The 109,081-nt window shown below is 44.4% G+C and overlaps 84 non-coding genes and 1 pseudogene across 84 annotated transcripts; all 85 read right to left on the bottom strand.

Moving 5' to 3' along the window:
* Positions 1 to 12,915: 12,915 nt before the first annotated feature.
* On the bottom strand, positions 12,916 to 99,250 carry LOC123743867 (uncharacterized protein K02A2.6-like; annotated as a pseudogene).
* Positions 17,868 to 17,954, bottom strand: trnay-gua (transfer RNA tyrosine (anticodon GUA)). The gene is given in 2 exon segments: positions 17,868 to 17,903; positions 17,918 to 17,954. It is a non-coding gene; the product is annotated as a tRNA-Tyr (tRNA).
* trnay-gua (transfer RNA tyrosine (anticodon GUA)) lies at positions 19,032 to 19,118 on the bottom strand. Its single transcript is given in 2 exon segments — positions 19,032 to 19,067; positions 19,082 to 19,118. It is a non-coding gene; the product is annotated as a tRNA-Tyr (tRNA).
* On the bottom strand, positions 21,053 to 21,139 carry trnay-gua (transfer RNA tyrosine (anticodon GUA)). The gene is given in 2 exon segments: positions 21,053 to 21,088; positions 21,103 to 21,139. It is a non-coding gene; the product is annotated as a tRNA-Tyr (tRNA).
* On the bottom strand, positions 21,731 to 21,817 carry trnay-gua (transfer RNA tyrosine (anticodon GUA)). Its single transcript is given in 2 exon segments — positions 21,731 to 21,766; positions 21,781 to 21,817. It is a non-coding gene; the product is annotated as a tRNA-Tyr (tRNA).
* Positions 22,409 to 22,495, bottom strand: trnay-gua (transfer RNA tyrosine (anticodon GUA)). Its single transcript is given in 2 exon segments — positions 22,409 to 22,444; positions 22,459 to 22,495. It is a non-coding gene; the product is annotated as a tRNA-Tyr (tRNA).
* Positions 23,755 to 23,841, bottom strand: trnay-gua (transfer RNA tyrosine (anticodon GUA)). Its single transcript is given in 2 exon segments — positions 23,755 to 23,790; positions 23,805 to 23,841. It is a non-coding gene; the product is annotated as a tRNA-Tyr (tRNA).
* trnay-gua (transfer RNA tyrosine (anticodon GUA)) lies at positions 25,776 to 25,862 on the bottom strand. The gene is given in 2 exon segments: positions 25,776 to 25,811; positions 25,826 to 25,862. It is a non-coding gene; the product is annotated as a tRNA-Tyr (tRNA).
* Positions 26,454 to 26,540, bottom strand: trnay-gua (transfer RNA tyrosine (anticodon GUA)). Its single transcript is given in 2 exon segments — positions 26,454 to 26,489; positions 26,504 to 26,540. It is a non-coding gene; the product is annotated as a tRNA-Tyr (tRNA).
* trnay-gua (transfer RNA tyrosine (anticodon GUA)) lies at positions 27,798 to 27,884 on the bottom strand. The gene is given in 2 exon segments: positions 27,798 to 27,833; positions 27,848 to 27,884. It is a non-coding gene; the product is annotated as a tRNA-Tyr (tRNA).
* trnay-gua (transfer RNA tyrosine (anticodon GUA)) lies at positions 28,476 to 28,562 on the bottom strand. Its single transcript is given in 2 exon segments — positions 28,476 to 28,511; positions 28,526 to 28,562. It is a non-coding gene; the product is annotated as a tRNA-Tyr (tRNA).
* On the bottom strand, positions 29,822 to 29,908 carry trnay-gua (transfer RNA tyrosine (anticodon GUA)). Its single transcript is given in 2 exon segments — positions 29,822 to 29,857; positions 29,872 to 29,908. It is a non-coding gene; the product is annotated as a tRNA-Tyr (tRNA).
* On the bottom strand, positions 30,500 to 30,586 carry trnay-gua (transfer RNA tyrosine (anticodon GUA)). Its single transcript is given in 2 exon segments — positions 30,500 to 30,535; positions 30,550 to 30,586. It is a non-coding gene; the product is annotated as a tRNA-Tyr (tRNA).
* Positions 32,613 to 32,699, bottom strand: trnay-gua (transfer RNA tyrosine (anticodon GUA)). Its single transcript is given in 2 exon segments — positions 32,613 to 32,648; positions 32,663 to 32,699. It is a non-coding gene; the product is annotated as a tRNA-Tyr (tRNA).
* Positions 33,290 to 33,373, bottom strand: trnay-gua (transfer RNA tyrosine (anticodon GUA)). The gene is given in 2 exon segments: positions 33,290 to 33,325; positions 33,340 to 33,373. It is a non-coding gene; the product is annotated as a tRNA-Tyr (tRNA).
* On the bottom strand, positions 33,968 to 34,054 carry trnay-gua (transfer RNA tyrosine (anticodon GUA)). The gene is given in 2 exon segments: positions 33,968 to 34,003; positions 34,018 to 34,054. It is a non-coding gene; the product is annotated as a tRNA-Tyr (tRNA).
* trnay-gua (transfer RNA tyrosine (anticodon GUA)) lies at positions 34,646 to 34,732 on the bottom strand. The gene is given in 2 exon segments: positions 34,646 to 34,681; positions 34,696 to 34,732. It is a non-coding gene; the product is annotated as a tRNA-Tyr (tRNA).
* Positions 35,324 to 35,410, bottom strand: trnay-gua (transfer RNA tyrosine (anticodon GUA)). Its single transcript is given in 2 exon segments — positions 35,324 to 35,359; positions 35,374 to 35,410. It is a non-coding gene; the product is annotated as a tRNA-Tyr (tRNA).
* trnay-gua (transfer RNA tyrosine (anticodon GUA)) lies at positions 36,678 to 36,764 on the bottom strand. The gene is given in 2 exon segments: positions 36,678 to 36,713; positions 36,728 to 36,764. It is a non-coding gene; the product is annotated as a tRNA-Tyr (tRNA).
* On the bottom strand, positions 37,356 to 37,442 carry trnay-gua (transfer RNA tyrosine (anticodon GUA)). Its single transcript is given in 2 exon segments — positions 37,356 to 37,391; positions 37,406 to 37,442. It is a non-coding gene; the product is annotated as a tRNA-Tyr (tRNA).
* Positions 38,034 to 38,120, bottom strand: trnay-gua (transfer RNA tyrosine (anticodon GUA)). Its single transcript is given in 2 exon segments — positions 38,034 to 38,069; positions 38,084 to 38,120. It is a non-coding gene; the product is annotated as a tRNA-Tyr (tRNA).
* Positions 38,712 to 38,798, bottom strand: trnay-gua (transfer RNA tyrosine (anticodon GUA)). The gene is given in 2 exon segments: positions 38,712 to 38,747; positions 38,762 to 38,798. It is a non-coding gene; the product is annotated as a tRNA-Tyr (tRNA).
* trnay-gua (transfer RNA tyrosine (anticodon GUA)) lies at positions 39,391 to 39,477 on the bottom strand. The gene is given in 2 exon segments: positions 39,391 to 39,426; positions 39,441 to 39,477. It is a non-coding gene; the product is annotated as a tRNA-Tyr (tRNA).
* trnay-gua (transfer RNA tyrosine (anticodon GUA)) lies at positions 40,069 to 40,155 on the bottom strand. The gene is given in 2 exon segments: positions 40,069 to 40,104; positions 40,119 to 40,155. It is a non-coding gene; the product is annotated as a tRNA-Tyr (tRNA).
* trnay-gua (transfer RNA tyrosine (anticodon GUA)) lies at positions 40,747 to 40,833 on the bottom strand. The gene is given in 2 exon segments: positions 40,747 to 40,782; positions 40,797 to 40,833. It is a non-coding gene; the product is annotated as a tRNA-Tyr (tRNA).
* Positions 41,425 to 41,511, bottom strand: trnay-gua (transfer RNA tyrosine (anticodon GUA)). The gene is given in 2 exon segments: positions 41,425 to 41,460; positions 41,475 to 41,511. It is a non-coding gene; the product is annotated as a tRNA-Tyr (tRNA).
* Positions 42,103 to 42,189, bottom strand: trnay-gua (transfer RNA tyrosine (anticodon GUA)). The gene is given in 2 exon segments: positions 42,103 to 42,138; positions 42,153 to 42,189. It is a non-coding gene; the product is annotated as a tRNA-Tyr (tRNA).
* trnay-gua (transfer RNA tyrosine (anticodon GUA)) lies at positions 42,781 to 42,867 on the bottom strand. The gene is given in 2 exon segments: positions 42,781 to 42,816; positions 42,831 to 42,867. It is a non-coding gene; the product is annotated as a tRNA-Tyr (tRNA).
* trnay-gua (transfer RNA tyrosine (anticodon GUA)) lies at positions 43,459 to 43,545 on the bottom strand. The gene is given in 2 exon segments: positions 43,459 to 43,494; positions 43,509 to 43,545. It is a non-coding gene; the product is annotated as a tRNA-Tyr (tRNA).
* trnay-gua (transfer RNA tyrosine (anticodon GUA)) lies at positions 44,137 to 44,223 on the bottom strand. The gene is given in 2 exon segments: positions 44,137 to 44,172; positions 44,187 to 44,223. It is a non-coding gene; the product is annotated as a tRNA-Tyr (tRNA).
* On the bottom strand, positions 44,815 to 44,901 carry trnay-gua (transfer RNA tyrosine (anticodon GUA)). Its single transcript is given in 2 exon segments — positions 44,815 to 44,850; positions 44,865 to 44,901. It is a non-coding gene; the product is annotated as a tRNA-Tyr (tRNA).
* Positions 45,493 to 45,579, bottom strand: trnay-gua (transfer RNA tyrosine (anticodon GUA)). The gene is given in 2 exon segments: positions 45,493 to 45,528; positions 45,543 to 45,579. It is a non-coding gene; the product is annotated as a tRNA-Tyr (tRNA).
* On the bottom strand, positions 46,171 to 46,257 carry trnay-gua (transfer RNA tyrosine (anticodon GUA)). The gene is given in 2 exon segments: positions 46,171 to 46,206; positions 46,221 to 46,257. It is a non-coding gene; the product is annotated as a tRNA-Tyr (tRNA).
* Positions 46,849 to 46,935, bottom strand: trnay-gua (transfer RNA tyrosine (anticodon GUA)). The gene is given in 2 exon segments: positions 46,849 to 46,884; positions 46,899 to 46,935. It is a non-coding gene; the product is annotated as a tRNA-Tyr (tRNA).
* trnay-gua (transfer RNA tyrosine (anticodon GUA)) lies at positions 47,527 to 47,613 on the bottom strand. The gene is given in 2 exon segments: positions 47,527 to 47,562; positions 47,577 to 47,613. It is a non-coding gene; the product is annotated as a tRNA-Tyr (tRNA).
* trnay-gua (transfer RNA tyrosine (anticodon GUA)) lies at positions 48,206 to 48,292 on the bottom strand. Its single transcript is given in 2 exon segments — positions 48,206 to 48,241; positions 48,256 to 48,292. It is a non-coding gene; the product is annotated as a tRNA-Tyr (tRNA).
* trnay-gua (transfer RNA tyrosine (anticodon GUA)) lies at positions 48,884 to 48,970 on the bottom strand. The gene is given in 2 exon segments: positions 48,884 to 48,919; positions 48,934 to 48,970. It is a non-coding gene; the product is annotated as a tRNA-Tyr (tRNA).
* On the bottom strand, positions 49,562 to 49,648 carry trnay-gua (transfer RNA tyrosine (anticodon GUA)). Its single transcript is given in 2 exon segments — positions 49,562 to 49,597; positions 49,612 to 49,648. It is a non-coding gene; the product is annotated as a tRNA-Tyr (tRNA).
* Positions 50,240 to 50,326, bottom strand: trnay-gua (transfer RNA tyrosine (anticodon GUA)). Its single transcript is given in 2 exon segments — positions 50,240 to 50,275; positions 50,290 to 50,326. It is a non-coding gene; the product is annotated as a tRNA-Tyr (tRNA).
* On the bottom strand, positions 50,919 to 51,005 carry trnay-gua (transfer RNA tyrosine (anticodon GUA)). Its single transcript is given in 2 exon segments — positions 50,919 to 50,954; positions 50,969 to 51,005. It is a non-coding gene; the product is annotated as a tRNA-Tyr (tRNA).
* trnay-gua (transfer RNA tyrosine (anticodon GUA)) lies at positions 51,597 to 51,683 on the bottom strand. Its single transcript is given in 2 exon segments — positions 51,597 to 51,632; positions 51,647 to 51,683. It is a non-coding gene; the product is annotated as a tRNA-Tyr (tRNA).
* On the bottom strand, positions 52,274 to 52,360 carry trnay-gua (transfer RNA tyrosine (anticodon GUA)). The gene is given in 2 exon segments: positions 52,274 to 52,309; positions 52,324 to 52,360. It is a non-coding gene; the product is annotated as a tRNA-Tyr (tRNA).
* On the bottom strand, positions 52,953 to 53,039 carry trnay-gua (transfer RNA tyrosine (anticodon GUA)). Its single transcript is given in 2 exon segments — positions 52,953 to 52,988; positions 53,003 to 53,039. It is a non-coding gene; the product is annotated as a tRNA-Tyr (tRNA).
* On the bottom strand, positions 53,630 to 53,716 carry trnay-gua (transfer RNA tyrosine (anticodon GUA)). The gene is given in 2 exon segments: positions 53,630 to 53,665; positions 53,680 to 53,716. It is a non-coding gene; the product is annotated as a tRNA-Tyr (tRNA).
* On the bottom strand, positions 54,308 to 54,394 carry trnay-gua (transfer RNA tyrosine (anticodon GUA)). The gene is given in 2 exon segments: positions 54,308 to 54,343; positions 54,358 to 54,394. It is a non-coding gene; the product is annotated as a tRNA-Tyr (tRNA).
* trnay-gua (transfer RNA tyrosine (anticodon GUA)) lies at positions 54,987 to 55,073 on the bottom strand. The gene is given in 2 exon segments: positions 54,987 to 55,022; positions 55,037 to 55,073. It is a non-coding gene; the product is annotated as a tRNA-Tyr (tRNA).
* trnay-gua (transfer RNA tyrosine (anticodon GUA)) lies at positions 55,665 to 55,751 on the bottom strand. The gene is given in 2 exon segments: positions 55,665 to 55,700; positions 55,715 to 55,751. It is a non-coding gene; the product is annotated as a tRNA-Tyr (tRNA).
* Positions 56,343 to 56,429, bottom strand: trnay-gua (transfer RNA tyrosine (anticodon GUA)). Its single transcript is given in 2 exon segments — positions 56,343 to 56,378; positions 56,393 to 56,429. It is a non-coding gene; the product is annotated as a tRNA-Tyr (tRNA).
* On the bottom strand, positions 57,021 to 57,107 carry trnay-gua (transfer RNA tyrosine (anticodon GUA)). Its single transcript is given in 2 exon segments — positions 57,021 to 57,056; positions 57,071 to 57,107. It is a non-coding gene; the product is annotated as a tRNA-Tyr (tRNA).
* Positions 57,699 to 57,785, bottom strand: trnay-gua (transfer RNA tyrosine (anticodon GUA)). The gene is given in 2 exon segments: positions 57,699 to 57,734; positions 57,749 to 57,785. It is a non-coding gene; the product is annotated as a tRNA-Tyr (tRNA).
* Positions 58,377 to 58,463, bottom strand: trnay-gua (transfer RNA tyrosine (anticodon GUA)). Its single transcript is given in 2 exon segments — positions 58,377 to 58,412; positions 58,427 to 58,463. It is a non-coding gene; the product is annotated as a tRNA-Tyr (tRNA).
* trnay-gua (transfer RNA tyrosine (anticodon GUA)) lies at positions 59,055 to 59,141 on the bottom strand. Its single transcript is given in 2 exon segments — positions 59,055 to 59,090; positions 59,105 to 59,141. It is a non-coding gene; the product is annotated as a tRNA-Tyr (tRNA).
* On the bottom strand, positions 59,733 to 59,819 carry trnay-gua (transfer RNA tyrosine (anticodon GUA)). Its single transcript is given in 2 exon segments — positions 59,733 to 59,768; positions 59,783 to 59,819. It is a non-coding gene; the product is annotated as a tRNA-Tyr (tRNA).
* trnay-gua (transfer RNA tyrosine (anticodon GUA)) lies at positions 60,411 to 60,497 on the bottom strand. The gene is given in 2 exon segments: positions 60,411 to 60,446; positions 60,461 to 60,497. It is a non-coding gene; the product is annotated as a tRNA-Tyr (tRNA).
* trnay-gua (transfer RNA tyrosine (anticodon GUA)) lies at positions 61,089 to 61,175 on the bottom strand. Its single transcript is given in 2 exon segments — positions 61,089 to 61,124; positions 61,139 to 61,175. It is a non-coding gene; the product is annotated as a tRNA-Tyr (tRNA).
* Positions 61,767 to 61,853, bottom strand: trnay-gua (transfer RNA tyrosine (anticodon GUA)). Its single transcript is given in 2 exon segments — positions 61,767 to 61,802; positions 61,817 to 61,853. It is a non-coding gene; the product is annotated as a tRNA-Tyr (tRNA).
* Positions 62,445 to 62,531, bottom strand: trnay-gua (transfer RNA tyrosine (anticodon GUA)). The gene is given in 2 exon segments: positions 62,445 to 62,480; positions 62,495 to 62,531. It is a non-coding gene; the product is annotated as a tRNA-Tyr (tRNA).
* trnay-gua (transfer RNA tyrosine (anticodon GUA)) lies at positions 63,123 to 63,209 on the bottom strand. Its single transcript is given in 2 exon segments — positions 63,123 to 63,158; positions 63,173 to 63,209. It is a non-coding gene; the product is annotated as a tRNA-Tyr (tRNA).
* On the bottom strand, positions 63,801 to 63,887 carry trnay-gua (transfer RNA tyrosine (anticodon GUA)). The gene is given in 2 exon segments: positions 63,801 to 63,836; positions 63,851 to 63,887. It is a non-coding gene; the product is annotated as a tRNA-Tyr (tRNA).
* On the bottom strand, positions 64,479 to 64,565 carry trnay-gua (transfer RNA tyrosine (anticodon GUA)). Its single transcript is given in 2 exon segments — positions 64,479 to 64,514; positions 64,529 to 64,565. It is a non-coding gene; the product is annotated as a tRNA-Tyr (tRNA).
* trnay-gua (transfer RNA tyrosine (anticodon GUA)) lies at positions 65,157 to 65,243 on the bottom strand. Its single transcript is given in 2 exon segments — positions 65,157 to 65,192; positions 65,207 to 65,243. It is a non-coding gene; the product is annotated as a tRNA-Tyr (tRNA).
* trnay-gua (transfer RNA tyrosine (anticodon GUA)) lies at positions 65,835 to 65,921 on the bottom strand. Its single transcript is given in 2 exon segments — positions 65,835 to 65,870; positions 65,885 to 65,921. It is a non-coding gene; the product is annotated as a tRNA-Tyr (tRNA).
* On the bottom strand, positions 66,513 to 66,599 carry trnay-gua (transfer RNA tyrosine (anticodon GUA)). The gene is given in 2 exon segments: positions 66,513 to 66,548; positions 66,563 to 66,599. It is a non-coding gene; the product is annotated as a tRNA-Tyr (tRNA).
* trnay-gua (transfer RNA tyrosine (anticodon GUA)) lies at positions 67,868 to 67,954 on the bottom strand. Its single transcript is given in 2 exon segments — positions 67,868 to 67,903; positions 67,918 to 67,954. It is a non-coding gene; the product is annotated as a tRNA-Tyr (tRNA).
* On the bottom strand, positions 68,546 to 68,632 carry trnay-gua (transfer RNA tyrosine (anticodon GUA)). Its single transcript is given in 2 exon segments — positions 68,546 to 68,581; positions 68,596 to 68,632. It is a non-coding gene; the product is annotated as a tRNA-Tyr (tRNA).
* On the bottom strand, positions 69,224 to 69,310 carry trnay-gua (transfer RNA tyrosine (anticodon GUA)). The gene is given in 2 exon segments: positions 69,224 to 69,259; positions 69,274 to 69,310. It is a non-coding gene; the product is annotated as a tRNA-Tyr (tRNA).
* trnay-gua (transfer RNA tyrosine (anticodon GUA)) lies at positions 69,902 to 69,988 on the bottom strand. Its single transcript is given in 2 exon segments — positions 69,902 to 69,937; positions 69,952 to 69,988. It is a non-coding gene; the product is annotated as a tRNA-Tyr (tRNA).
* trnay-gua (transfer RNA tyrosine (anticodon GUA)) lies at positions 70,580 to 70,666 on the bottom strand. Its single transcript is given in 2 exon segments — positions 70,580 to 70,615; positions 70,630 to 70,666. It is a non-coding gene; the product is annotated as a tRNA-Tyr (tRNA).
* On the bottom strand, positions 71,258 to 71,344 carry trnay-gua (transfer RNA tyrosine (anticodon GUA)). Its single transcript is given in 2 exon segments — positions 71,258 to 71,293; positions 71,308 to 71,344. It is a non-coding gene; the product is annotated as a tRNA-Tyr (tRNA).
* trnay-gua (transfer RNA tyrosine (anticodon GUA)) lies at positions 71,936 to 72,022 on the bottom strand. The gene is given in 2 exon segments: positions 71,936 to 71,971; positions 71,986 to 72,022. It is a non-coding gene; the product is annotated as a tRNA-Tyr (tRNA).
* Positions 72,614 to 72,700, bottom strand: trnay-gua (transfer RNA tyrosine (anticodon GUA)). The gene is given in 2 exon segments: positions 72,614 to 72,649; positions 72,664 to 72,700. It is a non-coding gene; the product is annotated as a tRNA-Tyr (tRNA).
* Positions 73,292 to 73,378, bottom strand: trnay-gua (transfer RNA tyrosine (anticodon GUA)). Its single transcript is given in 2 exon segments — positions 73,292 to 73,327; positions 73,342 to 73,378. It is a non-coding gene; the product is annotated as a tRNA-Tyr (tRNA).
* On the bottom strand, positions 73,970 to 74,056 carry trnay-gua (transfer RNA tyrosine (anticodon GUA)). Its single transcript is given in 2 exon segments — positions 73,970 to 74,005; positions 74,020 to 74,056. It is a non-coding gene; the product is annotated as a tRNA-Tyr (tRNA).
* trnay-gua (transfer RNA tyrosine (anticodon GUA)) lies at positions 74,648 to 74,734 on the bottom strand. Its single transcript is given in 2 exon segments — positions 74,648 to 74,683; positions 74,698 to 74,734. It is a non-coding gene; the product is annotated as a tRNA-Tyr (tRNA).
* On the bottom strand, positions 75,326 to 75,412 carry trnay-gua (transfer RNA tyrosine (anticodon GUA)). Its single transcript is given in 2 exon segments — positions 75,326 to 75,361; positions 75,376 to 75,412. It is a non-coding gene; the product is annotated as a tRNA-Tyr (tRNA).
* On the bottom strand, positions 76,004 to 76,090 carry trnay-gua (transfer RNA tyrosine (anticodon GUA)). Its single transcript is given in 2 exon segments — positions 76,004 to 76,039; positions 76,054 to 76,090. It is a non-coding gene; the product is annotated as a tRNA-Tyr (tRNA).
* On the bottom strand, positions 76,682 to 76,768 carry trnay-gua (transfer RNA tyrosine (anticodon GUA)). Its single transcript is given in 2 exon segments — positions 76,682 to 76,717; positions 76,732 to 76,768. It is a non-coding gene; the product is annotated as a tRNA-Tyr (tRNA).
* trnay-gua (transfer RNA tyrosine (anticodon GUA)) lies at positions 77,360 to 77,446 on the bottom strand. Its single transcript is given in 2 exon segments — positions 77,360 to 77,395; positions 77,410 to 77,446. It is a non-coding gene; the product is annotated as a tRNA-Tyr (tRNA).
* Positions 78,038 to 78,124, bottom strand: trnay-gua (transfer RNA tyrosine (anticodon GUA)). The gene is given in 2 exon segments: positions 78,038 to 78,073; positions 78,088 to 78,124. It is a non-coding gene; the product is annotated as a tRNA-Tyr (tRNA).
* trnay-gua (transfer RNA tyrosine (anticodon GUA)) lies at positions 78,716 to 78,802 on the bottom strand. Its single transcript is given in 2 exon segments — positions 78,716 to 78,751; positions 78,766 to 78,802. It is a non-coding gene; the product is annotated as a tRNA-Tyr (tRNA).
* On the bottom strand, positions 79,394 to 79,480 carry trnay-gua (transfer RNA tyrosine (anticodon GUA)). The gene is given in 2 exon segments: positions 79,394 to 79,429; positions 79,444 to 79,480. It is a non-coding gene; the product is annotated as a tRNA-Tyr (tRNA).
* On the bottom strand, positions 80,072 to 80,158 carry trnay-gua (transfer RNA tyrosine (anticodon GUA)). Its single transcript is given in 2 exon segments — positions 80,072 to 80,107; positions 80,122 to 80,158. It is a non-coding gene; the product is annotated as a tRNA-Tyr (tRNA).
* Positions 80,750 to 80,836, bottom strand: trnay-gua (transfer RNA tyrosine (anticodon GUA)). Its single transcript is given in 2 exon segments — positions 80,750 to 80,785; positions 80,800 to 80,836. It is a non-coding gene; the product is annotated as a tRNA-Tyr (tRNA).
* On the bottom strand, positions 83,825 to 83,911 carry trnay-gua (transfer RNA tyrosine (anticodon GUA)). Its single transcript is given in 2 exon segments — positions 83,825 to 83,860; positions 83,875 to 83,911. It is a non-coding gene; the product is annotated as a tRNA-Tyr (tRNA).
* Positions 85,968 to 86,054, bottom strand: trnay-gua (transfer RNA tyrosine (anticodon GUA)). Its single transcript is given in 2 exon segments — positions 85,968 to 86,003; positions 86,018 to 86,054. It is a non-coding gene; the product is annotated as a tRNA-Tyr (tRNA).
* Positions 99,251 to 109,081: the final 9,831 nt, after the last annotated feature.

Genomic DNA, 109,081 nt, shown 5'->3' with positions numbered 1-109,081 from the left:
AAAGCACCACCACACCTCCTCCTCCATGCTTCACGGTGGGAACCACACATGCGGAGATCATCCGTTGACCTACTCTGCGTCTCACAAAGACATGGCGCTTGGAACCAAAAACATTTGGACTCATCAGACCAAAGGACAGATTTCCACCGGTCTAATGTCCATTGCTCGTGTTTCTTGGCCCAAGCAAGTATCTTCTTCTTATTGGTGTCCTTTAGTAGTGGTTTCTTTGCAGCAATTCAACCATGAAAGCTTGATCCACATGGTCTCCTCTAAACAGTTGATGTGTAGATGAGTCTGTTACTTGAACTCTGTAAAGCATCTATTTGGGCTGCAATTTCTGAGGCTGGTAACTAATGAACTTATCCTCTGGAGCAGAGGTAACTCTGGGTCTTCCATTCCTATGGTGGTCCTCATGAGAGCCAGGTTCATCATAGTGCTTGAATGTTTTTGCGACTGCACTTGAAGAAACTTTCAAATTTCTTGACATTTACCGGATTGACTGACCTTCTTGTCTTAAAGTAATGATGGACTGTCGTTTCTCTTTGCTTATTTGAACTGTTCTTTCCAAAATATGGGCTTGGTCTTTTACCACATAGGGCTATCTTCTGTATACCACCCCTACCTTGTCACAACATAACTGATTGGCTCAAACGCATTAAGAAGGAAAGAAATTCCTCAAATGAACTTTTAAGGCACACCTGTTAATTGAAATGCATTCCAGGTGACTACCTCATGAAGCTGGTTGAGAGAATGCCAAGAGTGTGTAAAGCTGTCATCTAGGCAAAGGGTGGCTGCTTTGAAGAATATCAAATATATTTTGATTTGTTCAACACTTTTTTGGATACTACATGATTCCATATGTGTTATTTCATAGTTTTGATGTCTTCACTATTATTCTACAATGTAGAAAATAGTAAAAATGAAGGAAAACTCTTGAATGAGTAGGTGTCGAAGGTTTTGACTGGTACTGTATTTCAAAATGTATTTCGACCTTAGAAGAACCTGGACATAGCCAGGACAAATGGAAAAATATAGGTTACAAATATTTCCTTTTTGAGTGACAAACTATAGAAAGTTACATATTGTTTGTTGTGGTTGGATATTTTGTATGTCATTTGTTGATTTTAAGAGATTTGTTTTGTTTTGTCTTTTATCAGGAGTATTATTTTGATTGATTTGTAAGATTCTGCAGAACTTCTTAGGAATCTATTACCCCCACATTACAGCTAGGTTAATAGTGGACAATGTCACTTTGTTACGAAGGTTCTGTTTTGTACACATGACGTTACATTCCATTGTAGACTATTGCTCACTATTGACTAGATGTGGTTACTTTGATTTATGTTGCATTTTACATAGTGTTACTTTTTGTTATATATGTCTTTTTGGTTTACTTAATTTATTCATTTCTACTATCACCTACAAATGCCACTTCTATGGCACAGGCTTGTATTAATAATAATCAAAGAAATGCAAAGATTAAACTGTGAACTGTCAAAACTAATTTATTATGTCAAGAATGTATTTAATGTGGTTGTATGAAAAACGTTAATGATCTTTTTTCTTTGAATACTAGTTATTTTTGGATCATATTTTTAAATGCTTTGCAATGAATGCATTATTCGTAGGCCTGGATATTTAATCTGATTTTAGTCTACAATGTACAATTAACTGTTCACAAGTGAAGATTAATGTCTGAAAAATACCTTGATCAACCCTTGACCGTCAAGAAGAATAGAGTACTTGGAAACATGTTCATTTAAATTGTGTTTCCATAAGGTCTGCATGTCTTCATATACATGATATGACAGCAGTCAATGTTTCATGAAAACGTATGCGTTATGAAAGGTAAGACTTATGAAAGAATGTGGACTTAAAGTAGCTGATGAGTCAAGCTTTCTCAAAATGATGTCGATTCTTTTTTTTTCTATATTTAAAACAAATGGTTCTAACCATATTTTCTGCCTGGCAAATGCAAATCAAACAAATGGTAGCCTACCATCTTTCCTGCCTCAAATGTAGTTCATATGGCAAATGATATGGTATGTATGTGCTTCAGTAAATCTATTGTGAATGTATTTTATTATTCTCCCAAGAGATATCCTGGAGTAGCAAGCAAGTGTGGAAAATGTTGAATTGTGAGCTGATGATGTCATACTAGGTTAGTGTGTGTGCGTGTGTATTGAAGCGTTTATCAGCAAATGCTGTCATTTCAATAAAGGATTTTATTATTAATTTTTGAAGTTCATAACATTTGAACAATGTGTCTCACTTAACATGACAACCTTATTCCTGAGGTGTGTTTTGAATCTACTGTTCATATCAAGAACTTGAAATTAGCTCTGATTTGTATTGTCCATTTAGTTAGTCACTCTCCTGTCCATACGCCATTAGCTTCTGATAGCCTTCGTCCTTCATCTCCTCTTCCTCCTGAATTTCTTCCTCCTCTTCTGGCGCACTTTTCCTCTTTCCCTGTTCTATTTCACTCTCCAACCAACCAGATGGACGGTATCCCCACACTTCTCTGTCTTGCCAGGGAGAGAGCTATGCCCTTCTCATAGTACGCAAATTCATTAATGAAGAATGGATAGAGAGGCTCAGTCCCTTGGTACTTTCTTGTCTCTCCGGAGGAAATCTGGAACAAAGGGTCAAGTTAAACAATTTAATGGCAATGCTACCGAATTCTATTTGTGTGTATGTAAACTTCTGACCCACTGGGAATGTGATGAAAGAAATAAAAGCTGAAATAAATCTTTCTCTACTATTATTCTGACATTTCACCTTCTTAAAATAAAGTGGGTATCCTAACTGACCTAAGACAGGGAATTTTTACTAGGATTAAATGTCAGGAATTGTGAAAAACTGAGTTTAGATGTATTTGGCTAAGGTTTATGTAAACTTCCGACTTCAACTGTAGCTCCAACAGTGCAGTAATACCTAACAATACAAAACAATACACACACAAATCCCCCCCCAAAAAAATAAAAAGAAAGAAATTAAGAAATATCAGAACGGGCTATCACAACATCGACATACAGAGAGATGTCACCAGACCACTAAGCTATTTGACCACCATTGCAGTAAAGAAGGCCACTTCCTTATTTACTCACCAAAGCCATCCTTGCCTACAGACTCGAGAGAATACTCTTCATTGAGGGAAGGTCAAAGTGAATGAACCTCACAGGTATGTAAGGCATTTTTTTTTCCTCTGTGAACCCCCCCCCCCCCCCCAATGTGTCAATCCAACAGTGGTAAGCCTGACAGAAATCACCTCAATTTAACAACAATGTGGGTGAGATCATAGGAATCTTAGATCTTATTTCTACTGTGATTGTGTGTATCATCAAAATATATCTGGTTAAAAGCACAATGAAGGCTACTATCCAAATGGTTGGAGACAGAGTTAAGGGCCAACCTCATGTTCTACCTGTCGTGTCTTTGGGGTACCATTAAACTGAAGACATGTTTATCAATTAACTCCCTGTAATTATTATCACGTGATTAAACTGATTCATCGTTTAATTGTAATTAACTAGGAGATCGGGGCACCAAGGAAAATATTGAGATTACAAAGCTATAATTTTCCTAATATAACTTTCCTACATTATAACATTATATATTATATTCTGTTATAGTATAGGCCAATTATCTTCTGGTTTAAATGGTGTATTTTACCTCGCGTCCAGTCTCATTCCAAACGTCGTAAATTGTTGTATCTGCACGAACCCAATCTTTACTAAAATCATCCATACATCAATTGTCTTAAAATCATTTATTTACTAAACTAAGTAATTCACAGGAAGTATACAAACAGTAATTATCATCACAAAGAATTGGTAGAGTAATGTGCCCTAGTGGGCTAAAACAGGCATGGCTGGTGTCTTGTTAACAAAGGGTCATAAAATGTTCAGCTGAGGAGGTACACAGTTCATTAATATTAACAATTGACATGCTAATCCTTTGCACATGAACGCTCACTCATTTGAGAACAATTGCAATCAATATATATTTACGCTCAGTGTGTCGTCGGGATCCTTGTTGGAGCGTCGTTCTGATGGAGAGTTCTCTCTCTCTCTCTCTCTCTCTCTCGGTTAGAATGGATCTTTCAAAGCGACATTCATTAATGTCGTCATATAATGGATGTTTCGTTGGTCTTCGCGTTCAATGATATAATTTACTTAGCTGCAGACTAATAATTAATATCAAAGACTTGTTCTTATTCTGTCGGTATCAATAGTCTAAAAGTTAACCACGTGGTATGGTTCACTTTCAGTAGATGGATTTGGATGGTCAAACCTATTGGCCAACTCGCAATGGAGTGGAGGCCGGGTCTGAAGAAAGTAGATCAGGGGGGGGGGGGTTTATAGTGAACATAGAACATGACGCCTGGTCCTGTCTGTGTCCCTGGGGGCGTGCCGATGACTGAGTTAAGCTTGGTACAGGAATACAACTCCATCACATTAACATCAGTACATAGCATCTCAATGTATTACAAAAGCTGTATCCTTATTAATACATTCTATACAACCATGTGGATGCAATTCTCATCACTGAGGCTATTATATAAACCGTTTTATGGTAATATGGCTATATTGTCTCTTCTGAGTATCACAAAATTGTACCAAGCTGACCAGTTCGTAGCTGGATTCTTCACCAATCTTCCATACCTTCTCCAGAACACAAATGTCGCTTGGCTCCCCAATTCTGTGAGTTGGAAGAATTTCCTGTGTCTCTCTATGGGCCATGTGGCAAGAGATTCTCCTCTTAGAGTTTTTACAACCCTTTCACACAGGGCCTGGGTGGGGGAAGGTAGGTTGGGGGATGGTGCAAAGGGGGGAGGGGGTCAACTGTCCTCCCTGTACTCAAAGAGGCCAACGTCATGACATACCCTACTGAGTTAAAATATCAAAAGTTGTACTATCCCTCGTCACCTTTCCTTCATCCGTATTGATATTTTAGAATAGGATATAACTATCCCGTCTTTTGAATCAGCGCAGATCTACTCTAATGAGAAAATGTATTTCAAACGATTTGACTCCATCTCCTCTTTGAGTATCTGTTAGGATCATTTGCTCTTGCCTGCAGGTATCTGTAGATGTGAAGAAAGATCCAATCGCAGTCCGAGTAGGCGATGAGGCACAGGCCCATGTTAGCAGTAGTGTTGTGGAGGTCAAACACCAGGTCCATTGCCTCTGGACTGCCTTTAGGACTTAGCAGGGAACTCAGCTCCTGGGACCGCATAAGGGATTTTGTCTGTCACAGGGCCACTGAGAGGGAGAGAAGCAGGATGAATCAGAGCCTAGCCTTTTGGGGCCCCAATGCAAAATTTGGTTGGCGGGCCCCCAACCTCGCAGCAAAACATCATTTCCTACATAATTTCCTACAATTCTACCCATTTTGAACCAAAGTGTTCATTGCTATGCTGGTTGCTTGGCTCTATTTTACCTCGTAGCCGTCGCGAAGAAAAGACAACGCGGGCAGTTCTAGTTCTATTTCACGTCATAAGCGTTCGCACAGTCCGCACAAAATTATTACATCAGAATTGGTCTCCATGACGTTGTTTTTGATGGTAACAACCTGCTGACTACCTGCTGCTTCAGAGGATCGAAAAGACTGGAAAGTGAACACTCTTTCTTTGCCATATATTTGTCTTTATATAAGTAAATATTCTTAAATAGGAAGAAATAATTTTAACTGTTTTTAGATGGACGTTGCTACTGAAGCTACTGTACTTATTTACCTCAGCCTGCCTAGTCAGCTAGCCAGCTAGCTAGCCAGACAGATTTGTTTAGCTAATGTTAGCTAGCTAACATTTGTACTGTAACTGTTATTGTAGCTTTCTGTTTGTATGTTGCTTACACTTCAATGGCATCCCTCAAGGAGATTTTTTTAAATCTTCCCATCCAGGCAAAGTACTATGAAGGCACCACTGATCTCGACAAGAGGCACAACATTCAGAGAAATTCACAATTCAGGGTAATGTTAACTTTTATTATGAACTGGGTGGTTAGAGCCCTGAATGCTGACTGGCTGACAGCCGTGGTATATCAGATGGGTATGACAAAACATTTATTTTTACTGCTCTAATTACGTTGATAACCAGTTTATAATAGCAATAAAGCACCTCGGGGGTTTGTGGTATATGGCCAATATACCATGGCTAAGGGCTGTGTCCAGGCACTCTGCGATGCGTCGTGCGTAAGAACAGCCCTTAGCCGTGGTATATTGCCGTATTGCTTAATTAGAAAACTGGACGGATTTAGCTACGTATGTACAACAATTTTTCAAAAACCATTTTACATCTAGATAGTTGGTCATCTACATGTTGCTAGCTATACATATAGTTCAGTGGAGGCTGCTGAGGGGAGGACAGCTAATAATAATGTCTGGAATGGAGTAAATGGAGTGGTATCAACACGTGGTTTCCATGTTGACACCATTCCATTGACTCCATTCCAGCCATTATTATGAGCCTTCCTCCCATCAGCAGCCTCCACTGGTATAGTTATATGTCTATCATATTGAGGTATCTAGCTATAAGTTAAACCTGATCAATCAAATGGATAGGTGTAAGCAATTATGGTAATTCCAAATGCCCAGTCTGATGGCCTTGAGATAGAAGCTGTTTTTCAGTCTCTCGGTTCCAGCTTTGATGCACCTGTACTGACCTCGCCTTCTGGATGTTAGCGGGGTGAACAGGCAGTGGCTCGGGTGGTTGCTGTCCTTGATGATCTTTTTGGCCTTCCTGTGACATCGGGTGGTGTAGGTGTCCTGGAGGGCAGGTAGTTTGCACCCGGTGATGTGTTGTGCAGACCTCACTACCCTCTGGAGAGCCTTCCGGTTATGGGCGGAGCAGCTGCCGTACCAGGCGGTGATACAGCCCGACAGGATGCTCTCAATTGTGCATCTGTAAACGTTTGTGAGTGTTTTTGGTGACAAGCCAAATGTCTTCAGCATCCTGAAGTTGAAGAGGCGCTGCTGCGCCTTCTTCACCACGCTGTCTGTGTGGGTGGACCATTTCAGTTTGTCCGTTATGTGTAAGCCGAGGAACTTAAAACTCTCCACCCTCTCCACTACTGTCCCGTCAATGTAGATAGGGGCTGCTCCCTCTGCTGTTTCCTGAAGTCCACGATCATCTCTTTTGTTTTGTTGACATTGAGTGCGAGGTTATTTTCCTGACACCACACTGCGAGGGCCCTCACCTCCTCCCTGTAGGCCGTCTCGTCGTTGTTGGTAATCAAGCCTACCACTGTAGTGTCGTCTGCAAACTGGATGATTGAGTTGGATGCGTGCATGGCCACGCAGTCATGGGTGAACAGGGAGTACAGGAGAGGGCTGAGAACGCACCCTTGTGAGGACCCAGTGTTGAGGATCAGCGGGGTGGAGATGTTGTTACCTACCCTCACCACCTGGGGGCGGCCCGTCAGGAAGTCCAGGACCCAGTTGCACAGGGCGGGGTCAAGACCCAGGGTCTCGAGTTTAATGACGAGTTTGGAGGGTACTATGGCGTTAAATGGTGAGCTGTAATCGATGAACAGCATTCTAACATAGGTATTCCTCTTGTCCAGATGGGTTAGGGCAGTGTGCAGTGTGATGGCGATTGCGTCGTCTGTTGACCTATTGGGTCGGTAAGCGAATTGAAGTGGGTCTAGGGTGTCAGGTTGGGTGGAGGTGATATGGTCATTGACTAGTCTCTCAAAGCACTTCATGATGACGGAAGTGAGTGCTACAGGGCGGTAGTCATTTAGCTAAGTTACCTTAGCTTTCTTGGGAACAGGAACAATGGTGGCCCTCTTGAAACATGTGGGGACAGCAGACTGGGATATGGATTGATTGAATATGTCTGTAAACACACCAGCCAGCTGGTCTGCGCATGCTCTGAGAACGCGGCCGGGGATGCCGTCTGGGCCGGCAGCCTTGCGAGGGTCAACACGTTTAAATGTTTTACTCACGTTGGCTGCAGTGAAGTAGAGCCCGCAGGTTTTGGTAGCGGGCCGTGTTAGTGGCACTGTATTGTCCTCAAATCGAGCAAAAAAGTTGTTGAGTCTGTATGGGAGCAAGGCATCGTGATCCGCGACGGGGCTGGTTTTTCTTTTGTAGTCAGTGATTGACTCTAGACCCTGCCACATACCTCTCGTGTCTGAGCTGTTGAATTGCGACTCCACTTTGTCTCTATACTGACGCTTAGCTTGTTTGATTGCCTTGCGGAGGGAATAGCTACACTGTTTGTATTCGGTCATGTTTCCAGTAACCTTGCCCTGATTAAAAGCAGTGGTTCGCGCGTTCAGTTTTGCGCGAATACTGCCATCAATCCACGGTCTCTGGTTGGGGAAGGTTTTAATAGACGCTGTTGGTACGACATCACCGATGCACTTATTAATGAACTCACACACCGAGTCAGTGTACTCGTCAATGTTGTTGTTCGCAGAAATGCGGAACATATCCCAGTCCACGTGATCGAAGCAATCTTGAAGCGTGGAATCCAATTGGTCGGACCAGCGTTGAACAGACCTGAGGGCGGGTGCTTCCTGTTTTAGTTTCTGTCTATAGGCCGGGAGCAACAAAATGGAGTCATGGTCAGCTTTTCCAAAGGGAGGGCGGGGGAGGGCCTTATATGCGTCGCGGAAGTTAGAATAACAGTGGTCTAGGGTTTTACCTGCCCTGGTAGCACAGCCGATATGCTGATAGAATTTGGGGATCCTTGTTTTCAGATTAGCCTTGTTAAAATCCCCGGCTACAATAAATGCAGCGTCAGGATATGTGGTTTCCAGTTTATATAGAGTCCAACGAAGTTCTTTCAGGGCCGTCGATGTGTCTGCTTGGGGGGGGGGATATTCACGGCTGTGATTATAATCGATAAGAATTCTCTTGGTAGATAATGCGGTCGGCATTTGATAGTGAGGAATTCTAAGTCAGGTGAACAAAATGACTTGAGTTCCTGTATGTTGTTGTGAAACTAACCTAAACGAATTTGTCTCCGAGTGTCTGTTGGAAAGCAGACTGAACCAGATTTTCCTCTAGGATATTTCCTGTACTTAGCTCTATTCCATTAATTTTTTTCCTAAAAAACTCCCTAGTCCTTGCCCATAACAAGCATACCCATAACATGATGCAGCCACCCTCATACTTGAAAATATGGAGAGTGGTACTCAGTAATGTGCTGTGTTGGATTTGCATTTTGTATTCAGGACATAATGTTAATTTATTTCCCACATTGTTTGTAGTTTTACTTTAGTGCCTTGTTGCAAACAGGATGGATGTTTTGGAATAATTGTATTATGTATAGGCTTTCTTCTTTTCACTCTGTCATTTAGGTTAGTATTGTGGAGGAACCACAATGTTGTTGATCCATCCTCGGTTGATCCATCCTCGGTTGACTCCTATCACAGCCATTAACCTGTTAGGGCTTGGGGGCAGTATTGACACGGCCGGATAAAAAACGTACCCCATTTAATCTGGTTACTACTCCTGCCCAGTAACTAGAATATGCATATAATTATTGGCGTTGGATAGAAAACACCCTAAAGTTTCTAAAACTGTTTGAATGGTGTCTGTGAGTATAACAGAACTCATATGGCAGGCCAAAACCTGAGAAGATTCCATCCAGGAAGTGGCCTGTCTGACAAGGTGTTGTTCATCTTGGCTCTTTTTATTGAAGACTGAGGATCTTTGCTATAACGTGACACTTCCTAAGGCTCCCAAAGGCTCTCAGAGCCCGGGAAAAAGCTGAATGATATCGAGGCAGGGTCTGGCTGAAACACATTATCGCGTTTGGCAAGTGGCCGATCAGAGTACTATGGGCTTAGGCGCGTGCCCGAGTCGACCCCATGCTTTATTTTCTTTCATCTGTTTACCTAAACGCAGATTCCCGGTCGGAATATTATCGCTTTTTTATGAGAAAAATTGCATAAAAATAGATTTTAAACAGCGGTTGACATGCTTCGAAGTACGGTAATGGAATATTTAGAATTTTTTGGTCACGAATTGCGCCATGCTCGTCACCCTTATTTACCCTTTCGGATGGTGTCTTGAACGCACGAACAAAACACCGCTATTTGGATATAACGATGGATTATTTGGGACCAAACCAACATTTGTTATTGAAGTAGAAGTCCTGGGAGTGCATTCTGACGAAGAACAGCAAAGGTAATAACATTTTTCTTATCCTGTTAGGGCTAGGGGGCAGCATTGACACGGCTGGATAAAAAACATACCCGATTTAATCTGGTTACCACTCCTACTCAGTAACTAGAATATGCATATACTTATTACATATGGATAGAAAACACCCTAAATTTTCTAAAACTGTTTGAATGGTGTCTGTGAGTATAACAGAACTCAAATGGCAGGTCAAAACCTGAGAGATTCCTTTACAGGAAGTGGCCTGTCTGACCATTTGTTGAACTTCTTTTCCATCTCTATCATTTACTAAGGATCTCTGCTCTAACGTGACACTTCCCACGTCGTCCATAGGCGCTCAGAGCCCGGGAAAAAACAGAATGTCGTCATTCCAGCCCCAGGCTGAAACACATTATCGCCTTTCTCAAGTGGCCGATCAAGAGACACTAGCTTATGCGCGTGACCCCGACCGCCCCCGCCTTTGGGATTTTTTTCCTCTGTTTGCCGAAAAGGAGATTCCCTGTCGGAATATTATCGCTTTTCTACGAAAAAATGTCGTAAAAATTGATTTTAAACAGCGGTTGACATGCTTCGAAGTACGGTAATGGAATACTTAGAATTTTATTGTCACGAATTGCGCCATGCGCGTGACACTTCTTTACTATTTCGGATAGTGTCTGGAACGCATCGAACAAAACGCCGCTATTCGGATATAACGATGGATTATTTTGGACCAAACCAACATTTGTTATTGAAGTAGCAGTCCTGGGTGTGTATTCTGACGAAGACAACAAAAGGTAATGAAATTTTTATAATAGTAAATATGATTATGGTGAGTGCTAAACTTGCCGGGTGTCTAAATAAGCGAGCCCGTGATGCCTGGGCTATGTACTTAGAATATTGCAAAATGTGCTTTCACCAAAAAGCTATTTTAAAATCGGACATATCGAGTGCATAGAGGAGGTCTGTATCTATAATTCTTAAAATAATTGTTATGCTTTTTGTGAACGTTTATCGTGAGTAATTTAGTAAAATGTTAGCGAATTCCCCGTAAGTTTGCGGGGGGTATGCTAGTTCTGAACGTCACATGCTAATGTAAAAAGCTGGTTTTTGATATAAATATGAACTTGATTGAACAAAACATGCATGTATTGTATAACATAATGTCCTAGGGTTGTCATCTGATGAAGATCATCAAAGTTGAGTGCTGCATTTAGCTGTCTTCTGGGTTTTGGTGACATTATATGCTGGCTTGAAAAATGGGTGTCTGATTATTTCTGGCTTGGTACTCTGCTGACATAATGTAATGTTTTGCTTTCGTTGTAAAGCCTTTTTGAAATCGGACAGTGTGGTTAGATTAACAAAAGTCTTATCTTTAAATGGCTGTAAAATAGTCATATGTTTGAGAAATTGAAGTAATAGGATTTATAAGGTTTTGAAAATCGCGCCACAGGATAGCAGTGGCTGTTACGTAGGTGGGACGAATTCGTCCCGCCTAGCCTAGAGAGGTTATAGTAAATCTGACTTTGATGAGTGCTAAACTTGCTGGGTGTCTAAATAGCTAGCCTTGTGATGCCGGGCTATCTACTGAGAATATTGCAAAATGTGCTTTCACCGAAAAGCTATTTTAAAATCGGACATATCGAGTTCATAGAGGAGTTCTGTATCTATAATTCTTAAAATAATTGTTATGCTTTTTGTGAACGTTTATCGTGAGTAATTTAGTAAATTCACCGGCAGTGTTCGGTGGGAATGCTAGTCACATGCTAATGTAAAAAGCTGGTTTTTTATATAAATATGAACTTGATTGAACAAAACATGCATGTATTGTATAACATAATGTCCTAGGGTTGTCATCTGATGAAGATCATCAAAGGTTAGTGCTGCATTTAGCTGTGGTTTGGGTTTATGTGACATTATGTGCTAGCTTGAAAAATGGGTGTCTGATTATTTCTGGCTGGGTACTCTGATGACATAATCTTATGTTTTGCTTTCATTGTAAAGCCTTTTTGAAATCGGACAGTGTGGTTAGATTAACGAGAGTCTTGCCTTTTAAATGGTGTAAAATAGTCATATGTTTGAAAAATTGAAGTTTTTGCATTTTTGAGGTATTTGAATAACGCGCCACGGGATTACACTGGCTGTTACGTAGGTGGGACGAAATCGTCCCACTGGCCCTAGAGAAGTTAACCTCTCTTGGGTAGGGGGCAGTATTTTCACGTCCGGATAAAAAACGTACCGATTTAATCTGGTTATTACTCCTGCCCAGAAACTAGAATATGCATATAATTGTTTGATTTGGATAGAAAACACCCTAAAGTTTCTGTAGTAACTTGACAAGGAATGCCCACACGCATCTCGATATTACTTTCCTTTACTTTCAACCCAAACCTAAAGGTGTATTGCCAGGTACAAACGGTACAAATATAGCAGAACTATATAGCCCACTCAACCGGTGGTAGAATCACATTGCACAGAACTCACTCTTAGTGATGACATCATCAAAAGGGGAAGGTCACGGTCAATACCAATAATAACCATGTCATTATTTATATAGTGTCCACACTATAACACTTCTCCCCCCTCAATTTAAATCCCCCCTGTAAGGAAAACATAAGGTTAACAAGTAAACCACATCAGTGTTTTCTTCTCTTTACTACACCACACTGTAGAACTTCTGCTGGTGTTACCGTAAATGTAACCAAAACAACAACAATAAAATGACAGTCCTTATTTCTTTTCAACTAGTTCTCCTGCTCCAAACAAACACTAACACCACGAGTCTCTCAGTCTCAACTACAGAGTTAGTCTTTCAGGAGGCTTGTGACTACGCTGTGATCTGCGCAGTACTCCTGGTGTGCTACGAGACACAGGTAAGGCGTGTCCCAGTGGAGCTGGGTCTGAGGGCACAGGAGCGGGTTGGGTGTTTGTGAGAGAATGTCCATCACCCTCTGCTGGAACCACTGAATGCCCCTGTTCCTCAGATGCTGTTTCCTGTGGGATTTCAACTTGTATACTACCATCCACAGCTGTTCCGTCTGAAAACATGGTCTTGTCTTTGTCATAGCGCAGGCGGAGGTGGTCCTGGTGTCTGCGCATGACTCGACCATCAGTCAGTTTGACCACAAAGGAGACGGGACCACTCTGACTCAGAATGATACCTGGCAACCAGCGTTGGCTGCTTGTGAAGTTGTGGATGTAGACAGTGTCATTGGGTTTTAACTGTCTCTCCCTTGCGTGGTGGTCATGTCTCTCTTTTTGTTTCTCCTGCTTCCGTTCCACTCGTGCTCTGATGTTCGGACGCAGTAGATCCAGGTGAGCTTTTGGCTTTCTGCCCATTAACATCACCGCTGGAGCCTGTCCTGTTGTTGTTTGTGGCGTGATGCGGTACTGGAACAAGAACCGAGAGATCTTGGTTGTGATGGTTCCCCCAGTCATCCTTTTGAGCCCCTCTTTCAGTGTCTGCACAGCCCGCTCCGCTAAGCCGTTTGAGGCCGGGTGAAACGGGGCGCTGCGGACATGGCAGATCCCGTTTCTCCGCATGAATTCTTGGAACAAGTCACAGGTAAACGTTGTTGCGTTGTCGGACACCAGAGAGTCCGGCAGACCATGGGTTGAAAACACCTGCCGAAGCTTTTCGATGGTTGTGGTCGCTGTGATGTTGCTCATGATGTGCGCCTCCAGCAACTTGGAGTGTGCGTCCACCATGACAAGGAACATGTGACCCATGAAAGGGCCTGCAAAATCTATATGCAGCCTGGACCATGGGCGGTCAGGCCACTCCCACAGATGTAATGGCGCGGGCGGCGCCATCTTCTGGTTCATCTGGCACTCAGAACATGATTTAACTTTGTCTTCTACCTCCTGATCCATGTTAGGCCACCAGATGTAAGATCTGGCTAAACTTTTCATCCGGGAGGCACCCGGGTGAGCCTCATGGACCTCATCCATGACTTGTGCATGGCCAGGGGGTGGAACAACCACTCTGGACCCCCAGAGTATGCAGCCATCCTGCACACTCAGCTCAGTTTTGCGCTTTGCATAAGGTCTTAGTCCATCATCCTCTATGACAGGAGGCCAACCCTGCATCAGGAATCTTTTCACTTGGGACAGGATAGGATCCCGGTCTGTCCACTGTTTGATCTGTTTTGCATTCACAGGTGAGTTTGACAATCTCTCCATTAGGAAAATTGTCTCGGGAGGCACCACAATTGTGGCAGGCATCTCTGGTAGCGGGAGACGACTGAGCGCGTCTGCATTTGCATTGTCCTTCCCCACTCTATACACTATCGTGTACTGGTAAACTGACAGTGTCAGGGCCCAGCGCTGTATCCTTGCTGAAGCCATGGGCGGAATGCATCTTCATTCACTAAAAAGGCTCATCAGTGGTTTGTGGTCAGTGCATATGGTGAAATGTACTGATGGAAGCGTTTCACAGCAAAGACTATGGCCAGACCTTCCTTGTCTAACTGTGAATAACCCTTCTCAGCACTCGTCAGCGTACGTGATGCGAATCCAATGGGTCTCTCTGACCAGTCCTCCATCTGATGAGAGAGTACTGCCCCGACGCCATAGGGTGAGGCGTCACATGACAGGATGATCTCTTTGTCTTGGTCAAAATGAACCAGAAGTTGTGCTGATTGTAGTAGTGCTTTCACTTCCTTGAAAGCTTTCTCTTGTGCTGGCCCCCACTTCCATTTACAGTCTTTGTGGAGCAACTGATAAAGTGGAGCCAACACTGTTGACAGCTCCGGGAGGAACTTACCATAGTAGTTCACCATGCCCAGGAACGACCTGAGCTCTGACCCATTCTTGGGGTTTGGAGCATCCTTGATTGCCCTGACTTTGTCCTCCACAGGACACAGACCCTGCGCTGTGATCTTGTGACCTAGGTATGTCACACACTGTGCTTGGAATGTGCACTTGCTACGCTTCAGGCGCAGCCCTGCCTCAGAGAATCTCTTTAACACCTGGTCCAGATGGTGGAGGTGCTCCTCCTCCGTCTCCCCTGTAACCAGGATGTCATCCAGGTACACTGCTACATGAGGGATCCCCTGCAGCAGATTGTCCATTGTCCTCTGGAAAATGGCTGGGCTGGACGCCACTCCGAAAACCAAGCGGTTGTACCTGAACAAGCCTTTGTGAGTGTTCACTGTGACATACTCTTTTGAGTCCTCGTCCAGGAGGAGCTGTTGGTAGGCGTGACTCATGTCAAGCTTTGAGAACGTCTTGCCTCCTGCCAGTGTCGCGAACAAGTCCTCCACCCGTGGCAGCGGGTAAGCGTCTAGCTTAGAGGCCCTGTTGATGGTGAGTTTGTAGTCCCCACATATACGCACCGTGCCGTCACTTTTCAGAACGGGAACGATAGGAGCTGCCCAGCGGGAGAACTGAACGGGAGTAATGACGTTTGCTTCCTGCAGCCGCTCCAACTCATCTTCCACTTTCTTTTTCATGGCGTAAGGCACTGTCCTGGGCATGAAAAAGCGAGGTTCGGCCTGAGGATCCATGAACAGCTTAACTGCAGTGCCCTGCAGTGTGCCCAGTTCATCTTTGAAAATCTCTGGGTACTTTTGAATGACATCCTCAGTCACTCGGGTGTGTTTTATCTCACCAAAGCTCAGTTGTATTTTGTTTAGCCAGTCACGCCCTAGTAAACTAGGCCCACTCCCTTTCACCACAAGGAGCAGTGCTCTCGCTTCCTGGCTGTTGTATGCAATGTCCACCCCTGCATTTTTTTGCTAAATGTCCCTTTTTGTTGCAATTGTGACAGACAGTCTCCATGAACTTACAGTTGTTACCATAATGTGTCCCTCCACATCTGAAACATTCCACTGCTTTTCCCCTTTTTCCTGCCACCTCTTTTGTCAACTGATGCACTGCACAACTTTCACTGTTTGCCTTTTGAATATTTTTCACATTACTAGCGGCCATCTCCATCCCTTGATATAGTTCCAATGCTCTCTTGAAAGTCAGTGTGGCTTCCCCCAGCAACCGGCGCTGTATGCTGTCCTCATTAATGCCACAGACTAATCTGTCACAGAGCATGTCCTCTAACATAGCCCCAAACTCACAATGTTCAGAGAGTTCACGTAATTCAGCAACAAAGTTAGCAACAGACTGACCTGTTTTACGAAAATGGCAGTTAAACTTGAACCTCTGGACGGCTTTGGATTGTGGTGAGTCTGAACGAGAGCAACTAGATCCCCAAAAGGAATTTCTCCCGGTCTCCGTGGTGTAGCCAAATTCCTCATTAGCTTGTAGGTTTTAGCCCCACACACACTCAAGAGAATAGAGTGCTGTTTAGCCTCATCTATGATTCCATTTGCCAAGAAAAAGTGTCCCAACCTTTCCACATATTCCGTCCAGTCCTCGTTCTCTTCCACAAACTCAGTGATAGTCCCAAACATTGCCATTATAACGCCAACTTGTCCTTGATCCTCGTTAGCGATTTTCACTTGCTGCTGATTGTTCCGTCGGCGTTTCCGTCCAGCGGCACCTGCTCTCCGTCACTCCACTGTTTCTTAGCTAGCTAGCACCTCGCCCTGTACAAGTTGATAAAGTTTTATCCTTGTCGCCAAAAAGGTATAGTAACTTGAGAAGGAATGCCCACACGCATTTCGATATTACTTTCCTTTACTTTCAACCCAAACCTAAAGGTGTATTGCCAGGTACAAACGGTACAAATATAGCAGAACTATATAGCCCACTCAACCGGTGGTAGAATCACATTGCATAGAACTCACTCTTAGTGATGACATCATCAAAAGGGGAAGGTCACGGTCAATACCAATAATAACCATGTCATTATTTATATAGTGTCCACACTATAACAGTTTCTAAAACTGTTTGAATGGTGTCTGTGAGTATAACATAACTCATATGGCAGGCCAAAACCTGAGAAGATTCTATACAGGAAGCGCCCTCTCTGACCATTTCTTGGCCTTCAATAGCCTCTTTATCGAAAACAGAGGATCTCTGCTGTAACGTGACATTTTCTAAGGCTCCCATAGGCTCTCAGAAGGCGCCAGAACGGGGAATAATGACTCTGCGGTCCCTGGCTGAAAAACAGTAGGGGTTTTGGATAGTGGTCGATCTGAGAACAATGACACGGGCTCGCGCGTGCATGTGAAGACACCATTTTCTTCTTTCAGTCTTTGAACGAAAACACCGTCTCCCGGTCGGAATATTATCGCTATTTTACGAGAAAAATCACATAAAAATAGATTTTAAACAGCGTTTCACATGCTTCTAAGAACGGTAATGGAATATTTTGAATTTTTTGGTCACGACATGCGTCCGCGCGTCACCGTTCGGATAGGGACCTGAACGCACGGACAAAACAGAGGATATTTGAACATAACTATGGATTATTTTGAACCAAAACAACATTTGTGGTTGAAGTAGAAGTCCTGGGAGTGCATACTGACAAAGAACAGCAAAGGTAATCCAATTTTTCTTATAGTAATTCTGAGTTTAGTGAACGCCAAACTTGGTGGGTGTCAAATTACCTAGCCCGTGATGGCGAGCTATCTACTCAGAATATTGCAAAATGTGCTTTGAAAAATTGAGCCGACGGTAAAGAATGCTTTTGTTGCAATTTTAAGTACACTCTGCTGCTCTACCAACATTCCTATCAAAGGTCACCAATTGACAATTTCGGCTCTCAGGGAAAGTTAATTTGTTTGTCAAGCACATGTCATAGTGCACTGCTGTCAAAACGTTGGCATAAGCCACAAGAAAACATACAATCCTTCGAGCCGGATTTGAACCAGCAACCTAAGCATTACTGCACTTTCACCTACAGTCCTCCGCTCTACCAACTGAGCTATCGAAGGTTGTCGTATTTAGACAAATGCCATCACCTAGATGGTCAGAAGTGCTGCAGTGTTCTGGTTAAAAAAGGCACTAATGATTTATGCTATACAACGTTTGACATGTTTGAACGAACGTAAATATATTTTTTCCCCTCGTTCATGAAGTGAAGTCCGGCGGGCTTAGATCATGTGCTAACAACACGGAGCTTTTTGGACATAAATGATGAGCTTTTTTGAACAAAACTACATTCGTTATGGACCTGGGATTCCTGGAAGTGACATCTGATGAAGAGAATCAAAGGTAATGGATTATTTACATAGTATTTTCGATTTTAGATCTCTCCAACATGGCCGTTTGTCTGTATCGCAAAGCGTATTTTTCTGGGCGCAGTGCTCAGATTATTGCAAAGTGTGATTTCCCAGTAAGGTTATTTTTAAATCTGGCAAGTCGATTGCGTTCAAGAGAGGTAAATCTATAATTCTTTAAATGACAATATAATATTTTACCAATGTTTTCTAATATGAATTATTTAATTTGTTGTGCTGACTTGACTGACGGTTATTGGAGGGAAACGATTTCCTGAACATCAACGCCATAGTAAAATGCTGTTTTTGGATATAAATATGAACTTGATAGAACTAAAAATGCATGTATTGTCTAACATAATGTCCTAGGAGTGTCATCTGATGGAGATTGTCAAAGGTTAGTGCATCATTTTAGCTGGTTTTATGGTTTTGGTGACGCCTGTCTTTGAATTGACAAAACATTACACACAGCTATTGTCAATGTACTCTCCTAACATAATCTAACTTTATGATTTCGCCGTAAAACCTTTTTGAAATCGGACAACATGGTTAGATTAAGGAGATGTTTCTCTTTCAAAGGGTGTAAGATAGTTGTATGTTTGAAAAATTTGAATTTTGACATTTATTTGGTTTCAAATTTGCCGCTCTTGAAATGCACCTGCTGTTGATAGGGTGCACCACGGGTGGCACGCTAGCGTCCCACATAGCCCCAAGAGGTTAATTTGTTTGTCAAGCGCATGTCAAAGTGCACTGCTGTCAAAACGTTGGCGTAAGCGACAAGAAAATACACAATCCTTCAAACAGGATTTGAACCAGCGACCTAAGGATTGCTGCACTTTCACCTACAGTCCTCCGCTCTACCAACTGAGCTATCGAAGGTTGTCTAATTTAGACAAATGCCATCACCTAGATGGTCTGAAGTGCTGCAGACACATATGTTCCCGTTAAAAATGTAATCTGCTGAGTTTGGTGGTTTCGTGGAGATGCTGGAGATTGAACCCAGGTCCTCATTCAAGCAACCAACACTCTCTTCCACTGAGCTACATCCCCTTTGATTGCAAGTAGTTGCGTTTGGGGATAGAGAAAAAGTGAGCCGACGGTAAAGAATGCTGTTTAGCCCCCTCACTGCGAAATCGCTTTTGCCTTCTCCACGATGTTCTCGTGGTTAGGATTCTGCGCTCTCACCGCCGCGTCCCGGGGTTTGTTCCCGGTCAGGGAATAATTTGCTTCTGGGGAAACACTAGGCAAAAATCAAAAACTTGGCACAACTGCAGAAAAAGTTATCCTTGTGTGAGCTGGAGACCGAAGGATTGTTGCAATTTTAAGTACTCTCTGCTGCTCTACCAACATTCCTATCAAAGGTCAACAATTGAAGATTTCGGCACTCAGGGAAAGTTAATTTGTTTGTCAAGCACATGTCAAAGTGCACTGCTGTCAAAACGTTGGCGTAAGCCACAAGAAAATACACAATCCGGATTTGAACCAGGGACCTAAGGAGTGCTGCATTTTCACCTACAGTCCTCCGCTCTACCAACTGAGCTATCGAAGGTTGTCTAATTTAGACAAATGCCATCACCTAGATGGTCTGAAGTGCTGCAGACACATATGTTCCCGTTAAAAATGTAATCTGCTGAGTTTGGTGGTTTCGTGGAGATGCTGGAGATTGAACCTAGGTCCTCATTCAAGCAACCAACACTCTCTTCCGCTTAGCTACATCCCCTTTGATTGCAAGTAGTTGCGTTTGGGGATAGAGAAAAAGTGAGCCGACGGTAAAGAATGCTGTTTAGCCCCCTCACTGCGAAATCGCTTTTGCCTTCTCCACGATGTTCTCGTGGTTAGGATTCTGCGCTCTCACCGCCGCGTCCCGGGGTTTGTTCCCAGTCAGGGAATAATTTGCTTCTGGGGAAACACTAGGCAAAAATCAAAAACTTGGCACAACTGCAGAAAAAGTGATCCTTGTGTGAGCTGGAGACCGAAGGATTGTTGCAATTTTAAGTACTCTCTGCTGCTCTACCAACATTCCTATCAAAGGTCAACAATTGAAGATTTCGGCACTCAGGGAAAGTTAATTTTTTTTTTTACAAGCACATGTCAAAGTGCACTGCTGTCAAAACGTTGGCGTAAGCCACAAGAAAATACGCAATCCGGATTTGAACCAGTGACCTAAGGATTGCTGCATTTTCACCTACAGTCCTCCGCTCTACCAAATGAGCTATCGAAGGTTGTCTAATTTAGACAAATGCCATCACCTAGATGGTCTGAAGTGCTGCAGACACATATGTTCCCGTTAAAAATGTAATCTGCTGAGTTTGGTGGTTTCGTGGAGATGCTGGAGATTGAACCCAGGTCCTCATTCAAGCAACCAACACTCTCTTCCGCTGAGCTACATCCCCTTTGATTGCAAGTAGTTGCGTTTGGGGATAGAGAAAAAGTGAGCCGACGGTAAAGAATGCTGTTTAGCCCCCTCACTGCGAAATCGCTTTTGCCTTCTCCACGATGTTCTCGTGGTTAGGATTCTGCGCTCTCACCGCCGCGTCCCGGGGTTTGTTCCCGGTCAGGGAATAATTTGCTTCTGGGGAAACACTAGGCAAAAATCAAAAACTTGGCACAAGTGCAGAAAAAGTTATCCTTGTGTGAGCTGGAGACCGAAGGATTGTTGCAATTTTAAGTACTCTCTGCTGCTCTACCAACATTCCTATGAAAGGTCAACAATTGAAGATTTCGGCACTCAGGGAAAGTTAATTTGTTTGTCAAGCACATGTCTAAGTGCACTGCTGTCAAAACGTTGGCGTAAGCCACAAGAAAATAAACAATCCTTCGAGCCGGATTTGAACCAGCGACCTAAGGATTGCTGCACTTTCACCTACAGTCCTCCGCTCTACCAACTGAGCTATCGAAGGTTGTCTAATTTAGACAAATGCCATCACCTAGATGGTCTGAAGTGCTGCAGACACATATGTTCCCGTTAAAAATGTAATCTGCTGAGATTGGTGGTTTCCTGGAGATGCTGGAGATTGAACCCAGGTCCTCATTCAAGCAACCAACACTCTCTTCCGCTGAGCTACATCCCCTTTGATTGCAAGTAGTTGCGTTTGGGGATAGAGAAAAAGTGAGCCGACGGTAAAGAATGCTGTTTAGCCCCCTCACTGCGAAATCGCTTTTACCTTCTCCACAATGTTCTCGTGGTTAGGATTCTGGGCTCTCACCGCCGCGTCCCGGGGTTTGTTCCCGGTCAGGGAATAATTTGCTTCTGGGGAAACACTAGGCAAAAATCAAAAACTTGGCACAACTGCAGAAAAAGTTATCCTTGTGTGAGCTGGAGACCGAAGGATTGTTGCAATTTTAAGTACTCTCTGCTGCTCTACCAACATTCCTATCAAAGGTCAACAATTGAAGATTTCGGCACTCAGGGAAAGTTAATTTGTTTGTCAAGCACATGTCAAAGTGCACTGCTGTCAAAACGTTGGCGTAAGCCACAAGAAAATAAACAATCCTTCGAGCCGGATTTGAACCAGCGACCTAAGGATTGCTGCACTTTCACCTACAGTCCTCCGCTCTACCAACTGAGCTATCGAAGGTTGTCTAATTTAGACAAATGCCATCACCTAGATGGTCTGAAGTGCTGCAGACACATATGTTCCCGTTAAAAATGTAATCTGCTGAGTTTGGTGGTTTCCTGGAGATGCTGGAGATTGAACCCAGGTCCTCATTCAAGCAACCAACACTCTCTTCCGCTGAGCTACATCCCCTTTGATTGCAAGTAGTTGCGTTTGGGGATAGAGAAAAAGTGAGCCGACGGTAAAGAATGCTGTTTAGCCCCCTCACTGCGAAATCGCTTTTACCTTCTCCACAATGTTCTCGTGGTTAGGATTCTGGGCTCTCACCGCCGCGTCCCGGGGTTTGTTCCCGGTCAGGGAATAATTTGCTTCTGGGGAAACACTAGGCAAAAATCAAAAACTTGGCACAACTGCAGAAAAAGTTATCCTTGTGTGAGCTGGAGACCGAAGGATTGTTGCAATTTTAAGTACTCTCTGCTGCTCTACCAACATTCCTATCAAAGGTCAACAATTGAAGATTTCGGCACTCAGGGAAAGTTAATTTGTTTGTCAAGCACATGTCAAAGTGCACTGCTGTCAAAACGTTGGCGTAAGCCACAAGAAAATATACATTCCTTCGAGCCGGATTTGAACCAGCGACCTAAGGATTGCTGCACTTTCACCTACAGTCCTCCGCTCTACCAACTGAGCTATCGAAGGTTGTCGAATTTAGACAAATGCCATCACCTAGATGGTCTGAAGTGCTGCAGACACATATGTTCCCGTTAAAAATGTAATCTGCTGAGTTTGGTGGTTTCGTGGAGATGCTGGAGATTGAACCCAGGTCCTCATTCAAGCAACCAACACTCTCTTCCGCTGAGCTACATCCCCTTTGATTGCAAGTAGTTGCGTTTGGGGATAGAGAAAAAGTGAGCCGACGGTAAAGAATGCTGTTTAGCCCCCTCACTGCGAAATCGCTTTTGCCTTCTCCACGATGTTCTCGTGGTTAGGATTCTGCGCTCTCACCGCCACGTCCCGGGGTTTGTTCCCGGTCAGGGAATAATTTGCTTCTGGGGAAACACTAGGCAAAAATCTAAAACTTGGCACAAGTGCAGAAAAAGTTATCCTTGTGTGAGCTGGAGACTGAAGGATTGTTGCAATTTTAAGTAGTCTCTGCTGCTCTACCAACATTCCTATCAAAGGTCAACAATTGAAGATTTCGGCACTCAGGGAAAGTTAATTTGTTTGTCAAGCACATGTCAAAGTGCACTGCTGTCAAAACGTTGGCGTAAGCCACAAGAAAATACGCAATCCGGATTTGAACCAGCAACCTAAGGATTGCTGCATTTTCACCTACAGTCCTCCGCTCTACCAACTGAGCTATCGAAGGTTGTCTAATTTAGACAAATGCCATCACCTAGATGGTCTGAAGTGCTGCAGACACATGTTCCCGTTAAAAATGTAATCTGCTGAGTTCGGTGGTTTCGTGGAGATGCTGGAGATTGAACCTAGGTCCTCATTCAAGCAACCAACACTCTCTTCCGCTTAGCTACATCCCCTTTGATTGCAAGTAGTTGCGTTTGGGGATAGAGAAAAAGTGAGCCGACGGTAAAGAATGCTGTTTAGCCCCCTCACTGCGAAATCGCTTTTGCCTTCTCCACGATGTTCTCGTGGTTAGGATTCTGCGCTCTCACCGCCGCGTCCCGGGGTTTGTTCCCAGTCAGGGAATAATTTGCTTCTGGGGAAACACTAGGCAAAAATCAAAAACTTGGCACAACTGCAGAAAAAGTTATCCTTGTGTGAGCTGGAGACCGAAGGATTGTTGCAATTTTAAGTACTCTCTGCTGCTCTACCAACATTCCTATCAAAGGTCAACAATTGAAGATTTCGGCACTCAGGGAAAGTTAATGTGTTTGTGAAGCACATGTCAAAGTGCACTGCTGTCAAAACGTTGGCGTAAGCCACAAGAAAACACAGAATCCTTCGAGGCGGATTTGAACCAGCGACCTAAGGATTGCTGCACTTTCACCTACAGTCCTCCGCTCTACCAACTGAGCTATCAAAGGTTGTCTAATTTAGACAAATGCCATCACCTAGATGGTCTGAAGTGCTGCAGACACATATGTTCCCGTTAAAAATGTAATCTGCTGAGTTTGGTGGTTTCCTGGAGATGCTGGAGATTGAACCCAGGTCCTCATTCAAGCAACCAACACTCTCTTCCGCTGAGCTACATCCCCTTTGATTGCAAGTAGTTGCGTTTGGGGATAGAGAAAAAGTGAGCCGACGGTAAAGAATGCTGTTTAGCCCCCTCACTGCGAAATCGCTTTTACCTTCTCCACAATGTTCTCGTGGTTAGGATTCTGGGCTCTCACCGCCGCGTCCCGGGGTTTGTTCCCGGTCAGGGAATAATTTGCTTCTGGGGAAACACTAGGCAAAAATCAAAAACTTGGCACAACTGCAGAAAAAGTTATCCTTGTGTGAGCTGGAGACCGAAGGATTGTTGCAATTTTAAGTACTCTCTGCCGCTCTACCAACATTCCTATCAAAGGTCAACAATTGAAGATTTCGGCACTCAGGGAAAGTTAATTTGTTTGTCAAGCACATGTCAAAGTGCACTGCTGTCAAAACGTTGGCGTAAGCCACAAGAAAATACGCAATCCGGATTTGAACCAGCGACCTAAGGAGTGCTGCATTTTCACCTACAGTCCTCCGCTCTACCAACTGAGCTATCGAAGGTTGTCTAATTTAGACAAATGCCATCACCTAGATGGTCTGAAGTGCTGCAGACACATATGTTCCCGTTAAAAATGTAATCTGCTGAGTTTGGTGGTTTCGTGGAGATGCTGGAGATTGAACCTAGGTCCTCATTCAAGCAACCAACACTCTCTTCCGCTTAGCTACATCCCCTTTGATTGCAAGTAGTTGCGTTTGGGGATAGAGAAAAAGTGAGCCGACGGTAAAGAATGCTGTTTAGCCCCCTCACTGCGAAATCGCTTTTGCCTTCTCCACGATGTTCTCGTGGTTAGGATTCTGCGCTCTCACCGCCGCGTCCCGGGGTTTGTTCCCGGTCAGGGAATAATTTGCTTCTGGGGAAACACTAGGCAAAAATCAAAAACTTGGCACAACTGCAGAAAAAGTTATCCTTGTGTGAGCTGGAGACCGAAGGATTGTTGCAATTTTAAGTACTCTCTGCTGCTCTACCAACATTCCTATCAAAGGTCAACAATTGAAGATTTCGGCACTCAGGGAAAGTAAATTTTTTTTTTTACAAGCACATGTCAAAGTGCACTGCTGTCAAAACGTTGGCGTAAGCCACAAGAAAATACGCAATCCGGATTTGAACCAGTGACCTAAGGATTGCTGCATTTTCACCTACAGTCCTCCGCTCTACCAAATGAGCTATCGAAGGTTGTCTAATTTAGACAAATGCCATCACCTAGATGGTCTGAAGTGCTGCAGACACATATGTTCCCGTTAAAAATGTAATCTGCTGAGTTTGGTGGTTTCGTGGAGATGCTGGAGATTGAACCCAGGTCCTCATTCAAGCAACCAACACTCTCTTCCGCTGAGCTACATCCCCTTTGATTGCAAGTAGTTGCGTTTGGGGATAGAGAAAAAGTGAGCCGACGGTAAAGAATGCTGTTTAGCCCCCTCACTGCGAAATCGCTTTTGCCTTCTCCACGATGTTCTCGTGGTTAGGATTCTGCGCTCTCACCGCCGCGTCCCGGGGTTTGTTCCCGGTCAGGGAATAATTTGCTTCTGGGGAAACACTAGGCAAAAATCAAAAACTTGGCACAAGTGCAGAAAAAGTTATCCTTGTGTGAGCTGGAGACCGAAGGATTGTTGCAATTTTAAGTACTCTCTGCTGCTCTACCAACATTCCTATCAAAGGTCAACAATTGAAGATTTCGGCACTCAGGGAAAGTTAATTTGTTTGTCAAGCACATGTCTAAGTGCACTGCTGTCAAAACGTTGGCGTAAGCCACAAGAAAATAAACAATCCTTCGAGCCGGATTTGAACCAGCGACCTAAGGATTGCTGCACTTTCACCTACAGTCCTCCGCTCTACCAACTGAGCTATCGAAGGTTGTCTAATTTAGACAAATGCCATCACCTAGATGGTCTGAAGTGCTGCAGACACATATGTTCCCGTTAAAAATGTAATCTGCTGAGTTTGGTGGTTTCCTGGAGATGCTGGAGATTGAACCCAGGTCCTCATTCAAGCAACCAACACTCTCTTCCGCTGAGCTACATCCCCTTTGATTGCAAGTAGTTGCGTTTGGGGATAGAGAAAAAGTGAGCCGACGGTAAAGAATGCTGTTTAGCCCCCTCACTGCGAAATCGCTTTTACCTTCTCCACAATGTTCTCGTGGTTAGGATTCTGGGCTCTCACCGCCGCGTCCCGGGGTTTGTTCCCGGTCAGGGAATAATTTGCTTCTGGGGAAACACTAGGCAAAAATCAAAAACTTGGCACAACTGCAGAAAAAGTTATCCTTGTGTGAGCTGGAGACCGAAGGATTGTTGCAATTTTAAGTACTCTCTGCTGCTCTACCAACATTCCTATCAAAGGTCAACAATTGAAGATTTCGGCACTCAGGGAAAGTTAATTTGTTTGTCAAGCACATGTCAAAGTGCACTGCTGTCAAAACGTTGGCGTAAGCCACAAGAAAATAAACAATCCTTCGAGCCGGATTTGAACCAGCGACCTAAGGATTGCTGCACTTTCACCTACAGTCCTCCGCTCTACCAACTGAGCTATCAAAGGTTGTCTAATTTAGACAAATGCCATCACCTAGATGGTCTGAAGTGCTGCAGACACATGTTCCCGTTAAAAATGTAATCTGCTGAGTTTGGTGGTTTCCTGGAGATGCTGGAGATTGAACCCAGGTCCTCATTCAAGCAACCAACACTCTCTTCCGCTGAGCTACATCCCCTTTGATTGCAAGTAGTTGCGTTTGGGGATAGAGAAAAAGTGAGCCGACGGTAAAGAATGCTGTTTAGCCCCCTCACTGCGAAATCGCTTTTGCCTTCTCCACGATGTTCTCGTGGTTAGGATTCTGCGCTCTCACCGCCACGTCCCGGGGTTTGTTCCCGGTCAGGGAATAATTTGCTTCTGGGGAAACACTAGGCAAAAATCTAAAACTTGGCACAAGTGCAGAAAAAGTTATCCTTGTGTGAGCTGGAGACTGAAGGATTGTTGCAATTTTAAGTAGTGTCTGCTGCTCTACCAACATTCCTATCAAAGGTCAACAATTGAAGATTTCGGCACTCAGGGAAAGTTAATTTGTTTGTCAAGCACATGTCAAAGTGCACTGCTGTCAAAACGTTGGCGTAAGCCACAAGAAAATACGCAATCCGGATTTGAACCAGCAACCTAAGGATTGCTGCATTTTCACCTACAGTCCTCCGCTCTAACAACTGAGCTATCGAAGGTTGTCTAATTTAGACAAATGCCATCACCTAGATGGTCTGAAGTGCTGCAGACACATGTTCCCGTTAAAAATGTAATCTGCTGAGTTCGGTGGTTTCGTGGAGATGCTGGAGATTGAACCTAGGTCCTCATTCAAGCAACCAACACTCTCTTCCGCTTAGCTACATCCCCTTTGATTGCAAGTAGTTGCGTTTGGGGATAGAGAAAAAGTGAGCCGACGGTAAAGAATGCTGTTTAGCCCCCTCACTGCGAAATCGCTTTTGCCTTCTCCACGATGTTCTCGTGGTTAGGATTCTGCGCTCTCACCGCCGCGTCCCGGGGTTTGTTCCCAGTCAGGGAATAATTTGCTTCTGGGGAAACACTAGGCAAAAATCAAAAACTTGGCACAACTGCAGAAAAAGTTATCCTTGTGTGAGCTGGAGACCGAAGGATTGTTGCAATTTTAAGTACTCTCTGCTGCTCTACCAACATTCCTATCAAAGGTCAACAATTGAAGATTTCGGCACTCAGGGAAAGTTAATTTGTTTGTGAAGCACATGTCAAAGTGCACTGCTGTCAAAACGTTGGCGTAAGCCACAAGAACACACAGAATCCTTCGAGCCGGATTTGAACCAGCGACCTAAGGATTGCTGCACTTTCACCTACAGTCCTCCGCTCTACCAACTGAGCTATCAAAGGTTGTCTAATTTAGACAAATGCCATCACCTAGATGGTCTGAAGTGCTGCAGACACATATGTTCCCGTTAAAAATGTAATCTGCTGAGTTTGGTGGTTTCCTGGAGATGCTGGAGATTGAACCCAGGTCCTCATTCAAGCAACCAACACTCTCTTCCGCTGAGCTACATCCCCTTTGATTGCAAGTAGTTGCGTTTGGGGATAGAGAAAAAGTGAGCCGACGGTAAAGAATGCTGTTTAGCCCCCTCACTGCGAAATCGCTTTTACCTTCTCCACAATGTTCTCGTGGTTAGGATTCTGGGCTCTCACCGCCGCGTCCCGGGGTTTGTTCCCGGTCAGGGAATAATTTGCTTCTGGGGAAACACTAGGCAAAAATCAAAAACTTGGCACAACTGCAGAAAAAGTTATCCTTGTGTGAGCTGGAGACCGAAGGATTGTTGCAATTTTAAGTACTCTCTGCTGCTCTACCAACATTCCTATCAAAGGTCAACAATTGAAGATTTCGGCACTCAGGGAAAGTTAATTTGTTTGTCAAGCACATGTCAAAGTGCACTGCTGTCAAAACGTTGGCGTAAGCCACAAGAAAATATACAATCCTTCGAGCCGGATTTGAACCAGCGACCTAAGGATTGCTGCACTTTCACCTACAGTCCTCCGCTCTACCAACTGAGCTATCGAAGGTTGTCGAATTTAGACAAATGCCATCACCTAGATGGTCTGAAGTGCTGCAGACACATATGTTCCCGTTAAAAATGTAATCTGCTGAGTTTGGTGGTTTCGTGGAGATGCTGGAGATTGAACCCAGGTCCTCATTCAAGCAACCAACACTCTCTTCCGCTGAGCTACATCCCCTTTGATTGCAAGTAGTTGCGTTTGGGGATAGAGAAAAAGTGAGCCGACGGTAAAGAATGCTGTTTAGCCCCCTCACTGCGAAATCGCTTTTGCCTTCTCCACGATGTTCTCGTGGTTAGGATTCTGCGCTCTCACCGCCACGTCCCGGGGTTTGTTCCCGGTCAGGGAATAATTTGCTTCTGGGGAAACACTAGGCAAAAATCTAAAACTTGGCACAAGTGCAGAAAAAGTTATCCTTGTGTGAGCTGGAGACTGAAGGATTGTTGCAATTTTAAGTAGTCTCTGCTGCTCTACCAACATTCCTATCAAAGGTCAACAATTGAAGATTTCGGCACTCAGGGAAAGTTAATTTGTTTGTCAAGCACATGTCAAAGTGCACTGCTGTCAAAACGTTGGCGTAAGCCACAAGAAAATACGCAATCTGGATTTGAACCAGCAACCTAAGGATTGCTGCATTTTCACCTACAGTCCTCCGCTCTACCAACTGAGCTATCGAAGGTTGTCTAATTTAGACAAATGCCATCACCTAGATGGTCTGAAGTGCTGCAGACACATGTTCCCGTTAAAAATGTAATCTGCTGAGTTCGGTGGTTTCGTGGAGATGCTGGAGATTGAACCTAGGTCCTCATTCAAGCAACCAACACTCTCTTCCGCTTAGCTACATCCCCTTTGATTGCAAGTAGTTGCGTTTGGGGATAGAGAAAAAGTGAGCCGACGGTAAAGAATGCTGTTTAGCCCCCTCACTGCGAAATCGCTTTTGCCTTCTCCACGATGTTCTCGTGGTTAGGATTCTGCGCTCTCACCGCCGCGTCCCGGGGTGTGTTCCCAGTCAGGGAATAATTTGCTTCTGGGGAAACACTAGGCAAAAATCAAAAACTTGGCACAACTGCAGAAAAAGTTATCCTTGTGTGAGCTGGAGACCGAAGGATTGTTGCAATTTTAAGTACTCTCTGCTGCTCTACCAACATTCCTATCAAAGGTCAACAATTGAAGATTTCGGCACTCAGGGAAAGTTAATTTGTTTGTGAAGCACATGTCAAAGTGCACTGCTGTCAAAACGTTGGCGTAAGCCACAAGAAAACACAGAATCCTTCGAGCCGGATTTGAACCAGCGACCTAAGGATTGCTGCACTTTCACCTACAGTCCTCCGCTCTACCAACTGAGCTATCGAAGGTTGTCTAAATTAGACAAATGCCATCACCTAGATGGTCTGAAGTGCTGCAGACACATATGTTCCCGTTAAAAATGTAATCTGCTGAGTTTGGTGGTTTCGTGGAGATGCTGGAGATTGAACCCAGGTCCTCATTCAAGCAACCAACACTATCTTCCGCTTAGCTACATCCCCTTTGATTGCAAGTAGTTGCGTTTGGGGATAGAGAAAAAGTGAGCCGACGGTAAAGAATGCTGTTTAGCCCCCTCACTGCGAAATCGCTTTTGCCTTCTCCACGATGTTCTCGTGGTTAGGATTCTGCGCTCTCACCGCCGCGTCCCGGGGTTTGTTCCCGGTCAGGGAACAATTTGCTTCTGGGGAAACACTAGGCAAAAATCAAAAACTTGGCACAAGTGCAGAAAAAGTTATCCTTGTGTGAGCTGGAGACCGAAGGATTGTTGCAATTTTAAGTACTCTCTGCTGCTCTACCAACATTCCTATCAAAGGTCAACAATTGAAGATTTCGGCACTCAGGGAAAGTTAATTTGTTTGTCAAGCACATGTCAAAGTGCACTGCTGTCAAAACGTTGGCGTAAGCCACAAGAAAATACACAATCCTTCAAGCCGGATTTGAACCAGCGACCTAAGGATTGCTGCACTTTCACCTACAGTCCTCCGCTCTACCAACTGAGCTATCGAAGGTTGTCAAATTTAGACAAATGCCATCACCGAGATGGTCTGAAGTGCTGCAGACACATATGTTCCCGTTAAAAATGTAATCTGCTGAGTTTGGTGGTTTCGTGGAGATGCTGGAGATTGAACCCAGGTCCTCATTCAAGCAACCAACACTCTCTTCCGCTGAGCTACATCCCCTTTGATTGCAAGTAGTTGCGTTTGGGGATAGAGAAAAAGTGAGCCGACGGTAAAGAATGCTGTTTAGCCCCCTCACTGCGAAATCGCTTTTGCCTTCTCCACGATGTTCTCGTGGTTAGGATTCTGCGCTCTCACCGCCGCGTCCCGGGGTTTGTTCCCGGTCAGGGAATAATTTGCTTCTGGGGAAACACTAGGCAAAAATCTAAAACTTGGCACAACTGCAGAAAAAGTGATCCTTGTGTGAGCTGGAGACCGAAGGATTGTTGCAATTTTAAGTACTCTCTGCTGCTCTACCAACATTCCTATCAAAGGTCAACAATTGAAGATTTCGGCACTCAGGGAAAGTTAACCTGTTAGGGCTAGGGGGCAGTATTGACACGGCTGGATAAAAAAACATACCCGATTTAATCTGGTTACCACTCCTACCCAGTAACTAGAATATGCATATACTTATTACATATGGATAGAAAACACCCTAAATTTTCTAAAACTGTTTGAATGGTGTCTGTGAGTATAACAGAACTCATTTGGCAGTCAAAACCCTGAGACATTTTCTGACAGGAAGTGGATACCTGATGTGTTGTATTACCTTTAAACCTATCCCATTGAAAAACACAGGGGCTGAGGAATATTTTGGCACTTCCTATTGCTTCCACTAGATGTCACCAGCCTTTACAAAGTGTTTTGAGTCTTCTGGAGGGAGATCTGACCGAACAAGAGCCATGGAACGATGATGTCCCATTAGACACCTGGCGCGAGTTCATGTTGGGTACCCTCGTTCCAATACGTTATAAAAGAGTATGCATTCGTCCACCTTGAATATTATTCATGTTCTGGTTAAAAAAGGCCCTAATGATTTATGCTATACAACGTTTGACATGTTTGAACGAACGTAAATATATTTTTTCCCCTCGTTCATGACGAGAAGTCCGGCTGGCTTAGATCATGTGCTAACAAGACAGAGATTTTTGGACATAAATGATGAGCTTTTTTGAACAAAACTACATTCGTTATGGACCTGTGATACCTGGAAGTGACATCTGATGAAGAGAATCAAAGGTAATGGATTATTTACATAGTATTTTCGATTTTAGATCTCCCCAACATGACGTCTAGTCTGTATCGCAACGCGTATTTTTCTGAACGCAGTGCTCAGATTATTGCAAAGTGTGATTTCCCAGTAAGGTTATTTTTAAATCTGGCAAGTTGATTGCGTTCAAGAGATGTAAATCTATAATTCTTTAAATGACAATATAATATTTTACCAATGTTTTCTAATTTTAATTATTTAATTTGTGACGCTGACTTGACTGCCGGTTATTGGAGGGAAACGATTTCCTCAACATCAATGCCATAGTAAAACGCTGTTTTTGGATATAAATATGAACTTGATAGAACTAAAAATGCATGCATTGTCTAACATAATGTCCTAGGAGTGTCATCTGATGGAGATTGTAAAAGGTTAGTGCATTATTTTAGCTGGTTTTATGGTTTTGGTGACCCTGTCTTTGAATTGACAAAACATTACACACAACTCTTGTAAATGTACTGTCCTAACATACTCTAAATTTATGCTTTCGCCGTAAAACCTTTTTGAAATCGTAAAACGTGGTTAGATTAAGGAGATGTTTATCTTTCAAAGGGTGTAAAATAGTTGTATGTTTGAAAAATTTGAATTTTGACATTTATTTGGATTCAAAATTGCCGCTCTTGAAATGCACCTGCTGTTGATGGAGTGTACCACGGGTGGCACGCTAGCGTCCCACCTAGCCCATAGAGGTTAATTTGTTTGTCAAGCACATGTCATAGTGCACTGCTGTCAAAACGTCGGCGTAAGCCACAAGATAATACACAATCCTTCGAGCCGGATTTGAACCAGCGACCTAAGGATTGCTGCACTTTCACCTACAGTCCTCCACTCTACCAACTGAGCTATCGAACGTTGTCGAATTTAGACAAATGCCATCACCTAGATGGTCTGAAGTGCTGCAGACACATATGTTCCCGTTAAAAATGTAATCTGCTGAGTTTGGTGGTTTCGTGGAGATGCTGGAGATTGAACCCAGGTCCTCATTCAAGCAACCAACACTCTCTTCCGCTGAGCTACATCCCCTTTGATTGCAAGTAGTTGCGTTTGGGGATAGAGAAAAAGTGAGCCGACGGTAAAGAATGCTGTTTAGCCCCCTCACTGCGAAATCGCTTTTGCCTTCTCCACGATGTTCTCGTGGTTAGGATTCTGCGCTCTCACCGCCGCGTCCCGGGGTTTGTTCCCGGTCAGGGAATAATTTGCTTCTGGGGAAACACTAGGCAAAAATCAAAAACTTGGCACAACTGCAGAAAAAGTTATCCTTGTGTGAGCTGGAGACCGAAGGATTGTTGCAATTTTAAGTACTCTCTGCTGCTCTACCAACATTCCTATCAAAGGTCAACAATTGAAGATTTCGGCACTCAGGGAAAGTTAATTTGTTTGTCAAGCACATGTCAAAGTGCACTGCTGTCAAAACGTTGGCGTAAGCCACAAGAAAAAACACAATCCTCTAGCCGGATTTGAACCAGCGACCTAAGGATTGCTGCATTTTCACCTACAGTCCTCCGCTCTACCAACTGAGCTATCGAAGGTTGTCTAATTTAGACAAATGCCATCACCTAGATGGTCTGAAGTGCTGCAGACACATATGTTCCCGTTAAAAATGTAATCTGCTGAGTTTGGTGGTTTCGTGGAGATGCTGGAGATTGAACCCAGGTCCTCATTCAAGCAACCAACACTCTCTTCCGCTGAGCTACATCCCCTTTGATTGCAAGTAGTTGCGTTTGGGGATAGAGAAAAAGTGAGCCGACGGTAAAGAATGCTGTTTAGCCCCCTCACTGCGAAATCGCTTTTGCCTTCTCCACGATGTTCTCGTGGTTAGGATTCTGCGCTCTCACCGCCGCGTCCCGGGGTTTGTTCCCGGTCAGGGAATAATTTGCTTCTGGGGAAACACTAGGCAAAAATCAAAAACTTGGCACAACTGCAGAAAAAGTTATCCTTGTGTGAGCTGGAGACCGAAGGATTGTTGCAATTTTAAGTACTCTCTGCTGCTCTACCAACATTCCTATCAAAGGTCAACAATTGAAGATTTCGGCACTCAGGGAAAGTTAATTTGTTTGTCAAGCACATGTCAAAGTGCACTGCTGTCAAAACGTTGGCGTAAGCCACAAGAAAATACACAATCCTTCGAGCCGGATTTGAACCAGCGACCTAAGGATTGCTGCACTTTCACCTACAGTCCTCCGCTCTACCAACTGAGCTATCGAAGGTTGTCTAATTTAGACAAATGCCATCACCTAGATGGTCTGAAGTGCTGCAGACACATATGTTCCCGTTAAAAATGTAATCTGCTGAGTTTGGTGGTTTCGTGGAGATGCTGGAGATTGAACCCAGGTCCTCATTCAAGCAACCAACACTCTCTTCCGCTGAGCTACATCCCCTTTGATTGCAAGTAGTTGCGTTTGGGGATAGAGAAAAAGTGAGCCGACGGTAAAGAATGCTGTTTAGCCCCCTCACTGCGAAATCGCTTTTGCCTTCTCCACGATGTTCTCGTGGTTAGGATTCTGCGCTCTCACCGCCGCGTCCCGGGGTTTGTTCCCGGTCAGGGAATAATTTGCTTCTGGGGAAACACTAGGCAAAAATCAAAAACTTGGCACAACTGCAGAAAAAGTTATCCTTGTGTGAGCTGGAGACCGAAGGATTGTTGCAATTTTAAGTACTCTCTGCTGCTCTACCAACATTCCTATCAAAGGTCAACAATTGAAGATTTCGGCACTCAGGGAAAGTTAATTTGTTTGTCAAGCACATGTCAAAGTGCACTGCTGTCAAAACGTTGGCGTAAGCCACAAGAAAATACACAATCCTTCGAGCCGGATTTGAACCAGCGACCTAAGGATTGCTGCACTTTCACCTACAGTCCTCCGCTCTACCAACTGAGCTATCGAAGGTTGTCTAATTTAGACAAATGCCATCACCTAGATGGTCTGAAGTGCTGCAGACACATATGTTCCCGTTAAAAATGTAATCTGCTGAGTTTGGTGGTTTCGTGGAGATGCTGGAGATTGAACCCAGGTCCTCATTCAAGCAACCAACACTCTCTTCCGCTTAGCTACATCCCCTTTGATTGCAAGTAGTTGCGTTTGGGGATAGAGAAAAAGTGAGCCGACGGTAAAGAATGCTGTTTAGCCCCCTCACTGCGAAATCGCTTTTGCCTTCTCCACGATGTTCTCGTGGTTAGGATTCTGCGCTCTCACCGCCGCGTCCCGGGGTTTGTTCCCGGTCAGGGAATAATTTGCTTCTGGGGAAACACTAGGCAAAAATCAAAAACTTGGCACAACTGCAGAAAAAGTTATCCTTGTGTGAGCTGGAGACCGAAGGATTGTTGCAATTTTAAGTACTCTCTGCTGCTCTACCAACATTCCTATCAAAGGTCAACAATTGAAGATTTCGGCACTCAGGGAAAGTTAATTTGTTTGTCAAGCACATGTCAAAGTGCACTGCTGTCAAAACGTTGGCGTAAGCCACAAGAAAATACACAATCCTTCGAGCCGGATTTGAACCAGCGACCTAAGGATTGCTGCACTTTCACCTACAGTCCTCCGCTCTACCAACTGAGCTATCGAAGGTTGTCTAATTTAGACAAATGCCATCACCTAGATGGTCTGAAGTGCTGCAGACACATATGTTCCCGTTAAAAATGTAATCTGCTGAGTTTGGTGGTTTCGTGGAGATGCTGGAGATTGAACCCAGGTCCTCATTCAAGCAACCAACACTCTCTTCCGCTTAGCTACATCCCCTTTGATTGCAAGTAGTTGCGTTTGGGGATAGAGAAAAAGTGAGCCGACGGTAAAGAATGCTGTTTAGCCCCCTCACTGCGAAATCGCTTTTGCCTTCTCCACGATGTTCTCGTGGTTAGGATTCTGCGCTCTCACCGCCGCGTCCCGGGGTTTGTTCCCGGTCAGGGAATAATTTGCTTCTGGGGAAACACTAGGCAAAAATCAAAAACTTGGCACAACTGCAGAAAAAGTTATCCTTGTGTGAGCTGGAGACCGAAGGATTGTTGCAATTTTAAGTACTCTCTGCTGCTCTACCAACATTCCTATCAAAGGTCAACAATTGAAGATTTCGGCACTCAGGGAAAGTTAATTTGTTTGTCAAGCACATGTCAAAGTGCACTGCTGTCAAAACGTTGGCGTAAGCCACAAGAAAATACACAATCCTTCGACGGATTTGAACCAGCGACCTAAGGATTGCTGCACTTTCACCTACAGTCCTCCGCTCTACCAACTGAGCTATCGAAGGTTGTCTAATTTAGACAAATGCCATCACCTAGATGGTCTGAAGTGCTGCAGACACATATGTTCCCGTTAAAAATGTAATCTGCTGAGTTTGGTGGTTTCGTGGAGATGCTGGAGATTGAACCCAGGTCCTCATTCAAGCAACCAACACTCTCTTCCGCTGAGCTACATCCCCTTTGATTGCAAGTAGTTGCGTTTGGGGATAGAGAAAAAGTGAGCCGACGGTAAAGAATGCTGTTTAGCCCCCTCACTGCGAAATCGCTTTTGCCTTCTCCACGATGTTCTCGTGGTTAGGATTCTGCGCTCTCACCGCCGCGTCCCGGGGTTTGTTCCCGGTCAGGGAATAATTTGCTTCTGGGGAAACACTAGGCAAAAATCAAAAACTTGGCACAACTGCAGAAAAAGTTATCCTCGTGTGAGCTGGAGACCGAAGGATTGTTGCAATTTTAAGTACTCTCTGCTGCTCTACCAACATTCCTATCAAAGGTCAACAATTGAAGATTTCGGCACTCAGGGAAAGTTAATTTGTTTGTCAAGCACATGTCAAAGTGCACTGCTGTCAAAACGTTGGCGTAAGCCACAAGAAAATACACAATCCTTCGAGCCGGATTTGAACCAGCGACCTAAGGATTGCTGCACTTTCACCTACAGTCCTCCGCTCTACCAACTGAGCTATCGAAGGTTGTCTAATTTAGACAAATGCCATCACCTAGATGGTCTGAAGTGCTGCAGACACATATGTTCCCGTTAAAAATGTAATCTGCTGAGTTTGGTGGTTTCGTGGAGATGCTGGAGATTGAACCCAGGTCCTCATTCAAGCAACCAACACTATCTTCCGCTTAGCTACATCCCCTTTGATTGCAAGTAGTTGCGTTTGGGGATAGAGAAAAAGTGAGCCGACGGTAAAGAATGCTGTTTAGCCCCCTCACTGCGAAATCGCTTTTGCCTTCTCCACGATGTTCTAGTGGTTAGGATTCTGCGCTCTCACCGCCGCGTCCCGGGGTTTGTTCCCGGTCAGGGAATAATTTGCTTCTGGGGAAACACTAGGCAAAAATCAAAAACTTGGCACAACTGCAGAAAAAGTTATCCTTGTGTGAGCTGGAGACCGAAGGATTGTTGCAATTTTAAGTACTCTCTGCTGCTCTACCAACATTCCTATCAAAGGTCAACAATTGAAGATTTCGGCACTCAGGGAAAGTTAATTTGTTTGTCAAGCACATGTCAAAGTGCACTGCTGTCAAAACGTTGGCGTAAGCCACAAGAAAATACACAATCCTTCGAGCCGGATTTGAACCAGCGACCTAAGGATTGCTGCACTTTCACCTACAGTCCTCCGCTCTACCAACTGAGCTATCGAAGGTTGTCTAATTTAGACAAATGCCATCACCTAGATGGTCTGAAGTGCTGCAGACACATATGTTCCCGTTAAAAATGTAATCTGCTGAGTTTGGTGGTTTCGTGGAGATGCTGGAGATTGAACCCAGGTCCTCATTCAAGCAACCAACACTCTCTTCCGCTGAGCTACATCCCCTTTGATTGCAAGTAGTTGCGTTTGGGGATAGAGAAAAAGTGAGCCGACGGTAAAGAATGCTGTTTAGCCCCCTCACTGCGAAATCGCTTTTGCCTTCTCCACGATGTTCTCGTGGTTAGGATTCTGCGCTCTCACCGCCGCGTCCCGGGGTTTGTTCCCGGTCAGGGAATAATTTGCTTCTGGGGAAACACTAGGCAAAAATCAAAAACTTGGCACAACTGCAGAAAAAGTTATCCTTGTGTGAGCTGGAGACCGAAGGATTGTTGCAATTTTAAGTACTCTCTGCTGCTCTACCAACATTCCTATCAAAGGTCAACAATTGAAGATTTCGGCACTCAGGGAAAGTTAATTTGTTTGTCAAGCACATGTCAAAGTGCACTGCTGTCAAAACGTTGGCGTAAGCCACAAGAAAATACACAATCCTTCGAGCCGGATTTGAACCAGCGACCTAAGGATTGCTGCACTTTCACCTACAGTCCTCCGCTCTACCAACTGAGCTATCGAAGGTTGTCTAATTTAGACAAATGCCATCACCTAGATGGTCTGAAGTGCTGCAGACACATATGTTCCCGTTAAAAATGTAATCTGCTGAGTTTGGTGGTTTCCTGGAGATGCTGGAGATTGAACCCAGGTCCTCATTCAAGCAACCAACACTCTCTTCCGCTTAGCTACATCCCCTTTGATTGCAAGTAGTTGCGTTTGGGGATAGAGAAAAAGTGAGCCGACGGTAAAGAATGCTGTTTAGCCCCCTCACTGCGAAATCGCTTTTGCCTTCTCCACGATGTTCTCGTGGTTAGGATTCTGCGCTCTCACCGCCGCGTCCCGGGGTTTGTTCCCGGTCAGGGAATAATTTGCTTCTGGGGAAACACTAGGCAAAAATCAAAAACTTGGCACAACTGCAGAAAAAGTTATCCTTGTGTGAGCTGGAGACCGAAGGATTGTTGCAATTTTAAGTACTCTCTGCTGCTCTACCAACATTCCTATCAAAGGTCAACAATTGAAGATTTCGGCACTCAGGGAAAGTTAATTTGTTTGTCAAGCACATGTCAAAGTGCACTGCTGTCAAAACGTTGGCGTAAGCCACAAGAAAATACACAATCCTTCGAGCCGGATTTGAACCAGCGACCTAAGGATTGCTGCACTTTCACCTACAGTCCTCCGCTCTACCAACTGAGCTATCGAAGGTTGTCTAATTTAGACAAATGCCATCACCTAGATGGTCTGAAGTGCTGCAGACACATATGTTCCCGTTAAAAATGTAATCTGCTGAGTTTGGTGGTTTCGTGGAGATGCTGGAGATTGAACCCAGGTCCTCATTCAAGCAACCAACACTCTCTTCCGCTTAGCTACATCCCCTTTGATTGCAAGTAGTTGCGTTTGGGGATAGAGAAAAAGTGAGCCGACGGTAAAGAATGCTGTTTAGCCCCCTCACTGCGAAATCGCTTTTGCCTTCTCCACGATGTTCTAGTGGTTAGGATTCTGCGCTCTCACCGCGCGCGTCCCGGGGTTTGTTCCCGGTCAGGGAATAATTTGCTTCTGGGGAAACACTAGGCAAAAATCAAAAACTTGGCACAACTGCAGAAAAAGTTATCCTTGTGTGAGCTGGAGACCGAAGGATTGTTGCAATTTTAAGTACTCTCTGCTGCTCTACCAACATTCCTATCAAAGGTCAACAATTGAAGATTTCGGCACTCAGGGAAAGTTAATTTGTTTGTCAAGCACATGTCAAAGTGCACTGCTGTCAAAACGTTGGCGTAAGCCACAAGAAAATACACAATCCTTCGAGCCGGATTTGAACCAGCGACCTAAGGATTGCTGCACTTTCACCTACAGTCCTCCGCTCTACCAACTGAGCTATCGAAGGTTGTCTAATTTAGACAAATGCCATCACCTAGATGGTCTGAAGTGCTGCAGACACATATGTTCCCGTTAAAAATGTAATCTGCTGAGTTTGGTGGTTTCGTGGAGATGCTGGAGATTGAACCCAGGTCCTCATTCAAGCAACCAACACTCTCTTCCGCTGAGCTACATCCCCTTTGATTGCAAGTAGTTGCGTTTGGGGATAGAGAAAAAGTGAGCCGACGGTAAAGAATGCTGTTTAGCCCCCTCACTGCGAAATCGCTTTTGCCTTCTCCACGATGTTCTAGTGGTTAGGATTCTGCGCTCTCACCGCCGCGTCCCGGGGTTTGTTCCCGGTCAGGGAATAATTTGCTTCTGGGGAAACACTAGGCAAAAATCAAAAACTTGGCACAACTGCAGAAAAAGTTATCCTTGTGTGAGCTGGAGACCGAAGGATTGTTGCAATTTTAAGTACTCTCTGCTGCTCTACCAACATTCCTATCAAAGGTCAACAATTGAAGATTTCGGCACTCAGGGAAAGTTAATTTGTTTGTCAAGCACATGTCAAAGTGCACTGCTGTCAAAACGTTGGCGTAAGCCACAAGAAAATACACAATCCTTCGAGCCGGATTTGAACCAGCGACCTAAGGATTGCTGCACTTTCACCTACAGTCCTCCGCTCTACCAACTGAGCTATCGAAGGTTGTCTAATTTAGACAAATGCCATCACCTAGATGGTCTGAAGTGCTGCAGACACATATGTTCCCGTTAAAAATGTAATCTGCTGAGTTTGGTGGTTTCGTGGAGATGCTGGAGATTGAACCCAGGTCCTCATTCAAGCAACCAACACTCTCTTCCGCTTAGCTACATCCCCTTTGATTGCAAGTAGTTGCGTTTGGGGATAGAGAAAAAGTGAGCCGACGGTAAAGAATGCTGTTTAGCCCCCTCACTGCGAAATCGCTTTTGCCTTCTCCACGATGTTCTCGTGGTTAGGATTCTGCGCTCTCACCGCCGCGTCCCGGGGTTTGTTCCCGGTCAGGGAATAATTTGCTTCTGGGGAAACACTAGGCAAAAATCAAAAACTTGGCACAACTGCAGAAAAAGTTATCCTCGTGTGAGCTGGAGACCGAAGGATTGTTGCAATTTTAAGTACTCTCTGCTGCTCTACCAACATTCCTATCAAAGGTCAACAATTGAAGATTTCGGCACTCAGGGAAAGTTAATTTGTTTGTCAAGCACATGTCAAAGTGCACTGCTGTCAAAACGTTGGCGTAAGCCACAAGAAAATACACAATCCTTCGAGCCGGATTTGAACCAGCGACCTAAGGATTGCTGCACTTTCACCTACAGTCCTCCGCTCTACCAACTGAGCTATCGAAGGTTGTCTAATTTAGACAAATGCCATCACCTAGATGGTCTGAAGTGCTGCAGACACATATGTTCCCGTTAAAAATGTAATCTGCTGAGTTTGGTGGTTTCGTGGAGATGCTGGAGATTGAACCCAGGTCCTCATTCAAGCAACCAACACTCTCTTCCGCTGAGCTACATCCCCTTTGATTGCAAGTAGTTGCGTTTGGGGATAGAGAAAAAGTGAGCCGACGGTAAAGAATGCTGTTTAGCCCCCTCACTGCGAAATCGCTTTTGCCTTCTCCACGATGTTCTCGTGGTTAGGATTCTGCGCTCTCACCGCCGCGTCCCGGGGTTTGTTCCCGGTCAGGGAATAATTTGCTTCTGGGGAAACACTAGGCAAAAATCAAAAACTTGGCACAACTGCAGAAAAAGTTATCCTTGTGTGAGCTGGAGACCGAAGGATTGTTGCAATTTTAAGTACTCTCTGCTGCTCTACCAACATTCCTATCAAAGGTCAACAATTGAAGATTTCGGCACTCAGGGAAAGTTAATTTGTTTGTCAAGCACATGTCAAAGTGCACTGCTGTCAAAACGTTGGCGTAAGCCACAAGAAAATACACAATCCTTCGAGCCGGATTTGAACCAGCGACCTAAGGATTGCTGCACTTTCACCTACAGTCCTCCGCTCTACCAACTGAGCTATCGAAGGTTGTCTAATTTAGACAAATGCCATCACCTAGATGGTCTGAAGTGCTGCAGACACATATGTTCCCGTTAAAAATGTAATCTGCTGAGTTTGGTGGTTTCGTGGAGATGCTGGAGATTGAACCCAGGTCCTCATTCAAGCAACCAACACTATCTTCCGCTTAGCTACATCCCCTTTGATTGCAAGTAGTTGCGTTTGGGGATAGAGAAAAAGTGAGCCGACGGTAAAGAATGCTGTTTAGCCCCCTCACTGCGAAATCGCTTTTGCCTTCTCCACGATGTTCTCGTGGTTAGGATTCTGCGCTCTCACCGCCGCGTCCCGGGGTTTGTTCCCGGTCAGGGAATAATTTGCTTCTGGGGAAACACTAGGCAAAAATCAAAAACTTGGCACAACTGCAGAAAAAGTTATCCTTGTGTGAGCTGGAGACCGAAGGATTGTTGCAATTTTAAGTACTCTCTGCTGCTCTACCAACATTCCTATCAAAGGTCAACAATTGAAGATTTCGGCACTCAGGGAAAGTTAATTTGTTTGTCAAGCACATGTCAAAGTGCACTGCTGTCAAAACGTTGGCGTAAGCCACAAGAAAATACACAATCCTTCGAGCCGGATTTGAACCAGCGACCTAAGGATTGCTGCACTTTCACCTACAGTCCTCCGCTCTACCAACTGAGCTATCGAAGGTTGTCTAATTTAGACAAATGCCATCACCTAGATGGTCTGAAGTGCTGCAGACACATATGTTCCCGTTAAAAATGTAATCTGCTGAGTTTGGTGGTTTCGTGGAGATGCTGGAGATTGAACCCAGGTCCTCATTCAAGCAACCAACACTCTCTTCCGCTTAGCTACATCCCCTTTGATTGCAAGTAGTTGCGTTTGGGGATAGAGAAAAAGTGAGCCGACGGTAAAGAATGCTGTTTAGCCCCCTCACTGCGAAATCGCTTTTGCCTTCTCCACGATGTTCTCGTGGTTAGGATTCTGCGCTCTCACCGCCGCGTCCCGGGGTTTGTTCCCGGTCAGGGAATAATTTGCTTCTGGGGAAACACTAGGCAAAAATCAAAAACTTGGCACAACTGCAGAAAAAGTTATCCTTGTGTGAGCCGGAGACCGAAGGATTGTTGCAATTTTAAGTACTCTCTGCTGCTCTACCAACATTCCTATCAAAGGTCAACAATTGAAGATTTCGGCACTCAGGGAAAGTTAATTTGTTTGTCAAGCACATGTCAAAGTGCACTGCTGTCAAAACGTTGGCGTAAGCCACAAGAAAATACACAATCCTTCGAGCCGGATTTGAACCAGCGACCTAAGGATTGCTGCACTTTCACCTACAGTCCTCCGCTCTACCAACTGAGCTATCGAAGGTTGTCTAATTTAGACAAATGCCATCACCTAGATGGTCTGAAGTGCTGCAGACACATATGTTCCCGTTAAAAATGTAATCTGCTGAGTTTGGTGGTTTCGTGGAGATGCTGGAGATTGAACCCAGGTCCTCATTCAAGCAACCAACACTCTCTTCCGCTGAGCTACATCCCCTTTGATTGCAAGTAGTTGCGTTTGGGGATAGAGAAAAAGTGAGCCGACGGTAAAGAATGCTGTTTAGCCCCCTCACTGCGAAATCGCTTTTGCCTTCTCCACGATGTTCTAGTGGTTAGGATTCTGCGCTCTTACCGCCGCGTCCCGGGGTTTGTTCCCGGTCAGGGAATAATTTGCTTCTGGGGAAACACTAGGCAAAAATCAAAAACTTGGCACAACTGCAGAAAAAGTTATCCTCGTGTGAGCTAGTGACCGAAGGATTGTTGCAATTTTAAGTACTCTCTGCTGCTCTACCAACATTCCTATCAAAGGTCAACAATTGAAGATTTCGGCACTCAGGGAAAGTTAATTTGTTTGTCAAGCACATGTCAAAGTGCACTGCTGTCAAAACGTTGGCGTAAGCCACAAGAAAATACACAATCCTTCGAGCCGGATTTGAACCAGCGACCTAAGGATTGCTGCACTTTCACCTACAGTCCTCCGCTCTACCAACTGAGCTATCGAAGGTTGTCTAATTTAGACAAATGCCATCACCTAGATGGTCTGAAGTGCTGCAGACACATATGTTCCCGTTAAAAATGTAATCTGCTGAGTTTGGTGGTTTCGTGGAGATGCTGGAGATTGAACCCAGGTCCTCATTCAAGCAACCAACACTATCTTCCGCTTAGCTACATCCCCTTTGATTGCAAGTAGTTGCGTTTGGGGATAGAGAAAAAGTGAGCCGACGGTAAAGAATGCTGTTTAGCCCCCTCACTGCGAAATCGCTTTTGCCTTCTCCACGATGTTCTCGTGGTTAGGATTCTGCGCTCTCACCGCCGCGTCCCGGGGTTTGTTCCCGGTCAGGGAATAATTTGCTTCTGGGGAAACACTAGGCAAAAATCAAAAACTTGGCACAACTGCAGAAAAAGTTATCCTTGTGTGAGCCAGAGACCGAAGGATTGTTGCAATTTTAAGTACTCTCTGCTGCTCTACCAACATTCCTATCAAAGGTCAACAATTGAAGATTTCGGCACTCAGGGAAAGTTAATTTGTTTGTCAAGCACATGTCAAAGTGCACTGCTGTCAAAACGTTGGCGTAAGCCACAAGAAAATACACAATCCTTCGAGCCGGATTTGAACCAGCGACCTAAGGATTGCTGCACTTTCACCTACAGTCCTCCGCTCTACCAACTGAGCTATCGAAGGTTGTCTAATTTAGACAAATGCCATCACCTAGATGGTCTGAAGTGCTGCAGACACATATGTTCCCGTTAAAAATGTAATCTGCTGAGTTTGGTGGTTTCGTGGAGATGCTGGAGATTGAACCCAGGTCCTCATTCAAGCAACCAACACTCTCTTCCGCTTAGCTACATCCCCTTTGATTGCAAGTAGTTGCGTTTGGGGATAGAGAAAAAGTGAGCCGACGGTAAAGAATGCTGTTTAGCCCCCTCACTGCGAAATCGCTTTTGCCTTCTCCACGATGTTCTAGTGGTTAGGATTCTGCGCTCTTACCGCCGCGTCCCGGGGTTTGTTCCCGGTCAGGGAATAATTTGCTTCTGGGGAAACACTAGGCAAAAATCAAAAACTTGGCACAACTGCAGAAAAAGTTATCCTTGTGTGAGCCAGTGACCGAAGGATTGTTGCAATTTTAAGTACTCTCTGCTGCTCTACCAACATTCCTATCAAAGGTCAACAATTGAAGATTTCGGCACTCAGGGAAAGTTAATTTGTTTGTCAAGCACATGTCAAAGTGCACTGCTGTCAAAACGTTGGCGTAAGCCACAAGAAAATACACAATCCTTCGAGCCGGATTTGAACCAGCGACCTAAGGATTGCTGCACTTTCACCTACAGTCCTCCGCTCTACCAACTGAGCTATCGAAGGTTGTCTAATTTAGACAAATGCCATCACCTAGATGGTCTGAAGTGCTGCAGACACATATGTTCCCGTTAAAAATGTAATCTGCTGAGTTTGGTGGTTTCGTGGAGATGCTGGAGATTGAACCCAGGTCCTCATTCAAGCAACCAACACTCTCTTCCGCTGAGCTACATCCCCTTTGATTGCAAGTAGTTGCGTTTGGGGATAGAGAAAAAGTGAGCCGACGGTAAAGAATGCTGTTTAGCCCCCTCACTGCGAAATCGCTTTTGCCTTCTCCACGATGTTCTAGTGGTTAGGATTCTGCGCTCTCACCGCCGCGTCCCGGGGTTTGTTCCCGGTCAGGGAATAATTTGCTTCTGGGGAAACACTAGGCAAAAATCAAAAACTTGGCACAACTGCAGAAAAAGTTATCCTCGTGTGAGCCAGTGACCGAAGGATTGTTGCAATTTTAAGTACTCTCTGCTGCTCTACCAACATTCCTATCAAAGGTCAACAATTGAAGATTTCGGCACTCAGGGAAAGTTAATTTGTTTGTCAAGCACATGTCAAAGTGCACTGCTGTCAAAACGTTGGCGTAAGCCACAAGAAAATACACAATCCTTCGAGCCGGATTTGAACCAGCGACCTAAGGATTGCTGCACTTTCACCTACAGTCCTCCGCTCTACCAACTGAGCTATCGAAGGTTGTCTAATTTAGACAAATGCCATCACCTAGATGGTCAGAAGTGCTGCAGACACATATGTTCCCGTTAAAAATGTAATCTGCTGAGTTTGGTGGTTTCGTGGAGATGCTGGAGATTGAACCCAGGTCCTCATTCAAGCAACCAACACTCTCTTCCGCTGAGCTACATCCCCTTTGATTGCAAGTAGTTGCGTTTGGGGATAGAGAAAAAGTGAGCCGACGGTAAAGAATGCTGTTTAGCCCCCTCACTGCGAAATCGCTTTTGCCTTCTCCACGATGTTCTAGTGGTTAGGATTCTGCGCTCTCACCGCCGCGTCCCGGGGTTTGTTCCCGGTCAGGGAATAATTTGCTTCTGGGGAAACACTAGGCAAAAATCAAAAACTTGGCACAACTGCAGAAAAAGTTATCCTCGTGTGAGCCAGTGACCGAAGGATTGTTGCAATTTTAAGTACTCTCTGCTGCTCTACCAACATTCCTATCAAAGGTCAACAATTGATGATTTCGGCACTCAGGGAAAGTTAATTTGTTTGTCAAGCACATGTCAAAGTGCACTGCTGTCAAAACGTTGGCGTAAGCCACAAGAAAATACACAATCCTTCGAGCCGGATTTGAACCAGCGACCTAAGGATTGCTGCACTTTCACCTACAGTCCTCCGCTCTACCAACTGAGCTATCGAAGGTTGTCAGATTTAGACAAATGCCATCACCTAGATGGTCAGAAGTGCTGCAGACACATATGTTCCCGTTAAAAATGTAATCTGCTGAGTTTGGTGGTTTCGTGGAGATGCTGGAGATTGAACCCAGGTCCTCATTCAAGCAACCAACACTCTCTTCCGCTGAGCTACATCCCCTTTGATTGCAAGTAGTTGCGTTTGGGGATAGAGAAAAAGTGAGCCGACGGTAAAGAATGCTGTTTAGCCCCCTCACTGCGAAATCGCTTTTGCCTTCTCCACGATGTTCTCGTGGTTAGGATTCTGCGCTCTCACCGCCGCGTCCCGGGGTTTGTTCCCGGTCAGGGAATAATTTGCTTCTGGGGAAACACTAGGCAAAAATCAAAAACTTGGCACAACTGCAGAAAAAGTTATCCTCGTGTGAGCCAGTGACCGAAGGATTGTTGCAATTTTAAGTACTCTCTGCTGCTCTACCAACATTCCTATCAAAGGTCAACAATCGAAGATTTCGGCACTCAGGGAAAGTTAATTTGTTTGTCAAGCACATGTCAAAGTGCACTGCTGTCAAAACGTTGGCGTAAGCCACAAGAAAATACACAATCCTTCGAGCCGGATTTGAACCAGCGACCTAAGGATTGCTGCACTTTCACCTACAGTCCTCCGCTCTACCAACTGAGCTATCGAAGGTTGTCAAATTTAGACAAATGCCATCACCTAGATGGTCTTAAGTGCTGCAGACACATATGTTCCCGTTAAAAATGTAATCTGCTGAGTTTGGTGGTTTCGTGGAGATGCTGGAGATTGAACCCAGGTCCTCATTCAAGCAACCAACACTCTCTTCCGCTGAGCTACATCCCCTTTGATTGCAAGTAGTTGCGTTTGGGGATAGAGAAAAAGTGAGCCGACGGTAAAGAATGCTGTTTAGCCCCCTCACTGCGAAATCGCTTTTGCCTTCTCCACAATGTTCTAGTGGTTAGGATTCAGCGCTCTCACCGCCGCGTCCCGGGTTTTGTTCCCGGTCAGGGAATAATTTGCTTCTGGGGAAACACTAGGCAAAAATCAAAAACTTGGCACAACTGCAGAAAAAGTTATCCTCGTGTGAGCCAGTGACCGAAGGATTGTTGCAATTTTAAGTACTCTCTGCTGCTCTACCAACATTCCTATCAAAGGTCAACAATTGATGATTTCGGCACTCAGGGAAAGTTAATTTGTTTGTCAAGCACATGTCAAAGTGCACTGCTGTCAAAACGTTGGCGTAAGCCACAAGAAAATACACAATCCTTCGAGCCGGATTTGAACCAGCGACCTAAGGATTGCTGCACTTTCACCTACAGTCCTCCGCTCTACCAACTGAGCTATCGAAGGTTGTCAAATTTAGACAAATGCCATCACCTAGATGGTCAGAAGTGCTGCAGACACATATGTTCCCGTTAAAAATGTAATCTGCTGAGTTTGGTGGTTTCGTGGAGATGCTGGAGATTGAACCCAGGTCCTCATTCAAGCAACCAACACTCTCTTCCGCTGAGCTACATCCCCTTTGATTGCAAGTAGTTGCGTTTGGGGATAGAGAAAAAGTGAGCCGACGGTAAAGAATGCTGTTTAGCCCCCTCACTGCGAAATCGCTTTTGCCTTCTCCACGATGTTCTAGTGGTTAGGATTCTGCGCTCTCACCGCCGCGTCCCGGGGTTTTGTTCCCGGTCAGGGAATAATTTGCTTCTGGGGAAACACTAGGCAAAAATCAAAAACTTGGCACAACTGCAGAAAAAGTTATCCTCGTGTGAGCCAGTGACCGAAGGATTGTTGCAATTTTAAGTACTCTCTGCTGCTCTACCAACATTCCTATCAAAGGTCAACAATTGAAGATTTCGGCACTCAGGGAAAGTTAATTTGTTTGTCAAGCACATGTCAAAGTGCACTGCTGTCAAAACGTTGGCGTAAGCCACAAGAAAATACACAATCCTTCGAGCCGGATTTGAACCAGCGACCTAAGGATTGCTGCACTTTCACCTACAGTCCTCCGCTCTACCAACTGAGCTATCGAAGGTTGTCAAATTTAGACAAATGCCATCACCTAGATGGTCAGAAGTGCTGCAGACACATATGTTCCCGTTAAAAATGTAATCTGCTGAGTTTGGTGGTTTCGTGGAGATGCTGGAGATTGAACCCAGGTCCTCATTCAAGCAACCAACACTCTCTTCCGCTGAGCTACATCCCCTTTGATTGCAAGTAGTTGCGTTTGGGGATAGAGAAAAAGTGAGCCGACGGTAAAGAATGCTGTTTAGCCCCCTCACTGCGAAATCGCTTTTGCCTTCTCCACAATGTTCTAGTGGTTAGGATTCTGCGCTCTTACCGCCGCGTCCCGGGATTTGTTCCCGGTCAGGGAATAATTTGCTTCTGGGGAAACACTAGGCAAAAATCAAAAACTTGGCACAACTGCAGAAAAAGTTATCCTCGTGTGAGCCAGTGACCGAAGGATTGTTGCAATTTTAAGTACTCTCTGCTGCTCTACCAACATTCCTATCAAAGGTCAACAATCGAAGATTTCGGAACTCAGGGAAAGTTAATTTGTTTGTCAAGCACATGTCAAAGTGCACTGCTGTCAAAACGTTGGCGTAAGCCACAAGAAAATACACAATCCTTCGAGCCGGATTTGAACCAGCGACCTAAGGATTGCTGCACTTTCACCTACAGTCCTCCGCTCTACCAACTGAGCTATCGAAGGTTGTCAAATTTAGACAAATGCCATCACCTAGATGGTCAGAAGGACGGCAGACACATATGTTCCCGTTAAAAATGTAATCTGCTGAGTTTGGTGGTTTCGTGGAGATGCTGGAGATTGAACCCAGGTCCTCATTCAAGCAACCAACACTCTCTTCCGCTGAGCTACATCCCCTTTGATTGCAAGTAGTTGCGTTTGGGGATAGAGAAAAAGTGAGCCGACGGTAAAGAATGCTGTTTAGCCCCCTCACTGCGAAATCGCTTTTGCCTTCTCCACAATGTTCTAGTGGTTAGGATTCGGCGCTCTCACCGCCGCGTCCCGGGGTTTGTTCCCGGTCAGGGAATAATTTGCTTCTGGGGAAACACTAGGCAAAAATCAAAAACTTGGCACAACTGCAGAAAAAGTTATCCTCGTGTGAGCCAGTGACCGAAGGATTTTTGCAATTTTAAGTACTCTCTGCTGCTCTACCAACATTCCTATCAAAGGTCAACAATTGAAGATTTCGGCACTCAGGGAAAGTTAATTTGTTTGTCAAGCACATGTCAAAGTGCACTGCTGTCAAAACGTTGGCGTAAGCCACAAGAAAATACACAATCCTTCGAGCCGGATTTGAACCAGCGACCTAAGGATTGCTGCACTTTCACCTACAGTCCTCCGCTCTACCAACTGAGCTATCGAAGGTTGTCAAATTTAGACAAATGCCATCACCTAGATGGTCATAAGTGCTGCAGGCACATATGTTCCCGTTAAAAATGTAATCTGCTGAGTTTGGTGGTTTCGTGGAGATGCTGGAGATTGAACCCAGGTCCTCATTCAAGCAACCAACACTCTCTTCCGCTGAGCTACATCCCCTTTGATTGCAAGTAGTTGCGTTTGGGGATAGAGAAAAAGTGAGCCGACGGTAAAGAATGCTGTTTAGCCCCCTCACTGCGAAATCGCTTTTGCCTTCTCCACGATGTTCTAGTGGTTAGGATTCTGCGCTCTCACCGCCGCGTCCCGGGGTTTGTTCCCGGTCAGGGAATAATTTGCTTCTGGGGAAACACTAGGCAAAAATCAAAAACTTGGCACAACTGCAGAAAAAGTTATCCTCGTGTGAGCCAGTGACCGAAGGATTGTTGCAATTTTAAGTACTCTCTGCTGCTCTACCAACATTCCTATCAAAGGTCAACAATTGAAGATTTCGGCACTCAGGGAAAGTTAATTTGTTTGTCAAGCACATGTCAAAGTGCACTGCTGTCAAAACGTTGGCGTAAGCCACAAGAAAATACACAATCCTTCGAGCCGGATTTGAACCAGCGACCTAAGGATTGCTGCACTTTCACCTACAGTCCTCCGCTCTACCAACTGAGCTATCGAAGGTTGTCAAATTTAGACAAATGCCATCACCTAGATGGTCATAAGTGCTGCAGGCACATATGTTCCCGTTAAAAATGTAATCTGCTGAGTTTGGTGGTTTCGTGGAGATGCTGGAGATTGAACCCAGGTCCTCATTCAAGCAACCAACACTCTCTTCCGCTGAGCTACATCCCCTTTGATTGCAAGTAGTTGCGTTTGGGGATAGAGAAAAAGTGAGCCGACGGTAAAGAATGCTGTTTAGCCCCCTCACTGCGAAATCGCTTTTGCCTTCTCCACGATGTTCTAGTGGTTAGGATTCTGCGCTCTCACCGCCGCGTCCCGGGGTTTTGTTCCCGGTCAGGGAATAATTTGCTTCTGGGGAAACACTAGGCAAAAATCAAAAACTTGGCACAACTGCAGAAAAAGTTATCCTCGTGTGAGCCAGTGACCGAAGGATTGTTGCAAATTTAAGTACTCTCTGCTGCTCTACCAACATTCCTATCAAAGGTCAACAATTGAAGATTTCAGCACTCAGGGAAAGTTAATTTGTTTGTCAAGCACATGTCAAAGTGCACTGCTGTCAAAACGTTGGCTTAAGCCACAAGAAAATACACAATCCTTCGAGCCGGATTTGAACCAGCGACCTAAGGATTGCTGCACTTTCACCTACAGTCCTCCGCTCTACCAACTGAGCTATCGAAGGTTGTCAGATTTAGACAAATGCCATCACCTAGATGGTCATAAGTGCTGCAGGCACATATGTTCCCGTTAAAAATGTAATCTGCTGAGTTTGGTGGTTTCGTGGAGATGCTGGAGATTGAACCCAGGTCCTCATTCAAGCAACCAACACTCTCTTCCGCTGAGCTACATCCCCTTTGATTGCAAGTAGTTGCGTTTGGGGATAGAGAAAAAGTGAGCCGACGGTAAAGAATGCTGTTTAGCCCCCTCACTGCGAAATCGCTTTTGCCTTCTCCACAATGTTCTAGTGGTTAGGATTCTGCGCTCTCACCGCCGCGTCCCGGGGTTTGTTCCCGGTCAGGGAATAATTTGCTTCTGGGGAAACACTAGGCAAAAATCAAAAACTTGGCACAACTGCAGAAAAAGTTATCCTCGTGTGAGCCAGTGACCGAAGGATTGTTGCAATTTTAAGTACTCTCTGCTGTTCTAGCAACATTCCTATCAAAGGTCAACAATTGATGATTTCGGCACTCAGGGAAAGTTAATTTGTTTGTCAAGCACATGTCAAAGTGCACTGCTGTCAAAACGTTGGCGTAAGCCACAAGAAAATACACAATCCTTCGAGCCGGATTTGAACCAGCGACCTAAGGATTGCTGCACTTTCACCTACAGTCCTCCGCTCTACCAACTGAGCTATCGAAGGTTGTCAGATTTAGACAAATGCCATCACCTAGATGGTCAGAAGTGCTGCAGACACATATGTTCCCGTTAAAAATGTAATCTGCTGAGTTTGGTGGTTTCGTGGAGATGCTGGAGATTGAACCCAGGTCCTCATTCAAGCAACCAACACTCTCTTCCGCTGAGCTACATCCCCTTTGATTGCAAGTAGTTGCGTTTGGGGATAGAGAAAAAGTGAGCCGACGGTAAAGAATGCTGTTTAGCCCCCTCACTGCGAAATCGCTTTTGCCTTCTCCACGATGTTCTAGTGGTTAGGATTCTGCGCTCTCACCGCCGCGTCCCGGGGTTTGTTCCCGGTCAGGGAATAATTTGCTTCTGGGGAAACACTAGGCAAAAATCAAAACTTGGCACAACTGCAGAAAAAGTTATCCTCGTGTGAGCCAGTGACCGAAGGATTGTTGCAATTTTAAGTACTCTCTGCTGCTCTACCAACATTCCTATCAAAGGTCAACAATTGATGATTTCGGCACTCAGGGAAAGTTAATTTGTTTGTCAAGCACATGTCAAAGTGCACTGCTGTCAAAACGTTGGCGTAAGCCACAAGAAAATACACAATCCTTCGAGCCGGATTTGAACCAGCGACCTAAGGATTGCTGCACTTTCACCTACAGTCCTCCGCTCTACCAACTGAGCTATCGAAGGTTGTCAAATTTAGACAAATGCCATCACCTAGATGGTCATAAGTGCTGCAGACACATATGTTCCCGTTAAAAATGTAATCTGCTGAGTTTGGTGGTTTCGTGGAGATGCTGGAGATTGAACCCAGGTCCTCATTCAAGCAACCAACACTCTCTTCCGCTGAGCTACATCCCCTTTGATTGCAAGTAGTTGCGTTTGGGGATAGAGAAAAAAGTGAGCCGACGGTAAAGAATGCTGTTTAGCCCCCTCACTGCGAAATCGCTTTTGCCTTCTCCACGATGTTCTAGTGGTTAGGATTCTGCGCTCTCACCGCCGCGTCCCGGGGTTTGTTCCCGGTCAGGGAATAATTTGCTTCTGGGGAAACACTAGGCAAAAATCAAAAACTTGGCACAACTGCAGAAAAAGTTATCCTCGTGTGAGCCAGTGACCGAAGGATTGTTGCAATTTTAAGTACTCTCTGCTGCTCTACCAACATTCCTATCAAAGGTCAACAATTGATGATTTCGGCACTCAGGGAAAGTTAATTTGTTTGTCAAGCACATGTCAAAGTGCACTGCTGTCAAAACGTTGGCGTAAGCCACAAGAAAATACACAATCCTTCGAGCCGGATTTGAACCAGCGACCTAAGGATTGCTGCACTTTCACCTACAGTCCTCCGCTCTACCAACTGAGCTATCGAAGGTTGTCAAATTTAGACAAATGCCATCACCTAGATGGTCAGAAGTGCTGCAGACACATATGTTCCCGTTAAAAATGTAATCTGCTGAGTTTGGTGGTTTCGTGGAGATGCTGGAGATTGAACCCAGGTCCTCATTCAAGCAACCAACACTCTCTTCCGCTGAGCTACATCCCCTTTGATTGCAAGTAGTTGCGTTTGGGGATAGAGAAAAAGTGAGCCGACGGTAAAGAATGCTGTTTAGCCCCCTCACTGCGAAATCGCTTTTGCCTTCTCCACGATGTTCATGTGGTTAGGATTCGGCGCTCTCACCGCGGGGCCCGGGTTTTGTTCCCGGTCAGGGAATAATTTGCTTCTGGGGAAACACTAGGCAAAAATCAAAAACTTGGCACAACTGCAGAAAAAGTTATCCTCGTGTGAGCCAGTGACCGAAGGATTTTTGCAATTTTAAGTACTCTCTGCTGCTCTACCAACATTCCTATCAAAGGTCAACAATTGAAGATTTCGGCACTCAGGGAAAGTTAATTTGTTTGTCAAGCACATGTCAAAGTGCACTGCTGTCAAAACGTTGGCGTAAGCCACAAGAAAATACACAATCCTTCGAGCCGGATTTGAACCAGCGACCTAAGGATTGCTGCACTTTCACCTACAGTCCTCCGCTCTACCAACTGAGCTATCGAACGTTGTCAATTTTACACAATAGCCATCACCTAGATGGTCAGAAGTGCTGCAGACACATATGTTCCCGTTAAAAATGTAATCTGCTGAGTTTGGTGGTTTCGTGGAGATGCTGGAGATTGAACCCAGGTCCTCATTCAAGCAACCAACACTCTCTTCCGCTGAGCTACATCCCCTTTGATTGCAAGTAGTTGCGTTTGGGGATAGAGAAAAAGTGAGCCGACGGTAAAGAATGCTGTTTAGCCCCCTCACTGCGAAATCGCTTTTGCCTTCTCCACGATGTTCTCGTGGTTAGGATTCTGCGCTCTCACCGCCGCGTCCCGGGGTTTGTTCCCGGTCAGGGAATAATTTGCTTCTGGGGAAACACTAGGCAAAAATCAAAAACTTGGCACAACTGCAGAAAAAGTTATCCTCGTGTGAGCCAGTGACCGAAGGATTGTTGCAATTTTAAGTACTCTCTGCTGCTCTACCAACATTCCTATCAAAGGTCAACAATCGAAGATTTTGGAACTCAGGGAAAGTTAATTTGTTTGTCAAGCGCATGTCAAAGTGCACCGCTGTCAAAACGTTGGCGTAAGCCACAAGAAAATACTCAATCCTTCAAGCCGGATTTGAACCAGCGACCTAAGGATTGCTGCACTTTCACCTACAGTCCTCCGCTCTACCAACTGAGCTATTGAAGGTTGTCAGATTTAGACAAATGCCATCACCTAGATGGTCATAAGTGCTGCAGGCACATATGTTCCCGTTAAAAATGTAATCTGCTGAGTTTGGTGGTTTCGTGGAGATGCTGGAGATTGAACCCAGGTCCTCATTCAAGCAACCAACACTCTCTTCCGCTGAGCTACATCCCCTTTGATTGCAAGTAGTTGCGTTTGGGGATAGAGAAAAAGTGAGCCGACGGTAAAGAATGCTGTTTAGCCCCCTCACTGCGAAATCGCTTTTGCCTTCTCCACGATGTTCTAGTGGTTAGGATTCTGCGCTCTCACCGCCGCGTCCCGGGGTTTGTTCCCGGTCAGGGAATAATTTGCTTCTGGGGAAACACTAGGCAAAAATCAAAAACTTGGCACAACTGCAGAAAAAGTTATCCTCGTGTGAGCCAGTGACCGAAGGATTGTTGCAATTTTAAGTACTCTCTGCTGTTCTAGCAACATTCCTATCAAAGGTAAACAATTGATGATTTCGGGCACTCAGGGAAAGTTAATTTGTTTGTCAAGCACATGTCAAAGTGCACTGCTGTCAAAACGTTGGCGTAAGCCACAAGAAAATACACAATCCTTCGAGCCGGATTTGAACCAGCGACCTAAGGATTGCTGCACTTTCACCTACAGTCCTCCGCTCTACCAACTGAGCTATCGAAGGTTGTCAGATTTAGACAAATGCCATCAACTAGATGGTCAGAAGTGCTGCAGACACATATGTTCCCGTTAAAAAAGTAATCTGCTGAGTTTGGTGGTTTCGTGGAGATGCTGGAGATTGAACCCAGGTCCTCATTCAAGCAACCAACACTCTCTTCCGCTGAGCTACATCCCCTTTGATTGCAAGTAGTTGGCTTTGGGGATAGAGAAAAAGTGAGCCGACGGTAAAGAATGCTGTTTAGCCCCCTCACTGCGAAATCGCTTTTGCCTTCTCCACGATGTTCTAGTGGTTAGGATTCTGCGCTCTTACCGCCGCGTCCCGGGGTTTGTTCCCGGTCAGGGAATAATTTGCTTCTGGGGAAACACTAGGCAAAAATCAAAAACTTGGCACAACTGCAGAAAAAGTTATCCTCGTGTGAGCCAGTGACCGAAGGATTGTTGCAAATTTAAGTACTCTCTGCTGCTCTACCAACATTCCTATCAAAGGTCAACAATTGAAGATTTCAGCACTCAGGGAAAGTTAATTTGTTTGTCAAGCACATGTCAAAGTGCACTGCTGTCAAAACGTTGGCGTAAGCCACAAGAAAATACACAATCCTTCGAGCCGGATTTGAACCAGCGACCTAAGGATTGCTGCACTTTCACCTACAGTCCTCCGCTCTACCAACTGAGCTATCGAAGGTTGTCTAATTTAGACAAATGCCATCACCTAGATGGTCAGAAGTGCTGCAGACACATATGTTCCCGTTAAAAATGTAATCTGCTGAGTTTGGTGGTTTCGTGGAGATGCTGGAGATTGAACCCAGGTCCTCATTCAAGCAACCAACACTCTCTTCCGCTGAGCTACATCCCCTTTGATTGCAAGTAGTTGCGTTTGGGGATAGAGAAAAAGTGAGCCGACGGTAAAGAATGCTGTTTAGCCCCCTCACTGCGAAATCGCTTTTGCCTTCTCCACGATGTTCTAGTGGTTAGGATTCTGCGCTCTCACCGCCGCGTCCCGGGGTTTGTTCCCGGTCAGGGAATAATTTGCTTCTGGGGAAACACTAGGCAAAAATCAAAAACTTGGCACAACTGCAGAAAAAGTTATCCTCGTGTGAGCCAGTGACCGAAGGATTGTTGCAATTTTAAGTACTCTCTGCTGCTCTACCAACATTCCTATCAAAGGTCAACAATTGAAGATTTCGGCACTCAGGGAAAGTTAATTTGTTTGTCAAGCACATGTCAAAGTGCACTGCTGTCAAAACGTTGGCGTAAGCCACAAGAAAATACACAATCCTTCGAGCCGGATTTGAACCAGCGACCTAAGGATTGCTGCACTTTCACCTACAGTCCTCCGCTCTACCAACTGAGCTATCGAAGGTTATCTAATTTAGACAAATGCCATCACCTAGATGGTCAGAAGTGCTGCAGACACATATGTTCCCGTTAAAAATGTAATCTGCTGAGTTTGGTGGTTTCGTGGAGATGCTGGAGATTGAACCCAGGTCCTCATTCAAGCAACCAACACTCTCTTCCGCTGAGCTACATCCCCTTTGATTGCAAGTAGTTGCGTTTGGGGATAGAGAAAAAGTGAGCCGACGGTAAAGAATGCTGTTTAGCCCCCTCACTGCGAAATCGCTTTTGCCTTCTCCACGATGTTCTAGTGGTTAGGATTCGGCGCTCTCACCGCCGCGTCCCGGGGTTTGTTCCCGGTCAGGGAATAATTTGCTTCTGGGGAAACACTAGGCAAAAATCAAAAACTTGGCACAACTGCAGAAAAAGTTATCCTCGTGTGAGCCAGTGACCGAAGGATTGTTGCAATTTTAAGTACTCTCTGCTGTTCTAGCAACATTCCTATCAAAGGTCAACAATTGATGATTTCGGCACTCAGGGAAAGTTAATTTGTTTGTCAAGCACATGTCAAAGTGCACTGCTGTCAAAACGTTGGCGTAAGCCACAAGAAAATACACAATCCTTCGAGCCGGATTTGAACCAGCGACCTAAGGATTGCTGCACTTTCACCTACAGTCCTCCGCTCTACCAACTGAGCTATCGAAGGTTGTCTAATTTAGACAAATGCCATCACCTAGATGGTCTGAAGTGCTGCAGACACATATGTTCCCGTTAAAAATGTAATCTGCTGAGTTTGGTGGTTTCGTGGAGATGCTGGAGATTGAACCCAGGTCCTCATTCAAGCAACCAACACTCTCTTCCGCTGAGCTACATCCCCTTTGATTGCAAGTAGTTGCGTTTGGGGATAGAGAAAAAGTGAGCCGACGGTAAAGAATGCTGTTTAGCCCCCTCACTGCGAAATCGCTTTTGCCTTCTCCACGATGTTCTAGTGGTTAGGATTCGGCGCTCTCACCGCCGCATCCCGGGGTTTGTTCCCGGTCAGGGAATAATTTGCTTCTGGGGAAACACTAGGCAAAAATCAAAAACTTGGCACAACTGCAGAAAAAGTTATCCTCGTGTGAGCCAGTGACCGAAGGATTGTTGCAATTTTAAGTACTCTCTGCTGCTCTACCAACATTCCTATCAAAGGTCAACAATTGATGATTTCGGCACTCAGGGAAAGTTAATTTGTTTGTCAAGCACATGTCAAAGTGCACTGCTGTCAAAACGTTGGCGTAAGCCACAAGAAAATACACAATCCTTCGAGCCGGATTTGAACCAGCGACCTAAGGATTGCTGCACTTTCACCTACAGTCCTCCGCTCTACCAACTGAGCTATCGAAGGTTGTCTAATTTAGACAAATGCCATCACCTAGATGGTCAGAAGTGCTGCAGACACATATGTTCCCGTTAAAAATGTAATCTGCTGAGTTTGGTGGTTTCGTGGAGATGCTGGAGATTGAACCCAGGTCCTCATTCAAGCAACCAACACTCTCTTCCGCTGAGCTACATCCCCTTTGATTGCAAGTAGTTGCGTTTGGGGATAGAGAAAAAGTGAGCCGACGGTAAAGAATGCTGTTTAGCCCCCTCACTGCGAAATCGCTTTTGCCTTCTCCACGATGTTCTAGTGGTTAGGATTCTGCGCTCTCACCGCCGCGTCCCGGGGTTTGTTCCCGGTCAGGGAATAATTTGCTTCTGGGGAAACACTAGGCAAAAATCAAAAACTTGGCACAACTGCAGAAAAAGTTATCCTCGTGTGAGCCAGTGACCGAAGGATTGTTGCAATTTTAAGTACTCTCTGCTGTTCTAGCAACATTCCTATCAAAGGTCAACAATTGATGATTTCGGCACTCAGGGAAAGTTAATTTGTTTGTCAAGCACATGTCAAAGTGCACTGCTGTCAAAACGTTGGCGTAAGCCACAAGAAAATACACAATCCTTCGAGCCGGATTTGAACCAGCGACCTAAGGATTGCTGCACTTTCACCTACAGTCCTCCGCTCTACCAACTGAGCTATCGAAGGTTGTCAAATTTAGACAAATGCCATCACCTAGATGGTCAGAAGTGCTGCAGACACATATGTTCCCGTTAAAAATGTAATCTGCTGAGTTTGGTGGTTTCGTGGAGATGCTGGAGATTGAACCCAGGTCCTCATTCAAGCAACCAACACTCTCTTCCGCTGAGCTACATCCCCTTTGATTGCAAGTAGTTGCGTTTGGGGATAGAGAAAAAGTGAGCCGACGGTAAAGAATGCTGTTTAGCCCCCTCACTGCGAAATCGCTTTTGCCTTCTCCACGATGTTCTAGTGGTTAGGATTCTGCGCTCTCACCGCCGCGTCCCGGGGTTTGTTCCCGGTCAGGGAATAATTTGCTTCTGGGGAAACACTAGGCAAAAATCAAAAACTTGGCACAACTGCAGAAAAAGTTATCCTCGTGTGAGCCAGTGACCGAAGGATTGTTGCAATTTTAAGTACTCTCTGCTGCTCTACCAACATTCCTATCAAAGGTCAACAATTGAAGATTTCGGCACTCAGGGAAAGTTAATTTGTTTGTCAAGCACATGTCAAAGTGCACTGCTGTCAAAACGTTGGCGTAAGCCACAAGAAAATACACAATCCTTCGAGCCGGATTTGAACCAGCGACCTAAGGATTGCTGCACTTTCACCTACAGTCCTCCGCTCTACCAACTGAGCTATCGAAGGTTGTCAAATTTAGACAAATGCCATCACCTAGATGGTCAGAAGTGCTGCAGACACATATGTTCCCGTTAAAAATGTAATCTGCTGAGTTTGGTGGTTTCGTGGAGATGCTGGAGATTGAACCCAGGTCCTCATTCAAGCAACCAACACTCTCTTCCGCTGAGCTACATCCCCTTTGATTGCAAGTAGTTGCGTTTGGGGATAGAGAAAAAGTGAGCCGACGGTAAAGAATGCTGTTTAGCCCCCTCACTGCGAAATCGCTTTTGCCTTCTCCACGATGTTCTAGTGGTTAGGATTCTGCGCTCTCACCGCCGCGTCCCGGGGTTTGTTCCCGGTCAGGGAATAATTTGCTTCTGGGGAAACACTAGGCAAAAATCAAAAACTTGGCACAACTGCAGAAAAAGTTATCCTCGTGTGAGCCAGTGACCGAAGGATTGTTGCAATTTTAAGTACTCTCTGCTGCTCTACCAACATTCCTATCAAAGGTCAACAATTGAAGATTTCGGCACTCAGGGAAAGTTAATTTGTTTGTCAAGCACATGTCAAAGTGCACTGCTGTCAAAACGTTGGCGTAAGCCACAAGAAAATACACAATCCTTCGAGCCGGATTTGAACCAGCGACCTAAGGATTGCTGCACTTTCACCTACAGTCCTCCGCTCTACCAACTGAGCTATCGAAGGTTGTCTAATTTAGACAAATGCCATCACCTAGATGGTCTGAAGTGCTGCAGACACATATGTTCCCGTTAAAAATGTAATCTGCTGAGTTTGGTGGTTTCGTGGAGATGCTGGAGATTGAACCCAGGTCCTCATTCAAGCAACCAACACTCTCTTCCGCTGAGCTACATCCCCTTTGATTGCAAGTAGTTGCGTTTGGGGATAGAGAAAAAGTGAGCCGACGGTAAAGAATGCTGTTTAGCCCCCTCACTGCGAAATCGCTTTTGCCTTCTCCACGATGTTCTAGTGGTTAGGATTCTGCGCTCTCACCGCCGCGTCCCGGGGTTTGTTCCCGGTCAGGGAATAATTTGCTTCTGGGGAAACACTAGGCAAAAATCAAAAACTTGGCACAACTGCAGAAAAAGTTATCCTCGTGTGAGCTAGTGACCGAAGGATTGTTGCAATTTTAAGTACTCTCTGCTGCTCTACCAACATTCCTATCAAAGGTCAACAATTGAAGATTTCGGCACTCAGGGAAAGTTAATTTGTTTGTCAAGCACATGTCAAAGTGCACTGCTGTCAAAACGTTGGCGTAAGCCACAAGAAAATACACAATCCTTCGAGCCGGATTTGAACCAGCGACCTAAGGATTGCTGCACTTTCACCTACAGTCCTCCGCTCTACCAACTGAGCTATCGAAGGTTGTCTAATTTAGACAAATGCCATCACCTAGATGGTCTGAAGTGCTGCAGACACATATGTTCCCGTTAAAAATGTAATCTGCTGAGTTTGGTGGTTTCGTGGAGATGCTGGAGATTGAACCCAGGTCCTCATTCAAGCAACCAACACTCTCTTCCGCTTAGCTACATCCCCTTTGATTGCAAGTAGTTGCGTTTGGGGATAGAGAAAAAGTGAGCCGACGGTAAAGAATGCTGTTTAGCCCCCTCACTGCGAAATCGCTTTTGCCTTCTCCACGATGTTCTAGTGGTTAGGATTCTGCGCTCTCACCGCCGCGTCCCGGGGTTTGTTCCCGGTCAGGGAATAATTTGCTTCTGGGGAAACACTAGGCAAAAATCAAAAACTTGGCACAACTGCAGAAAAAGTTATCCTTGTGTGAGCTAGTGACCGAAGGATTGTTGCAATTTTAAGTACTCTCTGCTGCTCTACCAACATTCCTATCAAAGGTCAACAATTGAAGATTTCGGCACTCAGGGAAAGTTAATTTGTTTGTCAAGCACATGTCAAAGTGCACTGCTGTCAAAACGTTGGCGTAAGCCACAAGAAAATACACAATCCTTCGAGCCGGATTTGAACCAGCGACCTAAGGATTGCTGCACTTTCACCTACAGTCCTCCGCTCTACCAACTGAGCTATCGAAGGTTGTCTAATTTAGACAAATGCCATCACCTAGATGGTCTGAAGTGCTGCAGACACATATGTTCCCGTTAAAAATGTAATCTGCTGAGTTTGGTGGTTTCGTGGAGATGCTGGAGATTGAACCCAGGTCCACATTCAAGCAACCAACACTATCTTCCGCTTAGCTACATCCCCTTTGATTGCAAGTAGTTGCGTTTGGGGATAGAGAAAAAGTGAGCCGACGGTAAAGAATGCTGTTTAGCCCCCTCACTGCGAAATCGCTTTTGCCTTCTCCACGATGTTCTAGTGGTTAGGATTCTGCGCTCTCACCGCCGCGTCCCGGGGTTTGTTCCCGGTCAGGGAATAATTTGCTTCTGGGGAAACACTAGGCAAAAATCAAAAACTTGGCACAACTGCAGAAAAAGTTATCCTCGTGTGAGCCAGTGACCGAAGGATTGTTGCAATTTTAAGTACTCTCTGCTGCTCTACCAACATTCCTATCAAAGGTCAACAATTGAAGATTTCGGCACTCAGGGAAAGTTAATTTGTTTGTCAAGCACATGTCAAAGTGCACTGCTGTCAAAACGTTGGCGTAAGCCACAAGAAAATACACAATCCTTCGAGCCGGATTTGAACCAGCGACCTAAGGATTGCTGCACTTTCACCTACAGTCCTCCGCTCTACCAACTGAGCTATCGAAGGTTGTCTAATTTAGACAAATGCCATCACCTAGATGGTCTGAAGTGCTGCAGACACATATGTTCCCGTTAAAAATGTAATCTGCTGAGTTTGGTGGTTTCGTGGAGATGCTGGAGATTGAACCCAGGTCCTCATTCAAGCAACCAACACTCTCTTCCGCTTAGCTACATCCCCTTTGATTGCAAGTAGTTGCGTTTGGGGATAGAGAAAAAGTGAGCCGACGGTAAAGAATGCTGTTTAGCCCCCTCACTGCGAAATCGCTTTTGCCTTCTCCACGATGTTCTAGTGGTTAGGATTCTGCGCTCTTACCGCCGCGTCCCGGGGTTTGTTCCCGGTCAGGGAATAATTTGCTTCTGGGGAAACACTAGGCAAAAATCAAAAACTTGGCACAACTGCAGAAAAAGTTATCCTCGTGTGAGCCGGAGACCGAAGGATTGTTGCAATTTTAAGTACTCTCTGCTGCTCTACCAACATTCCTATCAAAGGTCAACAATTGAAGATTTCGGCACTCAGGGAAAGTTAATTTGTTTGTCAAGCACATGTCAAAGTGCACTGCTGTCAAAACGTTGGCGTAAGCCACAAGAAAATACACAATCCTTCGAGCCGGATTTGAACCAGCGACCTAAGGATTGCTGCACTTTCACCTACAGTCCTCCGCTCTACCAACTGAGCTATCGAAGGTTGTCTAATTTAGACAAATGCCATCACCTAGATGGTCTGAAGTGCTGCAGACACATATGTTCCCGTTAAAAATGTAATCTGCTGAGTTTGGTGGTTTCGTGGAGATGCTGGAGATTGAACCCAGGTCCTCATTCAAGCAACCAACACTCTCTTCCGCTGAGCTACATCCCCTTTGATTGCAAGTAGTTGCGTTTGGGGATAGAGAAAAAGTGAGCCGACGGTAAAGAATGCTGTTTAGCCCCCTCACTGCGAAATCGCTTTTGCCTTCTCCACGATGTTCTCGTGGTTAGGATTCTGCGCTCTCACCGCCGCGTCCCGGGGTTTGTTCCCGGTCAGGGAATAATTTGCTTCTGGGGAAACACTAGGCAAAAATCAAAAACTTGGCACAACTGCAGAAAAAGTTATCCTCGTGTGAGCCGGTGACCGAAGGATTGTTGCAATTTTAAGTACTCTCTGCTGCTCTACCAACATTCCTATCAAAGGTCAACAATTGAAGATTTCGGCACTCAGGGAAAGTTAATTTGTTTGTCAAGCACATGTCAAAGTGCACTGCTGTCAAAACGTTGGCGTAAGCCACAAGAAAATACACAATCCTTCGAGCCGGATTTGAACCAGCGACCTAAGGATTGCTGCACTTTCACCTACAGTCCTCCGCTCTACCAACTGAGCTATCGAAGGTTGTCTAATTTAGACAAATGCCATCACCTAGATGGTCAGAAGTGCTGCAGACACATATGTTCCCGTTAAAAATGTAATCTGCTGAGTTTGGTGGTTTCGTGGAGATGCTGGAGATTGAACCCAGGTCCTCATTCAAGCAACCAACACTATCTTCCGCTTAGCTACATCCCCTTTGATTGCAAGTAGTTGCGTTTGGGGATAGAGAAAAAGTGAGCCGACGGTAAAGAATGCTGTTTAGCCCCCTCACTGCGAAATCGCTTTTGCCTTCTCCACGATGTTCTAGTGGTTAGGATTCGGCGCTCTCACCGCCGCGTCCCGGGGTTTGTTCCCGGTCAGGGAATAATTTGCTTCTGGGGAAACACTAGGCAAAAATCAAAAACTTGGCACAACTGCAGAAAAAGTTATCCTTGTGTGAGCTGGAGACCGAAGGATTGTTGCAATTTTAAGTACTCTCTGCTGCTCTACCAACATTCCTATCAAAGGTCAACAATTGAAGATTTCGGCACTCAGGGAAAGTTAATTTGTTTGTCAAGCACATGTCAAAGTGCACTGCTGTCAAAACGTTGGCGTAAGCCACAAGAAAATACACAATCCTTCGAGCCGGATTTGAACCAGCGACCTAAGGATTGCTGCACTTTCACCTACAGTCCTCCGCTCTACCAACTGAGCTATCGAAGGTTGTCTAATTTAGACAAATGCCATCACCTAGATGGTCAGAAGTGCTGCAGACACATATGTTCCCGTTAAAAATGTAATCTGCTGAGTTTGGTGGTTTCGTGGAGATGCTGGAGATTGAACCCAGGTCCTCATTCAAGCAACCAACACTCTCTTCCGCTTAGCTACATCCCCTTTGATTGCAAGTAGTTGCGTTTGGGGATAGAGAAAAAGTGAGCCGACGGTAAAGAATGCTGTTTAGCCCCCTCACTGCGAAATCGCTTTTGCCTTCTCCACGATGTTCTCGTGGTTAGGATTCTGCGCTCTCACCGCCGCGTCCCGGGGTTTGTTCCCGGTCAGGGAATAATTTGCTTCTGGGGAAACACTAGGCAAAAATCAAAAACTTGGCACAACTGCAGAAAAAGTTATCCTTGTGTGAGCCGGAGACCGAAGGATTGTTGCAATTTTAAGTACTCTCTGCTGCTCTACCAACATTCCTATCAAAGGTCAACAATTGAAGATTTCGGCACTCAGGGAAAGTTAATTTGTTTGTCAAGCACATGTCAAAGTGCACTGCTGTCAAAACGTTGGCGTAAGCCACAAGAAAATACACAATCCTTCGAGCCGGATTTGAACCAGCGACCTAAGGATTGCTGCACTTTCACCTACAGTCCTCCGCTCTACCAACTGAGCTATCGAAGGTTGTCTAATTTAGACAAATGCCATCACCTAGATGGTCTGAAGTGCTGCAGACACATATGTTCCCGTTAAAAATGTAATCTGCTGAGTTTGGTGGTTTCGTGGAGATGCTGGAGATTGAACCCAGGTCCTCATTCAAGCAACCAACACTCTCTTCCGCTTAGCTACATCCCCTTTGATTGCAAGTAGTTGCGTTTGGGGATAGAGAAAAAGTGAGCCGACGGTAAAGAATGCTGTTTAGCCCCCTCACTGCGAAATCGCTTTTGCCTTCTCCACGATGTTCTCGTGGTTAGGATTCTGCGCTCTTACCGCCGCGTCCCGGGGTTTGTTCCCGGTCAGGGAATAATTTGCTTCTGGGGAAACACTAGGCAAAAATCAAAAACTTGGCACAACTGCAGAAAAAGTTATCCTCGTGTGAGCCGGTGACCGAAGGATTGTTGCAATTTTAAGTACTCTCTGCTGCTCTACCAACATTCCTATCAAAGGTCAACAATTGAAGATTTCGGCACTCAGGGAAAGTTAATTTGTTTGTCAAGCACATGTCAAAGTGCACTGCTGTCAAAACGTTGGCGTAAGCCACAAGAAAATACACAATCCTTCGAGCCGGATTTGAACCAGCGACATAAGGATTGCTGCACTTTCACCTACAGTCCTCCGCTCCACCAACTGAGCAATCGAAGGTTGTCTAATTTAGACAAATGCCATCACCTAGATGGTCTGAAGTGCTGCAGACACATATGTTCCCGTTAAAAATGTAATCTGCTGAGTTTGGTGGTTTCGTGGAGATGCTGGAGATTGAACCCAGGTCCTCATTCAAGCAACCAACACTCTCTTCCGCTGAGCTACATCCCCTTTGATTGCAAGTAGTTGCGTTTGGGGATAGAGAAAAAGTGAGCCGACGGTAAAGAATGCTGTTTACCCCCCTCACTGCGAAATCGCTTTTGCCTTCTCCACGATGTTCTAGTGGTTAGGATTCTGCGCTCTTACCGCCGCGTCCCGGGGTTTGTTCCCGGTCAGGGAATAATTTGCTTCTGGGGAAACACTAGGCAAAAATCAAAAACTTGGCACAACTGCAGAAAAAGTTATCCTCGTGTGAGCTGGAGACCGAAGGATTGTTGCAATTTTAAGTACTCTCTGCTGCTCTACCAACATTCCTATCAAAGGTCAACAATTGAAGATTTCGGCACTCAGGGAAAGTTAATTTGTTTGTCAAGCACATGTCAAAGTGCACTGCTGTCAAAACGTTGGCGTAAGCCACAAGAAAATACACAATCCTTCGAGCCGGATTTGAACCAGCGACCTAAGGATTGCTGCACTTTCACCTACAGTCCTCCGCTCTACCAACTGAGCTATCGAAGGTTGTCAAATTTAGACAAATGCCATCACCTAGATGGTCAGAAGTGCTGCAGACACATATGTTCCCGTTAAAAATGTAATCTGCTGAGTTTGGTGGTTTCGTGGAGATGCTGGAGATTGAACCCAGGTCCTCATTCAAGCAACCAACACTCTCTTCCGCTGAGCTACATCCCCTTTGATTGCAAGTAGTTGCGTTTGGGGATAGAGAAAAAGTGAGCCGACGGTAAAGAATGCTGTTTAGCCCCCTCACTGCGAAATCGCTTTTGCCTTCTCCACGATGTTCTAGTGGTTAGGATTCTGCGCTCTCACCGCCGCGTCCCGGGGTTTGTTCCCGGTCAGGGAATAATTTGCTTCTGGGGAAACACTAGGCAAAAATCAAAAACTTGGCACAACTGCAGAAAAAGTTATCCTTGTGTGAGCCAGTGACCGAAGGATTTTTGCAATTTTAAGTACTCTCTGCTGCTCTACCAACATTCCTATCAAAGGTCAACAATTGAAGATTTCGGCACTCAGGGAAAGTTAATTTGTTTGTCAAGCACATGTCAAAGTGCACTGCTGTCAAAACGTTGGCGTAAGCCACAAGAAAATACACAATCCTTCGAGCCGGATTTGAACCAGCGACCTAAGGATTGCTGCACTTTCACCTACAGTCCTCCGCTCTACCAACTGAGCTATCGAAGGTTGTCTAATTTAGACAAATGCCATCACCTAGATGGTCAGAAGTGCTGCAGACACATATGTTCCCGTTAAAAATGTAATCTGCTGAGTTTGGTGGTTTCGTGGAGATGCTGGAGATTGAACCCAGGTCCTCATTCAAGCAACCAACACTATCTTCCGCTTAGCTACATCCCCTTTGATTGCAAGTAGTTGCGTTTGGGGATAGAGAAAAATGAGCCGACGGTAAAGAATGCTGTTTAGCCCCCTCACTGCGAAATCGCTTTTGCCTTCTCCACGATGTTCTAGTGGTTAGGATTCGGCGCTCTCACCGCCGCATCCCAGGGTTTGTTCCCGGTCAGGGAATAATTTGCTTCTGGGGAAACACTAGGCAAAAATCAAAAACTTGGCACAACTGCAGAAAAAGTTCTCCTTGTGTGAGCTGGAGACCGAACGATTGTTGCAATTTTAAGTACTCTCTGCTGCTCTACCAACATTCCTATCAAAGGTCAACAATTGAAGATTTCGGCACTCAGGGAAAGTTAATTTGTTTGTCAAGCACATGTCAAAGTGCACTGCTGTCAAAACGTTGGCGTAAGCCACAAGAAAATATACAACCCTTCGAGCCGGATTTGAACCAGCAACCTACGGATTGCTGCACTTTCACCTACAGTACTCCGCTCCACCAACTGAGCAATCGAAGGTTGTCTAATTTAGACAAATGCCATCACCTAGATGGTCTGAAGTGCTGCAGACACATATGTTCCCGTTAAAAATGTAACTTGCTTAGTTTGGTGGTTTCGTGGAGATGCTGCCGATTGAACCCAGGTCCTCATTCAAGCAACCAACACTCTCTTCCGCTTAGCTACATCCCCTTTGATTGCAAGTAGTTGCGTTTGGGGATAGAGAAAAAGTGAGCCGACGGTAAAGAATGCTGTTTAGCCCCCTCACTGCGAAATCGCTTTTGCCTTCTCCACGATGTTCTAGTGGTTAGGATTCGGCGCTCTCACCGCCGCATCCCAGGGTTTGTTCCCGGTCAGGGAATAATTTGCTTCTGGGGAAACACTAGGCAAAAATCAAAAACTTGGCACAACTGCAGAAAAAGTTATCCTTGTGTGAGCTGGAGACCGAAGGATTGTTGCAATTTTAAGTACTCTCTGCTGCTCTACCAACATTCCTATCAAAGGTCAACAATTGAAGATTTCGGCACTCAGGGAAAGTTAATTTGTTTGTCAAGCACATGTCAAAGTGCACTGCTGTCAAAACGTTGGCGTAAGCCACAAGAAAATACACAATCCTTCGAGCCGGATTTGAACCAGCGACCTAAGGATTGCTGCACTTTCACCTACAGTCCTCCGCTCTACCAACTGAGCTATCGAAGGTTGTCTAATTTAGACAAATGCCATCACCTAGATGGTCTGAAGTGCTGCAGACACATATGTTCCCGTTAAAAATGTAATCTGCTGAGTTTGGTGGTTTCGTGGAGATGCTGGAGATTGAACCCAGGTCCTCATTCAAGCAACCAACACTCTCTTCCGCTGAGCTACATCCCCTTTGATTGCAAGTAGTTGCGTTTGGGGATAGAGAAAAAGTGAGCCGACGGTAAAGAATGCTGTTTAGCCCCCTCACTGCGAAATCGCTTTTGCCTTCTCCACGATGTTCTCGTGGTTAGGATTCTGCGCTCTCACCGCCGCGTCCCGGGGTTTGTTCCCGGTCAGGGAATAATTTGCTTCTGGGGAAACACTAGGCAAAAATCAAAAACTTGGCACAACTGCAGAAAAAGTTATCCTTGTGTGAGCTGGAGACCGAAGGATTGTTGCAATTTTAAGTACTCTCTGCTGCTCTACCAACATTCCTATCAAAGGTCAACAATTGAAGATTTCGGCACTCAGGGAAAGTTAATTTGTTTGTCAAGCACATGTCAAAGTGCACTGCTGTCAAAACGTTGGCGTAAGCCACAAGAAAATACACAATCCTTCGAGCCGGATTTGAACCAGCGACCTAAGGATTGCTGCACTTTCACCTACAGTCCTCCGCTCTACCAACTGAGCTATCGAAGGTTGTCTAATTTAGACAAATGCCATCACCTAGATGGTCTGAAGTGCTGCAGACACATATGTTCCCGTTAAAAATGTAATCTGCTGAGTTTGGTGGTTTCGTGGAGATGCTGGAGATTGAACCCAGGTCCTCATTCAAGCAACCAACACTATCTTCCGCTTAGCTACATCCCCTTTGATTGCAAGTAGTTGCGTTTGGGGATAGAGAAAAAGTGAGCCGACGGTAAAGAATGCTGTTTAGCCCCCTCACTGCGAAATCGCTTTTGCCTTCTCCACGATGTTCTCGTGGTTAGGATTCTGCGCTCTCACCGCCGCGTCCCGGGGTTTGTTCCCGGTCAGGGAATAATTTGCTTCTGGGGAAACACTAGGCAAAAATCAAAAACTTGGCACAACTGCAGAAAAAGTTATCCTCGTGTGAGCCGGAGACCGAAGGATTGTTGCAATTTTAAGTACTCTCTGCTGCTCTACCAACATTCCTATCAAAGGTCAACAATTGAAGATTTCGGCACTCAGGGAAAGTTAATTTGTTTGTCAAGCACATGTCAAAGTGCACTGCTGTCAAAACGTTGGCGTAAGCCACAAGAAAATACACAATCCTTCGAGCCGGATTTGAACCAGCGACCTAAGGATTGCTGCACTTTCACCTACAGTCCTCCGCTCCACCAACTGAGCAATCGAAGGTTGTCTAATTTAGACAAATGCCATCACCTAGATGGTCTGAAGTGCTGCAGACACATATGTTCCCGTTAAAAATGTAATCTGCTGAGTTTGGTGGTTTCGTGGAGATGCTGGAGATTGAACCCAGGTCCTCATTCAAGCAACCAACACTATCTTCCGCTTAGCTACATCCCCTTTGATTGCAAGTAGTTGCGTTTGGGGATAGAGAAAAAGTGAGCCGACGGTAAAGAATGCTGTTTAGCCCCCTCACTGCGAAATCGCTTTTGCCTTCTCCACGATGTTCTCGTGGTTAGGATTCTGCGCTCTCACCGCCGCGTCCCGGGGTTTGTTCCCGGTCAGGGAATAATTTGCTTCTGGGGAAACACTAGGCAAAAATCAAAAACTTGGCACAACTGCAGAAAAAGTTATCCTCGTGTGAGCTGGAGACCGAAGGATTGTTGCAATTTTAAGTACTCTCTGCTGCTCTACCAACATTCCTATCAAAGGTCAACAATTGAAGATTTCGGCACTCAGGGAAAGTTAATTTGTTTGTCAAGCACATGTCAAAGTGCACTGCTGTCAAAACGTTGGCGTAAGCCACAAGAAAATACACAATCCTTCGAGCCGGATTTGAACCAGCGACCTAAGGATTGCTGCACTTTCACCTACAGTCCTCCGCTCTACCAACTGAGCTATCGAAGGTTGTCTAATTTAGACAAATGCCATCACCTAGATGGTCTGAAGTGCTGCAGACACATATGTTCCCGTTAAAAATGTAATCTGCTGAGTTTGGTGGTTTCGTGGAGATGCTGGAGATTGAACCCAGGTCCTCATTCAAGCAACCAACACTCTCTTCCGCTTAGCTACATCCCCTTTGATTGCAAGTAGTTGCGTTTGGGGATAGAGAAAAAGTGAGCCGACGGTAAAGAATGCTGTTTAGCCCCCTCACTGCGAAATCGCTTTTGCCTTCTCCACGATGTTCTCGTGGTTAGGATTCTGCGCTCTCACCGCCGCGTCCCGGGGTTTGTTCCCGGTCAGGGAATAATTTGCTTCTGGGGAAACACTAGGCAAAAATCAAAAACTTGGCACAACTGCAGAAAAAGTTATCCTTGTGTGAGCTGGAGACCGAAGGATTGTTGCAATTTTAAGTACTCTCTGCTGCTCTACCAACATTCCTATCAAAGGTCAACAATTGAAGATTTCGGCACTCAGGGAAAGTTAATTTGTTTGTCAAGCACATGTCAAAGTGCACTGCTGTCAAAACGTTGGCGTAAGCCACAAGAAAATACACAATCCTTCGAGCCGGATTTGAACCAGCGACCTAAGGATTGCTGCACTTTCACCTACAGTCCTCCGCTCTACCAACTGAGCTATCGAAGGTTGTCTAATTTAGACAAATGCCATCACCTAGATGGTCTGAAGTGCTGCAGACACATATGTTCCCGTTAAAAATGTAATCTGCTGAGTTTGGTGGTTTCGTGGAGATGCTGGAGATTGAACCCAGGTCCTCATTCAAGCAACCAACACTCTCTTCCGCTTAGCTACATCCCCTTTGATTGCAAGTAGTTGCGTTTGGGGATAGAGAAAAAGTGAGCCGACGGTAAAGAATGCTGTTTAGCCCCCTCACTGCGAAATCGCTTTTGCCTTCTCCACGATGTTCTCGTGGTTAGGATTCTGCGCTCTCACCGCCGCGTCCCGGGGTTTGTTCCCGGTCAGGGAATAATTTGCTTCTGGGGAAACACTAGGCAAAAATCAAAAACTTGGCACAACTGCAGAAAAAGTTATCCTCGTGTGAGCTGGTGACCGAAGGATTGTTGCAATTTTAAGTACTCTCTGCTGCTCTACCAACATTCCTATCAAAGGTCAACAATTGAAGATTTCGGCACTCAGGGAAAGTTAATTTGTTTGTCAAGCACATGTCAAAGTGCACTGCTGTCAAAACGTTGGCGTAAGCCACAAGAAAATACACAATCCTTCGAGCCGGATTTGAACCAGCGACCTAAGGATTGCTGCACTTTCACCTACAGTCCTCCGCTCTACCAACTGAGCTATCGAAGGTTGTCTAATTTAGACAAATGCCATCACCTAGATGGTCTGAAGTGCTGCAGACACATATGTTCCCGTTAAAAATGTAATCTGCTGAGTTTGGTGGTTTCGTGGAGATGCTGGAGATTGAACCCAGGTCCTCATTCAAGCAACCAACACTATCTTCCGCTTAGCTACATCCCCTTTGATTGCAAGTAGTTGCGTTTGGGGATAGAGAAAAAGTGAGCCGACGGTAAAGAATGCTGTTTAGCCCCCTCACTGCGAAATCGCTTTTGCCTTCTCCACGATGTTCTCGTGGTTAGGATTCTGCGCTCTCACCGCCGCATCCCGGGGTTTGTTCCCGGTCAGGGAATAATTTGCTTCTGGGGAAACACTAGGCAAAAATCAAAAACTTGGCACAACTGCAGAAAAAGTTATCCTTGTGTGAGCTGGAGACCGAAGGATTGTTGCAATTTTAAGTACTCTCTGCTGCTCTACCAACATTCCTATCAAAGGTCAACAATTGAAGATTTCGGCACTCAGGGAAAGTTAATTTGTTTGTCAAGCACATGTCAAAGTGCACTGCTGTCAAAACGTTGGCGTAAGCCACAAGAAAATACACAATCCTTCGAGCCGGATTTGAACCAGCGACCTAAGGATTGCTGCACTTTCACCTACAGTCCTCCGCTCTACCAACTGAGCTATCGAAGGTTGTCTAATTTAGACAAATGCCATCACCTAGATGGTCTGAAGTGCTGCAGACACATATGTTCCCGTTAAAAATGTAATCTGCTGAGTTTGGTGGTTTCGTGGAGATGCTGGAGATTGAACCCAGGTCCTCATTCAAGCAACCAACACTCTCTTCCGCTTAGCTACATCCCCTTTGATTGCAAGTAGTTGCGTTTGGGGATAGAGAAAAAGTGAGCCGACGGTAAAGAATGCTGTTTAGCCCCCTCACTGCGAAATCGCTTTTGCCTTCTCCACGATGTTCTCGTGGTTAGGATTCTGCGCTCTCACCGCCGCGTCCCGGGGTTTGTTCCCGGTCAGGGAATAATTTGCTTCTGGGGAAACACTAGGCAAAAATCAAAAACTTGGCACAAGTGCAGAAAAAGTTATCCTTGTGTGAGCTGGAGACCGAAGGATTGTTGCAATTTTAAGTACTCTCTGCTGCTCTACCAACATTCCTATCAAAGGTCAACAATTGAAGATTTCGGCACTCAGGGAAAGTTAATTTGTTTGTCAAGCACATGTCAAAGTGCACTGCTGTCAAAACGTTGGCGTAAGCCACAAGAAAATACACAATCCTTCGAGCCGGATTTGAACCAGCGACCTAAGGATTGCTGCACTTTCACCTACAGTCCTCCGCTCTACCAACTGAGCTATCGAAGGTTGTCTAATTTAGACAAATGCCATCACCTAGATGGTCTGAAGTGCTGCAGACACATATGTTCCCGTTAAAAATGTAATCTGCTGAGTTTGGTGGTTTCGTGGAGATGCTGGAGATTGAACCCAGGTCCTCATTCAAGCAACCAACACTATCTTCCGCTTAGCTACATCCCCTTTGATTGCAAGTAGTTGCGTTTGGGGATAGAGAAAAAGTGAGCCGACGGTAAAGAATGCTGTTTAGCCCCCTCACTGCGAAATCGCTTTTGCCTTCTCCACGATGTTCTCGTGGTTAGGATTCTGCGCTCTCACCGCCGCGTCCCGGGGTTTGTTCCCGGTCAGGGAATAATTTGCTTCTGGGGAAACACTAGGCAAAAATCAAAAACTTGGCACAACTGCAGAAAAAGTTATCCTCGTGTGAGCCGGAGACCGAAGGATTGTTGCAATTTTAAGTACTCTCTGCTGCTCTACCAACATTCCTATCAAAGGTCAACAATTGAAGATTTCGGCACTCAGGGAAAGTTAATTTGTTTGTCAAGCACATGTCAAAGTGCACTGCTGTCAAAACGTTGGCGTAAGCCACAAGAAAATACACAATCCTTCGAGCCGGATTTGAACCAGCGACCTAAGGATTGCTGCACTTTCACCTACAGTCCTCCGCTCTACCAACTGAGCTATCGAAGGTTGTCTAATTTAGACAAATGCCATCACCTAGATGGTCTGAAGTGCTGCAGACACATATGTTCCCGTTAAAAATGTAATCTGCTGAGTTTGGTGGTTTCGTGGAGATGCTGGAGATTGAACCCAGGTCCTCATTCAAGCAACCAACACTATCTTCCGCTTAGCTACATCCCCTTTGATTGCAAGTAGTTGCGTTTGGGGATAGAGAAAAAGTGAGCCGACGGTAAAGAATGCTGTTTAGCCCCCTCACTGCGAAATCGCTTTTGCCTTCTCCACGATGTTCTCGTGGTTAGGATTCTGCGCTCTCACCGCCGCGTCCCGGGGTTTGTTCCCGGTCAGGGAATAATTTGCTTCTGGGGAAACACTAGGCAAAAATCAAAAACTTGGCACAACTGCAGAAAAAGTTATCCTCGTGTGAGCCGGAGACCGAAGGATTGTTGCAATTTTAAGTACTCTCTGCTGCTCTACCAACATTCCTATCAAAGGTCAACAATTGAAGATTTCGGCACTCAGGGAAAGTTAATTTGTTTGTCAAGCACATGTCAAAGTGCACTGCTGTCAAAACGTTGGCGTAAGCCACAAGAAAATACACAATCCTTCGAGCCGGATTTGAACCAGCGACCTAAGGATTGCTGCACTTTCACCTACAGTCCTCCGCTCCACCAACTGAGCAATCGAAGGTTGTCTAATTTAGACAAATGCCATCACCTAGATGGTCTGAAGTGCTGCAGACACATATGTTCCCGGTTAAAAATGTAATCTGCTGAGTTTGGTGGTTTCGTGGAGATGCTGGAGATTGAACCCAGGTCCTCATTCAAGCAACCAACACTCTCTTCCGCTTAGCTACATCCCCTTTGATTGCAAGTAGTTGCGTTTGGGGATAGAGAAAAAGTGAGCCGACGGTAAAGAATGCTGTTTAGCCCCCTCACTGCGAAATCGCTTTTGCCTTCTCCACGATGTTCTAGTGGTTAGGATTCTGCGCTCTCACCGCCGCGTCCCGGGGTTGTTCCCGGTCAGGGAATAATTTGCTTCTGGGGAAACACTAGGCAAAAATCAAAAACTTGGCACAACTGCAGAAAAAGTTATCCTTGTGTGAGCTGGAGACCGAAGGATTGTTGCAATTTTAAGTACTCTCTGCTGCTCTACCAACATTCCTATCAAAGGTCAACAATTGAAGATTTCGGCACTCAGGGAAAGTTAATTTGTTTGTCAAGCACATGTCAAAGTGCACTGCTGTCAAAACGTTGGCGTAAGCCACAAGAAAATACACAATCCTTCGAGCCGGATTTGAACCAGCGACCTAAGGATTGCTGCACTTTCACCTACAGTCCTCCGCTCTACCAACTGAGCTATCGAAGGTTGTCGAATTTAGACAAATGCCATCACCTAGATGGTCTGAAGTGCTGCAGACACATATGTTCCCGTTAAAAATGTAATCTGCTGAGTTTGGTGGTTTCGTGGAGATGCTGGAGATTGAACCCAGGTCCTCATTCAAGCAACCAACACTCTCTTCCGCTTAGCTACATCCCCTTTGATTGCAAGTAGTTGCGTTTGGGGATAGAGAAAAAGTGAGCCGACGGTAAAGAATGCTGTTTAGCCCCCTCACTGCGAAATCGCTTTTGCCTTCTCCACGATGTTCTAGTGGTTAGGATTCTGCGCTCTTACCGCCGCGTCCCGGGGTTTGTTCCCGGTCAGGGAATAATTTGCTTCTGGGGAAACACTAGGCAAAAATCAAAAACTTGGCACAACTGCAGAAAAAGTTATCCTCGTGTGAGCTGGAGACCGAAGGATTGTTGCAATTTTAAGTACTCTCTGCTGCTCTACCAACATTCCTATCAAAGGTCAACAATTGAAGATTTCGGCACTCAGGGAAAGTTAATTTGTTTGTCAAGCACATGTCAAAGTGCACTGCTGTCAAAACGTTGGCGTAAGCCACAAGAAAATACACAATCCTTCGAGCCGGATTTGAACCAGGGACCTAAGGATTGCTGCACTTTCACCTACAGTCCTCCGCTCTACCAACTGAGCTATCGAAGGTTGTCTAATTTAGACAAATGCCATCACCTAGATGGTCTGAAGTGCTGCAGACACATATGTTCCCGTTAAAAATGTAATCTGCTGAGTTTGGTGGTTTCGTGGAGATGCTGGAGATTGAACCTAGGTCCTCATTCAAGCAACCAACACTCTCTTCCGCTTAGCTACATCCCCTTTGATTGCAAGTAGTTGCGTTTGGGGATAGAGAAAAAGTGAGCCGACGGTAAAGAATGCTGTTTAGCCCCCTCACTGCGAAATCGCTTTTGCCTTCTCCACGATGTTCTAGTGGTTAGGATTCTGCGCTCTTACCGCCGCGTCCCGGGGTTTGTTCCCGGTCAGGGAATAATTTGCTTCTGGGGAAACACTAGGCAAAAATCAAAAACTTGGCACAACTGCAGAAAAAGTTATCCTCGTGTGAGCCGGAGACCGAAGGATTGTTGCAATTTTAAGTACTCTCTGCTGCTCTACCAACATTCCTATCAAAGGTCAACAATTGAAGATTTCGGCACTCAGGGAAAGTTAATTTGTTTGTCAAGCACATGTCAAAGTGCACTGCTGTCAAAACGTTGGCGTAAGCCACAAGAAAATACACAATCCTTCGAGCCGGATTTGAACCAGCGACCTAAGGATTGCTGCACTTTCACCTACAGTCCTCCGCTCTACCAACTGAGCTATCGAAGGTTGTCTAATTTAGACAAATGCCATCACCTAGATGGTCTGAAGTGCTGCAGACACATATGTTCCCGTTAAAAATGTAATCTGCTGAGTTTGGTGGTTTCGTGGAGATGCTGGAGATTGAACCCAGGTCCTCATTCAAGCAACCAACACTCTCTTCCGCTGAGCTACATCCCCTTTGATTGCAAGTAGTTGCGTTTGGGGATAGAGAAAAAGTGAGCCGACGGTAAAGAATGCTGTTTACCCCCCTCACTGCGAAATCGCTTTTGCCTTCTCCACGATGTTCTCGTGGTTAGGATTCTGCGCTCTCACCGCCGCGTCCCGGGGTTTGTTCCCGGTCAGGGAATAATTTGCTTCTGGGAAAACGCTAGGCAAAAATCAAAAACTTGGCACAAGTGCAGAAAAAGTTATCCTTGTGTGAGCTGGAGACCGAAGGATTGTTGCAATTTTAAGTACTCTCTGCTGCTCTACCAACATTCCTATCAAAGGTCAACAATTGAAGATTTCGGCACTCAGGGAAAGTTAATTTGTTTGTCAAGCACATGTCAAAGTGCACTGCTGTCAAAACGTTGGCGTAAGCCACAAGAAAATACACAATCCTTCGAGCCGGATTTGAACCAGCGACCTAAGGATTGCTGCACTTTCACCTACAGTCCTCCGCTCCACCAACTGAGCAATCGAAGGTTGTCTAATTTAGACAAATGCCATCACCTAGATGGTCTGAAGTGCTGCAGACACATATGTTCCCGTTAAAAATGTAATCTGCTGAGTTTGGTGGTTTCGTGGAGATGCTGGAGATTGAACCCAGGTCCTCATTCAAGCAACCAACACTATCTTCCGCTTAGCTACATCCCCTTTGATTGCAAGTAGTTGCGTTTGGGGATAGAGAAAAAGTGAGCCGACGGTAAAGAATGCTGTTTAGCCCCCTCACTGCGAAATCGCTTTTGCCTTCTCCACGATGTTCTCGTGGTTAGGATTCTGCGCTCTCACCGCCGCATCCCGGGGTTTGTTCCCGGTCAGGGAATAATTTGCTTCTGGGGAAACACTAGGCAAAAATCAAAAACTTGGCACAACTGCAGAAAAAGTTATCCTCGTGTGAGCCGGAGACCGAAGGATTGTTGCAATTTTAAGTACTCTCTGCTGCTCTACCAACATTCCTATCAAAGGTCAACAATTGAAGATTTCGGCACTCAGGGAAAGTTAATTTGTTTGTCAAGCACATGTCAAAGTGCACTGCTGTCAAAACGTTGGCGTAAGCCACAAGAAAATACACAATCCTTCGAGCCGGATTTGAACCAGCGACCTAAGGATTGCTGCACTTTCACCTACAGTCCTCCGCTCTACCAACTGAGCTATCGAAGGTTGTCTAATTTAGACAAATGCCATCACCTAGATGGTCTGAAGTGCTGCAGACACATATGTTCCCGTTAAAAATGTAATCTGCTGAGTTTGGTGGTTTCGTGGAGATGCTGGAGATTGAACCCAGGTCCTCATTCAAGCAACCAACACTCTCTTCCGCTGAGCTACATCCCCTTTGATTGCAAGTAGTTGCGTTTGGGGATAGAGAAAAAGTGAGCCGACGGTAAAGAATGCTGTTTAGCCCCCTCACTGCGAAATCGCTTTTGCCTTCTCCACGATGTTCTAGTGGTTAGGATTCTGCGCTCTCACCGCCGCGTCCCGGGGTTTGTTCCCGGTCAGGGAATAATTTGCTTCTGGGGAAACACTAGGCAAAAATCAAAAACTTGGCACAACTGCAGAAAAAGTTATCCTTGTGTGAGCTGGAGACCGAAGGATTGTTGCAATTTTAAGTACTCTCTGCTGCTCTACCAACATTCCTATCAAAGGTCAACAATTGAAGATTTCGGCACTCAGGGAAAGTTAATTTGTTTGTCAAGCACATGTCAAAGTGCACTGCTGTCAAAACGTTGGCGTAAGCCACAAGAAAATACACAATCCTTCGAGCCGGATTTGAACCAGCGACCTAAGGATTGCTGCACTTTCACCTACAGTCCTCCGCTCTACCAACTGAGCTATCGAAGGTTGTCTAATTTAGACAAATGCCATCACCTAGATGGTCTGAAGTGCTGCAGACACATATGTTCCCGTTAAAAATGTAATCTGCTGAGTTTGGTGGTTTCGTGGAGATGCTGGAGATTGAACCCAGGTCCTCATTCAAGCAACCAACACTATCTTCCGCTTAGCTACATCCCCTTTGATTGCAAGTAGTTGCGTTTGGGGATAGAGAAAAAGTGAGCCGACGGTAAAGAATGCTGTTTAGCCCCCTCACTGCGAAATCGCTTTTGCCTTCTCCACGATGTTCTCGTGGTTAGGATTCTGCGCTCTCACCGCCGCGTCCCGGGGTTTGTTCCCGGTCAGGGAATAATTTGCTTCTGGGGAAACACTAGGCAAAAATCAAAAACTTGGCACAACTGCAGAAAAAGTTATCCTCGTGTGAGCTGGAGACCGAAGGATTGTTGCAATTTTAAGTACTCTCTGCTGCTCTACCAACATTCCTATCAAAGGTCAACAATTGAAGATTTCGGCACTCAGGGAAAGTTAATTTGTTTGTCAAGCACATGTCAAAGTGCACTGCTGTCAAAACGTTGGCGTAAGCCACAAGAAAATACACAATCCTTCGAGCCGGATTTGAACCAGCGACCTAAGGATTGCTGCACTTTCACCTACAGTCCTCCGCTCTACCAACTGAGCTATCGAAGGTTGTCTAATTTAGACAAATGCCATCACCTAGATGGTCTGAAGTGCTGCAGACACATATGTTCCCGTTAAAAATGTAATTTGCTGAGTTTGGTGGTTTCGTGGAGATGCTGGAGATTGAACCCAGGTCCTCATTCAAGCAACCAACACTATCTTCCGCTTAGCTACATCCCCTTTGATTGCAAGTAGTTGCGTTTGGGGATAGAGAAAAAGTGAGCCGACGGTAAAGAATGCATTTTAGCCCCCTCACTGCGAAATCGCTTTTGCCTTCTCCACGATGTTCTCGTGGTTAGGATTCTGCGCTCTCACCGCCGCGTCCCGGGGTTTGTTCCCGGTCAGGGAATAATTTGCTTCTGGGGAAACACTAGGCAAAAATCAAAAACTTGGCACAACTGCAGAAAAAGTTATCCTCGTGTGAGCCGGAGACCGAAGGATTGTTGCAATTTTAAGTACTCTCTGCTGCTCTACCAACATTCCTATCAAAGGTCAACAATTGAAGATTTCGGCACTCAGGGAAAGTTAATTTGTTTGTCAAGCACATGTCAAAGTGCACTGCTGTCAAAACGTTGGCGTAAGCCACAAGAAAATACACAATCCTTCGAGCCGGATTTGAACCAGCGACCTAAGGATTGCTGCACTTTCACCTACAGTCCTCCGCTCTACCAACTGAGCTATCGAAGGTTGTCGAATTTAGACAAATGCCATCACCTAGATGGTCTGAAGTGCTGCAGACACATATGTTCCCGTTAAAAATGTAATCTGCTGAGTTTGGTGGTTTCGTGGAGATGCTGGAGATTGAACCCAGGTCCTCATTCAAGCAACCAACACTCTCTTCCGCTTAGCTACATCCCCTTTGATTGCAAGTAGTTGCGTTTGGGGATAGAGAAAAAGTGAGCCGACGGTAAAGAATGCTGTTTAGCCCCCTCACTGCGAAATCGCTTTTGCCTTCTCCACGATGTTCTAGTGGTTAGGATTCTGCGCTCTTACCGCCGCGTCCCGGGGTTTGTTCCCGGTCAGGGAATAATTTGCTTCTGGGGAAACACTAGGCAAAAATCAAAAACTTGGCACAACTGCAGAAAAAGTTATCCTCGTGTGAGCCGGTGACCGAAGGATTGTTGCAATTTTAAGTACTCTCTGCTGCTCTACCAACATTCCTATCAAAGGTCAACAATTGAAGATTTCGGCACTCAGGGAAAGTTAATTTGTTTGTCAAGCACATGTCAAAGTGCACTGCTGTCAAAACGTTGGCGTAAGCCACAAGAAAATACACAATCCTTCGAGCCGGATTTGAACCAGCGACCTAAGGATTGCTGCACTTTCACCTACAGTCCTCCGCTCTACCAACTGAGCTATCGAAGGTTGTCGGATTTAGACAAATGCCATCACCTAGATGGTCTGAAGTGCTGCAGACACATATGTTCCCGTTAAAAATGTAATATGCTGAGTTTGGTGGTTTCGTGGAGATGCTGGAGATTGAACCTAGGTCCTCATTCAAGCAACCAACACTCTCTTCCGCTTAGCTACATCCCCTTTGATTGCAAGTAGTTGCGTTTGGGGATAGAGAAAAAGTGAGCCGACGGTAAAGAATGCTGTTTAGCCCCCTCACTGCGAAATCGCTTTTGCCTTCTCCACGATGTTCTCGTGGTTAGGATTCTGCGCTCTCACCGCCGCGTCCCGGGGTTTGTTCCCGGTCAGGGAATAATTTGCTTCTGGGGAAACACTAGGCAAAAATCAAAAACTTGGCACAACTGCAGAAAAAGTTATCCTCGTGTGAGCCAGTGACCGAAGGATTGTTGCAATTTTAAGTACTCTCTGCTGCTCTACCAACATTCCTATCAAAGGTCAACAATTGAAGATTTCGGCACTCAGGGAAAGTTAATTTGTTTGTCAAGCACATGTCAAAGTGCACTGCTGTCAAAATGTTGGCGTAAGCCACAAGAAAATACACAATCCTTCGAGCCGGATTTGAACCAGCGACCTAAGGATTGCTGCACTTTCACCTACAGTCGTCCGCTCTACCAACTGAGCTATCAAAGGTTGTCGGAATTTACACAATAGCCATCACCTAGATGTTCAGAAGTGCTGCAGACACATATGTTACCGTTAACCTGTTTAGGATAGGGGGCAGTATTGACACGGCTGGATAAAAAACGTACCCGATTTAATCTGGTTACCACTCCTACCCAGTAACTAGAATATGCATATACTTATTACACATGGATAGAAAACACCCTAAAGTTTCTAAAACTGTTTGAATGGTGTCTGTGAGTATAACAGAACTCATTTGGCAGGCAAAAACCTGACAAGGTTTCAGGCAGGAAGTGGCCTGTCTGACAAGGTGTCGTTCTTCTTGTCTCTGTTTATTGAAGAGTGAGGATCTTAGCTGTCCCGTGACACTTCCTACGGCTGCCATAGGGTCTCAGAAGGCGGCAAAAAGCTGAATCGTGGCTTTGCAGGCTCTGGCTGAAACAAAGTAGCGCGTTTGGGTAGTGGCTGGTTACAGTACTGTGAGACTCAGGCGCGTGCCCGCGTCGACCGAAAGCTTTGTTTACTTTCCTCAGTTTAGCTAAATGGACATTCCCGGTCGGAATATTATCGCTTTTCTACGAGAAAAATGGCATAAAAATGGATTTTAAACAGCGGTTGACATGCTTCGAAGTACGGTAATGGAATATTTAGATTTTTTTGTCACGAATTGCGCCATGCGAGCGACCCTGATTTACCATTTCAGATAGTGTCTGGGACGCACGAACAAAACGCCGCTATTCGGATATAACGATGGATTATTTTGGTCCAAACCAACATTTGTTATTGAAGTAGCAGTGCTGGGAGTGCATTCTGACGAAGACAACAAAAGCTAATCAAACTTTTATAATAGTAAAGCTGATATTGGTGAGTGCTAAACTTGCCGGGTGTCTAAATAGCTAGCCCGTGATGCCTGGGCTATGTACTTAGAATATTGCAAAATGTGCTTTCACCAAAAAGCTATTTTAAAATCGGACATATCGAGTGCATAGAGGAGTTCTGTATCTATAATTCTTAAAATAATTGTTATGCTTTTTTGTGAACGTTTATCGTGAGTAATTTAGTAAATTTTTTGTAAATTCACCGGAAGTTTGCGGGGGGTATGCTAGTTCTGAACGTCACATGCTAATGTAAAAAGCTGGTTTTTGATATAAATATGAACTTGATTGAACAAAACATGCATGTATTGTATAACATAATGTCCTAGGGTTGTCATCTGATGAAGATCATCAAAGGTGAGTGCTGCATTTAGCTGTCTTCTGGGTTTTGGTGACATTATATGCTAGCTTGAAAAATGGGTGTCTGATTATTTCTGGCTTGGTACTCTGCTGACATAATCTAATGTTTTGCTTTCGTTGTAAAGCCTTTTTGAAATCGGACAGTGTGGTTAGATTAACGAGAGTCTTGTCTTTAAATAGCTGTAAAATAGTCATATGTTTGAGAAAATGAAGTAAAAGGATTTTTAACCTCTCTAGGCTAGGCGGGACGAATTCGTCCCACCTACGTAACAGCCACTTGAAGCCTGTGGCGCGATTTTCAAAACCTTTAAAATCCTATTACTTCAATTTCTCAAACATATGACTATTTTACAGCTATTTAAAGACAAGTCTCTCGTTAATCTAACCACACTGTCCGATTTCAAAAAGGCTTTACAACGAAAGCAAAACATTAGATTATGTCAGCAGAGTACCAAGCCAGAAATAATCAGACACCCATTTTTCAAGCTAGCATATAATGTCACAAAAACCCAGAAGACAGCTAAATGCAACACTAACCTTTGATGATCTTCATCAGATGACAACCCTAGGACATTATGTTATACAATACATGCATGTTTTGTTCAATCAAGTTCATATTTATATCAAAAACCAGCTTTTTACATTAGCATGTGACGTTCAGAACTAGCATACCCCCGCAAACTTCCGGGGAATTCGCTAACATTTTACTAAATTACTCACGATAAACGTTCACAAAAAGCATAACAATTATTTTAAGAATTATAGATACAGACCTCCTCTATGCACTCGATATGTCCGATTTTAAAATAGCTTTTGGTGAAAGCACATTTTGCAATATTCTAAGTACATAGCCCAGGCATCACGGGCTAGCTATTTAGACACCCGGCAAGTTTAGCACTCACCATAATCATATTTACTATTATAAAAGTTTGATTACCTTTTGTTGTCTTCGTCAGAATGCACTCCCAGGACTGCTACTTCAATAACAAATGTTGGTTTGGTCCAAAATAATCCATCGTTATATCCGAATAGCGGCGTTTTGTTCGTGCGTTCCAGACACTATCCGAAATGGTAAAGAAGGGTCGTGCGCATGGCGCAATTCGTGACAAAAAAATTATAAATATTCCATTACCGTACTTCGAAGGATGTCAACCACTGTTTAAAATCAATTTTTATGCAATTTTTCTCGTAGAAAAGCGATAATATTCCGACCGGGAATCTCCTTTTCGGCAAACAGAGGAAAAAATCACAAAGACGGGGGCGGTCAGGTTACGCGCCTAAGCCCAGAGTCCCTTGATCGGCCACTTGAGAAAGGCGATAATGTGTTTCAGCCTAGGGCTGGGATGACGACATTCAGGTTTTTCCCGGGCTCTGAGCGCCTATGGACGACGTAGGAAGTGTCACGTTAGAGCAGAGATCCTTAGTAAAAGATAGAGATGGCAAAGAAGTTCCAGAAATGGTCAGACAGGCCACTTCCTGTAAAGGAATCTCTCAGGTATTGACCTGCCATTTGAGTTCTGTTATACTCACAGACACCATTCAAACAGTTTTAGAAACTTTAGGGTGTTTTCTATGCATATGTAATAAGTATATGAATATTCTAGTTACTGGGTAGGAGTGGTAACCAGATTAAATCGGGTACGTTTTTTATCCAGCCGTGTCAATACTGCCCCCTAGCCCTAACAGGTTAATTTGTTTGTCAAGCACATGTCAAAGTGCACTGCTGTCAAAACGTTGGCGTAAGCCAGAAGAAAATACACAATCCTTCGAGCAGGATTTGAACCAGCGACCTAAGGATTGCTGCACTTTCACCTACAGTCCTCCGCTCTACCAACTGAGCTATCGAAGGTTGTCAAACTAAGACAAATGCCATCACCTAGATGGTCAGAAGTGCTGCAGACACATATGTTACGGTTAAAAATGTAATTTGCTGAGTTTGGTGGTTTCGTGGAGATGCTGGAGATTGAACCCAGGTCCTCATTAACTTCTTTGGGCTAGGGGGCAGTATTTTCACATCCGGATAAAAAACGTACCTGATTTAATCTGGTTACGACTCCTGCCCAGTAACTAGATTATGCATATAATTATTGGCTTTGGATAGAAAACACCCTAAAGTTTCTAAAACTGTTTGAATGGTGTCTGTGAGTATAACAGAACTCCTATGGCAGCCAAAAACCTGAGAAGGTTTCATGCAGGAAGTGGCCTGTCTGACAAGGTGTTGTTGTTCTTGCTTCTGTGTATTGAAGAGTCAGGATCTTAGCTGTAACGTGACATTTCCTAGGGCTCCAATAGGCTCTCAGAGCCCGGGAAAAACCTGAACGATGACGAGGCAGCCTCAGGCTGAAACACATTATCGCCTTTTCCAAGTGGCCCATCAGAGGACAATGGAATTAGGCGCGTGCCCGATTCGACCCCGTGCAGTATTTTCCTTCGGCTGTTTAGCTAATTGCTGATTCCCGGTCGGAATATTATCGCTTTTTTACGAGAATAATGGCATAAAAATTGATTTTAAACAGCGGTTGACATGCTTCGAAGTACGGTAATGGAATATTTAGAATTCTTTTGTCACGAAATGCGCCATGCGCACGACCGTTATTTACCATTTCGGATAGTGTCTGGGACGCACGAACAAAACGCCGCTATTCGGATATAACGATGGATTATTTTGGACCAAACCAACATTTGTTATTGAAGTAGCAGTCCTGGGAGTGCATTCTGACGAAGAACAGGAAAGGTAAGACCATTTTTGTTATAGTAAATGGGATTTTGGTGAAGGCTAAACTTGCCGGGTGTCTAAATAGCTAGCCCTGTGATGCCGGGCTATCTACACAGAATATTGCAAAATGTGCTTCATCCGAAAAGCTATTTTAAAATCGGACATATAGAGTGCATAGAGGAGTAATGTATCTATAATTCTTAAAATAATTGTTATGCTTTTTGTGAACGTTTATCGTGAGTAATTTAGTAAATTGTTAGTAAATTCCCCGGAAGTTTGCGGGGGGTATGCTTTTTCTGAACGTCACATGCTAATGTAAAAAGCTGGTTATTGATATAAATATGAACTTGATTGAACAAAAAATGCATGTTTTGTATAACATAATGTCCTAGGTGTGTCATCTGATGAAGATCATCAAAGGTTAGTGCTGCATTTAGCTGTCTCCTGGGTTTTTGTGACATTATATGCTAGCTTGAAAAATGGGTGTCTGATTATTTCTGGCTGTGTACTCTGCTGACATAATCTAATGTTTTGCTTTCGTTGTAAAGCCTTTTTGAAATCGGACAGTGTGGTTAGATTAACGAGAGTCTTGTCTTTAAATAGCTGTAAAATAGTCATATGTTTGAGAAATTGAAGTAATAGCATTTCAAAGGTTTTGAAAACCGCGCCACAGGATTCAACTGGCTGTTACGTAGGTGGGACGAATTCGTCCCACCGGTCCCATAGAGGTTAAAGCAACCAACACTCTCTTCCGCTGAGCTACATCCCCTTTGATTGCAAGGAGTTGCGTTTGGGGATAGAGAAAAAGTGAGCCGACGGTAAAGAATGCTGTTTAGCCCCCTCACTGCGAAATCGCTTTTGCCTTCTCCACGATGTTCTAGTGGTTAGGATTCGGCGCTCTCTCCGCCGCGTCCCGGGATTTGTTCCCGGTCAGGGAATAATTTGCTTCTGGGGAAACACTAGGCATAAATCAAAAACTTGGCACAACTGCAGAAAAAGTTATCCTCGTGTGAGCCAGTAACCGAAGGATTGTTGCAATTTTAAGTACTCTCTGCTGCTCTACCGACATTCCTATCAAAGGTCAACAATTGAAGATTTCGGCACTCAGGGAAAGTTCATTTGTTTGTCAAGCACATGTCAAAGTGCACTGCTGTCAAAACGTTGGCGTAAGCCACAAGAAAATACACAATCCTTCGAGCCGGATTTGAACCAGCGACCTAAGGATTGCTGCATTTTCACCTACAGTCCTCCACTCTACCAACTGAGCTATCAAAGGTTGTCGAATTTAGACAAATGCCATCACCTAGATTGTCAGAAGTGCTGCAGACACATATGTTCCCGTTAACAATGTAATCTGCTGAGTTTGGTGGTTTCGTGGAGATGCTGGAGATTGAACCCAGTTCCTCATTAACCTCTATGGGCTAGGTGGGACGCTTGCGTACCACCTACTCAACAGCCAGTTGAATCCTGTGGCGCGTTATTCAAATCCTTAGATATGCTATTACTTCAATTTTTCAAAAATATGACTATTTTACACCATTTTAAAGATAAGACTCTCGTTAATCTAACCACACTGTCCGATTTCAAAAAGGCTTTACAACGAAAGCAAAACATTAGATTATGTCAGCAGAGTACCCAGCCAGAAATAATCAGACACCCATTTTTCAAGCTAGCATATAATGTCACATAAACCCAAACCACAGCTAAATGTAGCACTAACCTTTGATGATCTTCATCAGATGACAACCCTAGGACATTATGTTATACAATACATGCATGTTTTGTTCAATCAAGTTCATATTTATATCAAAAACCAGCTTTTTACATTAGCATGTTTTGTTCAGAACTAGCATACCCACCGAAAACTTCCGGTGAATTTACTATATTACTCACGACAAACGTTCACAAAAACATAACAATTATTTTAAGAATTATAGATACAGAACTCCTTTATGCAATCGCGGTGTCCGATTTTAAAATAGCTTTTCGGTGAAAGCACATTTTGCAATATTCTGAGTAGATAGCCCAGCCATCATGGCAAGCTATTTTGACACCCACCAAGTTTGGCACTCACCAAACTCAGATTTACTATAAGAAAAATTTGATTACCTTTGCTGTTCTTCATCAGAATGCACTCCCAGGATTTCTACTTCAACACCTAATGTTGTTTTGGTTCCAAATAATCCATAGTTATATCCAAATAGCTGCGTTTTGTTCTTGCGTTCAAGACACTATCCGAAGGGTGACGCGCCGGCGCATTTCGTGACAAAAAATGTCTAAATATTCCATTACCGTACTTCGAAGCATGTCAAACGCTGTTTAAAATAAAAATTTTATGTGATTTTTCTCATAAAATAGCGATAATATTCCGACGGGGAGACCTTGTTTTCGTTCAAACACTGAAAATAGAAAATGGAGTCTTCACATGCACGCGCGCACCCGTGTCATTGTTCTCAGAACGACCACTTTCCAAAAGCCCTACTGTTTTTTGCCCAGGGACTGTAGAGTCATCATTCCCCGTTCTGGCGCCTTCTGAGAGCCTATGTTAGCCTTAGAAAATGTCACGTTACAGCAGAGATCCTCTATTTTCCATAAAGAGGCTATAGAAGGACAAGAAATGGTCAGAGAGGGCACTTCCTGTACGGAATCTTCTCAGGTTTTGGCCTGCCATATGAGTTCTGTTATACTCACAGACACCATTCAAACAGTTTTAGAAACTTTAGGGTGTTTTCTATCCACATCTATTGGGGATAGAGAAACAGTGAGCCGACGGTAAAGAGCGCTGTTTAGCCCCCTCACTGAGAAATCGCTTTTGCCATCTCCCTGGTGTTCTAGAGGTTAGGATTCGGCGCTCTCACCGCCACGGCCCGGGGTTTGTTCCCAGTCAGGGAATAATTTGCTTCTGGGGAAACACTATGCAAACATCAACTGCAGAAAAAGTTATCCTCGTGTGAGCCAGTGACCTAAGGATTGTTGCAATTTCAAGTACTCTGCTGCTCTCCCAACATTCCTATCGAAGGTCAACAATTGAAGATTTCGGCTCTCAGGGAAAGATAACTTGTTTGTCAAGCACATGTCAAAGTGCACTGCTGTCAAAACGTTGGTGTAAGCTACAAGAAAATATAAAATCCCTCGAGCCGGATTTGAAGCAGGTACCTAACGATTGCTGCATTTCCCCTACAGTCCTCCGCTCTACCAAGTGAGCTATCAAAGGCTGACGAATATAGATTAATGCCATCACCTAGATGGTCAGAAGTTCTGCAGATGCATATTTTCCCTTTAAAAAGGTAATTTGCTGAGTTTGGTGGTTTCATGGAGCTGCTGGGGATGGAAGCCAGGTCTTCATACATGCAACGGACACTCTTTTCCACTGAGCTACATCCCCTTAGATTCTAAGTAGTTGTTTTTGGGGATCAAGAAAAAGAGAGCCGAGGTTAAAGAATGCTGTTTAGCCCCTTAACTGCTAAAAGCTTTTGCCCTCTCCCTGGTGGTCTAGTGATCAGGATTCGGCGCTCTCACAGCCACGTCCAGGGTTTGATTCCCAGTCAAGTAATGAATTATGGTAAAACACTAGGCAAATATCAAAAAGTTGGAACAACTGCAGAAAAGTTATCCTCCTTTGAGCCAATGACCTAGGGATTCTTGCAATTGCGCGTAAACTCCTCCACTCTACCAACATTCCTGTCAAAGGTCAACAAGTGAAGAATTCAGCACTCTCAGGGAAAGATAATTTATTTGTCAAGCACATTGCTGTCAAACAGTTAGCACAAGCAAGTATACAATCCTTCATACTCGATTTGAACCAGCAACCTAAGGATTGGTGCAATTTCAGCTAGAGTCCTCCACTCTACCAACTGAGCTATCGATGGTTGACGGAAGTAGACTAATGCCATCACCTAGATGGTCAGAAGTTCTGCTTTAAGCATATGCTCCCTTTAAAAAGTTCATTTGCTGAGTTTTGTGGTTTCATGGAGAACTTCACTCTTTCGAGTTTTTTTAAAATGTTTTTTTATTTCACCTTTATTTAAGCAGGTAGGCCAGTTGAGAACATGTTCTCATTTACAACTGCAACCTGGCCAAGATAAAGCAAAGCAGTGCGACCCAACAACAACACAGAGTTACACATGGGATAAATAAACGTACAGTCAATAACACAACAGAAAACTCTCTGTACAGTGTGTGCAAATGTAGTAAGATTAGGGAGGTAAGGCAATAAATAGTCCATAGAGGCCGAAATAATTACAATTTAGCATTAACACTGGACTGATAGATGTGCAGATGATGATGTGCAAATAGAGATACTGGGGTGCAAAAGAGCAAAAAATAAATAAATAACAGTATGGTGATTAGGTAGCTGGGTGTGCTATTTAGATTCCTCAGATTCCTGTATCCTAAGTGAAAAAAAATGATATTTGTGATGCTTTTAATAAGCATTTAATCTCTGCTGGTTTTTTATTTGAAAGGAAAAGTGGCCATTGTGGTACTGGCCAGTTAGTTGATTTTTCGTCTTGCTTTTCAACCGTTACTCTGAAAAATGGTAACCCTGTTTTTAGTTTCCAGAAAATAACCGAAGCAGAGGTTCTAGCTGCCCTGTGTGCCATTGACACTAAGAAATCCTTTGGCGCTGACAATTTAGACCTGTTCTTACTTAAGTGTGCTGCACCTATCATTGCTGGTTCAGTGACACACATTTTTAATCTAACATTAAGCACAGGAATTATCCCTAAGGTGTGGAAAGCAGCTTTTGTTCTGCCATTACATAAGGGAGGAGACGGTAGTGATTTGGATAACTATCGACCCATCTCTAGGCTCCCTTGTCTGGCAAAGATCCTAGAATCTATAGTCAACAAACAGTTACAGTCTTTTCTTTCTGCAAACAGTATTCTTAGCACCAATCAATCTGGTTTTAGATCTAAACACAGTACCACATCGGCCACTATGCTTGTTGTAAATGATATTGCAAATGCCTTGGATGATAGAAAGCACTGTGCTGCGTTGTTTGTAGATTTGTCAAAAGATTTTGACACTGTAGACCATGCTATCCTTTTGAGTAAGCTGTCATCTATAGGAGTGGGCACTGATGCCTGCCGATGGTTTTATGACTATCTTAAAGATAGAACTCAGGCCGTCATGGTCGACGGGGTCAAGTCTGACTCCTTACAGTTACTTAAAGGGGTCCCTCAGGGTTCAATAATTGGCCCACTATTGTTCTCACTTTATATAAACAACATTGGTGATGATGTCAGATATTGTAAATTCCATTTATATGCAGATGACACAGTGATGTACTCTATTGCTCCAACAGCGGACCAAGCTTTAATGCAGTTGGAGTCTGATTTTAGGATACTACAAGGGTCTCTTTTACAGCTTAAACGTGTTTTAAACGCTAAGAAAACAAATGTCATGTTTTTTTCTAGGTCTAAACTCTCAGTTAGAAACACTTTTGTAATCACTAGCTTGGATGGTACTCAAATCAAACAGGTCTCTGCATATAAATATTTAGGGGTATGGTTAGATGATAGGCTTTCTTTTAAAAAACATGTTACTGAATTGGGAAAAAAGCTCAAATTCAAGATAGGGTTCCTTTACAGAAACAGGGCTTGTCTGTCCTTTGTAAATAGAAAACAAATTGTGCAGGCTACTTTTATGTCCGTTTTAGATTATGGTGATATTATCTATATGCATGCATCGGCAAACACATTAAAACCACTGGATGCTATTTACCATTGTGCACTCAGATTTATCACGGGTGATAGTTACAAAACTCATCACTGTATCCTATATCAACATGTGGGTTGGGCCTCTATCTGTGAGGCGAGAGCAACATGCTTTCTTGTTTATTTATAAAGCGCTTCTTTTAAAACTACCTCCATATATATCATCATTAATTTCCACTAGATATACAAATTTTAAAACCAGATCACAGGTGTGGATTACATTAGAGACTCCTGCGGTCTCCACAGAGTTGGGTAGGACTGCCTTTAGTTCCTTTGCGCCTTATTTATGGAACAAACTGCAGATCCAACTTAAGTTAGACACTCTGGTGTCCCTTGCCCATTTCAAAAATGTTATGGAGGATCAATATGATGTTGTCTGTGATTGTTTCTGTTGAATTGTGTCTTTGTTTTGTATGTTTGAAATGTTCTTGTCTGTATGCCTAAAACTGTACATGTCAACATGTTTACACAGGGCACAGCCGTAAAAGAGATCCAGGTCTCAGTCTGTTTTCCCTGTTAAAATAAAGATTTTTTTTTTTTATTTTTTTTTTACAGATGGGCTGTGTACAGGTACAGTGATCGGTAAGCTGCTCTGACAGCTGATGCTTAAAGTTAGAGAGGGAGATATAAGTCTCCAGCTTCAGTGATTTTTGCAATTTGTTCCAATCATTGGCAGCAGAGAACTGGAAGGAAAAGCTGCCAAAAGAGTTGTTGGCTTTGGGGATCACCAGTGAAATATACCTGCTGGAGCGCGTGCAATGGGTGGGTGTTGCTATGGTGACCAGTGAACTGTGATAAGGCTGGGCTTTACCAAGCATAGTCTTTTAGATGACCTGGAGCCAGTGGATTTGGCGACGAATAAATAGCGAGGGCAAGCCAACGAGAGCATACAGGTCGCAGTGGTGGGTGGTATATGGGGCTTTGGTGACAAAACGGATAGCACTGTGATAGACTACATCCAATTTGCTGAGTAGAGTGTTGGAGGCCATTTTGTAAATGTCATTGCTGAAGTCAAGGATCGGTAGGATAGTCAGTTTTACGAGGGAATGTTTGGCAGCATGAGTGAAGGATGCTTTGTTGCGAAATAGGAAGCCGATTCTAGATTTAATTTTGGACTGAAGATGCTTAATGTGAGTCTGGAAAGAGAGTTTACAGTCTAACCAGACACCTAGGTATTTGTAGTTGTCTACATATTCTAAGTCAGAACCGTCCAGAGTAGTGATGCTAGTTGGGCGGGTGGTGCAGGCAGCAATCGGTTGAAGAGCATGCATTTAGTTTTACTAGCATTTAAAATCAGTTGGAGACCACGGAAGGAGTGTTGTATGGCATTGAAGCTCGTTTGGCGGTTTGTTAACCTGTTATGGCTATGGTATTTTCACGGCCGGATAAAAAACGTACCCGATTTAATCTGATTATTACTCCTGCCCAGAAACTAGAATATGCATATGATTATTAGCTTTGGATAGAAAACACTCCAAAGTTTCTAAAACTGTTTGAATGGTGTCTGTGAGTATAACAGAACTCATTTGGCAGGCCAAAACCTGAGAAGATTCCATGCAGGAAGTGCCCTGTCTGACAATTTCTTGCCCTTCTTGATTATCTCTATCCATTACAGGGGATCTCTGCTGTTACGTGACACTTCCTACGGCTCCCATGGGCTCTCAGAAGGCGGCAAAAAGCTGAATGGTGGCTTTGCAGGCTCTGGCTGAAAAAAAGTAGCGCGTTTGGATAGTGGATGGTCACAGTACTGTGAAACTCAGGCTCGTGCCCGAGTCGACCCCATGCTTTATTTTCTTTCGTCTGTTTACCTAAACGCAGATTCCCGGTCGGAATATTATCGCTTTTTTACGAGAAAAATGGCATAAAAATTGATTTTAAACAGCGGTTGACATGCTTCGAAGTACGGTAATGGAATATTTAGAAATATTTTGTCACGAAATGCGCCATGCTCGTGACCCTTATTTACACTTCGGATAGTGTCTTGAACGCACGAACAAAACGCCGCTATTTGGATATAACAATGGATTATTTTGAACCAAACCAACATTTGTTATTGAAGTAGCAGTCCTGGGAGTGCATTCTGACGAAGAACACCAAAGGTAATCAAACTTTTCTAATAGTAAATCGGAGTTTGGTCAGGGCTAAACTTGGTGGCTGTCTAAATAGCTAGCCGTGATGGCTGGGCTATCTACTCAGAATATTGCAAAATGTGCTTTCACCGAAAAGCTATTTTAAAATCAGACACCTCGATTGCACAAAGGAGTTCTGTATCTATAATTCTTAACCTCTCTGGGCTAGGCGGGACGAAATCGTCCCACCTACGCAACAGCCAGTGTAATCCCGTGGCGCGATTTTCAAATACCTTAGAAATGCTATTACTTCAATTTCTCAAACATATGACTATTTTACACCATTTTAAAAACAAGACTCTCGTTAATCTAACCACACTGTCCGATTTCAAAAAGGCTTTACATACTGCCCCCTATACTGCCCCCTATCCCCAACAGGTTAACATTACCAACCCATACCAGTAACCCACCTCCACCTTGCTGGCGTCTGAGTCGAAGTGGAGCTCCGTGCCTGTTACTGATCCAACCACGGGCCCATCCATCTGGTCCGTCAAGAGTCACTCTCATCTCATCAGTCCATAAAACCTTTGAAAAATCTGTCTTCAGATATTTCTTGGCCCAGTCTTGGCTTTTCAACTTATGTGTCTTGTTCAGTGGTGGTCGGGTTTCAGCCTTCCTTACCTTGGCCATGTCTCTGAGCACTGAACATCTTGTAGTTCTGGGCACTCCAGGTAGGTTGCAGTTCTGGAATATGACAGCATTGGAGGATAATGGGTTCCTGGTAGCTTCACGTTTGATTCTTCTAAAATCTTTGGCAGTTAATTTGCGTCTTTTTTTCTCAACACGGTTCTTGCGACCCTGTTGACTATTTGCAACAAAACGTTTGATGGTTCTGTGATCACGCCCCAATATCTTAGCAATTTCAAGAGTGCTGCATTCCTCTGAAATACTTTTTACAATTTTGGACTTTTCAGAGTGAGTTAAATATATTTTAAAAGTAAAAGAAGTAAAAGAAGCTGCCTAATAATTATACACACCTTGATATAGTGTGTTGATCTCCTTAGGCCACACCCTCCCTCATTACACATCACCTGATATGCTTAAATCCAATAAGCATTCCAGTTTATACAGCTTGGAGTTGGGAAATATGCATAATAATGATGATATGGTCAAAATACTGACTTGCCTAATAATTGTGCACACAGTGTGTCTGAGAAGTAGTTGGTGAACCAGACGAGGCAGTCATTTGAGAAACCAAGGCTATTGACTCTGACAATAAGAATGCAGTGATTGACAGAGTCGAAAGCCTTGGCCAGGTCGATGAAGACAGCTACCGTCTCTTATCGATGGCGGTTATGATATCATTTAGAACCTTGAGCATGGCTGAGGTGCACCCATGACCAGCTAGGAAACCAGATTGCATAGTGGAGAAGGTACGGTGGGATTTGAAATGGTCGGTGATCTGTTTGTTAACTTCTTATGGGCAGGTGGGACGGTAGCGTCCCACCTGGCCAACATCCAGTGAAATTGCAGAGCGTGAAATTCAAACTACAGAATTATACCTTTTTAACTTTCATAAAATCACAAGTGTAATACATCAAATAAATCTTAACTTCATGTTAATCCAGCCGCTGTGTCAGATTTCAAAAAGGCTTTACGGCAAAAGCACACCTGTAATATGGGTTGTCTAAAGGAGACCTAAATGCGGCGTGTGAAGTGCTCATATTTACTCTTAATGAAAACACTTTGCAAAAATAACAAAACGACCAAACAACAGTCCCGTCAGTTACAAACAACGAAACGGAAAACAACCACCCACAAAACCCCATGAAAAACAGGCTGCCTAAGTATGGCTTCCAATCAGAGACAACGAAAAACACCTGCCTCTGATTGGAAACCATACCCGGCACAACATAGAAAATACAACATAGAACGACAATCTAGACAACCCACATAGAAAACAGAAAACCCAAAATACATAGACAAAAACACCCCCCTGTCACGCCCTGTCCAATCTACTATGGAATAATGACCTCATACTAAGGTCAGAATGTGACAGTAACCCCCCCCCCCTCCCCCCAAAGGTGGACTCCGACTGCACCTAAACCAAAAAACCCAACAACAATCCCAAACACAAAGGGAGGGCAGGGAGGGTGACAACAGTCTCTGGCGGCTCATATGCAACACCCAGAACCTTCCTCTTCTCCCGATCCCCCAGCAACGGAGTTGGCTCTGGCTCAGGGCGAAACCTCCATTCCGCCCGTAGATTCCTCTGCTTCTGTAACATAAGCCTGTAGATCATTATTGGAGGAATCGGATTGTAGACCCCTACCGGAATCCCTGTGCTGTAGACCACTACTGGAGGTTCCGACCTCCAAGCCGCCGCTGGAGGATCTGGGCTGCAGGCCGCCGCTGAAGGCTCTGGGCTGCAGACCGCCGCTGAAAGCTCTTGGCTGCAGACCGCCGCTGAAGGCTCTTGGCTGCAGAACGCCGCTGAAGGCTCTTGAATGCAGACCGCCGCTGAAGGCTCTTGGCTGCAGACCACCACTGAAGGCTCTGGGCTGCAGACCGCCGCTGAAGGCTCTGGGCTGCAGACCTCCGCTGAAGGCTCTGGGTTGCAGACCCCCGCTGAAGGCTCTGGGTTGCAGACCACTGCTGAAGGCTCTGGGCCGTAGACCTCCGCTGAAGGCTCTGGGCCGTAGACCTCCGCTGAAGGCTCCGGGCTGAGGAGCGTCGCTGGAGGCTCCGGGCTGAGGAGTGTCGCTGGAGGCTCCGGGCTGAGGAGCGTCGTTGCAGGCTCCGGACTGGGGAGCGTCGCTGGAGGCTCCGGGCTGAGGAGCGTCACTGGCAGCTCCGGGCTGAGGAGCGTCGCCGGAGGCTCCGGGCTGAGAAGTGTCACTGTAGGCTCCGGATGGAACAGCGTCGCCGGAGGCTCCGGACTAGGAGGCGTCATCATCAGTTCCGGACTTATGACCGTTGCTACTGACTCCATGCCATGGATCATTTCAATTGGTTCCTCGCCAAGGATCATCCTTACAGGCGTCGGACCATCGACTATCACTGGAGGCTTTTTATGAGGAGCAGGAATCAGTCTCATCGGACTGGGGAGACGCACTAAGGGCCGAGTGCTCACAGCAGGCACTGGCTGTACCGGGTTATGAATGCGCACTGGAGGGAGAGTGCGAGGAGCAGGAATCGGTCTCACCGGACTGGGGAGACACACTAAGGGCTGAGTGCTCACAGCAGGCACTGGCCGTACCGGGTTATGGAGACGCACTCGAGGAAAAGTGCGAGGAACAGGCACAGGACATACTGTGCTACGGAGGCGCACTGGAGAGAGAGTGCGAGAGGCAGGCACATGCTCGCCACAAAAAGCACGAGTAGTTGACTCAGGCCTCAACCCTTGCCCAGCCAAACTACTCGTGTGCCCCCCCCAAAAAAAATATTTGGGGGCTGCCTCCCGTTTCTTCCAGGTAAGTTCCGTAATCTTTCGATTACCTGGCCCCAAGTCCAGTTTCTCCTTTCCCACTATTCTTCCACTGACCAGGTGTCCATATCTACCTGGGCCCGGCGCCCTGGTCCAATCATGGTGGGTGATTCTGTAATATGGGTCGCCTAAAAGAGACCAAAATGCGGCGTGTGAAGTGCTCATATTTACTTTTAATGAAAACACTTAGCAAAAATAACAAAATGACCAAACAACAGGCCCGTCAGGTACAAACAACGAAACGGAAAACAACCACCCACAAAACCCCATGAAAAACAGGCTGCCTAAGTATGGCTTCCAATCAGAGACAATGAAAAACACCTGCCTCTGATTGGAAACCATACCCGGCACCAACATAGAAAATACAACATAGAACGACAATCTAGACAACCCACATAGAAAACAGAAAACCCAAAATACATAGACAAAAACACTCCCCTGTCATGCCCTGACCAATGTACTATGGAAAAATGACCTCATACTAAGGTCAGAACGTGACAACACCATGCGATTATCTGAGGACAGCGCCCCGCATACAAAAGCATGAAAAACGTATTTCAACCAAGCAGGTGCGCCACGAAAGTCAGAAATAGCGATATAATAAATGCCTTACCTTCGATGATTTTCTTCTGTTGGTACTCCAAAAGGTCCCAGATACATCACAAATGGTCCTTTTGTTCGATAATGTCCTTCTTTATATCCATAAAAACTCAGTTTAGTTGGCGCGCTTCAGTCAATAATCCACCAGTTTCCCTCCATCAAAATGCATACAATATGAATCCCAAACGTTACTAATAAACTTTTCCAAACAAGTCAAACAACGTTTATAATCAAACCTTAGATACCCTAATACGTAAATAAATTATAAAAATTTAAGACGGAGAATCGTTATTGTCTTTACAGGAGAAAAATACCAAAGAACGCTCTCTCTTCCACGCGCTTGGAAACATTACAGCCAAAATGGGAGCCGCCTAGAAAAACTACAATTTCTGGCTCATTTTTTGAAAAACCAGCCTGAAACTCTTTCTAAAGACTGTTGACATCTAGTGGAAGCCCTAGGAACTGCAATCTGGGAGGACTTCACCTCATAATAAACATGAAAGCCATTGGAAACAGTGGAAGGCTGACTTTTTTTTGGGATGGTTTGTACTCGGGGTTTCGCCTGCAATATCAGTTTTGTTATACTCACAAACATAATTTTAACAGTTTTAGTAACTTTAGTGTTTTCTATCCAAATCTACCAATTATATGCATATCCTAGCTTCTTGGCCTGAGTAACAGGCAGTTTACTTTTGGCACGCTTTTCATCCAGATGTGAAAATACTGCCCCCTACCCAAAAGAGATTAACTTGGCTTTCAAAGATTTTAGAAAGGCAGGGCAGGATGGAAATAGATGTATAACAGTTTGAGTCTAGAGTGTCTCCCCCTTTGAAGATCTTTGGGGATCTCAGACGATACGAAAGAGAGGTTTAACAGGCTAGTAATAGGGATTGCAACAATTTCGGCGGATAATTTTAGAGAGAGGGTCCAGATTGTCAAGCCCAGCTGATTTGTAGGGATCCAGATTTTGCAGCTCTTTCAGAACATCAGCTGTCTGGGTTTGGTTGAAGGAAAAGGAGGCTTGGGCAAGTTTCTGTGGGAGGTGCAGAGCTGTTGGCCGGGGTAGGGGTAGCCAGGTGGAAAGCATGGCCAGCTGTAGAAAACTGCTTATTGAAATTTTAGATTATTGTAGATTTATCGGTGGTGACAATGTTTCCTAGCCTTAGTGCAGTGGGCAGCTGGGAGGAGGTGCTGTTATTCTCCATGGACTTTACAGTGTCCCAAAACTTTTTGAAATTAGTGCTACAGGATGCAAATTTCTGTTTGAAAAAGCTAGCCTTACCTTTCCAAACTGACTGTGTATATTGGTTCCTAACTTCCCTGAAAAGTTGCATATCGCAGGGGCTATTCGATGCTAATGCAGTACGCCACAGGATGTTTTTGTGCTGGTCAAGGGCAGTCAAGTCTGGGATGAACCAATAGCTATATCTGTTCTTAGATCTACATTTTTTGAATGGGACATGCTTATTTAAGATGGTGAAGAAAGCACTTTTAAAGAGCAACCAGGCATCCTCTACTGACGGGATGTGGTCAAAATCCTTCCAGGATACCCGGGCCAGGTCGATTAGAAAGGCTTGCTCGCAGAAGTGTTTCAGGAAGCGTTTGACAGTGATGAGTGGAGGTCGTTTGACCGCTGACCCATTACGGATGCAGGCAATGAGGCAGTGATCGCTGAGATCTTGGTTGAAAACAGCAGAGGTGTATTTAGAGGGCAAGTTGGTTAGGATGATATCTATGAGGGTGCCCGTGTTTACGGCTTTGGGGTTGTACCTGGTAGGTTCATTGATAATTTGTGTGAGATTGAGGGCATCAAGCTTAGATTGTAGGATGGCTGGGGTGTTAAGCATGTCCCAGTTTAGGTCACCTAGCAGCACGAGCTCTGAAGATAGATGGGGGGCAATCAGTTCACATATGGTGTCCAGAGCACAGCTGGGGGCAGAGGGTGGTCTATAGCAGGCGGCAATGGTGAGAGACTTGTTTTTAGAGAGGTGGATTTTTAAAAGTAGAAATTCAAATTGTTTGGGTACAGACCTGGATAGTTGGACAGAACTCTGAAGGCTATCTCTGCAGTAGATTGCAACACCGCTACACTAAAATGTGTGACATATTAGACAACTGCAACGTTTTAAATGTTAAGATCTTATGGATCGCAAGTAACAACTAACGTTAGCTAGCATACCTAATAACTTTAGCTTGCTTGCTATCAACTCGAATTCGGCTAGCTAATCAAATGTATGTTCAAGATATAAATTAACTACAATAGTAATTTCACCAAAGAACATAGTTCTCCAAGCTTTGAGCCCCTGGTACAAGCCCCTGGTCCATGCCCCTGGTACAAGCCCCTGGTCCGTGCCCCTGGTCCAAGCCCCTGGTCCAAGCCAGGTTCATCCGCTGTTGGCGCGTGCAGGCTCTTCCTGATGTCCCACACCAGGCTCTTCCTGATGTCCCACACCAGGCTCTTCCTAATGTCCCACACCAGGCTCTTCCTAATGTCCCACACCAGGCTCTTCCTAATGTCCCACACCAGGCTCTTCCTAATGTCCCACACCAGGCTCTTCCTAATGTCCCACACCAGGCCATTCCTCGCACCATCCGACATGGCCTCTCTTTAACCTTCATGCAGGTCACACGGCTAAACAGGTCACACTGTCCCGGATGTCTGAATCACTAGATCAGCGTTCTCCAGCAGGTGAAGCCAATCCCGGTCGAGCTCCCAAGAATCTAAATCAGAATCCCCAGGCATGAGATCCTCCTACAGATAATAAAGTCCTGTTTAAAAACAGGGAGAAAAAAGACACAGGAGATAAGGTTGTTTTTCAGTCAGGCAGTTTCTTCCTCTTTTTGGCAGCAGACGCTATCCCCTAATGCTCCTGCAGCTCCCCCTAGTGGTGCACACCGGATAACATTGTTTCCATTGGAGGTATGTGAAAATGTTTTTGTTTAAATATATACAGTTGAAGTCAGAAGTTTACATACACCTTAGCCTAATACATTTAAACTCTGTTTTTCACACTTCCTGACATTTAAACCAAGTAAAAATTCCCTGTCTTAGGTCAGTTAGGATCACCATTTTATTTTAAGAATGTGAAATGTCAGAATAATATTAGAGAGAATGATTTATTTCAGCTTTTAATTCTTTCATCACATTCCCAGTGGGTTAGAAGTTTACATACAAAATTAGTATTTGGTAGCATTGCCTTTAAATTGTTTAACCTGTTGGGGCTCGGGGGCAGTATTGAGACATTTTGAAAAAAATATGTGCCCATTTTTAACTGCCTCCTACACCAACTCAGAAGCTAGGATATGCATATTATTAACACATTCGGATAGAAAACACTCTGAATTTTCTAAAACAGTTTGAATGGTGTCTGTAAGTATAACAAAACTCATATTGCAGGCAAAAACCTGTGAAAAATAGATCCAAAAAAATGTGAATTTTGTGACTGTACTATTTAGTGTCATTGTTTTATAGATACCATAGTGAGAAAGGATTCATTTCGCAACACCTACGGCTTCCACTAGATGTCAACGATCTTTATAAAGTTGTTTGAAGCGTCTATGATAAACAGAGAGCAAATTAGAATGCGAGGAAGTTGACATGTCATCACTTCATTTTTTTGCGCCTGCGCATAAATCTGAGAAGCGTGAGTTTGTCATCATTGTTTATCTAGACATAGGATAGGTTGTGCGAAAATATTACTGATGCTTAACGTTAAAAATGGACCAAAAGATTAATGCTAAACAACATTTGACATGTTTGAACGAACGTAAATAGATTATTTACTAGTTTTTTTTTAGCTTTTCGGCGTGATTTTACACCCCCCCCCCCCCACCACGTTTTGTGGGAGCATAATGAACGCTAAGTACTTGGTGTTATTTGGACATCAATTATGAACTTTGTCAAAAGAAACCACATTTGTTCCGGACCTGGGATGCCTTCCGGACCTGGGATGCCTGCCTTCTGATGGAGATAATCAAAGGTAAGGGGATATTTACAATGTTATTATCGATATTAGATGATGCTAACTGTATAGCATAGCTTATTGTTCTTAGCATAGCACCCCGTTTATTGCAAAATGTGATTTCCCAGTAAAGTTATTTTGAGATCTGGCCATTCGGTAGCAATTACGAGATGATAATATATTATTCTTTGAATGACAATATTATAATTTACCAATGTTTTCGAATAGTAATTTTGTTATGTTCACCGGAAGCATTTCAGAGAAGAAAAAAATCTGAATTTCACGCTACTGTAAAATGCTGTTTTTGGATATAAATATGAACTTGATGGAACAAAAAATGCATGTATTGTATAACATAATGTCCTAGGAGTGTCATCTGATGGAGATTGACAAAGGTTAGTGCATAATTCTAGCTGGTTTCTGCTTTTGGTGACGCCTGACCTTGAATTGAAAATGGATGTTTGTACTTTTGTGGCTATGTACTGTCCTAACATAATCTAACTTTATGCTTTTGCCGTAAAGCCTCTTTGAAAATCGAACAATGTGGTTAGATTAAGATGTTTATCTTTTAAATTGTGTAAAATAGTTGATTGTTTGAGAAATTGAAATTATTAGATTTTTGATGTTTTGAATTTCCAGCCTTGTTAGCAATCCCGACTCGGGGTTCATTGCTAACCTGTAGCCCCAACAGGTTTTAACTTGGGTCAAACATTTCGGGTAGCCTTCCATAAGCTTCCCACGAAAAAGCATGTGTGAGCAAGGAGGCCTACAAACCTGACTCAGTTACACCAGCTCTGTCATGAGGAATGGACCAAAATTCACCCAACTTTCAATATCAGGCAGGCAAAATCATTATGCTCTGTCTTTTTTGGAGGAAACCCTTCGCTCCAAGGGCACTTAGCAATATGGAGCGGACATGTAAAACGGCAGGTCGATGCAATCAATGATTTCTACAGTAATGGTTACGCAAGGGTCCTTTACAGTCGGAAATCCATCTCAGTAACTCTTGAACTTAATTCACTTCATTGTAGATGATTTTGTGTGTGGCTTTGAGTTGTTGCCAGGATGACATTTTTAAAACAGGATCAGGGTATTTAAATCTCCTGTTCATGGTACATTTCCAGTTCATGGTACATTTCACTCCACACAGTAGATACCATTTTAAAAAGGCAAGAGTGGAATGGCATACAATGAAGAATGTACTTGTTACTACATATTACAATTGCTTTGTTAACATAACATTTTACAGCCCATCGACAGACGGCAGAGATTGCAACGACTCAGGAGAACAGACAAAGTGAATAGAAAATAACAGTGAGCATGCATGTGTGTGGGTGTGAGTGTGTCTTCACAGATGTCCTGCAACCTTCTGTCCCTTTCTCATTGTATGTTGTTCACAATATGAGAAATATATATATACACACTTTCTAAGTTATCTTTTTGTATTGGTCATTGTAGTTTTTCCACATACTGAACCACAGGTACACTTCTATGTGCCTGCAAAGGTTTCTCTTTGTTCATAAATGGCAGGTGGTGTTTCAGCTTTTTGATTCTGGCATTGAATGATCTTGTGTATGTTACATGTCTCAAAAGGTAGCCACATCTGCATCCTGCAAAATAATTAGAGCCCAGATCAGTGTCAACATCACCACAATTGATACCTTTCACTACATACTGTAATATATGCTTAACATTTTTCTAAATACCCTCTCACCTATGTGATTTTGTTTCCAATGGAGACGATTAGCGAGGAACCACGTGTCCTTGAAGAACCTGTAATAAGTGCAATGAGAGTCGGGAAGCAAGTTCAGGGAGTGAGTGTTGTAATAAATAAAAGAAACAATGAACACAAAGCACAAAAACAACACACCGACATGAAACAGAGTCAAACACACCTGAGGAAAAATCCAAAGGGAGTGACAGATATAGAGAAGATAATCAAGGAGGTGATGGAGTCCAGGTGAGTGTCATGAAGCGCAAGTGCACGAGACGATGGTGACAGGTGTGTGGAATAATCAGCAGCCTGATGACCTAGAGGCTGGAGAGGGACTACACGTGACAGAACCCTTGGTCCCGGTTGAGGAAGTTAGCAGGCGTTGTCATAGGAAACCATCTCTAAAACTACATAATGTAGTTACTGCTCATGTATGTAAAATTATGTTACCATTCATCTCAGCCAGTGATGGCCGTCCTTCTTGCAAGTGTGTACTTCTGTACCTCGCCCTAATGGCAACAATCACCTTTGGCCGGTGTCAATCAAACAGGTGAAAATTAAGATTAAAATCACTTTATTTGTCAGCTGTACACAATGTCCAACTGAAATGTGACTTCTGCTTTATCCCTGAATCCCGAATCCACCTTTGAGATATAATGTTGTTATTATAGTTGGAATCCTTACAAATAAGGAACTACTAGACCTCTCTGGAATCTGGTTCTCATGACGCTGAATGGATTGTCCAACGATTCAGCCGATTCCATAACCATACCCATAGCATACACCTGAAAGAAAATACAGGTCAATCACATAAAAAATGCTTTACATACCAACATTAAAACTATTTTCTCTCTTAAACCATGAGCTGACAATTGATGACATTCCCTAAATAATACGTACCATGAACACAAAAAAAGGTGAATAGCCTCTACGCCTTAATGTATTCTTTTGCTCAGTCTGTTGGGGTGGAAACATTCATAACAAGATGCTAGTAATCTTCACTGGAATATTAAGAAAGTAAATATCCTCCACCGGCATGCTACTGGACACTCTGGAGGAAACTTTACAAGAGGAAACTGTAGAGAAAAATAAGACTATTTCAAATGAAACTATACTTATCTTCCTCTATCAGAGGGACTATAATGCTGAACTCCTAAAAGGGTTTTTCTTTCATAGTGTCTCTGGTGTTATACCAGCGTAGACCCATAACAGCCCTGTAGAATATACAGTACCAGTCAAAAGTTTGGACACACCTACTCATTCAAGGGTTTTTCTTTATTTTGACTATTTTCAACATTTTAGAATAACAGTGAAGACATCCAAACTATGAAATAACACATATGGAATCATGTAGTAAACAAAAAAGTGTTAAACAAATCTAAATATATTTTAGATTCTTAAAATTAGCCACCCTTTGCCTTGATGACAGCTTTGCACCCGCTTGGCATTCTCTCAACCAGCTTCATGAGGTAGTCACCTGGAATTGTAGAAACATCTCAAGGATGATCAATGGAAACAGGATGCATCAGATCTCAATTTCGAGTCTCATAGCAAATAAGGTATTTCTGATTTAGATTTTTCTATACATTTGCAAACATTGCCAAAGACTGGTTTTTGCTTTGTCATTATGGGGTATTGTGTGTAGATTGATGAGGAAAAAAAATATTTAATCAATTTTAGAATAAGGCTGTAAAGTAACAAAATGAGGAAAAAGAGAAGGGGTCTGAATACTTTCCGAATGCACTGTATGTCGTTAAAACACTCCCCCTCCAAAACTAACCATATTTGGTTAGTAGAGCATCAATGAGCAGCATTATGCCAGATTTTATGAAAAACACTCTTGGCTAAATGCAAGGCGACGTTTTCTGGAAAACATTATATATATACTGCTCAAAAAAATAAAGGGAACACTTAAACAACACAATGTAACTCCAAGTCAATCACACTTCTGTGAAATCAAACTGTTCACTTAGGAAGCAACACTGATTGATAATAAATTTCACATGCTGTTGTGCAAATGGAATAGACAACAGGTGGAAATTATAGGCAATTAGCAAGACACCCCCAATAAAGGAGTGGTTCTGCAGGTGGTAACCACAGACCACTTCTCAGTTCCTATGCTTCCTGGCTGATGTTTTGGTCACTTTTGAATGCTGGCGGTGCTTTCACTCTAGTGGTAGGATGAGACGGACTCTACAACCCACACAAGTGGCTCAGATAGTGCAGCTCATCCAGGATGGCACATCAATGCGAGCTGTGGCAAGAAGGTTTGCTGTGTCTGTCGGCGTAGTGCCCAGAGCATGGAGGCGATACCAGGAGACAGGCCAGTACATCAGGAGACGTGGAGGAGGCCGTAGGAGGGCAACAACCCAGCAGCAGGACCGCTACCTCCGCCTTTGTGCAAGGAGGAGCAGGAGGAGCACTGCCAGACCCCTGTAAAATGACCTCCAGCAGGCCACAAATGTGCATGTGTCTGCTCAAACGGTCAGAAACAGACTCCATGAGGGTGGTATGAGGGCCCGACGTCCACAGGTGGGGGTTGTGCTTACAGCCCAACACCGTGCAGGACGTTTGGCATTTGCCAGAGAACACCAAGATTGGCAAATTCGCCACTGGCGCCCTGTGCTCTTCACAGATGAAAGCAGGTTCACACTGAGCACATGTGACAGACGTGACAGTCTGGAGACGCCGTGGAGAACGTTCTGCTGCCTGCAACATCCTGCAGCATGACCGGTTTGGCGGTGGGTCAGTCATGGTGTGGGGTGGCATTTCTTTGGGGGGCCGCACAGCCCTCCATATGCTCGCCAGAGGTAGCCTGACTGCCATTAGGTACCGAGATGAGATCCTTAGACTCCTTGTTAGACCATATGCTGGTGCGGTTGGCCCTGGGTTCCTCCTAATGCAAGACAATGCTAGACCTCATGTGGCTGGAGTGTGTCAGCAGTTCCTGCAAGAGGAAGGCATTGATGCTATGGACTGGCCCGCCCGTTCCCCAGACCTGAATCCAATTGAGCACATCTGGGACATCATGTCTCGCTCCATCCACCAACGCCACGTTGCACCACAGACTGTCCAGGAGTTGGCGGATGCTTTAGTCCAGGTCTGGGAGGAGATCCCTCAGGAGACCATCCGCCACCTCATCAGGAGCATCCCCAGGCGTTGTAGGGAGGTCATACAGGCACGTGGAGGCCACACACACTACTGAGCCTCATTTTGACTTGTTTTAAGGACATTACATCAAAGTTGGATCAGCCTGTAGTGTGCTTTTCCGCTTTAATTTTGAGTGTGACTCCAAATCCAGACCTCCATGGGTTGATAAATTGTATTTCCATTGATTATTTTTGTGTGATTTTGTTGTCAGTACATTCAACTACGTAAAGAAAAAAGTATTTAATAAGATTATTTAATTCATTCAGATCTAGGATGTGTTATTTTAGTGTTCCCTTTATTTTTTTGAGCAGTATATATACAAGGGACACGACAGGACAAAGACAGAGACGTCTGACTGCTACACCATCTTGGAAACTAGTTATTATTAATTATTAGTTATTAGAAATTATGGCAATATTCCTTCTTAATAGCCTCGATAATGGAAAACATTTTTATTGTATAAATGTGGCAACTCTCTTGCTGTGAAAAAAAAAATACGGCGCTAGTTTTTAGGCCTTTTGGTGCGGGTTGCGAGTGGTCATTGGGCTAGAAATGTTTGCGAACCCTGACAACCCTGATCACACATATCACCATAGACCACCCTCTTTTGGCCATATATTTTTCAATTGTGATGTTTGACATAAATGTTTAACTTTTCTAATTGCATAGCATCCACAGATTGTGAGCTCAAGTTGAAAACCTATTGACTATGGCTTTCCAAATCGTACTGCTATTTGTAATGTTAATTTTAAGTGAATGTTGTGATTTTAATATATGGCAGAAAAAAAGTTCCCTCCTCTTCCACTTGCCTCCTCCCTTTTGTGGTAATGCTGCAATCAGTTGGTTGGAACTTTGGATTGAGCAGTGTCGTGGAAATTGCAAGATTATGTTATAATGCTTGTATTGCATTAAAATGGTTGTTTTATTCAACAGAATAGAGTATTCTGTTAACTATTGTGTGTGTGTTCTACTGAGGAGGGCCTCTATGAGATAACACTGACAGAGGAGATTTACGATGTTGTTGGGTGATAAAACCTAAAGAGCATTCCAGAGAACATGAGCTAATGGTTCTGTTCTATACCGTACCAGGGAGAGACGGTTCCAGTTTGGAGTAGGAGGACCAGACACTGGTCTTTACAATGAAGTAGATACCTTTCATACAAATCTTAACCTTATGACCATTCTATGTATCTGTTGTTCGTCATGTAGGTTGAGAGGGGTGTATCTTGGCTATAAAAGATCTTTGTACTTTTGTGTTGTCACTTTCAACGGTTCATTAGAAATGGCGTGTCATTGAAAGACAATTGCTATTGCAAAGGTCTTATTATTAAAAATGTAGTTTAAGTATAACTCTGACTGGTGTGTGAAGTTTGTTTCTCCTCGTTTGGTAATACAGAAATTAGCCACCACAGCAGTCCGAACCAGTTTACTAGCTGAGTAGAACTATAGCTGCCCCTCGTCTCCAATTTTTGCTTGATTTTAAAATGTGTTCGGAGGAACCATATGGATGGTGTGACGGAATCGCGGAACCTCTGGAGGCACGCAGAGGCCAAATTGAGCTCTTTATCGCATCGATTACAAATTGTGTAACAATGTGGAGGACTCTGTATAGCTCCGCATGGGCATGATTGGTTGACGGTAGGTGGGGGTGGGAGATCCTGTATAAACACAAACTCACTTCCTTGACAACAGGTTTGCGAAGCACAAGAAGTATGAATGCCCTGACTTCTGCAGATGCCGTATCGCCGTAAATGCTGCACGACCAATGCAAAGCCTTTAAAGCCAATTCAAACTCACATTAGACAGCTCTGCAAGCGTTATAATGTCCACATTTGTTCGTTAGGGGAGTAAATGAAGATAGCTGCTCAGTGAAAGTCCATATCTGAATCGTAGCTTCCTGGGCGTTAGAGAGGAGACATTATACTAATCGTCGACATACTGGGGCAAACTATTGCTAGCTATCAGTATATCCATCTACATACAAACCTTTTCTACGTAGTTTTATCTCTGGTGTGATCTGCAACAGTTTCCGTAGCCGATTATTCTCCTGGTACTCCACTACCGTTTTCTCAACTTCCCCGAAAATCTCCACAATAGCCGCGGTTAAGCACTCATTTAAAAACACACTATACGACTGTAGTTTAGAATTTTTTTGTCGAATGAGAACTAGGTAGCTTATTCAGTTCGGTCAGGTTGTCTTTACTCCGCAAAAATTTTCAAAATCAAAACACTCGTTTCCAATCCTACCTCCGTGTTCTAGTCTGTGCCTCCCCAAAGACTATCATATATATATATATATATTTTTTTTTTACATTTATTTAAGTAGGGAGTCATGCTGAGACCATGGTCTCTTTTGCCGATGAGTCGCGCGCGAGTTTAGCATGTAAATCTTGGTGGGGCAACAACAACAAAAAATATGGGATACATGCCAGCAAAGCCAATACACAACACAACACTGAACAATACATTCAGTCCCAACACCTTACCACTGCTACACCTGGCTATCACCGAAGCCTTGTATGGCAGCAAAACAGTTCAGTCAGCTTCATATACTGCCTTTAAAAAAATAAGGCTGATATGGCTGACTTGTTTAAACAAATGTGGTTTCTACTGACAATTGAGATGTACAAACTATGGCATAAGGGGACGACAAGCGGATAAGAGGCAATCCGTAATTTTGATTAAGACATTAATGAGCGAGCTAGGACGGACGTAGTCAATATAACTAGCTAGCTAGTCATCACTGCTAGCTAGCCAACTTCTACCGACTAGCAGCACTGTAGAAACTATTACATTACAATGTAACGACTTGATTAGTGTAGTGTTAGTGTTAGTTAGCCAGCTACATAGTTGTCTTTGCTGTCTCTGTATCTAAGATAATTGTGTAGTTTGAGTAATTATCGAGGTGAGCTAGCCAGCCGCGACGCGACGCCAGACTTAGTCAACACACCTAGTCATCATTAACCCACTGCTAGCTAGCCAACCGTTACCAACTAGCAGTGCTGTAGATACTAATACTTTATAACGGAACGATTTGACTAGTGCAGTGTTAGCTAGCTAGCTACTTAGTTGTCTTTGTCATAGCTTGATAATTGTGTAGTTTAGTAATTATCGAGGTTAGCTAGCCAGCCATCGAGGTTAGCTAGCCAGCTATTTCCGTCCCCCGCGACGCCATTTTTCCTAACCCAGCCAACTATTACCGACGAGCAGCATTGTAGAAACTAAAAACATTACAAGGAACGTCTTGATTAGTGTTATGTTAGCTAGCTAGCTACAAAGTTGCTTTGTATCATGACAAGGTGTAGTACTGAAACTATCGAGGTTACCTAGCCAGCTACACGTTCAAAGTCAACAACGCAGCCACTGCTAGCTAGCCTACTCCACCAGCCAGCAGTACTGTATCATTTTCGTCATTTTAGTCAATAAGATTTTTGCAACGTAACCTTAACTTTCTGAACATTCGAGACGTGTAGTCCACTTGTCATTCCAATCTCCTTTGCATTAGCATAGCCTCTTCTGTAGCTTGTCTACTATGTGTCTGTCTATCCCTGTTCTCTTCCCTCTGCACAGGCCATACAAACGCTCCACACCGCGTGGCCGCTGC

This window comes from Salmo salar, chromosome ssa07 (assembly GCF_905237065.1).
Source record: "Salmo salar chromosome ssa07, Ssal_v3.1, whole genome shotgun sequence".
NCBI classification, from domain to species: domain Eukaryota; kingdom Metazoa; phylum Chordata; class Actinopteri; order Salmoniformes; family Salmonidae; genus Salmo; species Salmo salar.
This window is presented reverse-complemented; position numbering and strand designations above follow the sequence as displayed.